Raw genomic sequence first — 112296 nt, 5'->3', positions numbered from 1 at the left:
TCCAGAGAGCACAATAAAGGATAGGAAAGAATGGGAGGGGGAAAGGATATGGTACTGACGTGGATGGGTATAAGGATAGAGAGAATGGTGATCAGAGAAGCAAATTTGGGCTTAGCCAACTTACAACTCAAATGTCTGGGAATAATGAGTAGCATCATACAGTAATATATATATATATATATCATTATAATAATTACTATTACATATATTATATAAATATAATATTGTTATTATAATTATAATGTATATTATATAATATATGTATATACTATTATATATATATATATTATATATATATATATATATATATATATATATATATATATATATATATATATATATATATATATACACTACTACAACTAATACTACAAGAGTTATTCCATTGAAAGAAACCAAAATTGATGGCAGCTAAAGAGAGAGAAGTTCCCTTCCCACTCAATTGGGAAACAAGCAATGATGGGAAGTGGAGAGAAAGGAGAGGTTAAGAAGGGAATGTTGTTGTTCAGTCCTATCTGACTCTCTGTGATCCTATTCAGGATTTTTTTTGGCAAAGACACTGGAATGGTTTGCCATTTCCTTTGCCAGATCATTTTACAGAGAAGGAAACTGAGGCAAACAGGTTAAATGACTTTGCCCAGGATCACACAGCTAATAAGTATCTGAGGTTAGATGTGAACTCACACAGATAAGTCTTCCTGACTCCATGACCAGCATTCTACCCACTGTGCCACATAGGGAGGGGATGGCCTTTAAGAAAACATAGCTCCTGATCTAGAAGATAGGGATTATAAGAGGTTGGTGAAGGAAGTAACGAATCTAGAATCTAAGAAGTGCCCATTAGTTGGAAAATGACCTGGAAGTCTGTGCCATATGATAAATGATTTTCTCAAGGCAATCCTGGAAGCTACCACCTACCCCTATGGTAAAACATGGCCATGATGGTGCTCTCCATAGCCATGGAAAGCAACTTCAGTTGAATCCAATGATCACTAAATAATAAAACTAATAGCCGGCATTCATGCAGCACTTTAAGGTTTCTAAAAGGCCACTGCAAATATTGTCTCATTTTGTCCTCATAATGACCCTGGGAAAGTAGGTGCCATTGTAATCCTGATTTTAACCAATAGGTATCTGAGATTGGCTTTGACCCAAAATCTTATATTATAAAAAATGAAAACAAATGGTTATTTCAGAGAATCTTGGTTAGTATAGACTGATCCAGATTGAGGTAAATTGAATCAGTAGAATACTTTTTTTAAAACTGTTAATAAATCATAAAAGAATTTATTTTAAAACAATTTTTTTCATATATCTATAATTTTACCATTTATTAAAGACAAAAGCAAATTTGCGTACTAATGAGATAGATGTGCTTGTTTTTATCAAGAATTAAATCTTGGCAGATACCTGATAGCTTTTACTGTTGCCAAACTTTATAAAGCCCCACATTTAGTTATGTGACCCTACATAGGGTGCAACTCATAGTTTAAGAAGCTTTGTCCTTTGTGTATACATATATTTTATTTAACATATACTTTAACATATGTAACATGTATTGGTCTACCTGCCATCTGGGTGAGGGGAGGAGGGAAAGGAAGGGAAAAATTGGAACAAAAGGTTTTGCAATTGTCAATGCTGAAAAATTACCTATGCATATATCTTGTAAATAAAAAGCTATAAATAAAAAAAAAAAAAAGAAAATTAAGCTAAAAAAAAAAAAAAGAAGAAGCTTCGTCCTTGAAGTAGGACAGATATGGTTCCAAATCCCATTCTGGAGAACACTTTATACGGCATCAGCAACATTTAAAAAATCTTTTTCTGGTTATACATGTACATTAGATTACTGAACCGCTGTGAAGAATCAAGTTTTTCATACTTGATCATCACACATTCTTGATGTTATTGTGTACAATGTATTACTGGTTCTACTTGTTTTGCTCAGCATCAGTTTGTGTAAATATTTCCAGACCTTTTTATAATTTCTTCATCTGAAAATTGTTCATATCCTTTGACCATTTATCAGATGGGGAATGACTTGTATTCTTATAAATTTTATACAATTCTTTATATATTTTAGAAATGGATTTGTAGAAAATTTTCCCCAGATTTGTTCTTTTCTTTTAATCTAAATCTTTGTGTTGGTTTTGTTTGTGAAAATCCTTTTTAATTTAATGTAATCAAAGTTGTTCATTTTGCATTTCATAATGTTCTCTAGTTCTTCTTTGGCCATAAATTCCTCCCTTTTCCAAAGATCTGATAGGTAAATTATGGCTTGCTCTGCTGATTTGCTTGTGATATCACCTTTTATGCCCAAATCATGTACCCATTTTTGATATGGGTATATGATTTAAGTCTATGCTGGATTTCTGACATATTATTTTCTAGTTTTTCCAGCAATTTTTGTGAAATAATGACTTCTTTTCCCAGAAGCTAGAATTTTGTGGTTTATCAAACACTAGCTTTCTATTGTCATTGATTATTGTGTCATGTGTATCTAACCTATCCTACTGACCCACTACTCTCTTTCTTAACCAGTACCATATGTTTTTAATGCTTTATAATATACTTTTAGGTCTGGTATTGCTAGGCTACTTTGTTTTGTGTTTTGTGTTTTTTTGTTTTTACATCAATTCCATGGATATTCTTTTTCCAGATGAATTTTGTTCTTGTTTTTTTTCTCCTAAGTGTTTAAAGGACATTTTGAAAAACAATTTTGAAATGCTTCAGAGCACTGATCGTTACAGCGATTAACCATGTCTCCTTGTAGCGGGCATAGCCCCTTTAAGATTCCTTGTCTGATCTACCTTTGGGACAAGATATTCCTAAGGAAAAAGATCTGTATCTGATCCAGTTTGGGCTGTACCCAGCCCCCGTACCGGATCTGAGCTGGCTTGGATAAAGCCCACCAAAAATCTGGCCTTCAAGGAATTAACCTGAGCTCCGCCCATTACTTCTTCAAGCAGATAAAAAGAGCAAAGCTAGAATCATCTTTGGTTCAGAGATTTGAAAGATGCCAGCTAAGATGCTTGCATCAGAGATTCTCTGTCCCTGCCGCCTTCGGCGTATATGTATCTAATGGCTTTTACTAACCAGACCTTAACCTTGGTTCCAAACCTGGCAATAAACATCTTTTACCCATCTAGGTTTTCGGCCTGTAAATTCATTTACAGGGGACTCTCGCTGCCACTAGACCTGATTTAACTTTGTATCCTTGCGCCGAATCCTAAGGGGGTTGCAGGGGAGCTCCATGTGACTCCCTGTACCCCGAATCTTGCCACTAGACCTCACTTAATCCTATTGAGGTATATACCTCATTATTAGGTATTTACCTCATGATTTGGTTCAAGTTACCTCATCATTTTGAGGTTCCCTATTACCTCATCATCCTGAGGATTTATAATGAAGTATGTTTCTCATCTCCCAATAGAATGTATAAGGAACTCAAGGTATAGAAAGAAGTACATATTTTGGAAATGGCCACGGTATGGATTTATTTTGTTTAACTATGCTTATTTGTTACAAGGCTTTTGTTTATGTTGCTTCCTTTCTTTGTCTCAATTTTTATTTAAGGGAAGAGGTAGACACCATAATTATGTCCCCTTCCCCCCAAAAGGGTCATTGAAATGTATTTTTTAAATGCACTGAAGGGAACTGAAGAAATTTCAAAAGTAAGCACAGAAAAACTGGACAATTTTTAGAGTAATATGTGGAATTAGTTATTTTTATTTTTTGTATTCAATAGTTTTTTATTTTTCCAATTACATATAAAAATAATTTTCGTCATTCATTTTTTGTAAGATTTTGAGTTACAAATTTTTTTCTCCCTCCCTCCCTAATACCTGCCCTTCCCAAGATAGCAAGAAATCTGATGTTATACATGAACAATAATTTTAAACGTATTTTCACATTAGTTATTTTGTGAAACAAAAAGCAAAATAAAAGGGAAAAACCACAAGAAAGAAAAAGTAAACAGAAAAAAGATGAAAAATAGTATACTTTGAGCACGTTCAGTCTCCATAATCCTCTCTCTGAATTCAGGTGGCATTTTCCATTACAAGTCTATTAGAATTGCCTTGAATCACTTCATTGTTGAGAAGAGCCAAGTCCTTCACAGTTGATTATCACATAATCTTGGTGTTACTATGTACAATGTACTCTTGGTTCACTCAGTTTACTCAGCATCATTTCATGCAAGTTTTTCCAAGCTTTTCTGAAATTAACCTGTTCAGAATTATTTTTAAAAGCAATTTATTGTATACTTTTATAAAATGGAGATTAATAGTTTCATATACAACTTTCTTTTTGTGTTCTGCCATATGTTTTTGTGTGATGGTTTAAAGTTTATTTTTATATTTAAAAATTGGGGGGTTTTAAATTTAATTTTATTGTCTGAATCTTTTTGGCTCTACTTGGAGTTTTCTTGCAGAGATAGTGGGATGGTTTGTCATTTCCTTCTCCAATGGATGAAGGCAAACAGATGTTACTTGACGTGCCCAGGATGATACTGGTCACATTTGAACTTAAGTCTCCTTGACTCTAGGATCAAAGAGCTCCCCAGCTGCCAACAGGATAAATCAGAAGTAGTTAACAGAAGAAAGGCACTACTAGAATTGTTATTGTTGTTTGTTATATTTTTGATGTGTGAGATAATTAGAGTTAAGTTACTTGTCCAGGGTCACACAGCTAGGAAGCATTAAGTATCTATGGCTAGCTTTGAACTAAAGTCCTGACTTTAGGGATACTGCTCTATCCACTGTGACATCTAGCTGCTCCTGGAAGGCATTAGAATTAAGAGAGGTTAGGGAAGACTTGCAGTAAAAGCGCTTAAAAGAAGCTAGGGAGGTCAATAGGCAAAGCACAGGAAGGAAAATATTTCAGTCATGGGGAACAGCCAAAGAAAATGCCAAGAATGGAGAAATGAAATGTCTTGTTTCTGGAACAGTCAGGAGGTCAGTGTTACTGGATAGAAGTATCTGGCAGGGAATGAAGTGTAAGAAGACTGGAAAGGTCGGAATAGGATAAGTTATGAAGGGTCCTGGATGCCAAATAGAGCATTTTTACTTGATCCAGAGGCAATAGGAAGTCACTAGAGTTTACAGAGTAAGGGGGACAGAATTTGATGTAGTCAGATGAGTTGCTAACCTAGACCAGATAACAGGAAGTATGAGAAAAAAATAAGCAGAAATTCAGAGTCAGAAATCACAAGAGTTTTGTTGGTATATGCACCTAAGGGCAGCGTCATAGGGTATGACTAGCATAATCTTGGAGTTGAATAATAACTGTCAAGGGCAGAGCCATAACTCAGAAGGTGGGGCCAATAGGGATTTTTGTCCTAGAACTCAAGATTTAGAAAATAATGATAGTACTGCAGCACTTTAGCAATTCCTCTGGAAGCATAGAAATAACAAAGCTCCCAGTTGGCAAAACTAATCACTTAAAATAGAAACTTATCAGGTTGGCAAGCTGGGGCGAATTCTTTCCCTGTCTCACTCTGTTCCTTCTTTAACGGATGGAGTGCTTTTAAGTATGGTTTTAATACCTGCTCTGGGGGAATTACAGCTCTGGTTGAGAAAAGAAATTAAAACCTAATATTGGAAGTCCTTTCAAATGCTCCCTCCTTTCACCTAAACTGTATTAGTAAAGATAGAGATGAGACATAATTGTCCTATATTATTGAGAGAAAAATCCAGGAATGTGGCACCCAACTGCATGAATTTGCTTATTCCCCTCTTAAAAAGAAACCATTCAGTATCTGCAAAAAAGAGGAAAAGGACTCACATATACAAACATACTTATAGGAACTCTTTTTGTGGTATCAAAGAATTAAAAAATAACGATATGCCTATAAATTCAGGAACTTGCTTTTTTTCTTTTCAGTCTTTTGCTTTCTCTTCTCCTCTGAAAGAACTCCATAAATATGGTGTTTGTAAATAGGTATTTATTATGCCAAAAACATGATCTGTTCTTGGGCATAAACAGAGAGCAGCACCCATGACTGCACAGGCAAATAGGTATGACTGAACAATCCTGTTCACTACACTCTTGATACTCAGAGATGTCAGCTACAGCCCAGGAGACCAATGTAAGGTCTTGTCAGTGGATACTGGGTTGGATATGGTGGGCCTTCCTGTGTACCTTATATATGGCAGTCTTCTTGCTTCTCTTCTCCCTTTCTTCCTATATCAGGGGACCTAAATATCTCCCTTCCAGGTAAGAGTCAATTTTTTTTCTTCTTTCCAAAGAGATAAGCAAAGCTGTGTGGCTTCTAAAAATAAGGGTTGGCAAATACCTGGGGATTTCCCTTGGTTTATATGAGCATCTAAGCAGTCATGGATATCAAAGATTTTCTTGGAGAGGCCTGAACAAGAAATAAGAAAAAAGCCCAAGTAACTAGGGACAAAAATAAAGACAACCATCCTTGCCTTTGAGTTACTCATGTCCTATTAGGGAGGGAGAGCCTAGAAAGATTTTAGGAAACAGAGGGCACAGATAAAAACTTTTCTTCTGAGTATATGGGAAAGAATTTCAAGGTAAATCTGCCTATGCAGTGCCTGGAAGGTGTGCATATTGGCCTCCTAGAGAAACAGAATGAATAATAAATAAAACAATGATAATAAAGAGGAAAGACCCATTGAGACAAACCATGCTATCTGAAACCTCAGTAGGTCAACAACTATGTAGAAAATGGATGAGAGTTTGGATTAGAATGCTAAAATCCTTTGATAAAACATACTGTCATGATAGAATTTAATAAAAGTAAATTGAGGCACAGAATTCCAGGTTTTAACAGTTTATTAGTAGACTGTTAATAAAGTAGACCAAATGGCTACCTCAGACTAGTGACCAAGAGGAGAAGGTACAGCCCTTTTTCTTTTTTTTTTCTAGTTTTATTATTATTATTATTATAGTTTTTTATTTACCAGATATATGCTTTGGTAATTTTCCAGCATTGATAATTCTCCCCACCCCCTCCCCCAGATGGCAGGTTGACCAATACATGTTAGATATGCTAAAGTATAAGTTAAATACAATATCTGTATACATGTCTAAACAGTTATTTTGTGGTACAACTCTTTTTTTTCCCTCTGAGGCTGGGGTTAAGTGACTTGCCCAGGGTCACACAGCTAGGAAGTGTTAAGTGTCTGAGACCACATTTGAACTCAGGTCCTCCTGAATTCAAGGCTGGTGCTCTATCCACTGCACCACTTAGCTGCCCCCTACAACCCTTTTTCATAAGCAAAGAACAAAGAACAGAGCTGGGTAGGTGAGGAAAATGATTCAGTTGATTTCAGGACTGGCAGCATCATAGGGTTGGGAATGAGAGGCTAGCAACTCCCTCTTTCCTGCCTGTGATTAAGAAATGTTCATTTTTTGAGTTCACCTGCAAGATTAGAGATAATGGACCAGATTTATTTATTTAACAAACCAGACATCATTGAATGATAGATTAATGGTGTAAAGATAACAGGTATCAGATTTCCTGGCACCCACTTGCAATCCCTCAGAGATAACAGAAGAACTGAACTTGTAAACTTAGGTTAGACAAAGAAATGTGGCTTTAGTAATCATAAAAATGGGGTAGAAATACAGAATAGGATCAATTGCAGATATTTTAAATAATATTTTATTTTTCCCAATTGTATATAAAAACAATTTTTAACATTTTAAAAAAAAATTTTGCTTTCCAAATCCTCTTTTTTCCTTAATCCCCAGTAAGCAATTTGAAGTAATGCACAATACACATGTGCAATTATGCAAAGTATATTTCCATATTAATCATGTTATAAAAGAAAACAAAGGCCAAACACACACACACACACACACACACACACACACACACACACACAAAATAAAAAGATTGAAAAATAGTCTGCTTCAATCTGTATTCAGACTCCATTAGTTCCTTCTCTGGAGATGGATAGCATTTTTCAGCATAAGACCTTTAGAATTATCTTGGATAGCTAACATAGAACAGAATCAGTTATAAAATAATAAAAATCAATTATAAAATGATACCAAATCAATTTAATTTCTTCAATACCTTTGATAATGTGTATGGTAACTCTCTTATTGTGCCAGGTTTGAAATTTGATTCAGGTACAAGCATAAGGGCAATTTATATTTCTTCCTAGATGCTTTAACCTAAAATCTTGAAATTGCTTGAAAATGCTTGAAATTGTACAAAAGATGTTTTCTATCAACATGTGAAAGTGGACCCTAAAGAGAGGCTGTCAGCATTCCCAATGAAGGCCAAGTTCTTTGAGCCAGGAAAAGAAAGGCAAAGGAAGGCAAGGGAAGGCAAGAGAAGAAAAAAGGGAAAAGGAAAGGGAAGGGAAGGGAAAGGAAGGAAAAAAAAATTATTAAGCACCTTTATGTGCCAAACACCATGCCACAAATATATCCTCACAACACTCTTGGTGGCATTATTATGCCTATTTTGCAGTTGAGGAAACTGAAGTAGATAGAAATAGGTAGAATAGATAGACTTATTTAGTGTCACATTGTTGCTAAGTATCTGAGGCTGAATTTGAATTCAAGCCTTCCATCTTCCTGACTAGGCTCAGAGCTCAATCCATTGTACTACCCTGGTGGGAATGGCCAAGTCAAGAAAAGGGGAGAATTACAGGTTGAAATCCTACCTTTTTCAGGCAGTCTTACTGCATTCCTCCAGCTTCCCCTCCCATATTACCTTCCATGTTTCCATGTATCTCATTTGTACCTAGTTATTTCCAAGTGGTTCCCCTATTAGAATGTATGCTCTGAGGCCAGGAACTATGCCCAGGCTATACAAACTTTCTTTGTATTCCCAGTGTTTAGCATGGTACCTGACACATGAAAGTGTTTAATAAATGCTTGTTTGACTCCTTAGTCAGGAAGAGGGAAAACACAGAACAGAAGTCCAGGAGAAGAAGACACTGACAATTACAACACCTCTGCCAACCAGCAAGAATGCTCAGATCACCAGCCTAGCTGCCTCCTTTCAGAGTCCCAACTCCATGAGCAAGAAGAGGCTAAGAGTGGAATACTTCCCAGTAGAACCCCGCTGGAAATTTGAGGATGAATATAGATTGGAAGAAGGAAGCCTACAAACGGTGAGTCTCCCCAACAGCTTCTGAAATCTTCACATACTTGTTTATGTTTTTATTTTCCTCACTCCAGCCCAGGATGTTTTTTAATTTTTTTGGTCTGCCATTGTTTGAGTGTATCTCTAGTCTTTGTTCCTTCTGCCTTTATCTGTTTTTCTTTCCCTTGTGATGATATAGATAGCTACATATAGTTCCTGGCCCATCCTTAAGAACATCCTTTTGTTTAAAAAATATATTTAAATAATATTTTATTTGTTCCCCAATTACATGTTAAAACAATTGTTAACATTTGTTTTTTTTTTCAAATTTTCATTTTCTCTCCCTCTCTCCTTTTCCTTAGTCCCTTTTCTCATTGAGAAGAGAAGCAATTTGATATTGATTAAACATGTGCAATTACACAAAACATATGTCCATGGAGAATATCCTTCTATCAGGATTCTAAATATAACATTGGTGTGTGTAGTGGTGGACAGACTTTTCTACTATTCATCACTATAACTCCTGAGTTCCTACTTCTCTTTTGCATGAAATCAGTCACTATAACACCTTTAATTCTTCAACTCTTCCAATTTATTAAATAATACAAATGAAATAATAATCATAAAATTTATTCAGTAGAAGACAAAGAGGAATAATTATTAATATTTACTCAATATAAGGTAATAGTAATTAACATAACATTTAATCAATAGAAAATAGTGGGAATAAGAAAAAAAAATTTCCCAAAAACCTGGATCACACTCTCCCATCAGTGTACATGATAAATAGGTAGGAGAGTAGACACACATTTACATAAACTTAGTAGGGATGAGTATGAGAGGGGCAACCAATATATTTGGGGCAACTCATGAGTCTGAGCAGCAAACCTTGGTTTCCTTAGTTTTTTTTTTTAAGAGAATACATCACTTGCTGGACAAAAATTTATTTTCTCCTCCCTTCTTTTATGATCCTCATAGCTTTCCTATTAACAAAACTGCTTCCTTACTAATCCCAGGCTGTTGACGCAGTTATTCTCTTTTAGAACACAATCACCTTTGGCAGGGTGCTGAAAAAGTATTTCAGAGACAAGGAGTTCCTTTAAACTAAATAATTGCTATGCTCCTCAGAGCTGTCTTTGGCAGATGTTTCTTTCCCCCCTTGTTTCTCCCTCTCAAAGCAGAGGGCAATAGAAAGCAACACAAGCCCCCCCAAGAAGTCAGCCCCCTTTATTTTTTTGGCTGTGGAAGGCTCTGGGGAACAAAAAGACTAGATACTTCTTCATAGAACTACATTGTTGTTATTGCTACTGAAGTTGGCTGCTGCGATTTGTTGAAGATCTTGAAAGGGCATTGCTTCAGGCAAACTGAGATCTCTTCCAGTAAATCTTTAAAAGCTGCAGAATCAGATATTAATTAAATTGCTTTCTATTGACCTCTCATTTTAGAAGGAGAAACAAGGGGTGGGGGGAAGCTATCTACTATAGGCAGATCTAAGAAATTAGCAGTTCTTTAAGGAAAATGCTTCTCTTTGAAATACTTTTGTAGCCCTTATTTCTTGCTGTATTCTGTCTTCTGCAAGTATCTTCTGTCATTGCCTTCTGCAAATTATTTTTGCTATACTCAGTCCCTTCATCCTCCTCTCCATCTCTTTCTTTTCCTCCTCTGACTCTCCTCCTCCTCTCTCTGTCTGCCTTTTTCTGTCTGTGTCTCTTTAGCTCTCTCTCTCTCTGTCTCTTTCTTTTTCTCTGTGTGTGTCTCTGTCTCTGTCTCTTTCTGTGTGTCTGTATGTGTGTGTGAATCTCTCTTTCTTTCCCTTTTCCAAATCAGTGCCTTTTTACAAGCAACAACCCACCTTTAATTTATAATGAGATACTCAACAACTTACTTACATGACTTGAGCAACCCTTACATAACTATTCCATAGTCTCCAGTGATTTGATTTATAATTCCTCAATTTAAAATTGCAAAAGCTAACTTAAATTTTCATTCTGAACAAACAACACCAAATAGAATGATCATTTATAGACATTTAGTAAAATGGGGGGGGGGGAAATTAGCTATTGTTGACATTTATATAACATCCAAAAAATTTGGAAAGTACTTTATCTAGGTTATCTCATTTGATCCTCACAACAATATAGGTGTTATTATTATCATCCCCATTTTGTAAATGAGGAAATTGAAGCTGAGGAATATACTTGTTAAATGACTAGTAAGTGTCTGAGGCAGGATTTGAACTTGTATCTTCCTTACTCCAATGCATAATTATATGGACTATTTGTATCCTATCTTGTATTCCAAGCTCTTGATCTGATCAGCCAGTCAGATATACTATACCTTGACCCCAGTATAGTGATGTCATTTTGAAACTCTGTAAGAATCAAGAACAACCAACTACTTAGCTGATAACTATACTTAAATTGAAGTTTTTCATTTTGCACAGCTTGCTTTCCATTTGAAATTTATAAAATCAACCTGTAACTTTTAGAACTAGTGCAATTTAACCATTAAAAATCACATGCAAATGAGCTATTGGCCACAATGCCCTATAACCATCCTTCATTGGGTCATTCTTCTGTCTTCAAACGAGTCCTCAAAAGTATATTTACCTGAGAAAGAGTCTCTTCCTTTTTTTTTTTTTTTTTTTTTTTGGCTGAGGCAATTGGGGTTAAGTGACTTGCTCAGGGTCACACAGCTAGGAAGTGTTAAGTGTCTGAGGTCAGAGTTGAATTCAGGTCCTCCTGACTTCAAGGCTGATGCTCATCCATTGTGCCACCTAACTTCCCCTTTTTCAAGTCTTTAAACAGTCTTGATCTTGTTGGGGAGACCCCAAAAAAGTTGGGGCTCCAGACCAGTGGCATGAGGTATCTCCAGAAGAATTTGGACTTGGATCCATCTACAAGTCATGGAGCAAGGTTTATTATAATTATAACACCAATAGAAATGGGCTAAATTCTAAAAGAAGTTAGCAAAGAACCAGGAGCAAGAAGATAAAAATATAGGAAAAAGAGATCTGGTGCTTCATGTCACTGATAGTCTAATTTTGTGGTTTAAAAGTATAATTGAGGAATGGTCTTAGAGCTGAAATTGAGGAATGGGCTGGTATGCACCTCATTATTATCTCAGAAATGTTGTTTTTATTGACCTACAGAAAATAAACTAATAGCCTGCAAGGTCTGAGGAACTATAACATTCCAAAGACTAAATGGCTTTAGGATTAAGGTTATTGCTTCATCCTCCCTAGGAGCTACAACAGATCAAGTCCCTTTTCAACATTTTAGCTTGAGAGGCTACTTCTTCACAAGTTGATTTTTCTCAGTCTTTCTTACACAAATATTCTTTCTCCTCCTCCTTTCTGCAACTAAAATGTCCACATAAGAAAGAAACAGTGTCTTATCGATAGATAAGGGGATCCTAATCTTTTGTGTGTGTGTGTCCTGGATTCTTTTGATAGTCTGAAGACTAGGAACCTTTTTTCTGTATTCACCTTTGCAAAACTTTGTGTTCCAATTTATTCTCCTTTTCTTCCCCTCTCCCTCCCTCTCCTAGACACTAAGCAATCTGATATAGGTTAAACATATGCAATTCTTCTAAACATATTTCCATATTTGTCATACTATGCAAGAAAAATCAGATCAAATTGGAAAAGAAAAACATGAGAAAGAAAGAAAACATAAGCAAACAAACAACAAAAACAAAAAGGTGAAAATATACTATGCTTTGATCCACATTTAATCTCCATAATTTTCTCTCTGGAAAGTGACATTCACTTCCATTACATCTATTTTGGAATTGTCTTGAATCGCCTCATTGTTGAAAAGAGCCAAATCCATCCCGGTTAATCATCACATAATCTTGTTGTTGTTGTGTACAATGTTCTCTTGGGAACCTTTTCTTAGAAAAATATTTTTAAATCCATAAAATAAAATGCAATAATAGTGAAATCGTTATCTATATATGTATTGATATATTTCTCTATTATCTTCTATTCTCTCTGTGTGCATGTATTATGTATTTGTTCCAAACCCCAGATTAATTTCCTGAATGAAGGACATGGTCAAGATTTAAACCTTGCCCATCCCAAGGAAGGCCCAAAGCTTCAACAAATTGTGTTGGATATGTGACATCTGGCTTTTGGATATTAGAAATATGCTTTTTGTGATCAGTGGGAAATACTTCAACCTTGTCCCCAAGCTGCACCTAATGAATGCTCAACCTTCATCTCACAAAGTTATAAACCTAAAACACACGCTATACCCTTCACTCCATTCCCCCATACTGAGTCTTGGCACTCTAATTCTGTTGATATCTATGACCACACTCGTGCATTTTTATTCATGCATATAGTTAATTGCTGTTCTTACTTCTTGAAAAGGACCAAAGTGATGTTACTATGTTAGAGTCAAGATACAGTGTGTCTGACTGTGGTTGATCAGAGCAATACAAACTCAGAATGTTCTGCCACAGGTCCATATAACATTTGAGGTGGATTCTCTAACTGCACACCTGGAGTTTCTTCTGAGTTAATTCAGTTCTGCTTTGCTCATAAAGCACAGTACCTTTTCTGATGAGGGCACTCCATGCTGGGTGGTCTTGTACCAGTGTCTCCCAAGTTGCACAATCAATTCTAAAGTTCTTAAGAGAGACCTTGGAAGTGTTCTTGTATTGATTTTTCTGACCTCCTCTGTGTGAATCTCCATAAAATAGTCATTTTGGCAAGCATACATTTGGCATTCCAACAATGTGGCCACATAAAACCCAATGAACCATGCTGATTTATTCCCATGTGTACTTATCTTTAGGAATACACTAACCCATCTCTGTCTCAAAGCTGCCTCTTCTCTAACAATTGGCCAGCAGAATTTTTAGTGGGTTCAATTCATTTACTCATTCCCTGAGCATTTATAAAGTGCTTATAGAATGGAAGATATTTGGTTAGATACTGGGAACACTAGAACAAAGACAAAATAATTTTGTCCCCAAGGAACATTTTATTGGTAGAGAACAACACATACACAGATAAGTAAATTTTATATGGGTAGATAGATTATATAACATACATACACACACACACACATATACATATGACATGTGGGATACTAATTACTTGGGGGAAAGAGGGAATTATAGGGACCTTACTGTAGAAGGTGACATTTGAGCTGATTCTTGGGAAAAAAAACAAAACAAAAAAACCAACCTAGGGATTCTAAAAGTCAGAGAAGAAAGAGTGATTTACAGGCACAAAGATAGAAAATCAACTATCTCATTTGTAGAATGATAGATCAATTTGGTTGGAATACTGAGATTATGGAAGGGGAGACAGATGAAATAAACCTGGTAGGTTAAAGTGTGATTGAATTTAGATTCTTTCCTGGACCTATACAAATTGCAAAAGGAAGATAAGCCCTTGACCTTGAGAATAAAATGGAAGCTGAGCCCCTGGCAGAGCAGGGAATAGGAACCAATGCCTTTCTCCAGTCCAAAAATCCCTCTTCCTGCCCTCCCTCCCCACCTGACCCCCACCCGCCTGACATTCTGACTCTATCTGCCTCCTTATGCCTTTTCATGCCCAATTCAATCCTGCTGCTACAGAATTGTCCTGATTCAGTGAAGGTCAAAGCTGCTCAGTCCTCTTGGCTCCGGGAACTCTTTCTACCCAACCTCACGCTCTTCCTGGATTGGGAACATTTCAGCCTCAGTGAATGGGATCGGCTGGAACATTTTAAGCCTCCATTTGGCTTCATGGGCCTTAATTACTCCAGTGAGTTCTTAAAAGGAGTGGGTGGGGGAAGTAGTAAGTCTGGGGAAAACCAGAGCTGGGGAAAGGGAAGTAATTGTTTTGGTAAGGGACTGGCAGATGACAACAGGTGTGTCCTTTCCCTGGTGCCTTTACCAGAGATTTGTGAAACAGCCTCCTGGGTCCCATCAAGGGCCCAGAGTAGAAGCTCTCTCTTCTAGTCATTCAGGAAATCCTGGAGAAGTTCCCACCTGTCTCTCAGCAGCAGATTCTTTTGGCAGCCCACCCCCAAACCAGGGGCTCCCATTGTGTTAGCTGTGCTGTGGTGGGGAATGGAGGCATCCTGAAAAGGTCTCGCATGGGCCAGGAGATAGACAGCCATGACTATGTATTCAGGTGAGAAGACATCTTATTCCCTCTAGAAACTACTGATTGTAATCCTGAATCTCCAAGCACTACTTCTCCATCCATCCTGAAAACTTTTGGGGAGAAGATTCTAAGCAATGGCATATTTTCCCAGGGCACACAGTAATGCCCTATTTCTGAAGCAGTAGATGCTTAAAAGGTAGAGACTCTGAGATTCCATCAAAACTCCAAATGGATGATGATGATGATGGAGACAACAACTAGGGGCATAGCATCTGAGATTTAGAAGGGGTCTCAGAGTTCACCTCATCTAACTTCCTCATTTTACAGAGACCACCTGATCTTTCTCTGCTCCTCTCTTTACCTCCATTCTCAGTTTGAAATGGTCTCTCTGCTCTAGGGTGAATGGGGCTTTGATCAATGGCTATGAGCAGGATGTAGGTACCCGGACTTCTTTCTATGGTTTCACCTTCTTCAGTCTGGCCACATCACTCAAGTTGTTGAGGAAACGGGGTTTTCACCAAATGCCAATGGAAAAGGTGAGCCAGGTGGAAAAAAAGACAAGGTCTCCAAGGGCAAGGGGAAAGAAGTGAGACCTGGTCCTGGTGTCTCAGATACTGATGCTTCATAAGAGTCTGCTTCTGATTCAGAGCCCCAGACATCTGATGGAAAAGATGCTGAGATAATAGATTTATTTTTAAATACTATTTTATTTTTCCAAACACATGCAAAGATAGTTTTCAACAATTCACCTTTGCAAAACCTTGTGTTCCAAAGTTTTCTCCCTCTCCTCTGCTTCTCCTCTTCCCCAAGACAGTAAGCAATCCAATATAGCTTAAACATATGCGATTCTTCTAAATATATTTCCATATTTATCATGCTGCTTAAAAAAAATCTAATCAAAAGGGGAAAAAACACAAGCAAACAAACAACAAGAAGGTGAAAATACTATGCTTTGAGCCACAGTCAGTCTTCATAAATTTCTCCCTGGATGCAGATAGCTCTTTTCATCACAAGTCTATTGGAATTGCCTTGGGTCACCTCATTGTTGAAAAAAGCCAAACCCATCACAGTTGATGGTCATAGATTTAGATTACCAAAAGTGACCACAGAAAGATCTAGAACCACCACTCATGTGACAGATGAGGAAACTGAAACCTTGGGAAGTTAAAGAGATATACCCAATATTACACAAATAATAAAGAACAATATTTGAACCCAGGTCTTAAAACTCAAATTTAGTATTCTTTCTACTATGCTGTATGAGATAAGGCAGAAAAACAGACCAGAGCTGGGGAAGATTGGGGTAGGAATGTTGGGTAGTTCCTATTAGAATGTAAGTACTAATAGCAGGGACTGTTTTAACTTTCTTTTGTGTCCCCAAACTTAGCACAGTGTCTGGTATACAGTAAACACCATAAATTTTTGTTGACTGACTGATGGAATGCTTTGACATCTAGTTTCTAAGGATGAAACTCCCCATTTATAACCTGTATCCCTAGGACATCCACTATTTGCACTTCCTTGAAGGGCATAAGGATTTTGAATGGCTGAAGTACATGCTACGTGACCAGATCTTGAAAAAAGCTGTCATGGAAAGACCTTTAAGGTAGGAACCTTGCCTCCTCCTCTTTTTCCATGGGGTTTCAGTAGTGGGACTTTGGGAAATGTTTAACAATTGGCTCTCTGGATAAAAATGAAAGCAGAACAGTTTTAAATTTAATCTGAGAGGGAGAAAGAAAATTTGGAATTCAAAATTTTAAAAAAAGAATGTTTAAAAATGATTTTACATGTAATTGGGAAAAATAAAATACTATTTAAAACAAACAACAAAGCAATAAAAACCAAAAATAAATATCTCAAAACAAAAAATAGATTTAATCTGCATTGTTAACATTTTCTTCATTACTTCCTTAAATCCAGACAATAAGACAATTGATTTGTACCCCTTTGCTGATTTCTAAAGTGTAAATGCTCACACTGAAAATGTAATAATCAGTGTTTATGAGCTTTGAAGAATTGACTTGCAAATATTCTCTAGGGGTTGGAGAAGTAGGAGATTGGTTAACTTTCATAATTCTTGTTTGGGAGTTTGTTTGGGAGAAAGTTTTGCTTGGAGGAACCAGCCCACATTACCTCACTTTACCCAACTAGATGACAATCTCCGCCCACCTCAGTTTCTTCATCCTTAAAATGAGAATAATAATACTACTTTCTGTGCAGGGTTCTTATGAAGACTGAAAAAAATAAATGGGACATCATATTTCTAAGACTTTAAAGCATTACATAAATACTAGTTATGATTATCATTATTTACAATCTGGAAATGGCATGAGCTCTCCCACACTAATTTCTCCCAGGGAACCTCATTGAACTATAAGTAAAATGCAAGCACATTTTTGTCACTTTCTAGATTTCAGTTTTTCCTGTGTAAAATGAGGGAACTGGGTTAGATGACACTTAACATCCCTTCTTACTCTGTCTGTGATCTTGTGAATCTTTCTTAGTTTCTCAGTGGTTAGTCTCTATTTCCAGCTTCAGTGGCCTAATCCTGACCAAACCTGATTCAAACCTTGGGATGCTTTTTCTTAATAAATCCTTTTTCTTTGGACAGGTATCTACTGATACACCCAGACTTGCTTCGATATGTGAAGAACAGGTGAGAAAAAAAGGCAACTGGAGGACAGGGCCATGGTCCCTTCCCATCAGAAATCAGGCTGTCCTGACAGCCTGGGATTGACTTTGTTCACAGGTTTTTGCGGTCAGATATCCTAGATACTATCAACTGGACTTTTTACCGCCCCTCTAATGGTGCCTTTCTGCTACTCACTGCAATCCAACTGTGTGATCGGGTAAAGCTAAGATTTGGGGTGGTGGAAGGTAGATCCCTTCAAACCTTCCCAGATGAGAACAGCTGTTTGTTCACACCTAAGGGGAGGGGCGTGTGACAGTGCACAGGGGTAGTGTACCCAGGGCAGGGGGAATTGAAGGAAGGGATCAAATCAAAGGCCATCCATGACATAAAAATAGAATCCAAGGAATCATAATCTGGACTCCCTTTCTTCCCTCAACATCTTTTCCACAGGTGAGTGCCTATGGCTTCATCACCAATGATTTTCATCAATTTGCTGACCACTACTATGACCCAGAATGGAAAAAAATGCTCTTATACCTCAACCATGACTTTATCCTAGAGAAGAGATTGTGGAAACAACTACACAATGAAGGTATAATCCAGCTATACCAAGGTCCCAAAGCCATTTCACAACAGAACTAGGAGGTGTTCATAAGTGGCAGGTCTGCTTTGTCACAATGTCAATAGGAGAGAAGGAATATTGTGAAAGAAAAAAAAAAGGGGAAAGTTCCAAGCCTTGGTAATTATTTTAACTGTCCTCCTCCCTAACCAAGTAGTAAGGGCTCACTTCAGGCCAAGACCATGAGGATTGAACTTTATGAATCTTTTGAAAAGAAAATAGGAAGGTCTGATGGGGTTTCTGGATTTGACCCAGATAGAGTTATAAATAGTTTTGTTTTTTTTTTCTTGATGCAAATAATATATTTCTCTGACATTCAAACCCATGTCTCATCTTTCAATTCTGAAGCTCTTCTTGCTACAGAAAGACTTAAACTGTTTAATGGAAGAGAAACCTAATAGATTTTCCTTCCTTTTTTTTTTTTTTTTGTTGTTGTTCGGTTGCATTCTTATTTATTTACTTTCTTTTTTTTTTTGATCTGATTTTTCTTTTTTTAAAAATTTTATTTATGATTTTTTGACAATATATATGCATGAGTAATTTTTTATAATATTATCCCTTGTATTCATTTTTCCAAATTATCCCCTCCCTCCCTCTATTCCCTCCCCTTATAAATAAAGAGTTAATGCTAAGATTTACTGCCAGAAAGTACACCTATTCTTTTCTTCCCTGTGTACATATCTTTCCCCACACACACATACATATCATTTCCTTTCCAGAGCCTAAACCACAATGACACAGATAATCACACTCCCAGGGTTAACCTTAAGTGCTTAGAAGTGTTGGATCCTTGGAACTAGAGTCAGAACCATGGAAAACTCTAGGACTGGAACAAAACATGTAGCTGGCTCTGGAGCGGAAAGTGAGGCAGGTGACCTTGCACAGCCCTCCTTCACTTAAATCCAATATACTTAGACTTCATGGCATCAACTCCCCAAGGTCATGGTCTTCTTCCAGAAGGACAAACAACATAATCTTTCTTTCTTTCTCTTTCTTTCTTTCTTTCTTTCTTTCTTTCTTTCTTTCTTTCTTTCTTTCTTTCTTTCTTTCTTTCTTTCTTTCTTTCTTTCTTTCTTTCTTTCTTTCTTTCTTTCTTTCTTTCTTTCTTTCTTTCTTTCTTTCTTTCCTTTTTAAAATAGCTTTTTATTTACAAGATATATGCATAGGTAATTTTTCCGCATTGATACTTGCAAAACCTTTTGTTCCACTTTTTCCCCTCCTTTCCCCACCCCCTTCCCCAGATGGCAGGTTGACCAATACATGTTAAATACGTTAAAGTATAACAACATAACGTTTCTACATCCAACAATAGAATGCCACAGGTCCCAGGACCAAGGCCAGCGGGAAAAGGGGGTGGGGACCGAGGGGTGGAGATTTATGTGATGCAAAACCAGGATGAGGCACTAGGGGACAGCATCTCTTGGTCTGAAAGCCCATCCGAGTACATCAAACAGTGCCCAAGAGCCCCTCTCTCAACAATTTCCAACTTCCCACAAGTAGAGCAGAATAAACTATGTTCAGAAGAGCCTCTGGAACCTCGGAATCACTCTTGTTCTGAGATTTTGGGAAGAGGGATAAAGATAGATTGTTTAGGGAGGACAGAGCGGAGAGCGAGCCAGGGATTTCCTCGGAACTCTGCTGGAGAAGGGCACGCTTAAGGGGCACATCCGCGGGGAGGGTGAGTCGAACTGGGTTACAGTTCCCTCTGCCTTGGGCCCCTGGTTTCGTAAATCAGAAGCTCCTATTTGCCGTCTACCCCATTCCAATCGCGGCCCCAATAGCTCCCTCCTTCTCTCTTTGTCTGCGGACTAACAACCTCAGAGAAAGGATGGAGACTCAGGGGGTTGGGGCGCATGGGGAGGGGCGGAAGGTGAACGCCTTCAACTTGAACTTCTCCCTTTCCCGAAAAAGTCTCCCGAGCAGCCAGTCCAACCCCTTAGAGTGAAGGAAAAGGAAAATGGGGAGAGGAAGGGAAGACTAGGGAGCAGTCCAGCAGAGGGCGGGGAGTGGAGGTCAGCACGGGAACTCCTCTCCTTCCCTGCCCACCTTGTGCTGGCTACTCCCTGGACCTGAGACCAACCCCCAGGAGAACTCTACAACGCAAGAAGGCAGCCCCACGGAGCTCCCCCGGCCTGGCGGGATGCGGACTCCAAACGGGATGGTCCTCTGGCTGTTGCTCCTGTTCTCGGCAGCCTCTTCGGGGCTGCTGTTTGCCTTTTACTATTCAGCCACGCATTTGACCAACAGCCCCGCGCAAGGAGCCAGGTAAGGAGATCCAGAAAGGGAATCGCTGAAGCCGGGAGTACAAAACTGAGACCTGGCACTTCTTCCTAGCATCCTTCCACCGGGCAACAGTCTGCCTTCCTCTGGGGACCCCTTAGAACTCAGTCTCTTCTGTTTTCCCTGCTCCAGTGTAGGTGATACCCATTCATCAAATTCTTCCCCAAATTCCATCTTTTCAACGTAGCTCAGGGGAACCGCTTGTAGGGTGAAAATCTGACATGTGGAGGGTCGACTACAGAGGTCAAGGTGGGAATGGGGGACAGCCTGTGCCCATGAGGATGTCAGAAGGTGAGAAGTCAGAGCTGCTCTGACTTGCTCAAGAAGAGGCTGAAAAAAAGTGTTTTCCAGTGCTTCCTTATCCCTACTTTTTTCTATGTCCCCTTCTCCCCCTTCCCCCATCTCAATCTCCAAAACTCATGGCACCTTGCAGGACATTGTGACCCAAAGGTCTGGACATATGCCATCCCGAAAGAACACAGTCTCCACCTCACTTCACCTCACTTCCTAGGGAGCAATAAATATCTATATCCTGGAAGGTAAGAAAGAGGAAAGAAATTTAGACTGGAGGTGAGGATCCTTGCTTCCTACAGTCTTCAAAATTTCAAGTCCCTATAGGGTCAGGGCCCACTTCTTTGTAATCCATTAAACATATAGGCCAGTGCATAGGGCTCTATAGGTGCTTAACCAATATTTATTGAATCCTAACCAAATCTCCAGACTCTCTTAATCAGGGAGGCAGGAACTGCAAGCTCAGCCTCTCACAAGGTTTGGTTTGGGAAAATTCCCTTTGGTACTTACTGATTGGAGATATTGCTTTGAAGATTGTAAGAAAAAAATTTAGATTTGAGTCACAGAATCACACAGAGCTGGAAAGCACCTCAACAGCACTGACTTGTACATGGATAAGGGTTCACTCAATCTCTGCTTAAAGACTTGCTAGGACAGAGGAACTCACCATTCCCCAAACCAGCCATTTCCATTTCAGTTCAATTTTGTTGTTGTTGTTATTGCCTCCTGTTTTTTCCTGATTCTGTCTTTTGGGGCTAAAGAATATAAATCAACCCCCCCCACAAACATTGGAAAATCTCTGCCACAATCCTTTACGATTTTATAGTAATTTTGAAACAAAGGCAAATTCCATAGTGACATAAAACTAGACTCACAAAGAAAAGTTTTAGTCTTTTAAAATGTTAATTTTGGGAGAGATACTCTTAAGAATGTTATCTTCCTAGAATATCAAGTTCTAGTCCAAGGGTGAAACACTAAACTTAGTACCACCTTCTTTGGTTAACAAAAGTTCTTGGTTACCTCCTTTAATTGACAAAAGTGCTTTCCCTCTAATCTTGGTTTCTGGAGATCCCAGTCCCTTCCTGAACTTAATGGACTTATAAAAAGTAAAATTGATTAGATCTTTCATTCAATTGAGATTTGGGATTTTACATTAGAACCCTGAAATATTTTTTTAAAATATATTTATAAAAGGCATATATGTTTCACACTCATAATTGAGTTTTTCTTTGGTATGAACTTATCTCAGCCAGCCTGCTTCAAGTAAAGCCACTCTCTATCTGAAGATACAAGGAAAGGAACTAGATGCTGGGATACCCCTGGTTTCTAAAGTCTGAATTTTTTATCTTCAGCATCCCCATCATTTCCTCCCAGAGATCCCCATGTATCCATTCTTGTCTCAGTCTGATTGCCTCCATTTCTGAGACTTCATTCATATGCTATTGCTGATTAATGAATTATTTCACTTCCTCCCCCTACTAGTTCCAGTGGCAGGAAGGCATGGGTCCCAGTCTATGGATCTAGACTCAGTATCATTTAGCTTCTTCTCTTCCTTAACCATTGCTTATATTGTTCCCAAACAGATTATTATAGAGCAGAAGTTCTTAATCTTTTGTGGTTCATGAACCTTTCTGTCCCCTTGGCAGTCTGGTGAAACCTAATACTACTGTAGTTTGTTGCCTACATTCATAATTGAAGAAAATGCTAAATTTCAGTTAGAGGTCAGTGAAAATAAAGATGTGAGTTTTTTCCTCATTCAACTTCATGAAAACCCTCCTAAAATTTGTCCAGGGAAGAATTCCTTTATACAGAAATAGCCCCTGCTCTTAGGGAATCTATCAGACTAAAGAAAGAAGTGCAAATACATGCAAATTAATAAGAATAGATGATAATCTACAAAACACACATATTGTTCAAAAACTCCCCTTCTTCCCCCTCTAATATTAGAATCTTTTTTTCCCCCTCAGTATCCTAGTCTGAAGCCTAAAAAAAAAGATTTAATATTTCTAAAACAGGAATGGTGAGAGGAGGATGTTAGTAAGCTCATATACATTTTTGAGTCAATATAATACAGAGTAGAATGTCATACAAGCAATGGGAAGATCCAGGCAAAGTTCTCAAGGTAAATTTGAGAAGGGAAAAAACATTTTCACTGAGAAAATCAGGGAAGGTTTCATGGAGCAAGTGATAGGTAGTAGTACAGTTTGACAGGTCTCTAAAACAGAGGAAGAGGACCTAACATGGTAAGTTGGAGCAATGCTTAGAATCAAGAAAAAAGTTTCAGAGGGGAAGTGTATTTTGAGCCAAAGGGGGGAAAGATTTATTGATTGGAACAGAGAGAAGAAAGTGTTTCAGAGAAAGGATATTACATGTTAATACAAGTGGAAGTCTTAGAGCCTTTGAATGTGGGGTGTGATGAGCAGGCTTATCTATTTGCAGTGGGAATTACAGAGAGGAATAAGAAATGTGAGAAATAAGATGACAGAAGTGACAATTTGCCATGAGACCTGGAGGCCAAGTTGGCTGCTCCTAGTGCCAGGCACAGGGTGAGGTCCAAGTAAAGGGAAGTGGACAGACTTCTCCCTGGCAGCAGCAGCTTCCCATAGGGGTTAAGGTTTCCAAAGGCATTTGTCCTGGGGTTTGCATTTGCTTGGAAGCTGAGTTGGCAATGAATCCCAAAGCGAGTGTTGAAAGTCTTTGGGAGCAGTTCTGCATTACCTGAGTTAAAGTGAAATACAAGCTGACAAAACCTAAAGAGTTAGAAATGCCGCCCTTCACTCTCCCCCTCCCCTTTAACTGATCCTTTTTTTCTTCTTGGAGTCTTATCTCCAGGTCTGTTAAAATATTCTTCCTTATTTCTTCCCAGAGGGCACTGTCTTTGTTCTTAAGGAGAGGGATCTGGTTTCCGATGGACAGATTCCCTGGCTTATTGCTCCATTGGTCTCAACCTGCTCCAGCTCCTGGAGGCAAACTGCAACAAAGCAGTCTTTGTTTCCCTGACAATAACCCTTTCATCCAGGCAGCTGTTTCAGTAAAACATTTTGGAGCTTGCACCTACAATATATGCATACTTAGTTACTAATATATTATATTCATGTGCTACTGTAATCATATATTCTGCACATTATCAGACATACCCACAAAATAACTTGAAATACAGATGAAATAAATAACAATTTTAAAATAATTTTACTTTATTAATGGAATAAAATGCCTTTTTGCTCTCATGAAAATAATAATAATTTTTGGTGAGAGGAATGTGATGTGCTTCATCACATAAAAAATTGTTTTAACACTTTGTGACCCAGGAGTCAAATGTCTGATTCTAAGTTCATTGTTTCAATAGGTATCTATAATGACTGAAAAAGATACAGAGATCCAAATAGAAGAAATGCATCATTTGCTACTAAATCATGATTTGAATTTTTTCAACTCCATTCATCAATTATGCAAAGATTTATTTTGAAATTCTAATTAACTTTCATCTTTCCTGATTTCAATGTTGTCCTTTGTAAAGGAGTTCAAGTGTTACTTTTTTGCATTGTTAACAAAACTGCTCAACAACATAGAAACTTTCTCTTTAGAAAGTTTTTAAATGAGTAAAAATTTTTTAAATGTATAAATATAAGAGTTTTATTGGTGACATGTTTACATTGCTTTCAGCAACAAAATCCTAGTTTTTAAATGTTTTCTTAATTGTAATGATTTCATAGTATCATTAGATAATATCTTAAAACACAATACACACTTAGAGCAAGATTTATAGTTAATAATAGTAGATAAAAAATTAACAAGCATATCTCATCTCTCCCCAACTAAACAACAAAAAAGGAAAAAAAAACCCTAAAATTCAATATGTAGAGTTAAGCAAAGCAAAATTCCTAATTTGGCTACATCCAATAATGTATTTGTGTCTCTTGAGTGCTCACCTCTCTGTCACAAAGTAGAAAGCATGTTTGATCACTGGTTTTCTGTAGTTATGGTTGTTTATTATATTGATTGGTGTTCTAAATTCTTTACAAGTTGTTTTTCTTTTTTTAAATTAAATTAATTTTGGTGACATTTTAAGTTCTGAATTGTCTCCTTCCCTCCTCACTCCTTACCATAGAAGGCCACCATTTGAAATATATATGTAAAATTATACTGAGCATACTTCTTTTTATCAGTTCTTTCTCATGAGGATAGCATCTTCTTTTGTAGTGATTTGTGAATTTAAAATATGCAAAATAAATTGGTTGTTCAGAGCTGTTCTTTGAATAATATTCCTGTTAGAATATATAGTGTTCTCTTGGTTCTACTTATTTTACTCATTATTATTTCTTGAAAATATTTCCATTTTGGGGCAGCTAGGTAGCGTAGTGGATAGAGCACCAGTCTTGAATTCAGGAGGACCCGAGTTCAAATGTGGTCTCAGACACTTAACACTTCCTAGCTGTGTGACCCTGGGCAAGTCACTTAATCCCAGCCTCAGAAAAAAATAAAAAAAAGAAAGAAAATATTTCCATGTTGATGCTGAGTGAAATGAGCAGAACCAGGAGATCATTATACACTTGAACTACAATACTATATGATGATCAATTCTGATGGACATGGCCCTCTTCAACAATGAGATGAAACAAATCAGTTTCAATTGTTCAATAATGAAGAGAACCAATTATACCCAGTGAAAGAACTATGGGAAATGAGTATGCACCTCAACAGCATTTCCACTCCTGTTTTTGTCCGCTTGCATTTTTGTTTTCCTTCTCAGGCTATTTTTACCTAAGAAGTCCAATTTTTCTTGTGCAGCAAAATAATTGTATAGATATGTATACATATATTGTGTTTAACATATACTTTAACATATTTAACATGTGTTGGTCCACCTGCCATCAAAGGGAGGGGCTAGGAGGAAGGAGGGGAAAAGTTGGAACAGAAGGTTTTGCAAGGGTCAGTGCTGAAAAATTACCCATGCATATATCTTATAAATAGAAAGCTATAATAAAAAATAAAATAAAATATTTCCATGTTTTTCTAAAATCAACTAGTTCATATTTCATATAGCACAGTAATATTTCAATTGTTTTTCTTTATAATGTTATCATTTCCCATATTATTCTCCTGGTTATATTCATTCCATCTTGACTCACTTCCCATGGAGACTATCCATTTTGCCATTTCCTATGATGCAACAATATTGCATTACATTCATGACCCATAATCTGTTTATCTAGTCTTTAAAAGGTGGTACAATGAAAGAGCTGCTCAAAATATTTTACTGTACATAGACCTTTTCCTTTTCTGATCTCTTTGGCAGCCTATATACTTTATAGTAATGCAACTGAGTCAAAATCTATACACAGTTTACATAATCTTGATCATTTTGAATTATTTACCTACTTGTCAGAATGGATTAGACTGTAATTGTGGCCTTTTTTTTTTTTTATCCTCATGATATGGTTGATGAAGACCTTATATTGGGAATAGAAGCATCAACTCTTCCATGTTCTTTTGTTTTCTTCCATCTTCTTATTGTAGTCATAGTAGTATTATCTTCAAGCCTTCAAGCCATGATTTTTTTTGCAAGAATTTTTTAAAATAAATTTTCCATTTTGTACAATTGGTTTAGTTGAAACTAGGTAATATAATCTTTAAATCTACTTACCTGGACATATGTGAAGTCAAATATGCTATAATATAGTGAAAACCAATGAATACTTAAAGGTCTTACAGTTAACCCCAACCATGTTGTGAAACTTCTACCATTCCCTCAGGATACTTGAATACCACACATGATATAGGACCAACTTGGGTACAGAGCAAGAGAGGATATTGGCTTTGATTCATATATTAAATATGTATTAATAAAGCTAGACTTCCAGATCATGGGACCAATAAGATTTCATACCAGATGCTTTCCTTAACCCCCATTAATTAAAAAAAAAAACTCCCCCAAACTGAAGAGTTATGCAACTAATATAGAATAATTATAGTTTTTGTTCACTGTTTATTTTAAAAGAGGATCAATGACATCACAGGGTGTGTTTTTACTTGTATGTGAATTGGGCTTAAGTGAGGTAGAGTTACATAAAATCAACAGCCTCACTCTCTCTTCCTGAGTCATAGAAGTTCAATGGTAAGGCAAAAGGTCAAGATGACTGGCAATGGTCCAGGATACAGTGGATGACTTTAGCATCTCTGATGACTGACAAAGCTCAAAGAACTCCACAATGTCTGCTTCAGCTTCCTTCATGGTCAATGGAACAAATTGTTCTCATCCATTCATTCCACTAAGGAAAGTTTTCACATGTTTGAGATAGAAACCTTTTAAACTTATCAATGGGCTTGAAACTTCTTAGTTATCCTCATGCTGGTTTAGTCCATCTGTGGACACAGTTTTTTGGATAATAGTGAGACAACAAACCAAAATTTCTGTGATGTGGCTAAAGGCAGTCCTCATAGGAAAATTTACATCCCTAAAACATAACTACCAAAATAGAAAAATAAAGGATCAAGAATTGAATATGTATTTTTAAAAATTAGAAAGCCAACAAAGAAAACTAAAATAATTACAAAAGAGGAAATCTTGAAAATTAAAGGAAAAATGGATTAATTGGCTATTGAAAAGACTATCTAGAATTCTTGGATGAGATATGCCTTGTACCAATGCATGTCAGCATCTTCTTTGCAACCTATAGTCTTAGAAAAGTACCCAGAGTACTGAAAAATTGCATAGGGACAGGACTTGAAACCAAGTCTTCCTGATTCTGAGGCCTGCTCTTAATCTATTAAGTTACCACTGAATCTCAGAACTGATAAATTGATAGAACTGATAAACAAAATTAAAAGCTAATTCTTTGAAGAAAAAAAAAACTAGAAAATTTAGTCAATCTAGGTATTGATTGAAATGAGGCAAGGAAATTGAATTAACAAAAAAATTTTTTTTTAAAAAAGGAACAAGGTGATATCACAACAAAGAAGTAAAAAGAATTGCTATAATTTACTATACACAGTTTTATACCAAATAAAATTAAAATCTGAAAATAAAGGATCATCTATAAAAATATAAATTGAGAGTATACTAAATAGGAATTTAGCTATAAGGAGTTATGGGATGGGGGGGCATGTACCCTGGTTTAAATGGCTTTATGGGATAATTCTATCAAGTTTTTAAGGGACAATTAATACCTAGAGTACAAAAAAATTATTTAAGAAAGTATTCTATCAAGTTGATTTTATGAGTCAAATACAAACCTACTTAAGTTGGAGGATAATGAAAAGAAAGAGAATTCTAGATCAATATCTTTAATATATATCCATTTTAAAAATTCAATAAAATCTTAACAATGCATGGAAGAAAGTAAAGTGTAAGAAGGGAAATGGTAGACTGAAGAAAAAAAAAGAAAAAGAAAAAGAAGTCTTTGTATCAAATATCTTTGATAGAGATCAGATAACTGAGATATACATTCAACTAACAGAGATAAACAGAGATTATCCCAATAAATGACCAAAGAATATTTTAAAACTTCTCAAAAAAATCACGATCTATTGACAACTATATAAAAAATTGCTCCATCACATTAATAATTATAGATGTACAAGTCAAAACAACTTTAGGTTTCATTATTCAATAAATCAATAAACATTTATTAAACCCTTACTGTATGTACTAAAATCTTATCTAGCAAATGGCAAAGATGACAAAAAAATGGGAATAATCAATACAGGAGGAGTTATAGAGCAATATTGGAAGCAATATTCAGAGCAAATTGGAAGACAAAACATGTAATGTCAGTTTCCAAACATCAGTCTAATCACTTACATTTTTCACTCTATTTTTTTCTCCACTCCCATACTAGTACCTTGTTAAATCTATGAATTGGTTCAACCATTTTGAAAGCAATATGAATGAGAATCCAATGCTACATAGTGGTGTTGAAATAGATAAATGTCCACAAGAAAAGCTTCAATACACAAAAATATGTATAGTAGCATTTTGTGTGGCAAAGTACTAGAAACAAAGTAGTTGTCCATCAGCTAGAAAATGGCTACATAAAGTATGGTACTCATGAATATAATGAAATGTAAATGTAATGAACACTGAGAAACTTGGGGAGACATTTGAACTAATGCAAAATAAGTAGAAGCAGGAAATAGAAAAAGCAAAATAACTGTAATGATGTTGTTATAATGACCACAAAATATAAAGGAAAGAAGCATTTATTAAGTACCTGCTACATGCCAGGTATTGGGCTAATTATTTTACAAATATTACCTCATTTGGTCCTGACAATAATCCTGGGAGGTAGATGCTATAATCATGATGCCCATTTTACAGTAGGGGAAACTGAGGCAAATAGTAGCTAAGTGTTTTGTCCAAGGTTACACAACTAGAAAGTGTCTGAGGAAAGCCCAGAGCTTTACCAACTGTACTGCCTCACTGTTCCTGTGCAATATGAGAAGGTACTTTCCCCTGCTTCTTTGTAGAGGTAGGAGATCAGAGGCTTGGAATGTCAAATTTTTAAAAATATATATATTTTAGCTAGTTTTGATGAATCTTTTTTTTTTATTCTTTATTATGAGATGGTTTTCTGAGAAGGAGTGGGGAGGAGGATACAGTGAAAAATCATGTAATTGCATACTTTAACATATTTAACATGCATTGGACTAACTGCCATCTAGGGGAGGGGATGGGGGGAAGGAGGGGAAAAGTTGGAACAGGTTTTACAAGGGTCAGTGCTGAAAAATTACCCATTATATATCTTGTAAATAAAAAGCTATAATAAAAAAAATAAAAAATCATGTAATTGGACAGTTTCCAAATTCTACTGACATTCTACTTCTACTTTCTAATTTGTTCTACTAACCAGGGTTGTTCTCCTCAGACAGGAAGATCTTTTGCGTCAAAATTGTGATGATCATTCTTTTCTGCATAACATATCTATAAGTAAAATTCAAACAATTTTTCTAAAAAATTTTGAATTATTTGTAGTCATAGATTAATAGCTTCTAACAAAGTTAAAGATAAAAGAAAAGAAAATGTAGGTGATGCAAAAGGTATCAGCAATCATTTTAAAATATAGCATTTCCCAAAAGTCTTAGTGTATATTTAAGCTTTAATATGGACTAAGACATCTCAGATACCCTGAATATAAATAAGCTTTATTTTCTTTCTCTACTTTATTTACAGCAAAGTAATTGAATCAAAGATGCATCCTATCTTCTCTAAAGGATTGTGCCCTTGCCACTTTTACTTATCTTAAATCTCTCCCTATTAATTTCTCCATATGCAATCTCTCCCTGTTCCTATACTGCCTACAAGCATGTCTTCTCCTATCATAAAAATGTTACTTGAGCCATCCATCCATTCCTATTAGCTAGAGTACCATATCTCTCCTACCTTTTGTGGCTAACTTCCTTGGGGAATAGATTCCTCCACTTCCTCTCCTCTCATTCTTTTCTAAAAACCCTCTATAATCTGATTTTTGACTTTATTGTTCAGTTGAAACTACTCTCCCCAGAAGCGTTCTCCATGATCTCTGAATTGCCAAATCTAATTCTCAATCCTCATCTTTCTTGACTTTTCTGTAACTTTCATCACTGTCAATCATCCTCTTCTTCTTGTTACTCTCGTCTCTCTAGGTTTTTGTAACACTTCTCTCTCCTGGTTCTCTTCTTTCTGTTCATTCTTTCTGTCTTCTTTTCTGTATTTTCATCCATGTCTCTTTAATGAGAGTGATCCACAAAGCTCTATCCTGTGTTTTCTTTTATTCTCTCTTTATACTGTTTGGTGATTTCCTCAGCTCCCATGGATTTAATTATGATCTTTATGCAGATGATTCACAAATCTGTTTATCCAGCTCTAATCTCTTCTGTGACCTCCAGGATTATATCTCCAACTGCCTATTGCACATCTCAAACTGGATGTTGCAAAGATATCTTAAAGTCAATATGTCCCTGACTGAATTCATCTTTCTTCCCAAATCCTCTTCTCTTCTAAACTTCCCTATTGCTACTGAGGACACCACCATTCTCCCAATCACCCAGACTCACAATCAAGATATCAGCCTCAATTCCTCACTCACTCACCATCCCCTCCATCTAATCTGTTGCCAAGTATTGTCAATCCTACCTTCATAACATTTCTCATTTATACCCCATTCTCTCCTTTGATATAACCATTACCTTACATCTGGACTATTAAATTAACTTTATAGTTGTTCATCCAGACTCAAGTCTCTCCCCATTTCCATCTATCTTTCAAACAGTTGGCAAAGTGATTGTCCTAAAAATAAAGCATAAATCTGATTGTGTCATCTCTCTAACCTCCAATAGCTCCCTATTACTACTGGAATTAAATATGAATGCCTTTTTTTTTTTTTTTAAAGCATTTAAAGCTCTTCACAACTTGGCCCCTTCCTACTTCCAACTCTTCTTCCATAATACTCCTGTCTACATTTTTTTTTAATTTTATAGTTCATTTGATGTTTTTCTCTTCCCCATGCTTTTGCCCAGCCTTTCCTCCAAAGCTTTTCCTCTTCATTTATCTTAGAATCATTGGCTTCCTTCAAGATTCAGCTCGCATGCCACCTTCTGTAAGAATGCCCTTAATTGCTAGAAACTTTTCTTCTGACATTGCCTTGCTTATTCCTATATATCTTGTGTGTGTGTGTGTGTGTGTGTATGTATGTATGTTTGCATTTGTATATATTCTCCCTTATTAGAATTCAGTTTTCCTGAGAGCAGAATTTTTTTTTTTGCTTTTTCTTTGTATAATTATTGCTTGGCACAAGAAAAGGCAAATAAGACTTATTGGTTGATTTTTAGATAAATGATAAATAGAAGTTCTATTGTGTTCTTTTCATAATCCAATAAATCATCTTGTGTGCTCCATTTTAGGAACCATTGCTTTAAAGAGTATTGAATTTTAAGTATTGAAACTTTCAAGTGTATTGAATTTTACTTATATATGGCAGAGAGAGGGTATATGCATGTTTGAACTGGGAAAGTAAAGCAGATGACTTATTTCTAAGTATTTACCTAATTACAGTCAGTGTCTTTGAGTTCTGGTTCTTTATTTTGCACCATTTCTCACATGTCCTCTCATATTTCCTTGTATTTTTAACATTTGTCATCCTCTGGTACAATAATATTCTATGACAATATAATACATAGTTTGCTCAGCCATTAACAAATATTGGATATGGACCATGTCCAGTTTTTTGCTATTACAAATAAGGGTGCTAGGTGCTACTACTGGCTTATATCCCAAGGAAATACTAAAGAAGGGAAAGAGACCTGTATGGGCCAAAATGTTTCTGGCAGCCCTTTTTGTAGTGGCTAGAAGCTGGAAAATGAATGGATGTCCATCAGTTGGAGAATGGTTGGGTAAATTGTGGTATATGAAGGTTATGGAATATTATTATTCTGTAAGAAATGACCAACAGGATGAATACAGAGAGGCTTGGAGAGACTTACATCAACTGATGCTGAGTGAAATGAATGGAACCAGAAGATCATTATACATTTCAACAACAATACTGTATGAGGATGTATTCTGATGGAAGTGGATATCTTCAAAAAAAAGAAGATCTAATTCAGTTCCAATTGATCAATGATGGACAGAATCAGCTACACCCAGAGAAGGAACACTGGGAAACGAGTGTAAACTGTTTGCATTTTTGTTTTTCTTCCCAGGTTATTTTTACCTTCTGAATCCAATTCTTCCTGTGCAACAAGAAATTCGGTTCTGCACACATATATTGTATCTAGGATATACTATAACATATTTAACATGTATGAGACTGCCTGCCATCTAGGGGAGGGAGTGGAGGAAAGGAGGGGAAAATTCGGAATAGAAGTGAGTACAAGGGATAATGTTGTAAAAAAATTATCCATGCATAAGTACTGTCAAAAAAATTATAATTATAAAATTAATAAAAAAAAAAAAACAAATAAGGGTGCTAGGAAAGTTTATATAGATATCATGGGAAGTTGATGAAGAAATCTCTGACAAGTTGAGCCTCCCCACCCCCAATCCACCTGATGAAATTATAGGGTGTGGACTTTTGTCATGTTGAATAAAAGAAAATTAACACTAATATAATTTGCATCTTAGGCACAAGTCTACCAGAAATAATTTTATCTGATTTAACATGAACCTAAATCCAATCTAAACTTCTAGTTTAGAAAAAGAAATGTCTAAACTAATATAATCCACTCATGTCTTCAGACATCTCTTTCCCTGAGAGGATTTGAGGTATCATTTATAAAGATCTTGAACAAGGAAAAGGTCATAAAATGTCAAAATATAACTTGTGTTAATATACCAATAGTATATTTAGAACAATAGTAATTTAATTTAAAATATTCAAAGTAATGAATTCCTTCCTAAACTATTGCTCTCAAATCCTTCCTGTGATAGGGAAACTAGATGGCAAAGTGGATAAAGCACAGATCCTGGAGTTAGGAATACCTTTGGTCAAATCCAGTCTCACTCACTAGCTGTGTGACCCTGGGCAAATCACTTAACTCTGATTGCCTCAGTTTCTTTATCTGTAAAATGAACTAGAAAATGTAATGGCAAACTGCTCCAATATCTTCAGCACAAAAATCCCAAATGGGGTAGCAAAGAGTGAGACATGATTAAACAACAACCTGTAGAAAATATCTTCATCTTTAAATGAAAAAAAGAAAATGTACTTCAGTTGGGTATTAGCACCAATTTTCAGAAGGCAAAGATCTAAGGAAGACCAGAAATAAATTTGTTTATTACCATAAACCAAACAAAAGGAAGATGTTAGTTATTGTTCTACTTTTTATGCATTTTTATAAAAGGAATGTCTGGAAAAGGCATTTATTTAATAAATAATATTTATTAACATTTCTAGTTGAACTAAAAATGAGTTGGTTTATTTTTTTATTTTTTTTAATGTGCCATAGCTAGAAATGGGCATTTCCTGTGGAGCTAAACATCAGTTATGGCTCAGAACTAAGACATGCACTTTGGGATGACTCCTAATTAGTATCTATGTGGACCCATGCCTTGAGGTTGAATCAAGTGAGCCAATCCACTACAAGAAGAGCTCCAGGAGTGGCTATAAGAAGATCTGTTTAGACTCCTTTTGGAACATGATGACTCCTCTTTGGGCCCCTAGAAAGGAAGGAGGAAAAGGGATTTCTCTCTCCTTGTCATGCAGGGGCAATGCTGCTATTAACATATAACAATTATCTTTGAGCCAGGCTCCATGGGAAATGCTTCTTTCTGACAAAGGCCCATGCCCTCTAATTTCATCAAGTAAACTGGGGAGCTTAAATGAACAGGAGTTATCTCATTAACCCTTGGCTATGTACAGATAGGCTTTTTTTTTTCTTTTATCAATAACATCATATATATATATATATATATATATATATATATATATATATATATATATAGTCCTATGAATGAGATCATGGGGTCACAGGTTATGGACAATCCTCCAACTTTTATTATATAATTTCATATTACTTTTCAAAAATACTCTATCATTTCAAAGCCCTATCATAAGAAACCATTTGTAAAATATTGCATATTGTCTCCTTTATCATCATTAAAGTAACAAGAGACAGGAGGAGGGATAATGACTTCTATTTGAGTCTGGGTGCCTCAATAAGGGTAATATCTCAAATATAAATAATAATGTATTTATTATACATAGCACAGCTATAATACCCTTCTAGTCGTTCTCTGCCAATTTACTGCTGGCAATTGGTTGGACCCCTAGGAGGTGAATGATTATTTTCTAAGTTTGAGCAGTAATCTTGTGAAAGGCTATTCCTATTGTTCTAGCTCCTGTGCTGCTACCAGCAAATTCAATTAATTGTAGCAAAGAGATTTACAAAGATGGCAGTTAGAACAGTTGGTAAAATACATTCTTCCTCTCCCACAAATGCTCACAGTATCCATGAGAACATAGCCCAATCTTAGAGCGTAATGGTTACGAGGCATACATCTAGAGTAACTCAAAGGGGTAGCATTATCCCTTCACAATCCTTCACACAGCTTATTTTGAGTCAGTGCCTCCAGTAGTACTTTCTTTAAGGAAGGAGTCACACTCTGAAGCTTCTGCCCACCATTGAGCTTGAGTATGCATTTCTACTCCCAGTGCAGACACTTCTACTACCATTAGCCATTGTCACTCTGGGGACATTGAAACTTCCACTTGTAGGACTCCCCATATCTTCAGACCTTTTGGAACTCACGAGATCACTCAATTACTCCTAATTCAGGATACTTGTTTGTTCATCTAAGATCAGGAAATAATAAAAATAGAGACAGATGTTCTCATGACCACCATCTCCAGCAGAAGGTATGGAATCAATTGTCCTTCTCCTCCCAAATCTTCAAAGGCAGCTCAGACAGAAAGCTAGTTTTCTCCTTTTATATATCTAATGAGCTCCACACTACTAAGCAATTGGAGGCCTCTTCATTATAATTTAGTGTAAGTCTCTCTCATGCATAGTCAGAAACAGATTTCCTACTGAGTATGAACCACTACATAGAATTCCCAATCCCTCTATTTTTGTCTGCCTGCATTTTTGATGTCCTTCACAGGCTAATTGTACACTATTTCAAAGTCCAATTCTTTTTGTACAGCAAAATAACTGTATGAACATGTATACATATATTGTATTTAACTTATACTTTAATATATTTAGCATGTATTAGTCAACCTGCCATCTTTGGGAGGGAGTGGGGGAAAGGAGGGGAAAAATTGGAACAAAAGGTTTTGCAATTGTCAATGCTGAAAAATTACCCATGCATATTATCTGATAAATAAAAAGCTATAATTAAAAAGAGAGAGAGAGGGGGAAAAAATATAGATTCCCTTTAAGTTTTCACTGGTTGGACTAGAACTCTACAGGGAATGTGGGAATTTTCTAGGATTGTCTAAGTATATCATCATATCATCTGCAAAGAATAGTAGTTTTATTTCCTCATTGTTTATTCTAATTCCTTTATTTTCTTTTTCTTTTTTTTATTGCTAAAGCCAACATTTCTAGTACAATGCTGAATAATAGTGGTAATAAGGAGCATTCTTGTTTCACTCTGATCTTATTAGGAATGAGTCCAGCTTTTCACCACTACAAATAATGCTTGTTGTTAGTTTTAATTATTTTAAGAAAAGCTCTCTTTTATTCCTATGCTCTCCAATTTTTTAAAAGGAATTGGTGCTATATTTCGTCAAAAGCTTTTCTGCATCTAAGATTATCATATGATTTCTGTTGACTTTATTATTTATATAATTGATTATGGTAATAGTTTTCCTGATATTAAACCAGCCCTGCATTCCTGCTATAAATATCCCTTGGTCATAGTGTATTATCTTGCTGATAAATTGCTATAATCTCTTTGCTAATATTTTATTTAAAATTTTTGCATCAATATTTATTAGGGAGATTGGTCTGTAATTTTCTTTCTCTGTTTTGGTCCTTCCTGGTTTAGGTATTAGTACCATATTTGTGTTATAGAAGGAATTTGGCAGTATTACTTCTTTACTTATTTTTCCAAATAATTCACATAGTATTGGAAATTTTTCTTTAAATGTTTGGTAGAATTCACTTGTGAATCCATCTGGTTCTGGAGATTTTTTTCTCAGGGAGTTCATTGATGATTTATTTGTTCAATTTCTTTTTCTAAGATGGGACTATTTAAGTATTTTATTTCCTTTTCTGTTAACCTGGGTAGATTATATATTTTTTAAATTTAATTTTATTTTTATTAAAGCTTTTTATTTAGAAAATATATGCATGGGTAATTTTTCAACATTGACCCTAGCAAAGCCTTCTGTTCCAAATTATCCACTCCTTTCCTCTCCCCCCTCTCCTAGATGTCAGGTAGTCCAATACACGTTAAATATGTTAAAATATATGTTAAATCCAATATATGTATACAGGTTTATACAGTTAGCAGATTATATTTTTGTAAATATTTATCCATTTTGGTTAGATTGTCAGACTTGCTGCCATAGATCTGGGCAAAATATCTCCTAATTGTTTCTTTAATTTCTTTTTCATTGGTGATAAGTTCCCCCTTTCATTTTTGATGTTGGTGATTTGGTTTTTTTCTTTCCTTTTTCTGATCAAATAAATCAAAGATTTATCTATTTGTTAGTTTTATCATAAAACCAACTCTGAGTTTTGTTTAGTAGTTTAATAGTTTTCTTTGTTTCTATTTTATTAATCTCTCCTTTGAGTTTCAAGATTTCTAATTTGATATTGGGGTTTTTTAATTTGTTCTTTTTCTAACTATTTTAGTTGCATGCCTAATTCATTGATCTCCTCTTTCTCTATTTTATTTATGTAGCTATTTAGAGATATAAAATTTCCTTTAAAAACTGCTTTGGCTGCATCCCATAGCTTCTGGTATGTTTCATTATTTTCATTTTATTGGATGAAATTATGGTTTGTTTCAGTGATTTGTTATTTAACCCATTCAAATAGATTATTTAATTTCCTATTGGTTTTTAGTCTATCTTTCCCTGGCCCTTTATTGAATTTAATTTTTATTGTGTTGTGGTCTGAAAAGGAAGCATTTACTATTTCTGCCTTTTTGCATTTGATTGTAAGGTTTTTATTCCTTAATATATGGCCAGTTTTTGTGTAGGTGTCATGTACTGCTGAGAAAAAGGTGTATTCCCTTCTGTCATTCGATTTTCTCTAAAGGTCTATCATTAGCATATCTAGGTTTTCTAGGATCCTATTAATCCTAGTTTCTTCCTTATTTATTTTGTGGTTAGATTTGTCTGATTCTGAGAGGGGAAGGTTGAGGTTCTCTACTAGAATAGTTTTGCCATCTATTTCTTCCTGTAACTAGCTTAAAATCTTCTCTAGGAGTTTGCCTGCTTTATAACTTGGTACATACACATTTAGTATCATTACTACTTCATTATTTATGGTATCCTTTATCAAGATGTACTTTCCCATCTTATCTCTTAATAAGGTCTATTTTTCTTTTTGCTTTATTTTGGTATATTAGCTCATTCTAAACATGAACAATTTATATTTTTCTACTCCTGCTTTTATTTATTTAGTTATTTATTTATTTTTTACTTCAACTGAAGCATAGTAAATTCTGTTCCAGCCTTTTACCTTTCTTTCTGTGTCTTTCTGTGTCAAGTGTGTTTCTTGTAAACAATATATTATAGGATTTTGGTTTTTAATCTACTCTGTTATTTGCTTCCATTTTATGGGAGAGTTCATACCATTCACATTAACAATTATGATTACCTGCTCTGTATTTCCCTTCATCCTATTTTCTGTCCTTTATATACTTTTGTTCTCTCTTCCCACCCTATCCTTAGTCATGTATTTTTTACCCACTGTATCCACTACCTTATCTTCTATCAATCCTTCCTCCCTTCTCTTACCTTTTCCCCTAGTATTTATTTCCTCCCTTCTATTCTGTCTCTCCCTTTTCTTTTCCTCTTCCTCTTCCTACATCTTTATAGAGTCAGATAAATTTCCATAGCCAATTGAATGATTAAGTTATTCCCTCTTAAAGTCAAAACCGATGAGATCAAGCTTCAGACAATGCTCTTTCCCTGGATTGTAATAGGTCTTTTGCACCTCTTCATGTGAATGAATTATCCCATCATACCTCCCTTTTCCTCTTTTCCAGTAAATACTGTTTCCCCCCCTAATGTCTTTTTTTTATATCATCACATCAGAATCCATTCACAATCACACCTTCAGTCCATGTGATGCCCCCTTTTGTCTGCCCCAGAATTATATATAGTTTGCAAAAGTTATAGGTATCATTTTCCCATCTAGGGATGTAAACAGTTTAACCTTTAAATATATATTTCACATACATGAACACACATCACTTACCTTTCTATGGTTCTCGAGTCCTGCATGTGGATTAAATTTCCTGTTTATTTCTGGTTTTTCAATATAAATGACTGAAAGTTTCTTCCTTCATTGAAGATTCATCTTCTTCCCTGAAAGATGATGCTGAGTTTCACTAGGTAGTTAATTATTGGTTGTAACCCCAGGTTCTTTGCCTTCAGGAATGTGGTATTCCAGGCTCTCCAATCCTTTATTGTAAAGCTACCAGGTCCTGGGCAATTCTGACAGTTACTCTTTGATATTTGAATTGTTTTTGTCTGGCAGAGTGCAGTATTTTTTCTTTGAGATTATAGTTTTGGAGTTTCAAAACAATGTTTGTTGAGGTTTTCCTTGTGGATCTCTTTTCAGCGGTGATCAATAGATTCTTTCAATGAGTATTTTCCCCCTCTGTTTCTAGAATACAGGGACAGTTTTCCTTAATGAAGGAATTCTTGTAGAATGCTATGCATGCTCTTTTTCTGGTCTTGCCTTCAGGTAGGCCAATAATTTTTTTTTTTATTATTATAGCTTTTTATTTACAAGATATATGCATGGGTAATTTTTCAATATTGACAATTGCAAAACCTTTTGTCCTAATTTTCCCCTCCTTCCCTTCACCCCCTCCCCCAGATGGTAGATAGACCAATACATGTTAAATATGTTAAAGTATGTGTTAAATACAATCTAAGTATATATGTCCATATAGTTATTTTGCTGCACATGAAGAATCAGAAATATGTGTACATTTTGAAATAGTGTATAATTATCCTATGAAGGAAATAAAAAATGCAGGCAGACAAAAATAGAGGGATTGGGAATTCTATATAGTGGTTCACACTCATTTCCCAGAGTTCTTTCACTGGGTATATCTGGTTCTATTCATTATTGAACAAATGGTACTGATTTGGTTCATCTGATTTTGAAGAGGGCCATGTCCATCAGAATTGATCATCATATAGTATTGTTGAAGTATATAATGATCTTCTGGTCTCTTGCTCATTTCTCTCAGCATCAGTTCATGTAAGTCTCTTCAGACCTTTCTGAAATCATCTTGCCGGTCATTTCTTACAGAACAATAATATTCTATAACATTATTTACCACAATTTTATTCAGCCATACTCCAATTGATGGGTATCCACTCAGTTTCCAGTTTATAGCCACTACAAAGAGTAGATCAATCATTTTAAAATTATCTCTTCTGGACCTATTTTCCATCTCCTGAAATAGATCAGCTGTTTTGTCAATGAGGTATTTCACTTTTTCTTCCACTTTTTCATTCTTTTTAGTTTATTAGTTTGATTCTTGCTGTCTCACAAAGTCATTAGCTTCCATTTGCCCATTTAGTTTTTATTGTGTGATTTTCTTTAGTTATCTTTTATATAATTTTTTTCCCATTTGGTTTATTCTACTTTTTTAAGGAGTTGTTTTCTTTAGACAATATTTTCTCTTCCTTTTTCAAACTGTTGACTTTCTCATGCATACCTCTCGTTTCTTTCCTCATTTTTTTCTCTTATCTATCTTATTTGCCTTTTGAAGTCTTTTATGAGCATTTCCAAGAAACCTCTTTGGGCTTGAGACCAATTTATCTCACTCTTTGAGATTTCTTCTGTGGACATTCTGTCTCAAGTGAGTTTGTGTTTTGATCTGCCCTGTCACTGTGGTAGCTTTCTATGGTCAAGGTTCTTTTTTGCTTCTTGCTTATCTTTCTTCCTTTTATTTTGGTATTTCCTCTTTTTTACTTTTAAGGTGGAAGTTTGCTCCTGAGGTAAAGGGGGCATTGTCCCAAGCTTCCTGTGCAGCTCTGAGCCTTGCCTTTGAGCACAGGGGCCTCTTCTATTTGGAGGGGGTAACTTTGTCTGTTCTTTTCAGGAAACAACCTGCTTTTCCAGAGTTTGCCTTCTGAGCTGGGACTAGAAGCTGCCCCCCCCCCCATTTGCTCCTCTACTGAGCCAGGACTGAGGGTCTTAGTTATTGATTTGCTGTGATTAAGACCCCCTTACCAGCTTTCCTAGTGATAATCTGACCTGGGCTGAATACCCTTTTCATCCCAGTGAAATATTGAACTGGAAAGTGGTTTCATTCCATCAGATTCTGTTCAGAAACTTGGTTTTATGTGGTTTTCAAGGGAAACTGAGAGAGCTTGAGCAGGTTCCTGATTTTACTCTGCCATCTTGGCTCCACCCCCATAACTTCCCCAGGTTGTGTAATCTTTACTATCCTGACCTGTGATGTCTGACTACCCTGTGTAATAAGCTGTATCATAGAGAGGAAATAGACAGGTAGTAATATGACTCCACTTAAAGCTATCATCAGCAAGAACCAAAGAACCCATTTCTACTATCTACCTTCAGACCAAGACCACCAAGAGTGAAGACCAAATGGTGAAGACCAGGTCTGGAATGGGACATGGGCCAATTTTCTGATGTCTTAGGCAATTTCCTTCACTATCTGTCCATTATCATTAATTTTCACACAGCAAGTGGATAGATTTAATTTCCCACAGCCTCCATCTTTTTTAGTCCACAGGTAGTCTTAAACCAATCTGTGTTGGAGTACTTCTCTAGTTTGAGTGGCCTGGTCTGCTAACAAATCCAGTACCTCTGTCAGCTGGTTAATAATTATTTCAACCATGGCCTGGAGTCTAATGAGCCTATTCGGCTTATAAATTGGATTTCTGTACCCCCAGTTCCTATCTGGGGCCATCTATCATCCCAACCATTTGTGTCCCCAGTAATTAGAATGGGTAATCCTTCAGGAATAAAGATGTTTATCACAAAAGTCAGCAACAACAGAAATGCTAAAAGAAACAGCCAGACATATGCATCTAGCAACAGATAGATGATTAGACCAAATACTCACCTACTTATTTAGGATATAATCACCATATATTTTAAAATAAGAAACTGCAAGATCTTACCTCCTTGAATTGTGCCCATAGCTTCTACTAACAACTGCTATACTAACTGTACAAATTTGCTATAAGAGGAAAAAACAGGGACATGATTATGATAAAAAAAACTGGTCCTTCAGGCTTCAGCCTGAGAGTACATATATGACAGGATAAAACATCTTTAGGTTAGTTTGACTTTAGGTAATTGTTTGCAATAATAATTCCATCTTCTAGCCAGACTCAGGAATAATCAACTAGGTTTTTATTCAAAGGAATACTACTGGGAAACTGAATCAGAGGGATCCCACCTTAAGTGGAGGTCAAAGTTTTTCTCCCAACTCTTGCCCAGATACTAACCTCTACTTATAATAGTTCAGGATCATATTCTTCTGAGTATCTTGTGGAATATTCCCTTCAGATGGTAATTTTGATGATCCATCAGGCAATTATACCTGAATTCAAAACTCCAAATTATATCAGTTACAGTCCCAAGAGATTTTATCTCAAATAGCAAGTCTCATTAATCAAAGTTTCAAGTGAATTTAGCTCTCTACAATCACATACCCTAAATAAGTATTGACTATAATCTTACATTGATAACAGTAAGATATCCATCCTAGAAAGTTCACAGCTTATCTTCATATCTAAATAGATGGTTTTAAATTCAACATTACATAAATCATTTTATTTTAGGTGCTCAGTAACCAATCTATAGCAAAACATTCAGGTAATAACCATGTTCAAAGGGACAAAGACATAAACCACTGTTCTAAGAATCCCCCTAAATAATAGGAACAGCTTTAAAATGACTCAATATAACCAATTAAAACTCACATAGAACATAGAATATACTGTCCTAATTTCACATTAAAGAACCCTCTCAACATTAACATTAGTAATTTAATTTCTTCATCCTAAAAATGTTAATTCAATTTCCTCCAATCGAGGAATCCCTATAAACTTTTCTGGAAATATAAATATATATTTTGGTGTAACATATAAATATATATTGGTATAACCCCAATATTGTTAAAATTTTTCTAAGCACAATTAATTTCCCCTGCCATCAAAACATTCCTAATTGTCCTGGTGCAAAGTTAATTTTAAAGGTTATAAATTATCCTTAATAATCCCTTCTTGAGGTTCCTCCACAATTCTCTGACCTTGGTGTTTTTAGCCTCTAGGCTGCAGTATAAGTCATCTGTAACCTCTTGTAAGATCTTTTCCACTCTGCTTCTTCCACGACTCAGCACCTATACTCCTGGAACTGCAGATTCTAAAGGTGTTGTCTGGACCAGCAATCCTTGCTTCCCAAGGCCTGAAAGGAATGAGGACACTGCCAGTATATAATTTGTTAAATACTTATTATCCTTTATTTCAAAAGAGGGTCTTTTCCTTTCTCCTCCCAAATAAAATAAACCAACCTTATGTGGAAAAAGTTCCACATCACTTTTGGGGACAATTCTAATTCTTTAACAAAGCAATAAGCAAACATGTGGTCCAAGACAATTTAGTCTCTAATGTTAATTTAGTAATCCATTTCTTAAGAATCTGATTTATTCTTTCCACTGTTGAGGATAGATACCCAGATGTATAGAATTGCTACTCAATTTTCAATCCCTCCCCATTATTTCTTATAAAACCTTAGAAGCAAAGTATGTCCCATTATCAGAATCATTAGTCTACCAATTCGTACTTAGGTATAATTTATTCCAGTGTTACTTCACTACCCCCACTTAAGTTAGCAGAACTCAGGGGAAAGCTTCTACCCATGCTATCAAATGGTCCACTATTTTCAGTAAATATCTCAGTTTTCCTACTGGTTTCATTTCAGTAAAACTTAACTTGAGTATTCTGGAATCAGGCTCCCACCCTCTAGAGAAACACCTCCTCAATACCTTCTTATTGATCTTTAGATATAGCAGCTACTGGGACATTTCCTCTAGAAGCTGTATTCCATCAACATATAAATAACTGGACCAAATTACACAAAATTTATACCACATATGAAGCAGGGCTAACAAAATGTTAAAGCACAGCTTATACAATTTTTACAAATTACCCAATATATGGTTTAGAAAGAAACATGGTCTAATTAGGAGATATAAACATGTGACCTCTTTAGGTAAGTTACCAGAGAACTTTGTTGCAATACCCAAATTTTTCTTTTAATTTCAAATCAAATGCAGATTTAAAATTCTAGTAACAATAGTTCAATATCAATGCACATATATTTCTAAAATCTTATGCCAGAATAAGCCAAATTCACAATTTTAGCACACATTAATTAATAGTAGTTATCTTATATAATTTCAGAATCAGAATTCCAATTTAAACATACAAAGCCCCCAAATTTAAGGTGTAAGGAAACTGTCCTTTCAAGTCCATTTACAGGGCTTTAAGAAATTGTTAAACTTTAGGACCCTGGGGGAGAGAGAGTCAGAGAAATTTGGACCCAACTGTCTGGTTGCCCAGTGACTAGTCCACCCCCCATGCTAGGGGGAGGGGGCACGCATGTCCAAGATGTTGGGGCACCAGCACAAATCCCAGAAGAATTCAGACTAACCAGGCCAGATTCCACAAGCCTCTCCCAAGGGAGAGAAGCATGGAAAATCCCAGAAAAGGCAGTTTTTTTTCTTTTGCAATTTTTCTGTAAGCCTCAGGTTCCAGCCCTCAGAAGGCTTTTAGTTATATGAATTAGACCTACTTAAAAATACAATAGACTAACTCAAGTTAGCTGATAAGAGTCAGTGCCAAACAAGTTAATGTTTAGTTTTAAAAACTATCTGCAAAAATGTTTTAGCAGTTCTACAGACCCAAAAAAGGTTTTATATCTACAGTAATATGTCAGATTTTTTATTTTATTTTTTTCTTCTTTTTGATGTGGCAGTTAAAAATTTTCTTAGAACTAGTCCTTCTTCTCTTACTTTAGCTAAAAGCTATTTGGTTAAGTCCAAGCCATAGGAGCCAGTAGGCAGTATATTGAAGACTCCTTTGAATTTTCACCCAGTCCTCAGGGGAATCAACCGTTCCTCCACCTGGCCCCTCCCCAAACAAAACAACAGTATTTAATCCCTGTAAATTTTGGTACTTCATTCTAATTCTTAAAGGGCTATCTTCCCAGGACACTAGCTAGGTTTTTAGAGCTAGCTACCTTAGATTGTTTCTTTCCCATGGTTCCCAGAATCTTGTTTTCTTTGATGGAGGATTCACCTGATCTTGCCAAAGGGAAATCCTTATGGACTCTAATCACTTAGAGTTTCCCAACATCAAAGGGAAATAGGAGCCTTTCATAGACTTTCATCGCTTAAAATTTCCCAATTCCAACTTCAGTCACCCAGGGGACTCCCCAGTTCTTGTCAAAGAAAAAATACTCTAATGGATTCAAACTGCTTAGAGTCTTGCCCTCCTCACCAGTTTCTTGCCCTACTTGGGTGGTACACAAATTACCTGACTGATTTCAAATTTTTCTAATTTGGGTTAATCTCCAGAGTTGAATTAATCCTCTATTTTTGCTAGCCACTTCCATCTTTGCTTTCTCTGAGTGTTTCTCTTTGGGAATTTACCCAATGGGAGTTGGAATTACCGAACTGAGCCCAAGGATCACTGGAAAACTCTCTGGAGGATGTTTGCCCTAGGATTCAGGATGAGAGAGATCCTTCATGAACAGGAAATATCCTGGAACAAGCCCCCCAAACTGTATGGAATAGCAACTCTTATCCAAACTAAAATCAGAGACTCTCAAGGTAAAAAGCAAAAAAAGGATTTATTATAATCTCACAAGAAAGGACAACTCCCAATAGACAAGGTATCAGTAGAGGAGTGGACAGCAGAAGCTGCAAACAGAGAATTATATAAACTTTAACCCAGAAGTCCCTACGCACTCTTCTGCTCTTTTCTTCCCTTTAGCAGGGAGTTCTAATTTACCCAGAGACAAAGAATACTAGTCAATAATACATTCTTTACTGTATTAGGTACTTAATGCTAATGAAAAAAGGGAGGAGGGTAAAATAGAAGGGCAATGTTTGCTTATCCAAGATAATCTAATACCTGCAGCTTTTAGCCATAGTTCAACTTGTTATTGCAAAGTCTCAAGTCACAAATAGGGTATAGGTAGAAGCCACATTATTATGAGAGGTTCTCACTCCCTTATTCTATTCAATATTTAATGCTACTCTTTGGGGTATAAGAGGGTTTTTTTATTTAACTTTCCTCCTCTGAAGATAAACCCTAGTTTTTCCTATTCCCATAGTAAGTTTCTATGATTGGATTCTTTCTTCTTTTGTCGGTTCATATTTTAAAAATGAGAACTATTAGGACAAGCATCTCTAATCCTTGGGTGGGGGAGAATAGTGCCTCTAGCTTCAAGTCAGCTCTCTCCTCTGACTTGGAACTCCAAACCAAGAGCTCCATCCTCCAGCAAATGCCTGCAGCCAACAGTGTCCCTGCCCCACTGCTTCTGCCCTCACCAGATGTCCTGGTTCCTTTTCACCCAGGGCCAAGTCTTTGCAACACAATTCAGCCTGGCATTCCTAATGAGCCAAGTCTTCCCTGACTCTGACCCTGACTCCCTCAAGGTAAAAGTTCCTGTGGTTGTACCTGAGGCTACCTCAGAACCCAACTAACTCCAGAGCTTGCTGTTTCTGCAAAGGTGATCTGGAGGTGTTCCAGTCCTCTGTGTGTATGGGGGGGAGAGGGTCTGCAGATATTCTTGAGTTTTCCCAAGCCTTATTTGTTCTGCCCCAAATCTTATTTGTTTTTCATTGTTCCAAGTTCATCCTGTGGCACAATTTTATTCTGTTTGTGAGGGAAATTTGAAGAGCTTGAATTTTTCTGATCTACTCCATCAGATTCCCAGAATCCTGCCCTATACTATAAGTTATTGTAATATGCAGGTAATTTTCATTGCAGATAATCAGTAATTTTCTCCAGGATGGGAGCTGTAGGATGGGGGGAGAAAAGTTGCTTACCCTGTATTCCCAATGTCAATCTAATCATATTATCCCCTACACCTGGTTGGTTGGTTGTCCTTTGTTTTTGAAGAGGACCAAAATTATATCATTATGTTAAAGTAGAGTTACAGTGTGCTACATGGTGGCTGACCAGACCAATATGAACTCAGAATGCTCTGCCACAGATTGGATACAAATAGTCCTATGAACATTTGGGGTAGAGTCTCTAACTTTGTGCCTCTTGTGTTTGGGTTAATTCAATTCTGCTTTGTTCATAGAGCACATTACCTTCTCTGATACCATCCTGGGCAGTCCTGTGCCAGTGTCTTCCATGTCATACAATTGATTCTAAAGTTCTTAAAAGAGACCTTGAGAGTGTCCTTGTATCACATTTTCTGACCGTCTTGTGAGTGCTTGCCCTCTATAAAATCATAAAATCCTAAAAGATTATGAGGATTTTAATTCAAATCTGGCCTCAGTAATTTATTAGCTGTATGATCCTGAGACATATATATGTATATACATATATGTATACATGTACATATATACATGTATGTGTATATGTACATATATGCTTCAATTTGTACTCAACTACATCCCTCACACCTGTAACACTTTTGACTTGGTACCCAATCATATTGTTTTCCTTATCTATGTTGCTCCCTTTTAACTTTTGGATGTTCTTCCTTTTGTTCATTAAAATTCCTGTCAGCCCTCTTTGCTATCTGGGGAGGCTGAGACCCTCTTTAACAGTAAATTCATGCTTTGCTAATAAATTGATCATGCTTGGAGCTTTGTACTTCAGCTTACCTTAATTTCAACTATGACATTGTTCTATGTTCCATTCATAAAAAAATTTAACTGTTAAAAAAAAAATCACAGCATACATTATAGAATGATTAGAACAGAATTCAGTAACAGCTTATAACTACTGCCTCATTCTGCTAGGAGGTAAATAGGTAAACTTCATTATGACATAAGACAATTTTATAAGTACCACTAATTATCCATTTTACATTTCATCTCCAAAGGACACTATCCAATCAACTCTGCTGTTGAAATGTTGAAATCAAACCGATTGGGTTTGATCCCTCCCTGTCCCAGAAATCTCCACTTTTGTTCTGGTGAACATTACTATTGCTATTGTTGGGCTGAGGGATGCTATAATCTTTCAGAGTTTTCAAACTCACAAAGTTGCCTTCTTTAGATATTTGTATCTCTGGATGCTTGTTCAATTGAGATAAAGAAAGAACAACTACAAAAAGGTAGCAGTGGCTATGTACTCACCACCACCTGGAGATAAATTGGAGGAATCAGCCCTTTCCCTCACCCACTTCTTGGGAGATAACTTGAAGTAATCCCCTTGTGTTGAAGTAAAAAAGATGTGGAGGAGTTAGTTCTTTTATGTGTGTGATGGAGGATTGTTCTATTTAAGCCTCAGCCCTTGGAGCAAGCACAATACATCCTGCCTAGTTCTGATACACATGGAGGCTTGTTGAGCCTGCTTCTTGGAATAAGCAGTGGAGGCTTAGCAGGATCAATAGTAGAGTCTTCCAACAGCCACAGCAACTAAATCCTGTAAACAACTAGCTCTAGGAAGTAACCTGCTTGATTCAGCCCAGCAATTAATGGATCCTATGTAATACAAACAAGGGAGAGACTTGTCCATCAATTATGTCATGTTCCCATTTTGTAAGGACTTTGCAGAGAGAGAAGGGGATTTCTAAAGTCAAGGATTACCATCTCTCACAAGCAGTTGATGAAATGTTTTGTCATCAACTATTCTCTCCAAAGACAGAGTGGACACAAAGGAGAAAATGTGCCCTGGCTTGAGGATGTTTTAGCAAATTGTTTTATTAAAAGAAGTATTTATTTGAACTCTTAAGCTCTGGGTGATTCATTATACCAATAGTAGATACATATCATGACATAAACATATAAAGTATCATATGAGAATTTTTATAGATTAATAAACTAATAAAAATAACATCATATGGGAATAAGTATAATAGGTAAATCAACTTAAAATTATTATAATAGGATAATAATAATAAATAAGGAATAAAAAAATTATAAACCCTAAAGTGGTTTGGCAAGAACCTAAGTTAAAGTATAGGGCAAATACTTCTGCCCTTTAGAAAACTTCCTGAAGTATTTGCAGCCATAGCACCAAAGTCTCTTACATCTGTAAAGCACTCAATTCATTCCCAATGCATACTCCTCTGCCTGACATTTCAAGTCCTTACAATCTGGAATTTAGCTTATAATTCCAGACTAATCACATGATACCGCCTCACACTTTTACATTCTAGCCAAACTGGCCCACTTACATGAAATTTCAACTTTTGCTTTTGTGTCTTTGAACAAACTATCCCTCAAACCTAGAATGCTTTTCCTCCTCACCCTTGCCTTGGAGAATCCCTTTGTTGTTCAGTTATGTGTATGACTCTTTTTAATCCTATTTGGGATTTTCTTGGCAAAGATACTAAAGTTGTTTGCCATTTCCTTTTCCAACTTATTTTATAGATTAGAAAACTGAGGAAATCAGGGTTAAGTGACTTGTCTAGAATCTCACAGTGAGAAAGTACCTAGATTTGGAGTTGAACTCAGGTCATTGAATATGTACCTTCTGCCACTGAAATCATATTATCCATTATTGTCCCATGTGTCCCAATTGGCTACTGAGCTAGAAGTCAGTATATATATGTACAGCCCTCTTCTGAGCTTACTGTCCCCAATTTCTATTCATATTAGCACTTCTTCCTTTGTAGTCCGTGGAATAACCTTGAAGGAATGGGGTTTCTAATTCTATAACTCACAGTTCACCATCTTGTGTGCCTTCCAATATCAATTAGCCACTAAACATTTCTCCAGTGTTAATTAATAAGTTGCTCAATTAGCTTTTTTTAAACAAATACTAACTCCCAGGTGAAATCAACACATAAGATGATAAAAAGTAGTCCACAGGAAGGCATAAAGACAGATAAAAGCTACTGGGAAGGAGATTAAGAAGCAGGAAACCTGTCTTTATATGGTCCTTGTCTAGAGGGCCCATAGCTGGGTCCCAGATCAATCCACTTGCAATAAGGCTAATTCAAGTATCCTCAGGTTTGCTCTATATGTTCTGGCTTGTCTTGCTGGCTGAGCTATGCTGTTCTAATCCTTTCAGTTGACTAAGGCTCATCTTGCTTCTGGTCCCTCCAGTTTACTGAAACTAAAGATAAACTGAAGTTTACCCTTCATCCCTTCACCTGCAGTGCTTGCAGCCCATAAGCCTCATAGCTGAGACCTACCCAAAGCTGGCTGAGCTTTTTGCTATTGTCTGCCTGGCCATCTGCAAAACAGAGTATCACTGCCCTTTCCCCTCTCTCTCTTGTTGTTTTATCATGAGTTGCTGGATGGGTAAAGTGGGCCCCATCCAGTTGAATGACCCAAAGCAGATAGATCTTAGACAGTTGGATGGACCAGCAGTAGGAGTAGTCCTTTGTTGCTATTTTAAAGGGAGAGGGGGTTCAGCCTTGCTGTAGAATGAGTAAAAAGGAGTTGTAGGGTGAAGGTGACATTTTCTGGAGGGACTCAGGTTATTGATGGGGTTGGGGATGGGAATGAACTATTGTGGATGAGAACAAATAGAAATGGGATAGCTTAAATGCTTCCCTACCATCATCCAGCACTGCTATGAAATAAGGCTCTGTGGAAAGTCCTGAGCTACTTTGAGTTAACCTTGCCTTCAAATGATTTGATCTGAGTTCCTGCTGTAAACCTTTTGAACAAGAGATATGTAAAGACAGGTTTAAGACTTTGGCAGGGAGCTTCTCAGATTTTAGGAACTTACTGTCAACTGTTATTTATTGTTTTTAAAAATCTCCTTGCCAATGGCTTTTATCTGCTTTTACCTTCCTGTGAACTGTTTTTATTGCTCTGTAGATTGCTTTTCTTTGGGATTAGAAAATATGTATTTAATAAAGGAATATTCATCTGACCCTTAGACTCTGAGTAATCTATTGTACTAGATAATGAATCATGATCAGAACACTTTGTATTTTATAGATATCCCAATGAGATTATTATTTTCTTTCTTAATTTGTGTGATTCAAAGTGAAGACACACATTATAAACTTAAATACATTTGCTTCATGAAATTAGAATTACTAAATACAGTATTAAGATTCCAGGTAGCTACATCCCGATCAGTTGAAAGGTCAGTCATCCCCTTTGCTGAATTCAGAACTTCACTTTTGTCAAATGGACCAATTTATTCAGGAGACTCTAGAGTTCTAGAACTTGAACTCTTCACTTCCACATATGGAAACCTTAGAATCTATAATTATCTGGAGCTAAATGTTTTTGAAAAAGAAGCTCTTCTTTTGCTCTTCAAAACATCTCAAGGAGAAAATAAAGGAATGGTTTCATTAACATCTACTCTAGTTCCCTCTCTTCCCTCCAGCTTAGGATCTTATGAACTCACAGTATAAGACTATTGCCCATGCTGCATATTAAGTAGGGGCACTGGGGCACTACCTTTACCACCATTACATCAGCAGCCATCTCTGACTAGTGGAAGAAGAGAGGAAGAGTAAGAAGTTCTCCTACCTAATAATAATAAAAAAAAAGCATATCAAAGGATATGAACAAACAATTTTCAGATGAAGAAATTAAAGGCATCTATAGTCAAATGAAAAAAAATGCTCTAAATCACTATTGATGTGAGAAATGCAAGTTAAAACAACTCTGAAGTACTACTTCATACATATTAAATTGGCTAAGATGACAGGAAAAGAGAATGATAAATGTTGGAAGGGATGGGGGGAAACTGGGACACTAATGGATTATTGATGGAATTGTGAAGTGATCCAACCATTCTGGAGAGCAATTTGGAACTGTGTCCAAAGAAAGATCAAATTTTTCATACTATTTTATCCAGCAGTGCCACTACTGAGTCTATATCCCAAAGAAATCACAAAAAATGGATAAGGATCCACATGTGCAAAAATATTTGTAGAAGCTATTTTTGTCATGGCAAAGAATTGGAAAATTGGTAGATAACTATCAATTGGGGGAATGGCTGAATAAGTTATGATATATGAAAGTAATAGAATATTATTGTTCTATAAAAAATAATAAACAGGCTGGTTTAGAAAGGACTAGAAAGATTTACATGAACTGATATTGAGCAAAACAAGCAGAACCAGGAAAACATCATACACAGCAATAGCAAGATTATATGATGATAAACTATGATAGACTCAGTTCTTCTCAGAGGTTCAATGTTCCAAGGCAATCCCAATAAACTTTGGATGGAAAATGCCATCCTCATCTAAAGATATGTTCACTTTTTTTTTCTTTTTTTTTCCTCATGGTTTTTTCCTTTTGCTCTGATTTTTCTCTTGACTATGTTAAAAACAAAAATTAATACTTCAATCCAAACTCTGAGTTCATTACTTCTCTATCTCTATCTATCTATGGGTAGCATATTTCATCATGAAGTCTGTGAGCTTATGGCTGAGCATTATTCCAATCAATGTTCCTAAGTACTTCAAAGTTGTTTGTCATTAAAATATTGTGGATTCTTCTCATTTCACTTTGTAGCAATTGATGTCTTTCCACATTTCTCTGAAACTATTTCTCGTCATAATTTTTCAAGCACAATAGTATTCCATCAGTCAATAAACATATCTTAGTGATCTATATGTACCAGGCATTGTGCTGAAATTCTAGAAATACAAAGAAGTGCAAAAGAGACTCTCTATTTTCAAGTAGGTCACACTTAAATGGGAGGAAAAAACATTAAACAATTATGTACAATTCAAGATATTTATTTATTTGGTAAATTGGAGATAATCAAAAGATAAAAGGCACTAGAATTAAGAGGGTATCAGAAAAAGCTTCCTATGAAACGTGGGATATCTAGAAGATGGAGAGGAGAAAAACATACTCTAGTTACTAAAAACAACAAGTGAAAATGTTCAGAGTATGAAGATGTAGTTTTCTGTTAAAGACATAGAAAGGAATCCAGTGTCATTGAATCACAGAGTATTTGGTGGGGAGAAGTAGGAAGTAAAATATAAGAATACTAGAAAAGTAGCAAGAGGACTGGTAATGAAGAATGTTGAATGCCATACTAGGGATTTTATATTTGACTGAGGTGGAAATAAAGAGTCACTGAACTTTATTGAATATGGAGGTCATAGGTGGCACCAAGATGGCAGAGTAAAAGTCTGGACTCACTGAGCTCTTCCTCAAATCCATTCATATTCCTGTAAATAATGACTCTAAACAAATTTAAAGCATTAAAACACACAAAAAGATGGAGTGGAACAATTTTCCAGCTGAAGACAACTTAGAAAGTCAACATGAAAGGTCTGTGGCACCAAGATGGTAATCCAGTTTAAAGCCCTAGTCCCATCCCAGGTGCCTTCACATCATGAATGAGCCACAGTACTGGAAGCTTCTACATCTAAAGCTTCCAAGAAAAATAAGAATTGGTTTCAAACCATGGAAGAGCTCAAAAGAGATTCTGAAAATCAAATAAGAGAAATAGAGGAAAAATTGGGAAGAGACTTGAGAGTGGTATAAAAGAAAATACAAAAAGTTAATGAGAAGAATGCCTTAAAACGTAAAATTGGCCAAATGGGAAAGAAGGTACAAAAACTCCATGAGGAAAGTAATTATTTGAAAAGTTGAACTGAGCAAATGGAAGCTAGTGATTTTATCAATCAAGAAACAATAAGATAAATCCAAAAGAATGAAACAATAAGGGAAAAAATGTGAAATATCTCATTGGAAAAACAACTGACTTGGAAAATAGATCCAGGAGAAATAATTCAAAAACTATTGGTCTACCTGAAAACTATGATGAAAAAAAAAAAAAAAAAAAAAAAGCCTAGACATCATCTTTCAAGGAGTTATCAAGGAAAACTGTCCTGATATTCTAGAATTAGAAGGTAAAATAGAAATTGAAAGAACTCACGGATCACCTCCTGAAAAAGTTCTGAAAATGAAAACTTCTAGGAATACCATAGCTTAATTACAAAACTCCCAGGTCATGGAGAAAATATTACAAGCATACAGAAACAATTCAAGCATAGTGGAGTCAGAGAGGGCTATCTGAGAGCTTGGAATATGGTATTCTGAGGAGGAATGGAGCTAGGTTTACAACTTAAAATCACCTATCTAAATATAAACTGAATAATTCAGGGGAAAAGATGGATATTCAATGAAATAGAGGACTTTCAAGCATTTGTAATGAAAAGACCAGAACTGAATATAAATTTTTATTTTTCAAATATAGGACTCAGGAGAAGAATAAGGAGGTAATCAGGAAAAAGATATCATAAGGAACTTAATAAGATTTATCTGTTTACATTCTGACATGGAAGGATAATACTTACCCTCAAGAGAACTTTCTCATCATAGCAGTTAGAAAGAGTATATATAGACAGAGGGTATAGTTGTATGAAGGGATGATATCCCCCCCAAAAAAATTAAGGTGAAAGAGGAATGTACTGGGAAGATGGGAAAGGGAGAGATAGAATGGCATAAATTATCTTCCATAAAAGAGACAAGAAAAACTTTTTTACAGTGGAGGGGAAGATGGGAAAGGGAGGGAAAGTAAGTGAATCTTATTCTAATCAAAATTGGTTCAAAAAAGAAATAGCATACTCAATATGGATATAGAAATCTATCTTATCCTGCAGGAAAGTAGAATGGGAAGGAGATATGGGAAGAAGTGATAAAAAAGAAGGCATATTGAAGAAACAGGTGATAAATAGTAAAACACTTTTGAGGAGGGTCAGGATAAAAAGAAAGAGAGAATAAAATAAATGGAGGAGGGGAGGAAAACAATTAGCAATAGTAATTGGGAAAAGCATTTTGAAGCAAGTTTCTCTGACGAAGGTTTCATTTCCCAAATGTATAACAGAATCAAATTTATAAAAAAAAAAAATTTAAAAGGCCATTCCCCTATACCTTCGGAATCTAATACTTAATGTGCAACAAGAAAATGATATTTACACACATATATTGTATCTAGGTTATATTGTAACACATGTAAAATGTATGGGATTGCCTGTCATCAAGGGGAGGGAGTAGAGGGAAGGAGGGGATAATTTGGAAAAATGAATACAAGGGATAATGTTATAAAAAAAATTACTCATGCATATATACTGTCAAAACAAATTATAAATAAATAAAATTAAAAAAAAAAAAAGGCCATTCCCCAATTGAAAGGGAGAGGGTTTGTGAGGAAAGATGAGTTTAATTTTGAACTTGTTGAGTTTAAACTATCTATAGGACATTTAAGATATGTAGTAGGCATTTGGAGATGGTTAGGATTAAGGTTGAATTGGATAAGTATATCTGAGAGCCATCCTATCATAAACTCCTTAGCAGTTTCCCAATTGATGGACAATCTTACATTTTCCAATTCTTTGCCTCCTTAAAAAGAACTACTATAAATATTTTTTTGTTCAAATAGGCTCTTTTCCTTTTTTTTGATCTCTTTGGGGATACCAACTTAGTAGCAATAAAAGGTCAGAATTTGTACAGTTTAATAGCTTTTGGAAATAGTTCCAAATTGCTTTGTAGAATGACTAGTTCATTTCATGGTTCCATCAACTATAAACCAATCCACTGATGTGCTGTTTTCTGAAACTCTTTGAACATATCATTTTCCAGTTTTCTCAATTTTGACAATTTAGTACATATGAAATGGTACCTCAGAGTTGTTTTTATTTGCTTTGTTCTAGTTATTAGGGACAGAACATTTTTTTCATGTAGTTATTGATAGCATAGATTTCTTCATCTGAAAACTGTCTATTCGTTTTCTTTGACTATTTATCAACTGGAAAAAAGCTCACATTCTCATAAATTTGAAACAACACCCTAAATCTCAGAAATAAGACCTTTATCAGAAAAACTTGCTAGATATATTTTCCTTCTCTACATCACCTTATTTTCCTGCTTCTAATTTTATTTAGGTTTTTTGTTTTGTTTTGTTTTTTGGCAGTTGGGGTTAAGTAACTTGCCTAGGGTCACACAGCTAGTAAGTGTTAATTGTCTGAGGCCAGATTTAGATTCAGGTCTTCCTAACTTAAGGGGAGTGCTCTATTCACTGTACCACTTAACTGTCCCTTCTAATTTTAACTGTATTGATTTTGTGCAAAAACTTATTAATTGTATATATTCAAAGTTGTCATTTTGTCTTTTTGGGAACCTCTCTATCTCTTGTTTGGTCATAAAATCTCCATTCATAAATCTGACAGGCATTTCTTCTCTGCTTCTCTAATTTGTTTCTGATGCTACCCAATGCCAAATTAAATATTCATTTAGATGTCTTAGAAAACATAAGATGTTAGCCTGTGTCTAGTTTATGCCACACTACATTCTAGTTTTCCCTACAGCTTTTGTTGAATAATGAGTTCTTTTTTTTAAATTATAACTTTTTATTTTCAAAATATATACATGGATAATTTTTGTTATTCACTTTTACAAAATCCTGTTCTAATTTTTTCTCTCCCTTTCCCCCCCTTCTCCAGTCAGCAAATGATCCAATATAATGTTAAACATGTGCAATTCCTCTCCATATATTTCTACAAATATCATGCTGCACAAGAAAAATCAGATCCAAAAGGGAAAAAAAATGAGAAAGTAAACAAAATACAAGCAAACTAATAACAAAAAGAGTAAAAATACTATGTTGTGGTCTACATTCAGTTCCCACTGTCCTTTCTTGGGGTGCAAATCTTTGTTATATTTTGCTGTAGTCTCTTTGTTAATATTTTATTTAAAATTTTTGCATATCATTAGGGATACTAATCTCTAGCTTGCTTTCTCTATTTTGATGCTCCTTGGTTTAAGTATCAACATATTTTTGTCATAAAATTTGGCAAGATCTCTTTTATCTATTTTTTCAAACAGTTTATACGGCATTAGAATTAATTGTTCTTTAAATATTGATGGAATTTACTTGTAAATCCATCTGGTCCTATAGTTTTTTGGTTTGTTTTTTAAGTGGAATGTGAGTTTATTTCTGACTTGTTCAATTTCTTTTCCTAAAATAAAGTTTAAATCCTCCATTTCCTATTCTGCTAATCTGGGCAATTTATATTTGCATAACTATTCATCTCTTTTACTTAGATTTTCAGTTTTATTGGTCAATAATTAAGTGAAATAGTTCTTAATATTTTTTTTTTTTGTTTCTTCTTCATTGGTTGTGAATTCACCATGAAAATATAATTATTTGGTTTCCTAATTTGGTAATAGTTTATTTTATTTTTTCAAATAGCTTTTTTTTTTTTAATGGGTTTCTTTGCTTTCATTTTAAAAATTTCTTCTTTGATTACCAGGCTTCATATTTTGGTGCTTATTTAAGAATTTTTGGTTTTCTAGGGATATTTTAGTTGCATTTGTTTTTTAAAATCCCCTGAATGTCTATAATCTCAATCTCGTTTCTCTCTCTTTCTCTCTGTCTCTATCTCTCTCTGTTTCTGTCTGTTTCTTGCTGTCTATCTGTCTCCTAACTTTGACTGGCTTCTTACACTTCTTTGGAACAAAAGGGATGTCTCAGCTGAGTTTTTGGCCTATTGGGATCTTCTTCTGCTTTCTTAAGGTATCAATTGTTTTGCTATTCTAGGATTAAAGGACTCTCTCAGGCTTGCTCCCAAAATAGGGCATCTTAACTCTTAAGTTCCTGACGCAGGTTTGAATCTTAGCAGTATGCCTGTGGGCTTGTCCCTGGGTGGGAGTTGCAGTGGACGGGTGCTATACTCAGCCACTATCAATCAGCAAAGCTCTTCTGGTTCAGTTATAGAGCTGCAGGTTATCCTTTAGTTTGGGTAGCCTGTTATTCAGTTATCCCACTGCAAGCTTCAAATTGGACTGGAGGCTAGAACGGAGTCCCCGCTTTGTTTCTGGAGTCAGAGCCACAGAACTGCTGTCTGCTTCTGAACTTGCTTCTTTTTCTGTAAAGATATCAGCCCTCTCAACGATCCTAAGGCATAGTTCTCCTTGCTAGTCTGTCTTGGACCTGTGACTCAGAACTGCACATTAGTGATAGAACAGCCAGATAGCACCCATTCCTATATCCTGCAGTAATTTGGGGAGCCCCTGAAATCTCTTCCTCCATACGTGCACAGGCTAAGTCCTTTTTCAGTCCCTGGGCTCTATGCTCTATGCAGCACGCTCTTGGACAGATCAAGTTTCCCTATGTTAATCTGGGCTGGAAAAATGACTTATTGTGACTTTTTTTCTTTGTTTTCCTATTAAGCACTTGGTATGGCACATTTTATACATCTTTGTGGAAGGATTGTGTTGATGGAACTGGGCTTTTTCTTCCTTCAACTCTGTCATCTTTACCTGGCCCTCTCCCTTTTATCTTCTTCATTATTTCTCTTCCCTGCCAATCTATCTGAAATTTTTTTCTGAATCATGGGCTATATTCTTACTTATTCCTTCTTTATTCTCTCTGTCACCTTTTTGGGATTAAAACTTATGAAATTACTATGTTAAAGTTCTTTCTTTTTTTTTTTTTTTTTTTTGGTGAGACAATTAGGGTCAAGTTCCTCTTCTTGTCTAGAAAGTGTTGTGTCTGAGACCACATTTGAACTCGGGTCCTCCTGAATTCAGGGGGCTGGTGCTCTATCCACTGCGCCACCTAGCTGCCCCAATTTTAAAGTTTTTAAGAGAGACCTTGAGGATGTTCTAATATTGTTTTTTCTGACCACCTTGTGAGTGCTTGTCCTGTGTGTGCTCTTCATAAAATAGTCTTCTTGGCAAAGATACATTTGATATATGAACAATGTGGCCAGCCCAAGTTGAGGTCTCTGGAATAAAGTTGGAATGCTTGGCAGTTTAATTCAAGAAAAGATCTTAGGTGATCTTCAGAATCTTTCTAAGACAATTCAAAAAGAAGCAATTTAGTTTCCTGGCATGGCACTGGCATGCTGTCCAGATTTCACAAGCATTCAACAATGAGAGCAGCACAACAATTCTATAGATCTTCAGTTTGGTATCCAATCTAATTCTTCTCTTCTCCTACACTTTCCTTCAGAGTCTCCCAAACACTAAGCTAGTTCTGGCAATGCATTTTTGTATATATCATCTTGGAAGTATATGATAACTTGAGTAAGAGATCACATAATGCACTGGGACCCATGGAATGTGGGTTGATATACAGGACATTGGGTAGATTCTTTAGGGAAATTTTATGAGAGATTATGGACTATTGCTGAATAGGATGAGGAAGCCCAGATCAGTTACAAAATATGTGCTGGTGGAAAGAATACTCAAATTGATAAAATGATAAGTTATTGAAGTTTTCATCCAGGGCATACTGGTAAAAAGAGCCACCAGTGAGATTCTTTGTGTATTGCAGGGATATTTAGAGAAATGGCACACATCAGATTTAAATCTAATCTTCAAATGTAGGTCTAGAACAGAGGACTCCCTTATTAGGTATTTATTAGATATTTGTTCCTTTTCTGTCATGAACAGTAGTATTAAAAGTACAGCCTCAAAGGGTTACCTGTGAAACTTGAAGTAGTAGCCACTTTCTGGGGATCCAATCTACAAGAATAAATGCAATCTAGGGAAGTAATCAGAGGTGCTATATTTGTTTCCTTCATCATTCACTTTCTGGATTTTCCTCTATTCCTGATCCACAAATCCATGAGGCTGGGCTGCAGGGATACGTGAGTTGACTCTTCAATAGGAAATAATATGGAAGTCTCCTATCCTTTATCTCCAAGAAGATAGTACAAGTTGGTTTTCTAATCCTTTTTCAAATTATGAATTCTAAGTATTAAAAGTTCTCCACTGTCAATGTATGGTTTTTTTTTTTTTTTTTTTTTTGTTTGTTTTCCCTCATCCACATTTATTTCCTCTTATCTTATGGAACCAGCTACAAATATTTTTTAAATTTTTATTTCTTTTTCTTTTACTAAAGCTTTTTAATTTTCAAATGATATACATTCTTAATTTTTCAACATTAACCTTTCCCAAACCTTTTGCTCCCTACCACCTCCCCTGGATCAGCTATAAATATTTTATAATTATAAATTATTTTACCTAATCAATAATCAAAGTCCAATACTATATTTTTTTTAAGCATGAGAATGTTATATTGTGATCAACATTCAGTTCCCACAGTCCTCTCTCTGGGTGTAGATGGCTCTTTTTGTCACAAGATCATTGGAACTGGTATCAATTATCTCATTATTGGAAAGAATCACGTTCATCAGAATTGATCACGTTCATTGGTTGTATAATATTGATGTTGCTGTGTACTTCTTCTGGTTCTGCTCATTTCACTTAGCATCAGTTCATGTAAGTGTCTCCAGGCCTCTCTAAAATCATCCTCCTGATCATTTCTTATAGAATAATAATATTCCATAATCTTCATATACTGTAACTTATGCAACCATTTTCCAATTGATGGGCATCCACTCAGTTTCCAGTTTCTAGCCACTACAAAAAGGGCTATTACAAACATTTTTGTACATGTGGGTCCCTTTCCCTTCTTTAAGATCTCTTTGGGATGTAAACCCAGTAGTAACACCGATGGATCAAAGGGTATACACAATTTGATAACTTTTTGATTATAGTTCCAAACTCCTCTCCAGAATGGTTGGATCCATTCACAACTCCACCAACAATGATTCATTTTCCCAGTTTTCCCACATCCCCTCCAACATTCATCATTATCTTTTCCTGTCATCTTAGCCAATCTTTGAGATGTGTAGTGGTACCTCAGAGTTATCTTAATTTACATTTCTCAGATCAATAGCGATTTAGAGCACCTTTTCATATAATTAGAAATGGTTTTAATTTCTTCATCTGAAAATTGTCTGTTCATATCCTTTGACCATTTAGCAATTGGAGAATGGCTTGATTTCTTATAAATTAGAGTCAATTTTCTACATATTTTAAAAATGAGGCCTTTATCAGAACCCTTAAATATAAAAAAAATGATTTCCCAATTTATTGCTTCCCTTCTGATGTTATCTGCATTAGTTTTGTTTGTACAAAAACTTTTAAACTTAATATAATCAGAATTATCTATCTGGTGTAAATTCTTCTAGTTCTTTGGACACAAATTCCTTCCTCCTCCACAAATATGAGAAGTAAACTATCTTGTGTTCTTCTAATTTACTTATAATATCACTCTTTATGTCAAAATCATGAACCCATTTGGACCTTACCTTGGTACATGGTGCTATGTGTGGGTCAATGCCTACTTTCTCCCATACTAGTTTCCAATTTTTCCAGCAGTTTTTGTCAAATAATGAGTTCTTATCTCAGAAGCTGGGGTCTTTGGGTTTGTCAAACACTAAATGGCTATAGTTATTGACTATTTTGTTCTGTGAGCCTAGCCTATTACACTGATCGACTATTTCTTATCCAGTACCAAATGGTTTTGATGACCACTACTTTATAATATAGTTTTAGGTTTGGCACAGCTAGGACACCTTCATTAGCATTTTTTTCATCAATTCCTTTGAAATTCTTGACTTTTTGTTCTTCCAGATGAACTATATTATTATTTTTACTAGATCTGTAAAATAATTTCTTGGGAGTTTGATTGGTATGTCACTAAATAAGTAGATAAATTTAGGTAGTATTATCTTCTTTAGTATATCCCACTCGCTTACCCATGAGCACTTGATATTTTTCCAATTGATTAGATCTGCAAGCCCAATATTATTAACCACTCTATTATCTAGCTATTTACTAGGGATCCTAATTATTCATGATGAAGAAAGGGTTTTTATTTAACCAAGCTTCTCTGGACTCCAAAATAGGGAAATTCTGAGAAAAGGATGATCATCATCCCTATACTCTTTAGCTTAAGTATCTCTCATTGCCTTTTTCCTACTCCCTCTTCTTCCTCTATATTCTGTTCTTTGGTAAGTTTATCACTTCCCCTGAATTTAGTTATAATTTGTTTACAAATTATTTCCAAATCTTTTTAATGAGCCCTAATTTTAAGCTACAGTTCCAAAAAAACAATTATATGTTGAATTGATTTCTACTCGACCCTCCATCTATCTGCAGCTGATAATCTGGATAACAGACATGTTTATTGGATCTAGTTTCTCCTGTATAGAATATTAGGCCTATGTCTTTTGAGTCATCATTTGGGTTTTTTAGGCTCAAAGTAGTTAACTAAATGTTTACATCTACAGGGAACTTCTTTTAAAGCATACATCTCCCTGTTTTATACTTTGCTTGATGTTGACTTTCCAAGAATCATTAAAGTTGTAGTATTTCTTCTGTAAAGGAAACCTGTATAAACAATACTAATGCAAACAAGATTAGAAGGGAAGTAACAAATTGGGAAAATATTTCTACTTTAAAGATTCTGATAAAGGTCTCATTTCCAAAATATATAGAGAACTGACCCTAATTTATAAGAAATCAAACCATTCTCCAATTGAGAAATGGTCAAAGGATATGAACAGACAATTCTCAGATGATGAAATTGAAATTATATCCACTCATATGAAAGTGTCCAAATCACTATTGATCAGAGAAATGCAAATTAAGACAACTCTGAGATACCACTACACACCTGTCAGATTGGCTAAGATGACAGGAACAAATAATGATGAATGTTGGAGAGGATGTGGGAAAACTGGGACACTAATACATTGTTGGTGGAGTTGTGAAAGAATCCAACCATTCTGGAGAGCAATTTGGAACTATGCCCAAAAAGTTATCAAACTGTGCATACCCTTTGATCCAGCATTGCTGCTATTGGGCTTATATCCCAAAGAAATACTAAAGAGGGAAAGGGACCTGTATGTGCCAAAATGTTTGTGGCAGCTCTTTTCGTAGTGGCTAGAAACTGGAAGATGAATGGATGTCCATCAATTGGAGAATGGTTGGGTAAATTATGGTATATGTAGGTTATGGAATATTACTGCTCTGTAAGAAATGACCAGCAGGGTGAATACAGAGAGGTTTGGAAAGACTTACATCAACTGATGCTGAGTGAAATGAATGGAACCAGAAGATCGCTGTACACTTCAATGCTGTATGAAGATGTATTCTAATGGAAGTGGATATCTTCAACCTAAAGAAGATCCAACTCACTTCCAATTGATCAATGATGGACAGAAACAACTACAAACAGAGAAGGAATACTGGGCAGTGAATGTAAATTGTTAGCACTACTGTCTATCTACCCAGGTTACTTATACCTTCGGAATCTAATACTTAATGTGCAACAAGAAAATTGGATTTACACACATATATTGTATCTAGGTTATATTGTAGCACCTGTAAAATGTATGGGATTGCCTGTCATCTAGGGGAGGGAGGGGATAATTTGGAAAAATGATTACAAGGAATAATGTTATAAAAAATTACTCATGCATATATACTGTCAAAAAATTTTATAATAAAGTGACTGTTTTCAATAAAAAAAAAAAAAGAAAGAAAGAAACCTGTATAATCAGTTTTAAAAGGTTGAGTGAATGAGCTGTCAGGGGTTCAGGAACTGGAATCAGTGCCTAAGTTTGCTGGTAGTCAAGTCTGGTGAGAAGAAATTTGTGTGACTCTGCTTGTACTGATAGCTTTAGAATCCTGAGAGATGCAGCTCATTCTAGGTGTATCTCTGAATGGTGAGGATTCTAATGCTATTGGCTCAACTTCCATTACCTATATATTGTACCTGATATTGAACTCACATTTAATATTTCTTTTATATCATTGATTAGCCCCCAATATAATTTTTTCAACATAAAACATTTCCATTTTAGTTGCATTAATTTTTTAAAGCAAAATAAAAGTGAAAAAATTATCATTCAATTTGCACTCAAGAATTTAACACTTTTCTCTCTGTAGGTAGAGAGCACTTTTTCATCACTTTGAGATTGTCTTGAATCATTGTACTGGTCAGGATAGTCAAGTCTTTTACAGTTGATCATCATTATAAATTGCAGTTATTGTGCACAATGTTTTTCCAGTTATTTTTACTTCATGCTTGCTTGAATCATATATATGTCTTGCTCTGGTTTCTTTTTCTGAAACCCCTCACCTTGTCACAGTAACATTTCATCACAGTCCTATGTTACAATTTGTTCAGTCATTCCCCAATTGATGAGTAACCCCCCAATTTCCATTTCTTTGCCAACACAAAAAGAGTTGCTATAAATAAATATTTTTGAACATATACATTCTTTTCCTTTTTCTTTTATCTCTTTGACATACAGACATTGTAGTGGTGTTGCTAGGTCAAAGGGTATACACAATTTTTTATTGGGTGTAACTCCAGATTATTCTCCAGACCATGTTCTCTACTATGCACAGTACCATAGTATTCATTGATGTCAGAAGGCATGCTGAGAGGCAAAAAAAAAAAAAAAAAAAAAAAAAAAAAAATTTCCCAAAAGGAGGACATCTCTGGTCTGCAGTCTAACCATCCCTCCCTACTCAATTCCTGAAAGGGGCAAATGGAGCTTCCAGCTGCAGAGAATAAGCCAGCTCAGCCAGTCCAGCCCAGATGGATTCCTCCTTCTTGACCCAACTCACTTTTTGAGAGGAACCTTGTCTTTTATACCTTCCCCCCATCCTACACTATCCAAGCTTCCTTGAGGGTTGGGGAGTCTATGTGTTCAGGCAAAAGCTATGATCCCTCACCCTCCTCTGCCTAGTGATCTGAGGGCTTAGCAGCCTGGGTCCTTTGCTCCTGGTGACCCCCTCCATCTGGGCTCTTATCACTGCTGCTCACCAAGAACGAGCGCTCCTGCTGCTTCAATTCCTGCTGAGAACATTAGACGTCTGTGCCTCTTCAACTACTACTGCTTTGGGAGCCAAAAGATTATGTGCTGCTCTGCAACCTGCCCACTGACTATTACAACCTCATACATAGGCTCCAACTTGATAGTCCTGTGCACTGTTGCCTTTGCTGGGGAAAATATTCTTATAGCCTAGGGCAGTATCCCTGGCAAACCTCACATTCCTATTGCTCAACCTAGACACCAACCATTAAGTGCTGAAGCATTTTTTTTTCTTGCGGAAATGTGTTGAATACTAAATTTGATGAATTTCATATATATATATATATATATACACACACACAGGTGTAATCCAGTTTCCTGGAATGTATAGTGCTGAAACATTGGTGACTTGGCAATGTCAGTCCCAGATCAGCCTTCTACTTAAAACTTTAGCTGTTGACCAGGCTTCATTGTGAAGTAACTTTCCATTATTGTTATCACTGTGTTGCTGCTTTTCTTTTCTTTTTTTTTTTTAGTTAGCTTATTCCATTCACATTTACAGTTATGATCACTGATTGTGCATTCCCCCCCTTCCCATTTTCCTCTTTCCTTCTATTTTATTATTCTGTTCCTCCTCTGTTTTGCTTCGTACCACAGCCTCCTCCATCTTTCCTTTTCCTTATCATTCACCCTACTATATCTCTGATCACTTTTTCTTCCTGTTTCCCTAATTGGACATGGATTTCTATACATAACTGAGTGTGTATATGAATTCTTTGAACCAATTCCAGTGAACATTAGCTTAAGCATTTCCTCCCCCCTCCTTTTCTCTCTACCATGAAAGTTGTACTTTTCTTTTATGTGAGAAAATTTTCCCCACTCTATCTCTCCCTCTCCCAGTGCAACCCTTTTTCTCACCTCTATTTTTTCAAGATTTACGTCGGTGCCCTCTGTATATGCAGACTCTAACTGCCCTAATAATGATAAAATTCTTAGTTTTACATGTATTAGCATTCCAAAAAAGAAATATAAGCATTTCAATTCTACTGAATCCTTTATGATTATTCTTTCCTCTTCACTTTTTTATACTTCTCTTGAGTCCTATGTTTAAATGTCAAATTTTCTATCCAACTGTGGTCTTTTTCATCAGGAATGCTTGAAAGTTCTCTATTTCATTGAATATCCAATTTCCCTTCTTGTTATGCCCCTATGGACTCCTCTAACCTGGTAGCTCCCCTTTAAGCTACTCTTAATGTCTGTCCATCGACGGCACAGCTAGGCCACATTTACCCATCTTCTGGCACCAACCTGGATCCCACAGAGACAGACCACCAGGAGTTGGGGTGAAGCAAAAGAGAACTTTATTCTTAGATAGCCCATATTTATACACCCCTGAGGATCTGGGGGAAGGGAGATGTCTTCTAGGAACCTAGCATAATGGGATTGGCCCAAGAAGAAGGAAAGAGGCGTGCTAAGCTTTGAGAGCACTAAGGAGGGAGGTGTGGTATCTGGAGTCAGACATTGCCTCTTGGGACTAGGCCCCACCTCCACGTAGGACTCGCCTGCGCCTCAGTACCTCTCATCTCTCAGGTCCTCCCACATGCCTTGAATTGCATTCCTTGCTTCTAGAGGCTTTGTAACCCTTACATCTCCCCCTATTTTATTAATAAGACCAAATGTTCTTATGTTGACAAATGAGAAGTTCTTCCATAAGCACCTCTAAAGAATTTTTGTTAAGAATATGTACAAAGCATCCTAGCAAAGTAGGCAAAAGCAAAAGAAACAACAATACAAAAATGGCTACATAGAGTCTATGGAATACAATAGAAGGGGTTAGGAAGGAAAGTATGTTGGATCCATTCACTAAGCAAGTCTGGCAAGGGTAGTCATCTCTCTGTTATGGCACTGTTTCAGGTGTTTCTTGGCTCATCTCCTTCTCTTCTTCTTCAGCCCCTATTTTAATAGAGACAACTCTCCTTGGCCTTCTTTCTGGAATCCAGTGGCCTTCCTTATCAGACTCTGTAAGACATAGATATCCCGGCCCTCTCCAAAGTACTAAGGATGGACTTGCTAACGTCCTTCCTCGTCCTTCCAAAGGACCTTTTGAATGTTCTCTGGTGCTTGAAGCACTGTTTTTGTGGAGCTTTTCTGTCTTGTCTATAAGATTGTGCCAAATATATCATTCCTGGAGAGAGGCTGGTATCCCTCTTCAGGCACAAAACATTGTAAGTATATAAAGCATTATCCATGTCTGCCTGTGTGGGCCATCAGGGATTCTGTCTACTTCCTCTCCCTTTCTGGTTTTTTTTTTTTGTTTTTTTTTTTTTTTGTTTTTTGTTTTTTTCACTGTTTAAGTATTCCATTTTATTTGGGGACGTATGATACCTGCCCCTTTCTGTTTAAGAGGGATGGCCTTCAGAGTATGATGGGCCCATTCCACTAGGGCCTGACTCTGTGGATTATAGGAAATCCCCATAACATTTTTAATGGCAATTGGCGAGGAAGGTGTCCATCTGCTTAGAATTATAAGTTGGATCATTGTTGGTCTTTATGATATTAAGAACCCTGTGAGAGGAGAAGCAACTATACAAATGTTTAATGACTGAAGGAATGTTTTCACGGGAGGCCACAGTGGCCCAAAGGAATCTAGAAAAGATTTCAATACAAACATGGATGGCCACCCGGCCCATATGTGCTACATCCATGTGCTACAAATCATTGGGAAATAAACCCTGGGGATTAACTCTTTTATTAAGTGGAGGAGGGAGAAACTGAACACACTGCTTCACTTTCTGTTGGGCTTGTTCCCAGGTGAGGCCATAAAAGCCACATAGAGAAGTAGCAGGTAAGTGGAGAAATTCATGGGCACATTCAGGGGATGTGGTGATTGTGAGAAGGGAGCATTGTAAAGCACAGTCCGCCACCTCGTTGCCAGCAAATATGCCTCCTTCACAGCATTGGTGAGAATATAAATGCAGGATGTAAATGGGATGTTTCCTAGTCTGTAAAATCAGCTGCAAGTCAGCAAGGAAGTTAGAAATTGAAGGATTCTGAGGTTGTAGGACAGCATCCTCAATGCCTCTGAGCATTTGAACAACATATAAGTTATCTGATATGATATTAATGGGCTCTGGGTATCTCTTACATTCTTTTAAGATGTCATATAAAGGCTGCATCAAAGAAATAGGAGTAGGGGCATGAGCCCTTAACCACTGAATTTGTCCAATTAGTTTTTGAAATAGGTTCAGAGTATTCACCTTGTCTAATTGTAAGTTAGGTCTCTGATTAATAACTGTAAAAGTCCCAAGGTGTAGTCCCAGGTAAATGATGGGATACTTATATTGGATCTTTTCGGGGACTACCACCAGTCCATGCTGAGCAAGAATGCTCATGGTCTCTTTAAGCAGGGCAGACAGATCTTTCCCACTGCTCACTGATAACAGTATATCATCCATATAGTGCAGTGTCATGACATGAAGCCATGCCTTCCTAACTGGTTCTAGCACTTGCGCTATGTACACCTGACATAAGGTGGGACTATAACACATCCCTTGGGGAAGAACTTTCCATTTGTAACACAGATCAGGTCCTGCATTGTTTGTAGGGGGGATGGTAAAAGAAAATATTTACTTATCCTCTGGGGCCAGAGGGATGGAGAAGAAACTGTCTTGTATGTCTACTACTATAACTGGCCAGCCAGTGGGTACTAGATTAGGAGATGGCATGCCAGGCTGTAGGGCTCCCTTAAGTTCAATAGTAGCATTGATGGCCCTAAGGTCCACTGGCATTCTGAATTTTCCAGATTTTTTTCTTTATAATAAATACAAGGCTATTCCATGGGCTGGACATTGGTTCTATATATCCGGCCTTCAACTGTTGTTGCATAATTTCACATGTTTGGGCTTTATAAACTGAGAAAGGCCATTGGAGTACCCAAACTGGGATATTAGATTTCCATGTTAATGGTGTGGGCATGATATGAACAACACCAAATACCCAATGACCCCAATTAAAAATCCTGTGGAGGTGGTATATAGACTGAGGCACCACAAGCCTTCAAATATGTCCTGACCCCATAGATTGTACCTGACACCTGTGACCACTAGGATTGGAATATCCCGTTTGTCTGCAAACTGCCAGGACAGGTCTTCTGATGTAACCCCTTTAGATAGCACCTGCGAGGGCATCCATTTGAAAGGCACTAGAGCCAACGTTCTCACATCTCTTTATCATCTCTCTAGTCCAGCCTCCCCAGCTAAAGTAGGCATACCTTTCTGGAAGATAGTGGTAGCATTTTCTCCTGCCAATTTCCGTATAAGGGGGCTTCTCCTCTGCCCAGTGACCTCTCAATAGACACCTGTAGGCAGGCCACAAAATCAGGAAAAGGTTCATCTGGGCCCTGTTTAATCCTAGTCATTGAGGGCTTCTGCTTTCCAGAAGCTTGAATTTTGCTAAATGCTCTTTGGGCACATTGAGACACAGCTGCATATACTACTCATCATATTGCATTTGATCCTCATTTCTTTTATACTTTGCAGCTTTCTGTATTATTTGTCCTAAACTTGTTGGGAATCTCCAAACCCTTCACAAACGGGCACAGAGGGAGTGGACGGGAGACATATCTCCTCAGGGAGGGTGGGGGATGAGGGAGAAAGAAGGCCATGCCTCAGAGACAGAGGCGACCTTCCCTCTGTTTGCTTTCTCCTTCTTTGTTATCACCATCCTTTACTTCAAGGTTATATGTCTCTCTGTTTACTTTCTCATTACTCATCTTATCCCTGCCCCCTTCTGTTCCATTATATCTGCTTCCTGCTTCTTCTTCACTACTTCTTCCTGTGATGTCACATGCATCTCCTTCATCTTCCTGTTTATTTCCTGATTCTTTTCCACACCTAACTTCCATTTTATGGGCATGGCTGGTCCCTTGAGTACTGGTTTAAGACCCTCATTTGTTTTATGACTCTCCATTTGCACTTCATTATCTACTTTTAATAGATTGTGGTTTGCGTCTCTTAAAATTCCCCCCAATCACTTGATGCCATTCCAGGATGGCTCCCAGAGTTTCCTTATCAGAGGAAGCCATCTGACTACCTACTACCTCCCACTTTTTAAAATCCATTTCCAATTCTGCTTGCTTTACTATTCTATAAGCTTCTTTCCCTGCTACCTCTTGGTCTGGGACCCTCACAATAACCCATCCCATTTTCCTAACTTTCTACTCACTTTAGAGCAGAGTTCTGTGTTTCTTCCCACCTGTAACCCTGCTACAAGGTGAGGTTCTAGCCAAAATTGTCCCTGTTCAGGTGCCACTTATTATGATCCTATGGAGTACTCTAACCTGGCAGGTCCCCTTTGAGCTACTCTTAATGCCCGTCAGTCGATGGCATGGCTAGGCCACACTTACCCATCTTCTGATACCAACCCAGATCCCACAGAGACAGACCACCAGGAGTGGGGTGAAGCAAAAGAGAACTTTATTCTGAGATAGCACATATTTATATACCCCTGAGGGTCTGGGAAAAGGGAGAAGTCCTCTAGGAACCTGGCATAATAGGATTGGCCCAAGAAGAAGGAAGGAGGCATGCTAGGCTTTGAGAGCACTAAGGAGGGAGTACCTGGAATCAGACACAGCCTCTTGGGGCTATGCCCCACCTCCACGTAGAACTTGCCTGCACCTCAGTACCTCCCATCCCTCAGGTCCTCCCACATGCCTTGAACTGCATTCCTTGCTTCTAGAGGTTTTTTAACCCTTATACCTTCAAGAAGATTATACTCAATTTTATTGGGTGATTGATTTTTTTGTTTTAATACTAGATCTTTTGGTATAAAGTTCCAAGTCAAGAAATAGGCTGGAAAACAACCAAATAACACCAGAACTTGATCATAAAAAAGGAACTACAGTGGAAATTTATGAAAAAAGAATTAATAGCTAAGTCCAGAGTATTATATTCCAAGCCCTCCCATCATTTTATATGAAAATTGCTAAAGTTTGTCTGATCCTGACTATGGCTCTGTGATATCTGAATTGTTTTTTCCTACCTGCCTGCAATATTTTCTCTATGACCTGGGAACTCTGGATTTTAACTATATTTCTGAGAGTTTTCATTTTGGAATCTCTTTCAGGAGGTGATTAGTGGATTCTTCCAATTTCTATTTTGTCCTTGGGAAGTTTTCTTTTATAATTTCTTGCAAGACAACATCTAACCCTTTTTTTCATGGCTTTCTGTTGTGACCAGCACAACACAAATAGGCTAGTAGAGGTTGAAAATAAGGAAATGGCGTTGCTAATAATTCAACAGAGTCTTTTATTAAGAGAAATCATGTTGCTTAAAACCATGTTACTATGAAAAGCATTGTTTTGTAACCAACTCTGGTTTCTATTTTCTATGATCTAACTCTTTGAAGCATGTTGTTAGTTTCTAGGGATTCAATCTTTATGTAAAGTTTACAGTGCCCCAATATTGTGCCAGGGATTTATGTTTTCTCATGATTTCAAGCTTAAATGCACCCTTGATTAATCTTCAGAGATGGGAAACATCCCAGTTACCAAAGTTTCTAACTTCCTGGGAGTTCTCTACAGCTTTTAATGAGTTCAATACTTTTAAAATTATCTCTCATTGGTCTATTTTCCAGATCAGTTGTTTTTCCAATAAGACATTACACATTTTTTTTCTATTTTTTCTATTCCTTTTACTTTATTGTTTCTTGATGCTTTATGAATCTTAGTTTCCACTTGCCCTATTCTAATTTCTATGTAACTCTTTTCTTCATTGAACTTTTGTTTCTTTTTTTCCTTTTTTACTAATTCTGCTTTTTAGGGAGTTCTTTTCTTCAGTGAATTTTTGTACCTCCTTCTCCACTTGGTCTTTTTTGCTTTTTGAATTCTTTTCTTCAATGAATTTTGGTATCTCTTTTCCCAAGCTATTAATTTTTTTTCATAAATTTCTTTCATAACTCTCATTTTTCTTTCCAATTTTTCCTCTACCATTATCTCTTTCTTTAATGCTTTCAGGAATTCTTGTTGGCCTTATAGCCATTGAACATCTATCTTTATTGCTTTTTTAATAGCTGTTTTCATATTGTTGGCTTCTTCTGAGTTTGTGTTTTGAGCTTCCTTGCCACTATAGTTTCTTCTTATGATTAAGTTCTTGTATCATTTGCTTGCTTTTCAGCCTATTTCTTGACTTTGAACTTTATGCTAAAGTTGAGCTCTGCTCATCTGGGATTTGGAAGGCAGAGTCTCAAGATTTAGACATTTTTGTGTTGTTTTCAGAGCTAGTTCTTCAATTCCTTTGTGCTTTGATTTGATGACTTATTTTAAAGTTCTTTGGAAGGGAATATTGGAAAAGTTCAGGGGTGTTGCTGCCTGTATTTCACCAACTTGGCTTAATCCTCCCCCTAATATAATTTAACCAAGGAATATCAATTAGCTTTTACAAAGAGACATTTACTGAGAAGACACAGCAAGAACAGAAGTTACAACGTATTTACATTCCACTATCTAAGAGTATACTTTCTATTATCTCAGTCTCTGGGGAGAATGGGCTCAGATTTAAAATCATTTGTATTAAAACTTTTGCCCCCACACTAAGTTCACTTCCAAATTTCAATGGACATCGCTCTTGGCTTGATCAACTGCTAATGCTGTGTCAAACACCAGGCTATGCAAAAATTCTGATATGATCTCTAGTCTTGCAATAGTTGTTTCCTCCTCACTCAACCACAACCATGGAGAATAAAGAGAGTTCTTTGACCTACTGATCTCCTTTTCAATGAACAGTTAGTTCCAGTTAATCAATAGACTTACAAATGTAACAGACTGGAAAAAGTTATAGAATACCTGCATATATTCTGAATTATGGCAGAAAAGGAGTCAAGCTCCAGGACTCTCATTTGTCTTGTCCTTCAATGCATTTTATTATCATTATTATTATCCTACTTTTGCTCATTTCACTGTGCATCAATTTATACAAGTCTTCTCAATTTTCTCTGAAACTGTCCTTTTCATCATTTCTTAGGACAAGTAGATAGAGTAAAGGGCCGAAAGTCAGGAGAACTCATTTTTCTAAATTCAAATCTGGCCTGACACTTACTAGCTGTGTGACCCTGGTCAAGTCACTTAATCCTGTTTGCCTCAGTTTCCTCATCCATAAAATGAGCTGGAGAAGGAAATGGCAAAGCACTCCAATATCTTTGTTAAGAAAATCCCAAATGGGGTCACAAAAAGGTAGATGCTATTATGATCCCAATTTTACATGTGAGGAAACTGAGTCAGACAGAGGTTAAGTCATTTGGCCAGAGTCACACAGGTACTAAGGGTCTGAAGGTGGATTGAACACAGGTCTTCCTAAGTTCAGGTGAAGTGCTGTATTCACTTCACAACTTAGCTGATCTTTATGCCAAAATTTCTTCAATTGATTGTCACTCCCTTAGTTTCTAGTTCTTTGCCATCACAAAAAAGAGCTGCTTTAATAGGTTCTTTCTGCTTTTTTTGCTATGAAACACAAACCTGGATCAAAAGGTATGAGTTTAATGACTTTGGGGGCATAGCTCCAAATTGTTCTCTAGAATGTCTGGACATTCATGGTTCTATCAACAATACACCTGTGTAGCTAATAGAAACACTATAATTTATATCATGTTGTTTGCCGTCTCAATGGATAGAGGGGAGCAGGAGGAAGGGAGAGAATTTGCAGCTCAAAATTCAAATTTTTATATTAAAAATAAATTGGGGGCATAAATTTATGTGACTCTTTTTCTGCAGTCCCTCTAATAATTGTCATCTTCCTTTTTTTGTTGTTAATTTTGCTGCTCTGATGGGGAAAAAAGCTTTAATTTTCATTTCTTTGATTATTAGTAATTTGGAGCATTTTTTCTATGCTGTTGTTATTCTATGCCTGTTGAATATTAACTGTTTTTCTACTGAAGAAAATTTCTTGTTCTCAAAAAATTTTTTATATTTCTAGGTTATGACCCTCATCAGAGAAACCTCATATAGAATTTCCTTCCTAGTTTCCTGTTTCCCTTATAATATTAATTGCATTTAGTTTTGTTTGTGCAAACTTCTTAATTTTATATAATCAAAATTGTCTGTTTTATCTTTTCTGATTTTCTTTATCCCTTATTTGATCATGGATTCTTCCCTTATCCATGGATCTAAAAGGTATTTCTTCCTTGCTCCTCTGATTTGTGAAGTTATCCTGGATGCCTTAGTCATGTAATCTTTTTGTCTAAAGCTTTTTAAAATTATATTTGTAAGATATCTTGCAAATATTTTCCTACCAGCCTTGGTTAGGTATACTTCAGTTCTGTCTGGGAATCTGTCATTTCTACATTTGACAGATTTATGGCCAGATATAGAGTAAATCTAATTGGTAGAGGAATTACCAACATGGACAAAGTCACAGATCCATCAAAGTATTATTTTTAACTGAATTTTAAATATTTTGGCTTCCGTGGTTTTATGTATATAAAAGAATATTTTTCAATACCCATGCACAATTTGTTTCTTTAATTGGATTTGTTCAGAGCATTATTAGGTTTATGATAATTTCGTGTTCTGTCCTTTTTTGATCATATCCAATTCTTCATGACCCTATTTGGGATTTTTTTGGCAAAGATACTGGAGTGGTTTGTTTGCTGTTTCTTTCTCCAGTTCATTTTACTGATGAGGAAACTGAGGCAACCAGATTTAAGTGATTTGCCTAAGGTCACACAGCTGGTAAGTGTCGAAAGCTCAATTTGAATTCAGGAAGATGAGTCTTCCACCTCTGGGCCTAGTATTCTATCCACTGTGCCACCTATTTGCCCTTTACATATTTGAACCATATTTAAACATAAACACCAAAAAATACATATTTTAAACATAAAGACTCAGAGATTGCTTTTCTCTAATAATAATAGCAACTTTTGTTTAGATAAGTGTTTTAAGTTTGGCAAAGCATCTTATGTGGTACTTCATTTTATCTTTACAGCAACTCTGAGAGAAAGATACTATGATCACCCCCGTTTATAGAAGAAAAAGTTGAGACAGGCAGAGATTAAATGACTTGTTTAATGTCTGAGCCAGCATTATAACCTTAGGTCTTTATGACTCTAACCTGGTCCACATTACAGAGAGACAGGAATATGGATCCTTTATCTGCTTTTTGTTTTCTCCCCACAGGAACAACATATCTGTATCTTATTCTATTCAAACTGAAGTACCTAAACCTTTGACTAGAAAGGTATGATGATCAGCCCCTCTGCAGAAGTGTAATAATCTCAAGTCAGGAGAAAAACGGGGGTGGGGTAGGGGGTGAGGGGAAACAGGATTAGACGAATTTCCTTAGGAGACAATCCCAATTGAGGGGACACTTTTTGTAGCCACACCAACTTTGGTACCTAGAATAGTGCTTAAAAAAAAAAATTAGTGAGCACACAAATAAACTCTCCAATGTTGGGACTGATGCAGAAATTATTCTGTATTTAGTCACCCTCTCTGTCCCAAGTTAGGCAACCCTGTGACCTAAAAGTCTCTTGTTTCTAACCACCCCTCTAGACATTGAGGGAAAGATAATGGGTCTTAGGGCAAGACCTAAAATGTTTACAATGCAGTGCATATAAATATGTCTAAAGAAACAAACAATATTACCTGAAAATGTCATGATATCTGAGAGTACAGTAAGTCTGGGAGGCAAGTTATAAGCAGAAAAGGTCCTTTTTTCACCACTAAATAAATAAATTTATGATAATTATTATAATTTATCACATCAATAAACATTTACTAAATACCTACTGTGTGTAAAGCACTGTTTGAGAGAAAGTTGTGGGGGGCAGGAGAGTGGTATAAAATAAGAAACACAGTCATTGCTCTCATGAAGTTTATAGTTTAATTGGGAATACAGTATACACACAGATAGTATAATAAGAAATAATGTCAAATAAATATATAAAAGAGGTGCAAAGTGCTGTTTGAGCTGGAGGCTCCAGTAAGAGCAATACTAACTTAGATCAGGGAAAGCTTTGTAGAGAAATTTTTTTTAATTGAATCTTGAAGAATGGAATTTAAAAAAGGCAGGGAAAGGAATAGCCCTGACCTAAGAAATGATGGAAGAAAAGGTCAGGAGGATGGACCTCTCTGAGAGCAGGGATGGTTACTCATTTGTTTTTTCATCCTCATTACCTAGATCAGTCTTTTACACTTAGTAGATACTTAGTAAATGCTTGTTGGATAGACTGGGAACGTGAAAGCTGGACTGTTTCTCAGTACATCATGGTAACTTAGAGTTTAAAAGATTATAGAGACAGTCTTCTATTTTATAGAGGAGATCCAGACTTGCCCAACATGACATGGTGAGTTAATAGTCAGTTCAGGTGTCCCAACTTTCAGTTTTTCTACTATGCTGAAATGAATTCCCTAGGAGAAGGGGGTATTGCCATTCCTAATAGCTCACAAATCCTAGGATGCCCAGATAAGCTTGAATTGTACTGGCTCACACTGAGCTGTATCACCTCTCCTCCACAGCACGAACCCTGCAATTACTCACTGGTCCCTGCCACTCAACAACACTACCTTTTCAAGGATAAGTTTAACTTCACTGTCCCAGTGCTGCTGTATGGCAAGCTCTTCAACCAAGAGCTCTGGGAGCAACTGAATCAGCAGAGTGCTCCCTATGGCTGGCAAGGGATTTCCTACCAAGGTAATCTTTTGTTGCTGTCCCTGGCCCTGTGCTTTTTCCATTTGATGCCCTCCTCTCCTCATCCCTAGTTTCCTTAGGTAAGATGGAATTCCCTTCATCCTTCCAGTTCCTTCCAATCCAGAAGCTGAGACATATCCTGAGGGAGCCACAGGACTCATTGATTACTCTCCCAAAATTCAGACACTTCCCTTCACTGATCCATTCACCCCCAGGTCCTGCAAGGGACTCTTGTTAGAGACAGGGTTTTCCCATCTCTCTGCCTTAGGTAGTATGCCCCCAGTTTCACAGGCCTGAGGAGCCTGGAAGCTTTTGCCTAATAAGAAATTTGGGCTTCTATGGTGCAATATCTTATCTTTTCCTACTCAAAATGTTCTGATGTCCAGATATAGATTGAGAACATTCCAGTGACCTCAAACAGCCTTGCCTATTATTGTTCCTGTCATAATTGTCATAACTCCTAGCCTAGGATTCTACTTGAGAGAGCCTACCCCAAACCGCCTTTCTCTCCCTCTCCATTGTGTGTATCTAGTGGGGAAGGGAAGTGACCAGAGATGTTGGGGTCTGGCTGGGAGAACTTTGTAAGGTCAAATACAACACATCTCTATCCTTGGCTCTGGATCACAGCTGTTCTCCTCCTCCTCTTGGAAAGTCCATGAAATGCAGATTTCCCCAAAAACAACTGAGAAGACAAGATTAAACCCTTTACGTGTATCTACTGAGCTGAGATGAGGAACACAAGCAATAACAATGAAGTGGAAGAAGCTTCATTATTGTGTTCCCTTAAGAATATTTTTTGGGGCAAACAAGTTATTCTTCAATATATGCTCATGACTTATGTCTACCTAAGGATCCCTTAGAACCTGGCTCTTCTGGATTTTTAAAAAGTTTAAGGGTGACGAGGAATCAAGGTATAAATTACATTAACTGCCTTCTCCCCCTAGCTCTGTACTTTCTCACCAATATTTCTTCTTTGTCTTGGTCTATGGTCCGTCCTTCCTATCCTATATTTTTGTTGGGTTTTCTTTGGGGAAAGGGCTGAGGGAAACAAGTGTGAACGTGACCATCGATTTGTTTTTTCTCTAGTTGTTATCCCCAAGTGCCAAGCATAGCTCTTGGAACTTAGAAGGAACAGAAGTTTAATAAAGGCTTTTTCATTTAAAAGAAAAAGGAGGGTTGTCACTAAAGGAGACTCAAGAACTTGTGACATGCCTTCCTTAGCTCTAACCTGGCTTCCGTCCCACAGCTATAGTTTCCACATTGAGCCTCCTGAATACTTCGACCAATGCTCAGCTATTTGATCACAGACAACACACAGGCTGCATTCGATGTGCTGTTGTGGGCAATGGGGGTATCCTCAATGGGTCCCGCCAAGGTGCGCAGATTGATTCCCATGACTTCGTCTTCAGGTATGAGAGCTTGGAAGCCCAAGTGCTCATGAGCAAAGGCTTATGAGAAGTGTGTATGTTGGGAAGGGTGGGATGTTAGAAAGAATGGAGTGGAGAACAGCTAAAAAACAGAGGAAAAAAAGAGTATCTGGTCATAGGAGGAAAAGGTTAAAGGCAGAGTAAGTACTAAGAATTGAGCACCTGCCTGATATCTACAGAATCTTCCTTGGCAAGAAGAGAAAAAAATAATTCCTGGCTGTAAGAATCTTCCAATCCAACAAAATGGGACATGCATATGGAAAAATTTAACAAATATATGAATCAGTATGTGAATTAATATGGTAGAAAAAAATGGATATAAGTGCCCAAAGAACATGGGTGAAACTAGCAATCAGAAATAGAAAGTGTTTTCTTAATTCTGAAGGAGAGGAGGGATATGGATTGACACAGAAAAGGCTATAGGATAACTTAGGTAAGTTAAAACTGAGTAAATAATCTGTGTTAGAGACTAATGAAAAATGAAGTTGGTATGATGGGGGCTCCTTTTCCTCTCAGGCTTAATGGGGCTGTGATCAAAGGCTATGAGGAAGATGTGGGCACCAAGACTTCATTCTATGGTTTCACTGTAAACACAATGAAGAACTCCCTGAAAGCTTACAAGCATCTGGGCTTCACTTCAGTGCCCAAACACCATGTGAGTACTCCCCAGGGGACTAGAGACTCTGATGTGTACAACGCCAATCCTTGGAGCCTGGTCAACAGGTTTTACCTGTATAACTAGAACCCCTTGAAGAAATAAAGGGCACTAACCCTCATAGTCTTCGGACCCCAATTCTGGGCTTCATAGGAGATTCCAGACTTATGGCATCAAGTAAGGGTTTTACCCTGCAGATTATTTTCAGGAGTTCCGCGAATGGAATGGATGCCAAAAAAAAAAAAAAAAAAAAAAATTACATCTTTATTTTCACTAAACTTTGGCTTCCTTTGTGATAGTATATATTTGTTTTATGCATTTTAAATATTATTCCAAGAAGGATTGGGGCTAGTTGGTACTTCAGAGGGTCCGTGAACTTGGATGAGAAAAAAATTAGATTTGACCAGATTGCCAAAAGGGTACAAGACACACAGAATTTAAGAAGCCTAGAAATTTGAGAGGGAGATTCCCTCTTCCTCAGGCAGACTTTATCCCTCAGAAGAGAAGTGGGAGGTGGAGGTCACAGGGAGTGGAGAGGAAAGGTGCAGTACATATTGGACACTAAGATCTGCCAGTAGTTGATTTTGGCACTAAGAGACTAAAGTGGAGGAGCCCTCAATTGCATGGCAGGTTAACCAGACAAGTGTGTCTTGTTGCCAAGTCTTAGTCTGGAGCCTTTTTCGGGGCACTGGGAATAATGGAGCATTTAAAGCCTGGCATTCCATCTCCACGGGATGGGAGTTGGGAGGTTTGAAGGTCATTCTCCAGTAGTCCAGCCCAGGTTTGGAGAGGTTGTCTCAGGGCTACATATACAACCCACATTTCTGGCTCCGGTATCTCTGTCACGTTGGCAGGACCTGCACTATATCTTCATTCCTTCAAATATCCGGGACTACCTGATGCTAAAGTCAGCCATTCTGGGTGTGCCTGTCCCTGAAGGCCATGACAAAGGAGATAAGTAAGTAGGGTCAGGTAGGGGCAGTATAATGTCATAGGGTGGGGGGTATAGGAAATGGAAGGGACAGGAAGCTGAGTATAATAACATAACCTGCCTAACATCTTAACACCAAGGGTGTCCATTGGTGGGATAAATGACAAGGGAAGGCGACCATCAAGCTTTCTCTACGCAGGGTTGACAAATTCTCAAGGTGGGGTTTAAGAACTTATGCTCTTCATTCACACAACACCCCACTCTTTGGAAAAGTGCAGGTAGCACTGCTGCCAGGCAAATATCCCACTGCTCATACTGATCACCAATGAGCCTTTTTAATGGTAAGCTTGTAAAAATAACCAAGAACTTGTGCAGCATGACAAATATGAAAATGTTTAGAAGAACTGAACATATTTAACCTATATTATATTACTTACTGTCTGGGGTGAGGGAAGGTTTTGCCAAGGTGAATGTTGAAAACTATTTTTGCATGTATTTAGAAAAACAAAAAGCTATTAAGATAAAAATCTATTGTAAAAAAGAAAAAGGGAGGGAGCAAGTGATCATGCCAGATTTTGAAAGTTATAGAGTGAATAAAATTAAGGAAGCTAAGACTCAGTTTAAAAAAAAAAAATCAGGAACCACTGATGGACCAATTATTCTTTGTTTTAAGGATCTCTCAGATACTAATCCAGCTGCCCAAAGCTAGCATCTAGAAAAGGCCTTTCTGTAATGGGTGTTCATGCCTTGATTAGGGAGTTGTTTTCAATATCTAAAAGCACCATGCATCTCCCCCTAATAAGCAGGGGAGCAGATTCCTTACTGCTAGGCCTACTGTGAAATGCAGGCAGGACCAAGGAAATTTTGTTTTCCCGTGTCTTCACCTGAACCTGTCTACCTTTCCTCACTTCTTTCCTAGACCAAGCAGCTTCTTTGCTCCAAACTGAGCTGTCTCCAATTAAATCCCATATTCCTGAACTGATTTCCTTGTCCTTCAGGGTTCTCTCTAATAACGGTCTAATTTTACTTAGCCCCACACCAATGCAAAAAGAAAAGAGAAAAACCCTAAACCCTAGCCATTTTATACTCATCTCCTACAAAAGTAAGAAGACTTTGAAGTTGACCATCCTTTTAACTCCTCCCAAGCATACACAGTGGCCCTGGACTTTGTAAGCACTCAATAATTGCTAACTGATGATGGTGATAGTGATAACAATGACTTTTATGACCCGGGAGGGCTTTGAGCTCCTAAGAGAGGTTCACTCAGAGGCTAAGTTTTATTAAGATAGATAGAAGCCTCCCCAACACCAATGAACTCCCCCTCCCAATCCCCCATTCCTTCCCCTACCCAATCCCCTTCCCAATCCCGTTCGGGTCACCTTCTCCAAACCCCGCCTCATGCAACCCCTAGAGGATCTAACCAACATCCTCCCCGAACACCAGCCCAAACTCCTCCCATATCTCCCACTTCTCCCTCTTCTCGAATTCCAACTCCTGGTGGAATTACTTCTCCCTCTCAGCCATCACGGGTTCCTTCTCAAACTCTCACGCCATCTCCCTTCCAGGCCCAAAGATCTCCCTCCCGGGGTCTTTCTCAGACACCCACTCCACCTCCCTCTAAATCCCCTTCCCAATCCTCCCAGATATCTGCAAATCTTGCTGCTCCTCCTCCTCTAGTATGGCCTACTCGGACTCAATCTCCCCTTGTCCCTAACCAAATTGCCCCCTTTGTCTCCCAGCTCCTTACCTCGAATCCTTATTTTCAGCCACCTACGATCCCTATCCCCTTTACCCCTGGCTTCTCCTGTCCTGCTCCTCCTGATAAATCCAAGCCTCCTGATTCGCTTTATTATCCAGTGTGGCCGGCTCCTCCTCGCCTGCCTCCTCTTAAGCTCACTTACCCTCCGTCTAATGGGCTGCTCACACCTCCTAGTTCTGTAACTCACCAGCCTTCTCTGGACTGTTTCACTTTAACAAAGCCCTATCAAGCTCCTACCATAATACCTGCAACTTTCTATACCCCCTTCTCCCGACACCATCCTCATCCCCGAGCCCATCGTCGCCGACGTCATCACTCCCTCGCCCCTTTAACGTCTACGCTTCCATTTTCTGATATTGGTTATAATCGTACTGTACATTTCTACCGTGAAAACGCCTAGGCCGCAGACCTATTTTGGACCAGATGCCTCTGCGAGTAAATTCAAGCTGCTCCATCCAGAGTTCATCAGCTACCTGAAAGAGAGGTATGGAGGGTGTCCAGGGCCCTAGCCCTTTCCAATGCTCACATCCACTCCCTGACCTTTGCCTCTGCTCCTAACACTTTCCTTCCTCCGGGGGTGGTCACTCCTTGGTCTAGGAACTAGCCATCTTCCTGCCCCTGCCTCTCTGTACTTCCAATGTGTTTCTTCTCCTGTACTAGCCAACACCAGCTCACTAAACACAGGTCTCAGCGTCCATAAGGTTTGGGGCTTAAGGGAATATTGTCATCTATTCCTTTCATAGATACTAAGAGCTACAGCGGGAAGAGACCTCATAGGCCATCTAGACCAATCCTCTCATTTTATAGGTGAGGAAACTGAGGGCCAGGTCACACAGGTTAGTAAAGGATCAGGAGAGAGTTTTGAACTTGAAACTTTCCTGTCCAGAGCTAAGGTCCTTTCCACTATACCATGAGTTGTCTGTTCCATTGTGATTTGGGGACAAAGGACAATTTTAGGCCTGGGCTCAAACTCCTCAGTAGTTCACTATGGGATTTCCTCAAAGGTAGAGTAATACATTGTTGGTGAAGTTGTGAACTGATTCAACCATTTTGGAGAGCAGTTTGGAACTATGCCCAAAAGGCTATCAAACTGTGCATACCCTTTGACCCCACCCACAGTTTTTCTACTGGGCTTGTATCCCAAAGAGATCTTAAAGGAGGGAGAGAGACACACGGGGCAAAAGTGTTTGTGGCAGCCCTTTTTGTAGTGACAAGGAACTGGAAACTGAATGGATATCCATTAGTTGGGGAATAGCTGAATAAGTTATGGCACATGAATGTAATGGAATATTATTATTCTATAAGAAATGATCAGCACAATGATTTCACAGAGGCCTGGAGAGACTTACATGAAGTGATGCTAAGTGAAGTGAGTAGAACCAGAACATTGTACACATCAACAAGAAGATCATATGATGATCAATTGTGATGGACGTGGCTCTTTTCAACAATGAGGTGATTCAGGCCAATTCCAAATAGTCTTGTGATGGAGAGAGCCATCTGCACCCAGAGAGAGGACTGTGGGCACTGAATGTGGATCACAACATAGTATTTTTACTTTTTTTGTTGTTTGCATGCATTTCTTTCTTTTTTTTTGATCTGATTTTTCTTGTGCAGCATGATAAATGGAAATGTTTAGAATAACTCATGTATAACATATATTGGATTACTTGCTATCTAAAGGAAAGGGGTGGGGGGAGAAAGGAGAAAAATTTAGAGCACAAACTTTTGCAAGGTGAATGTTGAAAACTATCTTTGCATATATTTTGAAAAGCTATTTTTTTTTTAAAGGTAATAACCAAGTGGGGGGGGAGAGGAAGACAGCAGGAAGTGATTGGGGTGGGCTCCATTATACAGCAGCAGCTTCTAATTACTATCAACAATAATGGGGTATACAAGCCCAATGGGCTAGTTATGTGTGGTGATATGGCTAATAAGCTATAAATGCCAAAGGTATTAGGAAAACTTCCTAATCCATTTATGCTAGTTGTCACAAAAACTGCCATACCATGCATGGCCAGAGTTTAACTGTCAGAGGTCTCTGACTTGCATGCATTGAATTTTTATGTGAAAAGTCATAACCTTTCTTTTTACCTCCAGGTTTTTGAAATCAGAACTCATCTATAAAAAATATGGGCACCTGTACATGCCTAGTACTGGGGCCCTCATCTTGCTGACAGCTTTGCATACCTGTGACCAGGTAAGGGTTTCTCCTTTCCTCCTAATAAAGTCCACTTATATCTAGACCAGAACCAGCAGTAAACCTGATTATTCCATGTTGGAGATCTTTAAGAGAATCATAGGCCTGGAATCAATTACCTGAGCAACTTCTAAAGAAGTTACCCATGGTAACCTTTCCAAGAAACTAGGTAGAGAGCAGCTAGATGGAACACAGGATATAGATCACTGGTCCTAGAGTCAGAAGGCCCTAAGTGCAAATCTGGCCTCAGACACTTAATGCTTATTAACTCTGTATGACTATGAGCAACTCAAAACTACAATTGCCACACTAAAAAAGAACCAACCCAATATTGCTAGGCAAAACCCTATTCATCCTGTGTTAAACTTATAGGGACTTAAATTACTTTAACCTTTTCCCATATACACCCTTTCCAAATTAATTTCCTCGTTTCAGGAAATGTGTAGCTATGGATAATCAATAACCAACTTCAAATCCTTTTTTTTCCCCAAAGAAGGGATGAAGTAATCCTTGCTAATTTATGGAGGTCCAAAGCCTCAACTGCTACTACTAGCTGCGTATTTCTTAGTAGATATACCTAAGCATAGGCTCACCCCAATTTGCATCCTATTCTAATATCTTTGCCACTGTTCATTTGCATATTAAATTGTTATTTATTGAATTATATAGTACTTACAGGGTAATGTTACTTATTTCAAATTTTCCTCTTCCACTACTTGTAACAATAAGGAAATCACAATTCCTCCAATGGGTTTTATTAATACTGGTAGGTTGTCCCCACTATAATTCAAACTTGACATCCCATTTCCTCTGATCTACTAAATCCTTTCCCAATAACCAAGTCTAATCTCCTCAAAAACTCAACTTTCTCTCATTTCCTTAACCCCTATAAATCTGGCTTCTGACCTCATATTTGAAATTATTTTCCAAAATATTTGATTAACTACCAAATCTAAAGGCTTCTTCCTTACCTTTGCTACCCCTGACATTAACCTTCCCATATACTCTAGTTTCTCAGCCACATTGCTCTCCTGGTTAAGTGATCACTCTTCACAACCTTGGTTGAAATGACCCTCTTTTTCTCTCAAGCTCCCAAAGAACTCATTCAATTATCTCCAAGCAGTCCTAGCGCTTCTCCCGAACTGCCTATTAAAACATTTCAAAATCCATGTCCCACAAACATCTCAAAATTAAGGTCTAAAACAGAATTCTGCCCCTTTTCCAAACTTCCATATTATTGTTTCAGGTATCATACTTCCATTCATAGTCATACTAATACTTGACTGTTCTTAATCCACCCCACATCCAATCATTTGCAATCTTGTTCATCTCAGCATACAGATTTCCCCAGGCACTTTTTTCTGCTCTAAAATAGCTTGTTTGGACCTCTGGGACATATCTATCCCTTTTCCAAAGCTCCCCTTTTCTTAAAACACAATCATCTAACACCAATGGCATTTTCTTTCCTCCCCATTCTCCAGCCATTCCCTGCATGACCAAATGCAGTATTAGCCACTTAGGCCTCCTCACTATTGTGAAGCTGACCCATCTTTGCTTTTATTTGCTGACTTCCATTCCTGGAATTAACCTTCTCACTGCTGTCTCTTGTATATTCTGATTTCCTTTAGCTCAGCTAAAGCACCTTCATGAAGCCTTTTCTGATTGCCTACAATCCCACTTTACCATCCCAGCTAAGAATACCTTCATCCAAAAACTACCTTTCGCAGTTGGGGTTAAGTGACTTGCCCAAGGTCACCCAGCTTAAGTGTCAAGTGTCTGAGGTCTCATTTGAACTTAGATCCTCCTGACTTCAGGGATGCTATTCTAGTCACCCAGCTGCCCCCATCTTAAATGTATATTCTGTATCTACCCCTTGATTCCCTCAGAACATAAAATCTTTGAGATTTCAGCATTACACAACTTCGTTTAATAAATGAAATTATCTTTTGAGCCAGGGACTATAGCTTCCTTTCTTTCACACGATTATACATTTAGTGGGAATAAATGCTTTGAACTAATTTAACTTTTCTTTTGCAGGTCAGTGCCTATGGGTTCATGACAAGCAATTATCAACAATTTTCTGATCATTATTATGAACAAAAAAAGCGGCCTGTGGTGTTTTATGTCAATCATGATCTACGCTTAGAAAGCAATCTATGGAAGAATTTGCACGAGGCAGGCATTATGCATCTATATCAACGCTGAATCCAAAGCCAAGCCAAGTCAAGCAGTAACAAACAAGATCAGCATTTCCTTACAGTCACTTGTTTTTGAGACAGAAGCCCTGATGTCAGTTAAGAATTAACAGATTGTTTGCAGGAGCATTATGTTGAAATTGAAAAATGCCCTACTCTAAAATGGAAATGAAAAATATACAACATGCAGCCACAGTTAGCCAACTGCCATGCCTTGCTGCTGATTGTCCTGCATTTTAAAGCAGGTAGCAGGTGCTATACTCATTTGGAAATGAGAAAATGACATATCATACCCCTCTTTCCCTCACAATAATACAAAAACCACAAAAAAATTCCTTAAAATACAAAATTTCAAGAACAATTCAAGAATCATTCAGTAAGATAACAGCAGGTCTCTGAGAATAACATCAATTCCTGCAAGATTAATTTCTGTCCAATAGGGAGGGGAGGGGAGGCACTCCCACCTGAAGAATGGGTGGATAATTGTAATTTGAAACATTTTCCCACTATAATTACATAAATATTAAATAATCTTTTTCTTTTGTCTTTTTTGCTATGGTATAAGAAGACAGAGAAGCTGGTGGAAAGGGGGAATGAGGGTGGAAGTTAGAAGTGTGAAAATCACAACTAGCATCCAAGAGTCCTTTCAAGTTTCTCATTTTTAGGGTTGTCAATTGTAAGGATAACTATTTGTCTGCCAACCCTGTTGCATAAAGCAAGAACTATTCTAACTATTGGCAGTCAGAACTGAGTGTCTTCCAATAACTGGTACCTAAGAAGCACATTCAGAAAGTGTATGTTGCACTGGAAAGTTTCTTGTACTAACCTAAATGGTTACAAATCTTACTGAGCCTTCTTAATGTTAATATTTCCCACTTTGCTGTTAGTAATGTGTTTAGGTGAAAAAGATTTAGGAACTTACAGTATTTCTAATGAAACAGGTTTTCAAATAATTTTATTTTCTCAAGTACATATACATATAGTGGGCAAGCAAAAAAATTTAAAAACACAGTAAACCTGTTGGCCACATCTAGCTTCAATAGTAGATAATACCTGTAAAATAAAAAAATAAAAAAAAAAAAAGAAATGTCAAATAATAGTCCATCAAATGGTTAACATATAAACAGTCGTAAAGTTTCTTAACCCAAGCTAGGTATTGCAGATTTGCTCTATATAGAATCTGAGAGTATATAAATGAAGGGTGCAAGGAAGACATGTTTTATATGGGCAAAATTTTTAAGTAGATTACATACTACTAGAGGTACTAGATTATCACAAGACCGAGACTTGAGCTATATGGGCATGACTACTTACTAGTTACATAATCTTGGAAGTATAATCAATTAAAGTAGGTAACTTTATCATGAGATAAGCTTGAAGTGGCAGGCTCAAGTGTTGAGTTAAATTTCAGTGTCCTTCACCATGTTGTATTATCCACCTCCCAAGGTCTCAAACAGTATTTTATAACTGATACTATATAAATGATTTAAAAAAATGAGAATATTCCACAACACCTTACAATCTATCTTAAAAAAAAAAAAAAAAAAAGAAAGAATTCAGAACTTTTAAAGTCAGTCTTAAAGACATTTAACTATAAAATGCCCATACCTTCTTTTCTTTCAGTGGACTCTTATCAAAATTCAAGACATTAAATGTAGAAAATCCAGGAAGCAAGCACCACCTGTACAAACTGCTTGCTGTGCTTCAGTTCTAAAGCTACCTGGAAGACTGCCACATACCAGAGGTCCTTTTCAGAAAGGATACAGAGCCAAATAGCTAAGCAACTGAAATTGAGTATTGCACCACCCTACTGTTCAGTTCAAAGGAACTTGAGTTAAAGGAAGTGGACAAGAGGATCAGTTAGTGAACCAACATTCCAGGGCACTGTCTTCTTTAAACTGGCATAAAATTTGACATTTAGGTCTTCTCTAGTATAAGGGCATTTTTACAACAAAATTATTTGACCAAGATCTTTTTCTTACTCTTGACTATGGTATTAAAGCAGAAAATGCCAGACAGTAATATTTAGGTTTTATCTTAAGGAAAATGATATATTGGTATTCTATAGAAAATAGACTCAAAATTTAATGTGAAGGATGGAATGAGAGGGTTAAGAGAAAAATCAGATTAGAAGGCAGTATTTACTAAGACTAAATAAGGGCTCAAGAAATCTAACCCCAAAGTTCTAATTCTAAAATCTCAGAACTTGCTTCTTTAAAGTCCAAAGATTGTATAACCCACTTCTGCTTTTAAAGCAAGACAAAATTGGTGAATCTTGCCTAATGCAAAGTTTAAATAGTACTGAATGGTTCGAGATAACCTCAAATAAAAACATTAATGCATTGTAGGAGTAGAGATTTTGGGAGAGCAATTTGGAATTATGCCCAAAGGACATTAAAGCTATGCATACCCTACTGATTCTAAGATGTACATTTGAACTGGATTTCCTGATTTAGGATAGAATTTGGTTATAGGTCATTCAACTATGGCAATGCAAAACTATGAACCAGAATCAAAGCAGTACAATTTTACTCTGATTAATTCAGAATCTTTACAAAAAGGTAAACTTCACAGTTTACATGTAAATGGACAAAAGGCAGCACCAAGCTACTAAGCCTCAGAAGTGATTTGCTTTCCCTTCAGTTAAGTTTTCAGACAGGGATAACAAAACATCATTGGCTTTTGGAGCTTTTTTAGGAACAAAACATTGAATAACTCATTGAATTTCAACTTACCTTAAGGGAAAAACAAATCATAACCATGTCCAGCGTACCATATAAATCCACTAAGACCTTATTGATAATCTGTAGGACACCAAGCTTCATATTTTTTCACCATTGTTTACCTGCTTTAGAATGGAGAACAAGTTTTTTACTCCTAGGACAAATATGCTTCTACCATATATGTTGTTGTAAAATCTTCCATCTAGGAATAAAATGGATCCTCAAACCATAAGCTTCTGTTCCTCATTAACTAAAGCTTATGGCTTGGGTATAAGGTATAGGCTACAAAAAATTAGGATAATAAAACATTTATCTAAGTTAACCTTTAAATTGCTAAATCCCATTCCTTTAAATGTAGCATTTTAAAAACAAGCCAAGCTTCAGGAAATTCTCATTCTACATTTTTCTTTTTCAGACTGGGATAACTTCATAACATCATCAGCTCAACTGTCATCAACTCATCAACCTTTACTTCAGGGCTCTTAACCTTCAGCCTGTGAATTTGTTTCTAATTTTAAAATCTGATCACTTTCAATTGGCTCCCTTTGCAATCCTATGTATTTTATGCCTTTTAAAACACTTTTCTGAAGACAGCCTCAGACTGTTAAAGGGACCATACTAGAAATAGGGATAAAAATCCCTCCCCTTAAATAAAAGCAGTTTTATACAACTAGTCAAAAATCCTTGTTTAAAATAGGTATCAATCTAGTGTGCCTCAGGAATAGGTATTAATTAGAATGACTTTTGTTTGCCCCCTAGAAACTATTTTGTAATGAGTCTTAACACTGGCATAAGTTTCTATTTAAACAATTCTCTAAGAACATAAAGGAAAGAGGCCTGACTGCCAGAGCCCCCCCCCCCAAGGCAAACTGTTTTGCAAACACCCAAAGACAAGAGAGTTAAGTACAACTGTTTGTTTAGAGGCTATAGTCCTCTTTCAGTATCCTCAGAGTGCCCCCTTTGGGTTCACTATCTGAGCTTTTATAATCATAGGCAAGAGGGATGGGAGAAAGTGTGATATAAGTTACCTAACAAGTTCTATTGAAAATATGGTCTGGGGGTTGTGTGTGTGTGTGAAATGCATAGACACAAAGATGTATATACACAGAGAGATACACAATATAGATATATTCATACATAGTAAAATAGAAAAATCTAAACACTTAGCTGAGTAAAAGATGGAATGTGGAGCAAGTAAAGTGGCCTTGAACAGCTTGGTTACTTTGTGACCCTCATTTCTCTCTTCAGCTTAAGTATTTTGTGTGAATATTTTATGCAAATGACTTCATAAATTACAATTTTTTTATTTTATTATTATTATTATTATTATTATTTTTTTTTTTTACCATAAGTAGGGTTATAAGTCATTGAGAAGAAAAGGCAGATATAGTAGCAAGAAAGGGTAGGGCCCACATGTATAAAAGGAACAACATACTTCTGAGGTCAGTTAGCCTTTGGAGGAAAGATGAGAATCAAGTACTGTAAAATCTATTTTTTTTTTATTCAGTTATTAAAATGTATGGTGATTCATGTTGACTGACTGCAAAAGGGAGGAAAACACAACTATGAAAGAAGGGTATGGAGCTGAAGGAAGGGAACTGAGACCAGAGGACTGTAAGATTAGTTGCACCTTAAATTCGGGAAGAGACTGGAATGGCACTGAAAAGCATTTTCATTATGAGGAGTAGGTGTGTTTGCAGTGGGAGAGGGGACCTCCCAAAAGACATGTCTAGGGATTTGTCTTTTCTAATAATTATGCCCCTATAGGCAACTTTCTACCCCAGGAGACACATGAGTGCTGGGGGCAATAGTTCTTTCTCTTTTTCTGCACAGCATGGAGTCTTCTATAGAAAATAGACCCAAAATTTTTCACAGGTCATAAAATCACAAATAGAATGGACTCTTAGCAAGACCCTTATAATTTTACAAGGCAAGAGGTTGTGACTTACCTGACATAACTACTTAATGAGAAAATATTTGACTAGAAAACCTAGGGCTACTCGTCCAATCCAAACACCAAGGGCTAACTCATCCAATACTTTACACTGACCTCACTGTCCTTAGTTATTGGCTCCAATAAATGGGCCAATAATAAAATCAGCACTAAAGAAACCATGTCATACTTTAAGACAATTTAAAATACTTACTCTTTGAATGCAGAAGTTGGAAGATTTGTACATTTCCAGAAATTTCTCATTTGCTCTTTTTTTCCCCGTTAGGGTCCCAAAACAGCACCTGGCAGACCAAAAGATGTATACATAAGAATCTTCATACAACTTCAAGGGGTGTTTACTCTTGAATTAAGTCTGCAGAGCTGGGCCTCAGCGAGACAGAATCCACACAAGATTCAGACAGGGATAACTTTAAAATCATCATTAGCTCAGCTCTCACAAAACTTCTAAAACACAGGCCTAACCAAGCCAGGTTTCCCAAATGTTCTTTTACCATCAGTTAGCTTTGTAATAGAAAGCACAGTCCTAAGAAAATTCTTGGTCTCCTCAGTGGCAAGGATCATTGATTAAAAAAATCAGAATAAGAAAAACTCAGGTGATGTAGTTCAACTTCATCATTCAGATAAGGAAACTGAGGAGCAGAGGTTAAGGGAAGTGCCAGGTGCTTTGCCTTTAAATGTATCCCTCAGATACATTGCTGCCATGTGGGACCTTCTGATACTTGTGAACATAAATTTGTAGGACTTATTGAAAGATCAAAGTCTGTGAGCAAAGTGCCCTAAATTATACTTTGTCTCCCCACCTCCTACAGCAGGGGTCCCCAAACTTTTAAAATAGGGGCCAGTTCACTGTCCCTCAGACTGTGGGAGGGCCTCACTCTGTCTCCGCCCCCCCCCTTAGGTATCTGTTAGTTGAATGACTAACCTTGGTTCTGAGGCAGATTGGTGAATGGTCACAACTGGACCTGTAACTTACAAGTTTTATACCTTTACACCAAGTCACAACCTCCGGACTTCAGCTTCCTCCTCTCTCAAACCCAAGGCCTGCTGTGCTCACTGATCTGTTATAAACAGGTCATTCTAGGACACCCCCGCATTCTTACCCGGGCTCAATCCCGTCCTCACCAGCTTTTCTGTTCTTCCATTCCTTAGTTTCTAAGTCCAGTCCCTTCTGGGATCAGCGCAGTCTCCACTTTTTCCAAAGCAAATGAAATGCCTGTGGATGACAAACAGGTCACCGATAAGAGGCTGGGGAGGTATGGGGGGAGGGGAGTAAGTTCTAGTTTGTCAGCCTCTAATGCAAACTCAGATATAGGTGCGCGCCATCACCCGAGGCGCAAAGGCCGGCCACCCCGGGAGGATCTAAGGGGAGGCTGGTTATTAGGTCTTCAAGCGCCGCCCAAAAGCTAAACGCGACGATAAAGAAAAGGCAACCTAAAATAACTGACCTAAATAACGGTCCTTGCAAAGCCGACAACTCGCAAATATCCTCGGACGTGCCCGTGGGAGGCAGCCCCAGCAAAATCGTAGCGGGGAGGTTGGATATCGTCTGCGAGGGCAGCGGGACCACGGAGGGCCTAGAGAGCCGCGTGGTTAATGAGAACCTCTCCGAGCCACTCTCGCCCTTCTTTTAGCCGCGTTCTCTCATCGCGCCCCTCATACCCACCATGACCCGCCGCCTGGGCCGCCTGGGCCTCCGCATTGGAGTAGGCCAAGAAGAAGCGACCATGTCCTCGCCGTCCTCACAAGTAAAGGGCCGGAAACCAAAAAGACTCGCGCTCTCCGTGATCTCGCAAGTCTTTGCTACCAGTCTCGAAGGAAATGTCGCGAGACCGGCAAAGGACTTTGGGAAATGTAGTCAGGAACGGCCCGTCACGTGACGAACTTGGGGCTGCTCTTTTCTAGGCCTCTTAAGAGGAAAAGCTATAAAAATACAATACACTGACGTATCTGCGCTTTTTTCTTTTGAGGCTGGTGTAAAGAATATACCCTCTTCCAAACGCATTCCTCTTGTGTGATCTTTATCCATGTTTTTAGCATATGTCACGGATACAGTGCTGGACTGGAGTCAGGAAGGCCCGAGTTCAAATCCCGCTTCAGACACTTAACACTTCCTGGCTGCGTGACGCTGGGCAAATCACTTAACCCCAATTGCCTCAGGGGAAAAAAAAGGATTTCATTGTAGGGAGAAGTTTGAAATGATTGAAATCACTGTCAGTTTCTTATGTCTGTTGCTGTCTTCCTCCTATTCCGTTCTGGGTCTGCATTTGCAGGATCTGTCCTGATGGATCGGTTCGGGGGCTTTACATCCAGCTGCATGATAATTTAGACCAGGGGTTCCCAGTCAGTGGGCTTTCCATCCCACTGCATTTTATAATCTAGCCAGTGGTCCTCACTTTTTAAATAGGGGCCGGTTCCCCGTCCCTCAGACTGTGGGAGGGCCAGACTGTAGTAAAAACAAAGCTCACACTCTGGCCCCGCCCCTCAGGGGGCGGGGCCGCATAAACGTCCTCACAAGCCCGAGGCTCTCCAGCTGTAGTTTGAGAACCCCTGGAGACTCAGTTCTCCAAGAGTGATTTAGGAATACATCCCAAAGCAGTTTGAGTTCAAAATTATTGTCATAGTAATAGAGACATTCAGATGTTTAATACAGCAACTATCATTACACATGGCCCTATATAAGCTCTGGGCAGGGAACTCTAACTTCTAAGATAAAGGACCCAAAAGTGGGAGAAGGTCTTTATCTGGAAAACAGATTGTCGTCCATTTGACTTTCCCGTGTAAATTGTTACAGTCTTGTGTGGCGGTGCATCTCATTCACAAAATTCTGAAACTCTGCGTCAGCCACAATTCCATTCCTATGGAATCTGTTCATTTTAGACACCACACATTATTAGTGACACCCCCCCCCCCGAATAAATAGGTCTATTTTATGCCTGATTTCACATTAATAATCAGAGGTTTACTAAGAAGTTCTATTTCAGCTCTTCATTTTAAGTCTCTAACGTGAATCCTTATATTTCACGTGTTAGTTACAAACAATAATCATTAGGTTATAGCTCCAATCCATTCTTTCAGTGTCTCTCATTTTGTCAGTTGGTTGATTACTTTCCCATTCACAGCTAGGATCAATCAGCATTTTCCCTCTATCACATCCTATTGTTGTGTTTCCTCTTTTAACTCTCCAGCCTCTTCCTTAGGATGAAAAATAAACTAAAAAAACTAAATAACTAAAAACTAAATAAACTAAAAATTAACTCTCCAGCCCCTTCCTTAGGATGAAAAATAAAGTAGGGGGAATAAAGATATCAACACTAGTAACTTACAATTGGGAGTGGTCGGATCCTAGTCTGTCTTTTTTGTTTTTACTCCATAGAGACCCAGATCACTGGGTCTTACCTTTCTTTTCTTTCCTTTTAATTCCTCCTTGCTACTTGAAGCATTTTTTTTCTTTGACCTAAAAGCGCTGTATTTACGAGATCTCCTTAAGGAAAGGAGTCACTTACTTGTGAATTCTTTCTATTTTTATTTTGTCATTGTTCTAGTAGTCATGCAATGCCAGACAAACTGAGCGAGATAGAGATTAGAGAGTATTTAACAATTTATTAAATGGGGAGAGATTTACTGGGACCAAATGGATCCATGGTTTGGTTCCAGGGCTGAAGGAGACTATTGTCTACATGAATGCAGCAGTGAATGTCAGATACAAGATTCTTTTATAGGGTAACATGGACAATGACATCATGGGGGAGGTACCTGCATGGGGATGACCTAATGGGGGAGGAGCACAGGATGAGGATGACATAATGGAGGCAGGCATAATGGAGGGAAGTACTGGAGAGACTCCTGATATTCTAATGATGTCTAAAATGGATAAAGACCTTTATCCCTTCAAACATTAAGAGGGAATAAGTTTAGTCTAAGGTCTAAGATATAAGACCTTTATCCCATCAAACATTAAGAGGGAATAAGTTTAGTCTAAGGTCTAAGATATAAGACCTTTATCCCATCAAACATTAAGAGGGAATAAGTTTAGTCTAAGGTCTAAGATATAAGACCTTTATCCCATCAAACATTAAGAGGGAATGACTATAACCTGAGGCAGAATAACTGAATAGGACAGTGGTCCTCAAACTTTTTAAATAGGGGGCCAATTCACTGTCCCTCAGATTGTTGGAGGGCCGGACTGTAGTAAAAACAAAAGCTCACACTCTGTCTCCACCCCTCAGCCCATTTGCCATAACCCAGAGGGCCCCATAAATGTCTCAATCACAGCATCTGGCCCAAGGGCCCTAGTTTGAAAACCCCTGGAATAGGACATTTAGAGAAACTAGGTCAGGACATTAAAAGGGAACTGTGGCACAACAGTCAGAGGTGACTTTCTTTTATGATTTCTTGAACTATGGTATCTACAGGGTTGTTTTTTTTTTTTTTTTTTGAGCAAGAAAAATAAAAGAACTTTATTATTTATTTATTTTTTTTAATTTATTTTTTAATTTAGAATTTTTTCCCACAGTATATATGCATGAGTAATTTTTAATTTTTTTTATAATATTATCCCTTGTATTCATTTTTCCAAATTATCCCCCCTCTCCGTCCAATCCCTCCCCCCGATGACAGGTAATCCCATACATTTTACAGGTGTTACAGTATAACCTAGATACAATATATGTGTGTAAATACCATTTTCTTGTTGCACATTAAGTATTAGATTCCGAAGGTATAAGTAACCTGGGTAGATAGACAGTAGTGCTAACAATTTACATTCACTTCCCAGTGTTCCTTCTCTGGGTGTAGTTATTTCTGTCCATCATTGATCAACTGGAAGTGAGTTGGATCTTCTTTATGTTGAAGATTTCCACTTCCATCAGAATACATCCTCATACAGTATTGTTGTTGAAGTGTACAGCGATCTTCTGGTTCTGCTCGTTTCACTCAGCATCAGTTGATGTAAGTCTCTCCAAGCCTCTCTGTATTCCTCCCTACAGGGTTTTTTTTGTCATAGTTTTCAAGAAGTCAAATGATTCTTAAATTGTTTCATACTATTCTTTTCTTAGGTCAATTTTCTCTTCTTTTTTTAAAAAAAACTTTTCTTTTTAGAGTCTTAAGTCATGAGTTTTTATCTTTCTTATGAATTCTTTGAAATCTATTCTTGTAGTATTTTAAAAGACAAGAGATATAATGGGAGAGTAATCATTTTATTAATAACGCCAGCATTTTAAGAATAATCATTTGTCCATCTCTCTCTTAGACCAAAAACCAATCATGGTTCACAGCTTATATGTTATTTTGAAGAAGAGAATTGAAAAGGATGGCAATCAACTCTGTTGATAATTAAATGAATATTATAAGGAGGGGCTAGACCTAAACTTTGATTAGGTCACATTCACCCCACCTTGAACAATCTATTCAAAGAATTTATGCCCCACCCATGCCTGAGCAGAACACAAATGGATGTCCTATCTGTGGGATCTAGATAGGGAGAAAGGTCAACTTTCAGAGACTGAAGTTTTGAAATGAAGATTTTTAAAAGGGAGAAATCTGAATCTCCTCAAATCATTGATTATTAATAATAATTTCTCTCATCCTAAAGTCTAGAGTATAAATGAAGCTATTTCTAAAATGCATTTAGGATTATAAACCCAAAACTGAAAAGAATAAGAGTTCATATAATCCAATCCCATTGATGAGGTGAAGTCTAGTTTGGGGGTTCCTGGTCAGGGAACCAAAATATGACAAGGTTTAGGTTCCTTTTTGTAGGAAACCAAATGATAAGGTCTATATTTAGGAAACCAAAATGAAATTAGGGTTTCTGGTTTTCAGGGAGTTAAATGATAAGGTCTAGTGGCAGGTTCAGAGTTCAGGGAAGTAAATGGAGAGGTATGGCTCCCCTGCACCCCCATGGGATTCAGTGCAAAAATAGGGATTTTTGGGGAACTCCCTTCTGGTGGCTCAGAGATTCTCTAGAAAGGCATTTACAAAACAAAAATTTACAAAAAAGGACCCAAAAACCTAGATTGATAAAAGTTTATTATAGGGATTGAAAGTAAGGTTAGAAATTCTTTCAGATCTGTAAGAAATGACCAACAGGAGGAATACAGAGAGGCTTGGAGAGACTTACATCAACTGATGCTGAGTGAAACAAGCAGAACCAGAAGATCATTATACACTTCAACAATGATACTGTATGAGGATGTATTCTGATGGAAATGGATATCTTCAACATAGAGAAGAGCTAATCCAATTCCAATTGATCAATGATGGACAGAAACAGCTACACCCAGAAAAGGAACACTGGGAAATGAGTATAAACTGTGAGCATTTTTTTTTTTTTGTTTTTCTTCCCAGATTATTTTTACCTTCTGAATACAATTCTTCCTTTGCAACAACAACAACAAAATTCAGTTCTGCACATATATATTGTACCAAGGATATATTATAACATATTTAATATGTATGGGAATGCCTGCCATCTAGGGGAGGGGATGGAGGGAAGGAGGAGAAAAATTCGGAACAGAAGGGTGTACAAGGGATAATGTTGTAAAAAAAAATTACCTATGCATATGTATTGTCAAAAAAAGTTATAATTATAAAATTAATTAAAAAAAATTCTTTCAGAGAGTCATAGAGTCTGGTTGGGGAAATAGGTGAGGTAAAGAGAGGGTAACTCTAGAAGAGAATTTTATTATAGCAGGCAGAGGTTTCCTTGGCATAGCATGGCATATTTAGAACTTCTGCAAAGAAAGGATTTTAGATTAGCTCTTTTATAATAGGTGGCTCATCTATTACCTGGGTTTCAGCTTGAGCTGGAATTTGAATAGAATTGAATAGAAGATAATAGAATGAAACTGTTTCTTGTTTCCCTCAGGTGGGGTCCCTCACAGAGGCAGAGTTGAAGGAGATTTTCTCCTACAAGGAGTTTTAGAGTTTTGGGGTCCCATCTTCATCATTTTGATGAGGAGAAATTGAAGCTCTAAGCCGAGATGGATCAGCTCTTTTTCCTGGTTGTCTGATTACCTCTCTCTCCTTCCCCAAAGAAACCAAGGGCAGGTCCAGATAGAGAATGAATTCACTACTCAATGCTGTATCAAAACAAAGTCTTTATTGATGGTAAAGGGATAGACAGGCATTTGGCCTCCAGGAAGGCCAAGCTGCCTGGCAAGGGAACGCCAGAACCAAAGTTGGCGGGCAAAAGGCAAGGATAAACCGAGTGTGAGGATTACATTTTTAAAAATTCCCTTTATACATAATCAGGTTCATAAAACAATGTTTGCACAGAGATGTTATCCAAGAGATTCTGGAGAGATTTGTAAATAAGACAGGAATTTCTTTTAATCATTTGTGTCTCAAGTTATCTCCTTTAACCCCTCCTCAGACAGGAATTTCCTACTGATTATTTGCATCTTGGGCTATCTCTTTTTGACCTTATCATTTCTCCCTCCTCAAATAATTGGACCAAAATTCTTTTAGGGGTAGGGAAAATGAGCATCGAAGATCAAAGATCTTTTAGCTACTTCCTGCTGGAAAGGGGCATCGAAAGGGTCAGGGAAGGAGCAGGGAGACTTGAGATCTAAAAGCAATAGCCATAGTGTTTTAACAACTCCAATTCCAAATCTTAAACACCCAGTAATAGATAACCAGGCAAGGTTTAACAGTCATTCATCAATCATTCCCAAAGTCATGGCTCCACATCAGTCCAAAGTTCACTAGAAGCAGGGTCTAGTCCAGGATCTCTTCTAAAGCTGATGCAGGCTGAGAAATGACTGGAAGTTCCAAAGAACGGGTCCACATTCCATGCAGAAGGTGGGTCTGCTGTGCTGACAATCAAAGCTGATCAAAGCTGATCTAGGTCCCAGAAGCAAGTCAATATCTGTAATTTGACCAAAATCTAGAGCAAAAACATAAATCTAACAAATAAAGGTTAGAACATCCTGAGATAGAAAGAGTAGTCCACAAAACTGCTGCAAAACTATGTGAAGAAATGAGTTTAATAAGTTAGCCCTCACAAACCTTTGATAATTGTTTTCTTATCATTTAAAAACCTTAAGAAACAAAGCACAAATATCCAGCAGAAGACAAATGACCAGGCAAGAAAACTTATTTGCCCAAGCATTTAGGATACAATAATTACATATAATAAGACTGAAAATAAGGGCAGCTCAGTGGTGCAGTGGATAGAGCACCAGCCTTGAATTCAGGAGGACCCGAGTTCAAATCTGGACTCAGACACTTAACACTTCCTAGCTGTGTGACCCTGGGCAAGTCACTTAACCCCAGCCTGGGGGGGGGGGGGAAGACTGAAAATAACAAGGTATGACATAATTGAATTGTATTAACCATTCTATTGACAATTGCTCTGATCATATAAATCAGTTACAGGAGGAAAAAATGCAAGAACATAACTATAACATGAGCAGTTGAGTTTTAACTGCTTAAAGTTTTAACTTTAGTACATAACTTTTAATCCAGTTTCATTCCAATCAATTCTTGAGTTAAGAAAATTTAATCCCCACTAACAGATTCGATTAATCAGATTTCTTATAAATTCTAACCAAATATTTATCATAACTTTATATTGATAGCAGTAAGGAATTTGTCCCAATAAGTTAACAACTTAAACAATTATTATATCCAAATAGATGGTCCATAAGTGAACATTTTACATACAATTCATTTTGCTTTAAAAATACCCATTACATAGAAAAATATCCCAAATTGCTTATTGTCCTTAACAGAAACATTTTCAAAAGGATAAAGAAAAAAACTATTATTTTAGAGGTTCTCTAAATAATCTCAGAATGACCCAATAATACAATCTATTAAACTTATATTTTAAACTTATACAGAATGTCCAAATACCCCATAAAAGAATAAAAGAAGTTCTTAAAAATAACAATTAAACTTTTTTTTTTAATTTGGAATTTTTTTTCACAGTATATATGCATGAGTAATTTTTTAAAATAATATTATCCCTTGTATTCATTTTTCCAAATTATCCCCTGCCTCCATTTCCCCCCCCCCCCAATGACAGGCAATCCCATACATTTTACAGGTGTTACAGTAAAACTTAGATACAATATATGTGTGTAAATACCATTTTCTTGTTGCACATTAAGTATTAGATTCCGAAGGTATAAGTAACCTAGGTAGATAGACAGTAATGCTAACAATTTACATTCGCTTCCCAGTGTTCCTTCTCTGGGTGTAGTTGTTTCTGTCCATCACTGATCAACTGGAAGTGAGTTGGATCTTCTTTATGTTGAAGATATCCACTTCCATCATAATATATTTTCATACAGCATTGAAGTGCACAGCGATCTTCTGGTTCTATTCATTTCACTCAGCATCAGTTGATGTAAGTCTCTCCAAGCCTCTCTGTATTCCTCCTGCAGGTCATTTCTTACAGAACAATAATATTCCATAACCTTCATATACCACAATTTACCCAACCATTCTCCAATTGATAGGCATCCATTCAACTTCCAGTTTCTAGCTACAACAAAAAGAGCTGCCACAAACATTTTGGCACATACAGGTCCCTTTCCCCTCTTTAGTATTTCTTTGGGATATAAGCCCAATAGCAGAAATGCTGGGTCAAAGGGTATTCACAGTTTGATAACTTTTTGGGCATAGTTCCAAATTGCTCTCCAGAATGGCTGGATTCTTTCACAACTCCACCAACAATGTATCAGTGTCCCAGTTTTCCCACATCCCCTCCAACATTCATCATTATTTGTTCCTGTCATCTTAGCCAATCTGACAGGTGTGTAGTGGTATCTCAGAGTTGTCTTAATTTGCATTTCTCTGATCAGTAGTGATTTGGAACACTCTTTCATATGAGTGGATATAGTTTCAATTTCATCATCTGAGAATTGTCTGTTCATATCCTTTGACCATTTATCAATTGGAGAATGGTTTGATTTCTTATAAATTAGGGTCAGTTCTCTATATATTTTGGAAATGAGACCTTTGTCAGAACCTTTAACTTTAAAAATATTTTCCCAATTTGTTACTTCCCTTCTAATCTTGTTTGCATTAGTATTGTTTGTACAGAAACTTTTTAGTTTGATGTAATCAAAATCTTCTATTTTGTGATCAATAATGATCTCTAGTTCTCCTCTGGTCATAAATTCCTTCCTCCTCCACAGGTCTGAGAGGTAGACTATCCTCTGTTCCTCTAATCTATTTATTATCTCATTCTTTATGCCGAAGTCATGGACCCATTTTGATCTTATCTTGGTATATGGTGTTAAGTGTGGATCCATATCTAATTTCTGCCATACTAATTTCCAGTTTTCCCAACAGTTTTTTCAAAATAATGAATTTTTATCCCTAATGTTGGTATCTTTGGGTTTGTCAAAGATTAGATTGCTATAGATGTACCTTTTTTTGTCCTTTGTATCTAATCTGTTCCACTGATCTACCGGTCTATTTCTTAAATGGTTTTGGTGACTGCTGCTATATAATATAGCTTTAGATCAGGTACACTTAGACCACCTTCCTCTGACTTTTTTTTCATTAGTTCCCTTGCAATTCTCGACCTTTTGTTCTTCCATATGAATTTTGTTGTTATTTTTTCTAGGTCATTAAAATAGTTTCTTGGGAGTCTGATTGGTATAGCACTAAATAAATAGATTAGTTTGGGGAGTATTGTCATCTTTATTATATTCCCTGACATCTCAGGAAGGGAGATGAGAAGCAACAAAGAGAAGTGGGGATTTGCTAGCGGGTTTCTGGATTGAAGGGCCTTATTAGAGACAAGTATGCACAAACCCATCAGCATGGGAGTTATTACACAAGCACATAGCAATAACGCAGAGGCTATTAGTGGTGACTCTCCCCACAGTCAGTGCAGACTCGATGTGGTGTAACAAACAGGAATTGTACATGCAAGTAGTGATAACAAACAATATAAATCAACATGGTATTGTAAGAGATTTCCAGAAGTCCTAGAAGGAGGGTATGTAAACACCAGACACACATACCCCTTCTTCAGCAACCAAGAGATAGTCCAAAACCAATCTATTGTCCATTGCTTCACTGTTAGGGAATCCAATGATCCCCACAAGTTTTTGAAATCCCACATCAGTCTTTTTATATGTTAGGGAATCCAATGATCCCCACAAGATTTTGAAGTCCAGCAACAGTCTTTTGATGCCTCAGAGAATCCAATGATTCCTGAGGACTTTCAGTCCTACAATAGTCTTATGATGTCTCAGAGAATCCAATGATTCCTGAGGACTTTCAGTCCTACAATAGTCTTATGATGTCTCAGAGAATCCAATGATTCCTGAGGATTTCAGTCCTACAATAGTCTTATGATGTCTCAGAGAATCCAATGATTCCTGAGACTTTCAAGTCCTACAATAGTCTTATGATGTCTCAGAGAATCCAATGATTCCTGAGGATTTTCAAGTCCAACAATTTTTGATGTCCATGGGTCAAACGCCATAACTGCCAGGTTCTTTCAGTGGTGGGCACAGTCAGCAACGGAACCACCCGATGTTTCTTGGGCCTTCTCCTTCGTTTCAAGGGTCTGCTCTGTCTCTCTCCGATGGACAAGGCAAATACGGCTCGTTGGCACCCATCTGATTCCTTCTCCATCTGTAGAGATACAAGCAAACCCTCTCCCCCAAGCAGTTAACCTATCTGGTCCCTTCCATTCACCACTTTCTGGGTCTCTCCACATCACTTGGCGATTATCTAAAGACAGTGGAGCTGCTTGCACTGGACACTGCCCTTCCGGTGAGTTATAAAACCTGTCTGCTGGAGCCAGTGCATCTTTGTCAAAAATTTAAAAATTAATGGTATAGAGAACTAAATTTAGAAGTTCTCTAGGGTTACCCGTGGCTCCCCCTTTCTTTTGTTTTTGGAGGAGTGTCTTAATATCTCTGTTTCTTCTCTCTACTATTGCCTGCCCTTGAGGATTAAAGGGTATGCCCGTGGTGTGTAAAATCTTATACTGTGCACAAAAGTGTGTAAAATGTTTAGATGTATATGCAGGTCCATTGTCTGTTTGTATTGCTTGTGGCACACCCATAATTGCAAATGCTTGTATAAGGAATTCAGTTACCACTCGGGCTGTCTCTTTTGCTGCTGGCATTGCAAATGTGAATCCTGAAAAAGTGTCTACCACGACATGGATAAAAGATAGACGACCAAAAGATTTATAATGGGTCACATCCATTTGCCAAATTTCATTAGGTCTCAAACCACGAAGGTTCTTCCCTGGAGGGAGTGTAGGAGCATGGAAAGGAAGGCAAGCTGTACAGGCTTTTACTATGCTCCTAGCTTCTTCTCTTATTATTCCAAACTGCAAACGTAAAGCTCAGGCAGCCTGATGATATTTAGAATGAGACTCTTGTGCTTCTTGAAATAAAGGAGTACTGGCCAGCATGGTTAGAAGGCTATCTGCCTTTGAATTACCATCAAAAATAGGACCTGGAAGTCCACTATGGGAATGGACATGCAAAATATAAATCTTACCTGGATGCTTTCTCACTTGCTCTTGAAGCTCTTTAAAGAGCTGATATATATTGGAGGCTACAAATTTTATTTGGGCTGTGGCAATTCTTTGTACCACACCTACTGAATAGGCTGAATCAGATATTATATTTATGTCTCCCGGATAATAAGCAAGAGCTAGAATGATTGCATACAATTCATTCTGCTGAGTGGACTGAAAAGGAGTTCTGATTACTTTCTTTATAGTTAAGTCACGAGAATACACAGCGCAAATATTATGTTTGGATGCATCTGTAAAGATAGTTGGTCCTTTAAGAGGAACTTTAGAAACCTTTTCTTCAAGAATCCATTGCCAATTATGTAGCAGTCTGGTTATCTTTAATGGAGACCCGTGTGCAAAATTTGGAGCCATGGTTAATAAAATTTGCCACTCTGGGATGGTTTTGCAGCACACATTAACTTGTGCATTAGTATAAAAGGTGTATATCTTGTCAGGTCTTGTCCCAGATAATTGTACTGCTCGTTTAATGGCCTTTAATAAAATTCTAGCCACAAGCACTGGGTAAGGAATAAGGCTTTGTTCTGGTTGTGCTGGGAGGTTCACCCACTCTATCACACTGTCTCCTTGATGAAGGACTGCTGTGGGGGCCTCTTGTGTAGCAAAAACTGATATTTCCAAGGGTTTTTGAGTGACTCTTTCAACCACATTGGATAAAGCCAGTTCAACTTGTCTCAAAGCCTCTTGAGCTTCTTTTGTAAGTTGGCGTGGTGAATTTAAAGCACTGTCTCCCCTTAAAATGTCATATAAAGGTTGCAATTGACAGGTAGTCAAGCCTAGCACGGGACGCATCCATTGGATATCTCCTATCAATTTCTGGAAGTCATTTAAGGTGTTTAGCTTCTCTGTTCTTAAGGAGAGTTTTTGTACTGTAAGCACCTTAGGATATACTTCATATCCTAAATATTGAAAAGGAGCATGTCTTTTGTAGCGAGCTGTCGTCTCTAGAAGCTGCCGGATCGCTCTCTGGGAAGAGATCTGCAATTGTAGCGTGCTGTCGTCTCTAGAAGCTGCCGGATCACTCTCTGGGAAGAGATCTGCTGTGTCTACTCAAATCTCTCCGACAGATTCTTCTTCCTGTAACGAACCGTTGTCTCCAGGCAGTTGCTGTTAACTCTTGTCCAAAGAAGTGACTTCCCTTCCTGCAGAGAGCCCCGTCACGCCTGATGTAATGCAGAGAGTCTTCTTCTTTCTCTGAGAGTCCTCTCTTTTATTCTCCCAGAGAATGGGCGTGGGATAATGCAAGGGCTTCTGGGAAGAACCACCCCAGCCAATGAGCTTGCCCCCTCTATCAAGTCAACCTGAGTTCTCACCTTGTAATTGTCCAGAAAACCTCAGTTCTCACTTAGTAATCCTAACATCTCCCCCTTTCTTTTGATTTAGAACATAGGACAGTCATGACCTTGAAACATAAATCCATCAATATGGGAAGTATTACAGATAATTACATAAATTACATAAGCACATAGTAACATAGTAACGTAACACATGCTAGAAGTATATAACATAATCATAAATTGAAAATTTATAAATGTCCATAAGTCCATTGTCCATTAGTCTCATCTTGTGTGAGGAAGTCCAATGATTCCTGCTGGTTTTTAAAGTTCTTTATCAGTCTTTTTATTAGCCATGCTCTTTCGGTGTAAGATGTTTCTTAGATCTTCTCCTTTATTTTGAGGCCTTTCTCTTTTTCTGTCTCTCTCTGATGGACAAGGCGAATATGACTCGTTGGCACCCATCTGATTCCTTCTCCTGCTGAAGAAATACAAGCAAACCCTCTCTCCCAGGCATTTAACCTATCTAATTACCTTCTATTTACCACTTTCTAAATCTCTTCTCATCATCTGGCAATTACATCGGAATTGTTTGCACTGGGCACAGCCTTGTTGGTTTAAAAGGCCTGTATTCTCCCCAAGTGTAATCCATTTTTCCAATCTGATTGGCTTTTGACTGACTTATCAGGTAATCCCTTTCTGCCATGTGATTGCTTTTCTGCTGGTTGATTAAATCAGAGTCCTGGCCTTCTAAAGGTTCTTTGGGTGTAACATCAGCTGCCATCATGCCCCAAGTCTTTTTTGCCTGGGGCCCTGGACCTGGGCCCCTCATCCCATTTCCCTGAATTATTCTACACTCTGATGCCCAATGGAGTCCTCTGTTGCATTTTGGACATGGGGTTTTAGGTCTTCTCTCACCCTGTCTTCTCACTGTATCTCCATACCTACACTGAGCTCTTAGATGTCCAATTTTTCCACATTGAAAACATCGCCGAGTTTCTCTAGAAGTCCCTTGCCAGGAGGGACCCTGCCTTTCCACATTCATCATTGTCCGGGTGTAAAAAGCATTTGTTCCCACTGTAGCACAGCGTCTTATGATCTCCTCTAAAGGAGCATCTTTGTCTAATCCCCATATAATTCTTTTGCAAATCTCATTGGCATTTTCCTTAGCCAGATGTCTGGTCATTATTTCTGTAGCTGAATTTTCTCCAATAGTTCTTTTGACAGCAGTTTGCAAACGTCCCACAAAATCTGCAAAAGGTTCATTGGGACCTTGCTGTATTTTAGTGAAAGCCTCTCCACGATCTTTCTGTCCAGGAAGGACACCCCAAGCTTTTATTGCAGCCTTAGCAATTTGCTCATATATTGTCATGGTATAATTAATCTGTTCCGAATTCTCTCCATACTGACCTTCACCAGCTAAGTGCTCAAAAGTGAATTGTGTGTTAACTCCTATTTCCAAATTGCATCTGACTTGAATTTTACATAATTCATGAAATTCCGCAAGCCATAATAAATTTTCTCCAGGTTCCAGGCATATCCTTGCTATGGATTTCCAATCATTTGGGGTTAGGACTTCATAAGTCAAACCATCTAGTAACATTTTGACATAAGCTGATGTAGCCCCATAAAGGGTACAACCTTTTTTCAAATCCTTAATTGTATTCAAATCTAAAGGTGCATATCTTCTCCTTTTTTTACCTACAGAGTCAGTATTTTCAATCACAGGATATGCATGTATAAAATCACTTATATCCTGTCCTTCTCTCTTAGCTTTAACCAATGCTTTTTCTAATCTTGTCATAGGCTTAGGCTTCTTCACAGGCAATTCTGTTTGTGTTTCTGCCTCTTCCCCTCTTTCTTCCTCCATCTCTGAAGGTGGGGTTGATGTGGGCCTGTCAATAATCTGTTCTCTAGGCAGGGTTGAAGCTTCTTCAAGAGAATCATACCATAATTCCTCATTTAAATCCTCTTGCTCTAGGGAAAGATCTTGATCTTTCCTTTTTTCCTCACACTTCCTCCTCTGTTCATTTTTAGAACTTTTCCTTCTCCTACAACTTGCTTGATAGTTTAAGGCTAATTGAACTATGTTGTAGATATAAAATACTTCTGCAGAAATTGAACGAGGCCCATTTTTTGCTTGAAATTCTTTCATTTCATATCCCACTAGCTTCCATTTATCTACATCTATCTTTTCTTCCTCTAAGAACCAAGGGGATGTGCATCTTAATGCAGCCAAGAGTTTACCAATCTGTACCCAGGTTACAAGTAAACTCTGCTCCTCAATTATCTTGATTATACTCTCTATAGTACCACTCCTGAATGGGGGTGGAGCTGAGATTGCTTCTGGGGCTGGGGTTGAGTCGGCTGAGGTCCAGGGATTGAATATAGCTAACATCTGCCCCATTTCAGCTATAAGAGATTCCTGGTTTAGCCCTTAACAAGTTAAGTTCCTTATTTATCTATTAGCACGCTCACTTAATCTTTAACAAAGTTTCCTCGTTACTCACGGTTCTGGGTCAGAGAGACTGAGATCTAGATCGGAAGCTTTTCCACTGGAATCAGGACCGTGTCTGTCCCTGTTCGGGCGCCAAATTGCAAAGGTCTGGTCTAGCTCCTCTTGTCAGGATAAGCAAAAGTCCTTGCCCCACGTGTGGACGCCAATTGTAGTGAGCTGTCGTCTCTAGAAGCTGCCGGATCGCTCTCTGGGAAGAGATCTGCAATTGTAGCGTGCTGTCGTCTCTAGAAGCTGCCGGATCACTCTCTGGGAAGAGATCTGCTGTGTCTACTCAAATCTCTCCGACAGATTCTTCTTCCTGTAACGAACCGTTGTCTCCAGGCAGTTGCTGTTAACTCTTGTCCAAAGAAGTGACTTTCCTTCCTGCAGAGAGCCCCGTCAGGCCTGATGTAATGCAGAGAGTCTTCTTCTTTCTCTGAGAGTCCTCTCTTTTATTCTCCCAGAGAATGGGCGTGGGATAATGCAAGGGCTTCTGGGAAGAACCACCCCAGCCAATGAGCTTGCCCCCTCTATCAAGTCAACCTGAGTTCTCACCTTGTAATTGTCCAGAAAACCTCAGTTCTCACTTAGTAATCCTAACAGTCTTTGAATCTTTTCTGAAGCTATGTGCAATTTATAATTCCTTAGTGTTTCTATGGTTTTTTGTAGACATGCTTCTAACAATTGTTCCTCAGGTGCACATCCCAATATATCATCCATGTAATGTAATAACATTACTTTTGGAAATGCTTTTCTTACTGGACTAAGAGCAGCAACATACATTTGACACATAGTAGGGCTGTTTTTCATTCCCTGTGGCAAAACTGTCCATTCATATCTTTTATAAGGCTCAGCTAAGTTAACGCTGGGCACTGAAAAAGCAAATCTTTTCATATCCTCCTTATCTAGAGGGATAGAATAGAAACAATCCTTAATGTCTATAACCCACAGAGGCCATTCTCTAGGCAACTGAGTAGGAGATGGAAGTCCAGGTTGAAGAGTTCCCATAGTTTCCATCTGTTCATTTACCTTTCTTAAATCAGTCAACATTCTCCATTTTCCAGATTTCTTTTTTACAACAAATACTGGGGAATTCCAAGGACTTAGAGAAGGTTGTAAGTGTCCTTGATCAAGTTGTTCCTGTACTATATCTAGTAAGGCCTGAATTTTATTGTTATCTAAGGGCCACTGTTCTATCCACACTGGTGTATCAGTTTTCCACTGGATAGGAACAGGTGAAAGTGTTGGCAGGCCTTCAAAGCAGCCCTGCCTAAAAAACCGAAGTACTCATTTTTAACCCTAATTGTTGTAAAATATCTCTTCCCCACAGATTGATGGGGAGTAAAAACTCCTGTTTCACCTTCAAATACCCATCTTAAAGGGGTAGCACTAACTTCAGCTGCTATTGATCCTCCTACCCCAGACATGTAGGTGTCTGCCTTAGTCTTTGGCCAGTGACTGGGCCAGTTGGCACCTCTAATGACTGTGCGATCTGCACCTGTGTCCACCAGTCCTTCTAATGCTATGCCATTTATATAGATGGTGAGCATAGGTCGGTCAGCTGTCACAGCTGCTGTCCAGTATATTCCTGGGTTTTTCTGCTTGGAGTCTGAACATGGGTGACTGTCACCAGATTGCTTATTAGGAGTCTGTATCAATAAACCTGATGCTACTACTTCCCCTGGTTGATAAGTCACACATTGTCTACCTGTGTTAGTGACTGGGATATTATCTACACATTCCCCAGTTTCCCACATCAGTGTATGAATGAACACTGTCTTGTAAGTACTCTCAGGAGGTGAAATGGTCAAGCCTACTGTGCCTGGAGGCAAGGGATCCATAGGTTGGAGAGGAACAGATTTCACCTCTCCAGGGGGTATCTCAATTGTCCCAGCTGCATACAACTCTATCCTCCCTAATTGTAGTCCCTTTCTCCCATCATGTTGCTTCCTGGCTGACTGATTGTGTAATCCCTTTCTCCCCTCAGATGGCTTCCTGGCTGATTGGTCATGTCTGGGTATTGGACTTGGAGGCACTCTCTGGGTGTGGCATCGGCTGCCATCATGCCCCAAGTGTTTTTTGCTTGGGGCCCTGGAGCTGGGCCCCTCATCCCGTTTCCCTGAATCAGTCTACACTCTGAGGCCCAATGGAGTCCTCTGTTGCATTTTGGACATGGGGTTTTGGGTCTTGTTCTCCCAGCCTGTCTTCTCACTCTGTCTCTATGCCAACATTGAGCTTTCAAATGGCCTACTTTGCATTGAAAGCATTGACAAGTCTCTCTGGAAACCCCTTGCCAAAAGGGATCCTGTCTCCCCATGTTGGGATCTTGGGAAGTCTGCACCATAGCCTGGCTATAAAAGGTATTTGTGCCCATTGTGGCACAGCGTCTTATGATCTCCTCTAAAGGAGCATCCCTATTTAGTCCTAGTATAATCCTTCTACAAACCTCATTGGCATTGTCTCTAGCAAGTTGCCTTACCAAAGTGTCTGTTACTTCATTTTCACCATTAGCCTGTATGACAGCTGTCTGCAAACGTGCCACAAAATCAGCAAAAGGTTCATTTGGTCCCTGTACAATTTTTGTGTAGGTCTCACCCTTGTAGTTTTTACTGGGGAGAGAAGCCCATGCTTTGATAGCAGCAGCAGAAATTTGCTCAAATGCTGTTATGGAGTAATTAATCTGTACCGAAGCATCTGCATAAGAACCTATACCTATTAGTAGGTCATAGGTGATGGAAGTATTAGCTGCACTTTGACTATTTTGTTGGGCTTGAATTCTACAGAGCTCAGTAAATTCAGAAAACCACAACAAATTTTGTCCAGGTTCTAAGCACACTTTTGCAATGACTTTCCAGTCACTAGGGGTTAAGGTTTCATAAGCCAAATTGTGTATTAATATCTTAACATAATCTGATGTAGCCCCAAAGACAGTGCAAGATTTGTTCAGGTTTTTAAGGACATCCATATTAAAAGGAGCATATCTTCTACTCTCTTGACCTGCAGAATTATGCTGTTGAATCACGGGAAAAATTTGAAGTTTGAAATCATTATCTACTTCTTTTCCATTTTCAATTGCTTCAATAAGCCCTCTTTCTAATCTAGTTACAGGAGTGGGCAGTTGTTGGAAGGGGGGGCTCTGTGTGGGAGGAGGGGGGGCGCTGATGATGTCACCGCCCCTCCTACTACTCCTCCTCCCTCCGTCCCTGAAGGTGGAGTGGATGTGGGCTGATTAATAATCTGCTCTCTAGGTGGGGTTGAAATTTCTTCTGGACAATCAGAGTCTACACACTCAGATTCCTCATTCAAATCCCCTTGCCCTCTGGCAATGTCCTGAGTTTGCCTATCTTCTATCTTTTGTTCCTCATGCTTCCTTCTCTGTGCCTTTTTAGAACTCTTCCTTCTTCTAAACTCTTCTCTATAGCTTAAGTCTAATAGAATCAAGTTGTATAGATAAAATACCTCTGGGAAAATTTGACAATTCCCATTTTTTGAGTAAAATTCTTTCATTTCAAATCCCACTAGCTTCCATTTATCTATACGTAGTTTTTCTTCATTTAAGAACCAAGGGGACGTGCGAATCAATGAGTGTAAGAGATTATTCATTTGTGGGATGGGAACAAGTAAACTTTTCTCATCAATTATCTTAATTATATCCTCTATAGCATTGCTAGATGAGGCAGGGGCTGGGGTTGGAGCAGGGTCAGCTGAGGCCCAGGATTTACCTAATATCTGCCCCATCTCAGTTACTAGAGATTGCTGATTTAGTCCTTAACAAGGTAAGTTCCTTATTTCTATTAGAATACTCACCTAATCTCCTGGTCACAGGAGGACTTCGTTGGAAGTAGGGTGCCAGCCACACGTTGGACGCCAAATGCTGGAACTCTATCTTTCCAGAAATCAGCAGGAGTCAGGATCACTAAACGTCTTTATTCTAGCTCTTTACCGTCGCCTCCAACGCTAGGTCACGAGTGCAAGTGAGCGTGAGTTCCACCACCCAAGTTTCTCTTACTCCTCCCACACAAGTCACTTCCCTCTCTTTGTCTCACCAATCAAGTCAGCACAGAACAGCTGGGGAGGGTCAACCTTAAACAAGTTAATAGGGAACCGTCCAATTGGCAATTAGTCTCACGTGCTTCATCATCCAAGTGCATTGCTCAGTTCTAGCCCTTTACAGGGGCTAATTGTTTTTTAATGTTTGGGAGAATTCGCATGTAAATCCATCTGGTCCTGGGGATTTTTTTCCTGGGGAGTTGATTAATAGCTTGTTCTATTTCTTTTTCTGAAATGGGACTATTTAAGCAATTTATCTCCTCCTCTGTTAATCTAGGAAGCCTATATTTTTGGAGGAAGTCATCCATTTCACTTAAGTTATCAAATTTATTGGCATAAAGTTGGGCAAAGTAACGCCTTATTATTTCTCTAATTTACTCTTCATTGGTGGAAAGATCCCCCTTTTCATTTGTAATACTAACAATTTGATTTTCCTCTTTCTTTTTTCTGATCAGATTTACCAAAGGTTTATCTATTTTATTAGCTTTTTCATAAAACCAACTCTTGGTTTTATTTATTAATTCAATAGTTTTTTTACTTTCAATATTATTGATTTCTCCTTTTAATTTTTGTATTTCCAGTTTAATTTTTGGTTGGGGGTTTTTAATTTGGTCTTTTTCTAGCTTTTTAAGTTGCAGGCCCAATTCGTTAATCTTCTCTTTCTCTATTTTCTTCAAATAAGCCTCTAAAGATATAAAATTTCCCCTTATTACCGCTTTAGCTGTGTCCCACAGATTTTGGTATAATGTCTCATCATTGTCATTATCTTGGGTGAAATTACTAATTGTTTCTATAATTTGCTCTTTCACCCAGTCATTCTTTAAGATGAGATTATTCAGTTTCCAATTACTTTTTGGTCTATTTACCCCTAACTTCTTACTGAATGTAGCTTTTATTGCATTGTGATCTGAGAAGAAGGCATTATTTCTGCCTTCCTACATTTAATTTTGAGATCTTTATGTCCTAATATATGGTCAATTTTTGTATAGGATCCATGAACTGCTGAGAAGAAAGTATATTCTTTTCTATCACCATTAAGTTTTCTCCACAGGTCTATCATACCTAGTTTTTCTAATGTTCTATTTACTTTTTAAATTTCTTTCTTATTTGTTTTGTGGTTTGATTTGTCTAAATCTGAGAGTGCAAGGTTGAGATCTCCCACTATTATAGTTTTACTGCCTATTTCTTCTTTCAATTCTCTTAATTTTTCCTTTAAAAAGTTAGATGCTATACCACTTGGTGCATATATGTTTAGTATTGATATGGCTTCATTATTTATGCTACCTTTCAGCAGGATATAGTTTCCTTCCTTATCTCTTTTAATTAGATCAACTTCTGCTTTTGCTTGATCTGAGATAAGGATAGCTATCCCTGCTTTTTTGGCTTTACCTGAAGCATAATAGATTCTGCTCCAACCTTTTACCTTTATTCTGTATGTATCTCCCTACTTTAAGTGTGTTTCCTGTAAACAACATATTGTAGGGTTCTGATTTTTGATCCAGTCTGCTATCCGTCTCCGTTTGATGGGAACATTCATTCCATTCACATTTACACTTAAAATTACTAATTCTCTATTTCATTTCTATTTGTTCCATCCTGGATTTTAAGGAGTTATTTTCTTCATTCACAGTTTTTAGTTCTTTTTGTAAATGTCCAATTTCGTTTTTAAATGAATTGTTTTGCTCTATTGAATTTTTTTTCCATTTCCCTAATTTTTTTTTAGAGAATTATTTTCTTTTTCCAATTCAGAAATCCTATTTTCTTGAGACCTTTTTGTCTTCTCTAATTCAGAAATCCTATTTTCCTGTGATTTTTTAACCTTTTCTAATTCACAAATTTTGTTTCCCTGAATCTCCTGTGAATTCTTTATTTTTTCCAACTCCAATTTCATAGCTTCGGTTTCCTTTCCCCATTTTTCTTCAAACTCTCTTAATTTTTTAATAGTCTCTTCTAGGAGAGAGTTATGTGATGGGGGGCAGGTATCGTTCCCCTTTAGGCTGTTATCTGCTGACTCTCTGCTGTTAA

At 37.4% G+C, this 112296-nt stretch overlaps 2 protein-coding genes, 1 long non-coding RNA gene and 2 other non-coding genes across 8 annotated transcripts; 2 read left to right on the top strand and 3 right to left on the bottom strand.

Annotated features, from left to right (window-relative positions):
* The first annotated feature begins 6058 nt into the window (after positions 1–6058).
* Positions 6059–18524, top strand: ST6GALNAC1 (ST6 N-acetylgalactosaminide alpha-2,6-sialyltransferase 1). Its single transcript, XM_074264750.1, has 9 exons — positions 6059–6213; positions 8873–9095; positions 14660–14828; positions 15026–15200; positions 15571–15709; positions 16673–16779; positions 17776–17829; positions 17923–18022; positions 18256–18524. Exons 1-9 carry the CDS (start codon positions 6059–6061, stop codon positions 18445–18447), a joined length of 1314 nt encoding a protein of 437 aa, XP_074120851.1. The 3' UTR covers positions 18448–18524.
* A 1774-nt stretch (positions 18525–20298) lies between these two features.
* ST6GALNAC2 (ST6 N-acetylgalactosaminide alpha-2,6-sialyltransferase 2) lies at positions 20299–88657 on the top strand. Of its 3 annotated transcripts, XM_074260818.1 has the most exons (10): positions 20302–20689; positions 74574–74634; positions 75915–76089; positions 77333–77495; positions 78030–78168; positions 79023–79126; positions 81259–81342; positions 82959–83058; positions 85096–85233; positions 88392–88657. In XM_074260818.1, exons 1-10 carry the CDS (start codon positions 20565–20567, stop codon positions 88407–88409), a joined length of 1107 nt encoding a protein of 368 aa, XP_074116919.1. In that variant the 5' UTR covers positions 20302–20564; the 3' UTR covers positions 88410–88657. The 3 variants fall into 3 exon arrangements, with proteins under 3 accessions (XP_074116920.1, XP_074116919.1, XP_074116918.1); XM_074260819.1 differs by lacking the exon at positions 85096–85233 and having other exon boundaries at positions 20299–20689; XM_074260817.1 differs by lacking the exon at positions 88392–88657 and having other exon boundaries at positions 20306–20689; positions 85096–85784.
* Positions 86180–91712, bottom strand: LOC141538889 (uncharacterized). Of its 2 annotated transcripts, none has more exons than XR_012481153.1 (5): positions 91594–91712; positions 91031–91143; positions 90124–90211; positions 87989–88101; positions 86180–86306 (listed from the first exon to the last, which is right to left on the bottom strand). It is a non-coding gene; the product is annotated as an uncharacterized LOC141538889 (long non-coding RNA). The 2 variants fall into 2 exon arrangements; XR_012481152.1 differs by lacking the exon at positions 91594–91712 and adding an exon at positions 91376–91587.
* Positions 88350–88423, bottom strand: LOC141542025 (small nucleolar RNA R38). The gene has a single exon (XR_012482031.1). It is a non-coding gene; the product is annotated as a small nucleolar RNA R38 (small nucleolar RNA).
* On the bottom strand, positions 90291–90360 carry LOC141542023 (small nucleolar RNA R38). The gene has a single exon (XR_012482029.1). It is a non-coding gene; the product is annotated as a small nucleolar RNA R38 (small nucleolar RNA).
* Positions 91713–112296: the final 20584 nt, after the last annotated feature.

The sequence above is a fragment of the Sminthopsis crassicaudata genome, chromosome 4, assembly GCF_048593235.1.
Source record: "Sminthopsis crassicaudata isolate SCR6 chromosome 4, ASM4859323v1, whole genome shotgun sequence".
NCBI classification, from domain to species: domain Eukaryota; kingdom Metazoa; phylum Chordata; class Mammalia; order Dasyuromorphia; family Dasyuridae; genus Sminthopsis; species Sminthopsis crassicaudata.
The sequence above is the reverse complement of the archived record's forward strand: the minus strand, read 5'-3'. Positions and strand labels throughout refer to the sequence as shown.

Coding starts and splice junctions, on each gene's coding strand:
- ST6GALNAC1 (XM_074264750.1), top strand. CDS start 6,059: ATGTCAGCTACAGCCCAGGAGACCAATGTAAGGTCTTGTCAGTGGATA. Junction 15,201..15,570: donor AGCCATGACTATGTATTCAG/GTGAGAAGACAT, acceptor TCTCTGCTCTAG/GGTGAATGGGGCTTTGATCA. Junction 17,830..17,922: donor CTTCGATATGTGAAGAACAG/GTGAGAAAAAAA, acceptor CTTTGTTCACAG/GTTTTTGCGGTCAGATATCC.
- ST6GALNAC2 (XM_074260817.1), top strand. CDS start 20,565: ATGCGGACTCCAAACGGGATGGTCCTCTGGCTGTTGCTCCTGTTCTCG. Junction 78,169..79,022: donor CTTCAGTGCCCAAACACCAT/GTGAGTACTCCC, acceptor TCACGTTGGCAG/GACCTGCACTATATCTTCAT. Junction 83,059..85,095: donor CTTTGCATACCTGTGACCAG/GTAAGGGTTTCT, acceptor TTTCTTTTGCAG/GTCAGTGCCTATGGGTTCAT.